This window comes from Haliotis cracherodii, unplaced genomic scaffold (genome assembly GCF_022045235.1).
Source record: "Haliotis cracherodii isolate W230 unplaced genomic scaffold, xgHalCrac1.p SCAF_10, whole genome shotgun sequence".
NCBI lineage: Eukaryota > Metazoa > Mollusca > Gastropoda > Lepetellida > Haliotidae > Haliotis > Haliotis cracherodii.
Genome location: NW_027266265.1, coordinates 12,900,259 through 13,003,726, shown reverse-complemented (window position 1 = coordinate 13,003,726; position 103,468 = coordinate 12,900,259). Strand labels below are relative to the sequence as shown.

The following is a 103,468-nucleotide window of genomic DNA, read 5'->3' as shown; positions in this document are numbered from 1 at the left end:
CGAATAGCGACTCGTGTTCCTCTTGGGGCCATTCTTGCGACTGCATTCCGTCTAAGCGCAAACGGACATACCTAAAACAATGGTCAACTCGTTGCGTATATAGTATAATTCCCCCATTTATCATATATATTCCAGATGCTATTGAAAACACACTGGGACTTACGGTATTATACGGTATGATTGAATACATTTAACTGTATTAGGTATATTTTAAAGCAAGACATATGTAAAATAAAAATATATTCCTGAGGGATTCTTTGACCAAAGTACTTGAAGTGATACGCGCATGCTGTATTGGTTTGTTGTATTTTCGCACATAACATTCAACGATAGGGGACGAGTCTTCTTGCAGGTGACGGAAAGGGACGAGTGGTCCAGTCGTCTAAGGCGCCGCGATTCGCTGTGCAGAGTTGCGTCCCTTGGGCACGCCAGAAACCTATGATTGTGGGTTCGAATCCCGGTTCGGCCTGATTATGTTTCTAGTTTTGTCAGCACCATACCCGTGCTCGTGGGTTTCAGCGAAGTGGTAAACGTCTGAGACCTGCATCACTTCGGGCTTTCCTCCCACATTACACTGACACACCGGATATAACTGTAGTACTGTTAAAAGCGGCGTTAAAGCCAACTCACTCACACTCACTCACTCCAATGAAAATTGCTGCACATTCCAATGATACAATCAGAAGCAGCCCATGACCACGTCGCAAGGTCCATAGTCTATTTGTATTTAAAGGTGTCTAACTCTGTGATATCCATATATATCTGTGAATCACCTTGGATACTGACTAAATATTATGACAACTGCACAGTTAGACGTTGAACGTGAGACGTTTGTCATTTCCCATTAGACATTAATGAAATACCCACACTATTGATAATGTTGATGATCCTGCCTCATGGAATATTACACATCAATCCATTGTACTTTTAAAATTCATGATACAGCTGTGTGCATTGACTTTACCTCACTATGTTCTGTTATGCTTCCTGAAAGTTATTATAGGGGCGACATTGTTTGACAGGCATCTCTTAGACGTTGACGGAAACCTTGCTATAAGAGTATACCAAAGAATTTGTTATCCATATACTGTGTCTATTTTGTCCCAGGATATGTTGAAACATATCACGTGTACGACTGAATAACTCATAGGACTTTTGCCTGTCTCAGAATTTTCCTGACGTGGATCTGACGTCACGTGTCCTCTGACATTGGAAGATGATGTCGGATTGGTATGAGAGATTTCGAATTCCCGTGAAGATGACACTGACAAAACGTGCACATTCGCCGAAATGCTTAAATTGTGTACACTGTACTTATAGTAAATACATTTCTTGATATACGGATGTTTTTTTAGAAAGATAACAGTAGTAACATGTAGGTGCGAAAACATATAAGCCATTTTAGATTTGTTTCCACATATGGAGTGTTTTTTTCTTTATTAAACGTATCTCCTCCTTTGTTATATTCAAATGTATTGTTGTTGTTTTTTTAGAATTATGTTTTAACTTTTCAAGTTTCGGGTTAGCTTCATACATGTATGTTTTGAAAACAACAACGCAGTCATTTTATTTTGTTTAATGATAAACACGATTAAAAGGATACAGCACTGTGAGTCTAACTGATAACGTTTCAGCAACAACTTGTTGCACACAAACAGGGGAAAGTGGAACCGATTACACACATAGATTAAACAATGAGTGAGTGAGTGCGTTAAAGTTTAACGTCACATCGGCAATATTTCAGCCATATCGATTAAACAAAATGTATGAGTAACTTTTAAGAAGGAACATGCCTATAATACCAATTAAAGAAGAATCTAGTTCTTCATTGTCAGTCATGGTTTTACATATATTTGCAATTCTTTTGACTTAAGCAGGAATTGTTTTTGGTCCGGTGTTATACAGAAACAACATTATTATGATGCACGTATAAAATTGTAATACATTACACAGCATTAATAACAATAATAAGATATTAAAAATGGGTAAAATAAAAAACAATACCAATTTGTCTATAATTGGTACTTATCACCCTGATTCATAATTTATTATTACTTTTGTGATGACAATCTTTGTGAAGCTCCTGTCAATATATTGACAGGATCCTTGTCTACGAGGTACTTCAATTCAGTTATGATACGAAGGAACAGAAACAGACTCAAGTGATGCTTTGTTTTGAAGGGTCACATGGCTTACAGTTGTGTAATGTAAGATCTGATTGTTCACACAATATTTACAACATGGTTTCAAGCAAACATATTTTGTCATGTAGAATACTCTTTGACACTATGTTCTGGTAAATCACAACTAATTCTGCAGGGTTTACTTATATCGAACAACATGCTTATAATAAATATACAACACCTGTGATAGTTAGAAATCCCTAATACGAAATATTAACCAATAAGCGAAAAAGAAACAGAAACATGTTACTAACAGTTATATTCCAATATAAAATATGTAGAGATGAAGAAAGCGTTTTGTCTTCGGGGATGTATGTACAAAATATGCACAGCAGCTTATTTACCAACTGCTACTATCCATTCCATGCACTACACCTAAATAAATATGAATTTGAGCTATATTTCAAACGTGAATATATTACGTCAACACCAGAGAACAATCAGCCTCCATTATCTGCTGAAACAGATTTAACTAGGTGTAAAAGGCAAAATAATGGTAAAAGGAATGTTAAACATCTTTGAACTCAACTCAAACATGCAGAACAACGTTGTTGGCTGATGTCACGAGCAAGAGTTGGAGCTTTTCATTGATAGCAATTTCGTTATTGTTTATCGTGATATTTGAGGGACAATTTCTTGCACCTTCATCAGGTCATGTTTTTAACCATACAAACGTTCCTGCTTTCATGTCAAACTTGTAATGTAGTTTATTGTTTAACCCCGTAATATTCCATCTATATGACGGCGGTCTGGAAATAATCGAGTCTGGACAAAACAATTCAGTGATTAATGTCAATTAACGCAATTTGGATCGATGACAGGCATCAACCAAGTCAGAGAGCCTGACCACCCGAACTCGTTAGTCTGCGCTACGACAAGCATGGGTTGCTGAAGACCTATTCTAACTCGTATTTTCACGAGGGTAAAAAACTAATAAAGTGACAATTTACACTCAACAACTACATGGTCGTCCTTAAACGATGCGCTACATCTGGACTCTTTGAAACATTATGTTTGGTCACAAACACCTTTGAAATCCCATTTAGTAGAATGGCAATGCATACGATAATTATGTCCACATTTTAGTTTTACATTGACGATTTGTTCACACTTTTCCATGCAGCCATTTCATGTACAGTCTCCACAAACCCCTCTGCATGAATGGCCACAGGAAAGATGTCGTGCACAAGGCTTCATGCACTTCATCTGTAAAGTTGACTTGTGGCATTCACTTTCAATAACATGTCCACACGGAAGTGTCTCTTTCGTTGTAACAGCACACTTCTTGACATGACCCCAAAGACTGCATTGGCTACAGTTTTGCATGCACTTGTGTCCACAAGTCAGATCTTGCTCGCATTTATGAGAGCATTTGTAGTTTTTCTTTGAGTCTCGGCAATGCATACGATAATTATGTCCACATTTTAGTTTTACATTGACGATTTGTTCACACTTTTCCATGCAGCCATTTCGTGTACAGTCTCCACAAACCCCTCTGCATGAATGGCCACAGGAAAGATGCCGTGCACAGGGCTGGATGCATTTCATGTGGCCACAAATACATTCTCCACAAATACCAGCGCATTTGTGCCTACATGACAGAACCACCATGCACAATTTGCTACACTTCCAAAGTGAAGGATCTGAGTCACACTGCATTTCTTTTGTATGACCACATATAGGTATTGTCTTTCTTACCATGTAAGTGCATTTACAATTTTGAAAGCATCTCTTCAAACATCTTTGTCCACATTTGTCACATAGCCTTTTGCATGGTTTCTGACATTTATGCTCTCTATGTTCCATGTCATTTACATGACAAATTTCATCACATGTGTGACCGCACATGAGACTGACACCACAACTCTTTGTGCATCCGCCTCTGGGAGCCTTGTCAAAGTCACTAGCAGATGAGACTGACACTGTTATCTCCGGGTGGTTCCTGCACCTCAGAAGCAGAACTGGACCAATGGAGTTTGTTGATCGTAGCGTCTGTACAATACTGGCCCACAGTGGGCTTTTCTCTGCAAATAGAGTAAAATCCCCAAAAGCAAACATTCCTTCCTTTGCTCGTGAGAGTGCAACACAAATCCTATTGTCTATACTCAAGAATCCAACAGATCCTTCTTCATTGCTGCGGACAAATGACAAAAGGATAATCTTGCATTCTTCTCCTTGAAAATTGTCAACAGAAGTCAAACGCACATCTAGGAAGAGGTCATTCTCCTTTCCCATGAGTCTCTTGATTAATGAAATTTGTCCTGTGTAAGCAGCAAGTATTGTTATGTCTGATGCTTCATAGCCCTGGAGCAGAAAGTACTTGCACAAGGCTATGATGAAAGATGCTTCATGCTCATTTGACTTACTCATAGTCTCATTCAGATGGTGTTCCCTGTGCTGGTGGGAAAGGAAAAACACGTTCTTGTCAACACCACGTATAGAGTTAAAGTTTGTAACTGAGGTATGGTCCTTCAATGTTGGGTAAATGTGTTTCATAAGGACAGATATCTCCGGTCTCATTCTGTGTTGGAATTCTAAAGTCACATGATGTAACCCATTCTTCACCAACCTTTCAAACAGTGATATGTCAAGATTGTATTTCCTCGCCAGTTCATAGACTGTAGGGTTTGGTCTCAGTTGTTGGTGGTCTCCTATGAGAATGAGGTGTTGGCACTCAGGGTTGAGGGCAGTGATTATGTGGGACTCCAGGACTTCAGCAGCCTCCTCTACTACGACAATACGAGGCGCTACAGCTTCAAGAAGAGCTACATGTTTAGCAGCTCCTGTAGTTGTCATTCCAATGATGTCTGCTTGAGAGAGAATATCTTTATCCTCTTCCCTCAAGACTTCCTTCCGCCTCTTTGCTAACTGTCTGTATTCCTGTTCTTTATCTTTGATGGATGATTTGCAATACAGCTGATACCTTGTCACCCATGTCTTGTACAGTGATTCCCGGTCATTCATATTCAGATCCCACACATCTCTGCATTGCAATATTTGTTCATTGATGGGTTGTGCTTCCATTAAAATTTTCTCTAGTCGTTTCTTCTGCTTTCGTTTGTGTGCAGATTGAACTTGTTCATCGGCACTCTGGTTTCCTTCATGTAATTTGGTGTAATGTAGCGATTGAAAACTCAGAGCCAAGTTATTTGTGGCCTTTGACATCTGAACTGATGGCCGACATGATCGCTGTGAAACGACATCATCAAGAACTCTCTGTCCGGTAATGATAGCTGCTGTTTCATCTGCCTTTGAGAGTCCTGAATTGATTTCATCCAGTTCTTCAATGGCATCATAGAGTTCATCTTCATCGACAGCGACAAGTGGTGTAGCTCGAAGCCATACTTTGATTGAGTATTCCTCGTGGTGTTCAGAGTATGTGTCCTTGATAAGCTTATATACAGGCCTTGGAACAAACTGCTGTAAAAGAGCATCTGGAAGTACGGAGATCATTGCCTGTTTGAGCTGATAGGTCAACTTTTGAAGAATGAAATGGCCGCCTCTATTGGTCATAGTTCCATCTTGACACTGTGTCTCTATTTTTTCTTTTTCCCGATTGACATTAAATCTAAACTGTCCAAGCCATAATTTGTACATATGAGCTCTCTCAACAAATGGCATTGACAGAATCTGACGATCATCGAAAAAAACCTCTTTGATGGGTCCTTGATATCTGACATAATCCAGAATTGCTTTTGTCCAACAATCTATGAGTCGTTGCAATTTTTTTTCAGCTCCAGTACTAGCTGGCGGGTCTCTGAACTCAAGCCATGTTAAAATGGCTGATTGTCTACCCATTCTGAACTTTTTTAGAAGGCTTCTAAAGTGATTAAGTTCCATATGTGGCCTCAATACATCTTCACGAAGAACACCAAGCATGCTTGTCTCGATGCTACAGCCTACCTCTTCAATTGTGTTTTTGATAGCAGCCATTTGGTTTTTACATTCCAAAAAATTGTCATGAACAATCCTTCTCATCTTTTTCTTTCTCCTTCTGTCACTGCGTAGTTCTTTCAGGTTGTAAGGTTCAAGAATTTTGCTACTGCTTCGCCCTCCAACTCGAATGATACCATATGGATGGAACTTGTGAATTCCTTCAAGGAATTGATCCAGAGCATGGTTTGTGTAACAGACAACAAGGATCCCATTGCTGGACCCTGGATATGACCACTGAGCTTTGTTCTCCAAGAGAACTTCCATGATCTTCAGGCCCACATATGTCTTGCCTGTGCCTGGTGGGCCTTGAATGATGGCAAGTTCCTTCGTAAGAGCTCTCTTCACTGCCTGTAGCTGAACCTCATTGAGATCATAAACCTTCAGTGGTGGCCATTTTCTTGTGTCTAGTAATGGTACTGATGAAAGATATGCCCTGTCCATGTATCCTCCAAGAGCAGTCATATTGTATCGCACACTATGATCTATATATTCCGGTTCTTGGATGTTTGTTTCACAGTCAACAAGATACTGTTGGAATGGAAGGGAGTCTTCGATCTGTTGCAGTTTTGAAAGGACATGTCTATAGGCTTCAAAGTAAGCTGGTGTTTCAGCCATAATGAATGTGTCAGTTGGAGATATGTTGAGTACAATGTCAAAATCTTGCTCAAACCTAACCTCTATGTTCCCTTTCAATAAATCGTGAACAGTTCTGTTTGTTACAGTTGCAAAGAGCATCGTCTCAAAGTTGTCTTTTGAAAGACAAACCAGAGAACCATAGATCAACCTTTTTGTTGACTGCCATCGAATTCTTCCAACACGAGAAACATCAAATGTCAACCGTGTGTCAACGTCATCAGAGCAAATCGAGCGGATTATGTGTACATTGTGATACAACCATGTATCTGCAACCTTGTTTGGAACTTGGTCCAATTTGCATTGCTGGTATGCAAGTATACCTTTCCTCAATGGTTGGATGTAATCCTCCCTTAATAACCGGAACTGAACATCAAGGTAAGTGTCTAAGTTAGAGTAGGCTCCCTTGTCTTTGTTCTCCCTCAGGAATGGCTTCTCATCTGCCAGCAACTCCTGGGGGCTGGGAAACATATCTAGATCCCTGTAGTTGTCCGGTGGTTCTTCATCCTCTCTTTCAAAACCATACTGTATGTGCTGAATGCATGTCTCCTCCAAATCTGCTCTATATGCTTCAAGTTCAGGGTTATCATGGATCAAACCGCTATCATGGAACACATCCCCAATACATTGTAAAGCAACAATGCATTCCTCTGCATACCTTGGGAGTTTCTTCAGTATTTCCTGACATATAACGCACACATTGTCACAATTGTATTCAATCTCAGAGTATGTTCGGAGCTGTTCGATAAACCTTACAAGATGGGTTTCCAAAAAACCAGATGTGCATAGCATCTTCAGAACCTTTTTCAGGCCTTCTTTGTGATGCGTACTGGTTATTTTGATTACCACATCAAGTATAAGACAGACTTCATCCATGTGCATAAAAGAACTATGTAACATTGACTCAAAACCACTTTTATCACTTGCGAGTTCTAAAGTTATATTTTCAACATTGTCTTCATCTGTGAGATCTCTTAATCGTTCGAACCCAATCTGTCTTCTTTGTCCTCTTCCTCTTACTCTTCCTTGCCCTTGACATCGGTATTCGTCCATGTCATAATAGCCTCTTGTTTGGTGTCTGTAAATATAGATACAAAACGTTTGATGGAGCCTATTGGGTTGTTGTGTGTGTACTATTTTAATATCAGTACATTACAGAAATGTGTTGTCATGGCCTATTGCCATCTATCTTAATAGTGATATTTGATAAACGTTCCCATTACAACATTACTTTTGCATCATATCCATCACTTGGTAACCCATGAAGATCCAGGGTAGAAAAGGTCTTCAGCAACCCATTCTTGCCGTAAAAGGCAGCGATGCTTGTCGTAAAAGGTTACTAACAGGATCGGGTGGTCGGTCTCTCGCTGACTTGGTTGATGCATGTCATCATATATCAATTGCGTGGATCAATGCTCATGATGTCAATCACTGGATTGCCCAGTCCAGACTCGATTATTTACAGACCCCCGCGGCGTTAAACAACAAACCAACCAACCAATCATGGTACATTTCAGGTGCAAGACAGATATTGCTGAATCTGGTTCCTTTGGATGATGTTTCTGCATTCACAGAAATTATGAATTCAGTCTTTGTAATGGTGAAAGGCCTCACCGACTCAATAGGGTCATCCCTTTTAGATACATATTTTATGAGAACCAGATCTAAACTGCTACAGGACACATCTATGTTTCAAATGGTTGACTATGCAGATTTTGAGTTTAACACTGGAATAGTTATAAACAACAGGTATCCACATGTTTGATAATGTAGAATACCATTGTTTCTGACAGGAACCTTTTAGTCTATGTGAGATCTAAATGATAACCATCTGATAAAATAAACCATCTGTTCTTGCAAAAAACAGTTCTGAAACCATAGACTTGTAGTATATGCTTAATCCTAGATGCCCACATCACCAACACCAGTTTTTTTTACCATTTGTATAAGCATATCAAAACATTTTTTGACAGACAGATCAGTTGATATTTTCAGTTTCAAAGAGGACTTAATCCCTAAACAATTAAAATTATGTCCGTCTTCCACCATTTTTCAAAAGTATTACTTTCGTTAAACCTCAAACAATTCTAAATCAAAGTGCCAAAAAACATGTTTATAATCCTTTCGGACAACAAGCATCTTCATTAAATTGTTTGATAGGCATTAGAAGTTGACGGATGACAAGATAGACACAATTTTTTATGGATAACAGAGATCAGAGACCCAACCGCCAAACTCCTCCGCCAACATAAAACCCTCCTCAAACAACTTAAAGACAACTTTGAAATTACCCAAGCTCTTCACCACCAACTCTCCATCAACCACCCCCAGCCACCCTATGCCAGAGCCACCATCAAAATCCACAAGAACCCTCCTAAAGCCCGTCTACTTGTGTGCTCCCGAGATACTGTCTTCTACAAAACGGCCCAACACCTAACCAGGATCCTTGCCCCCTTAGGAAAAACAGCCGACTCCTTCATCTCTGACTCCAAATCAGCCATCTCGGACCATATCATCAACTGTCCCAATCACATCATCAACTGGGACAACGTCCAAATCCTCGCCAACAACCTCCATGACTTCACCAAAAGAAAACTAACAGAAGCAGTCCATATTCGCCGCCACAAGCCATCAATCAACAGAGATCAAGGCTATTTCATCCCATCCGCCTACTATGAACTCATCAACCAATAATCACCTGTTTATTGGCTTCATGCCCCTATTGGCTTCTAGCTATGTGTTTTCTGCCCATCGTGTTGTGATAGCATAATCCCTTTGTTGTCACACCTACCTATGTTATCCCACTCATGTATGCCCTTGTTGTTACTGTTAATCCTCTATTGTTACCATCCACTTGCTATATATATTCTGCACTATGTCCCTCATTCAGTCTTGCTTGACAACGGTATAAGGATCTATACCGAAACGTCGCCTTTTACAGTATTAAAGAAGTTGTTATCCATAAAAAATTGTGTCTATCTAAGCATCTTCATCTTTATCACCAACTAAAAGGAGAAATAACTGTACAAGTTTAGAATGAAGTTGAATTCCTTATACGGGGCAAGCTTCGATTGCAAATGCTAATTCAATAATAATAATGTTCTAAGCCAAAGTACGAAAGATATTTTGTACACCTTCAACAGTTTGCATGTATTAAGTACAATACACAACTAGGCAGCATGTTTCTGCAGGCTTCAACATGGCTAATTATTCTCTGTTGAAGAAAATGGACAAAATTGGCTTTCACGCTGTCATCAAGTATCTCCAAATGAACCCCAACAAACATCCATGCGTCATGATGTTAACTTCAGGGGATAATGCGCCTTTCTTTTCCACTGTTATACGGTGGGCAGCGGAGTTCAAGAGAGGAAGGGTGATCCAGGAGCTAAAAAGGTCTGAGCTGAAAAGGACTACCCAAGTTCCAAGACATGTTTCAGGTTCATCATTACTTTTTGCGTTTTGAGGCAGGTCCAGCTCATTTTGTTGAAAAAGGAAGAGCCACTGGCTAAGCAACATTCAAAGCAGTGGAAACATCTAACATTCTGCCTTACCTTCTTCTTCCTCTTCGAGATCCTCCGCCTCCTTGACTCCACCCCCATGCACCTTTTTGATGTCTGTAACATCAAAAGATTGATGTGATTAATCCTTTCATTTGTATATGTTAAATGCGAATTATGTTTGCATTATGTGTTGGAACTTCACCTGTCCTTTTATGATTTCCTCCGTTTGTATTAAGCACCAGTATGTCATTGTGTGAGATCTCTATACACATTCGCTATAACTCCTCCAGATACCGTGTCTATGTTGCTTTCTGAAGTAGTGTCTGAAGTTTTACTGAGAAAACAATATGTGAAAAGCTGGACTTCCTCATCTATGTGAAATTAAGGGAAAAGACATTTATGTTTGAAGTTGGCATCCCCATTTACACAAATAGTGCCCCCCATCTTGCTGACAAAGCTAAACATGTGTTCATCAAGGCAACAATTTTTAAGGCCTCAGCGAAGGTTTCAAAACCTTTTATGATAGACATGTGGAGGTCATTTCCAAATTAACATGTCAGTGTTAAAAATGGTGAAAGATGAAATTCCCCCTTTTGACATGGACCAAATTCATGAACATGCTCATGATATAGTCAGAACTTAACAATGGACTCAAAGATTTCTTATGGCAATGGTAAATTATTGTTTCTTGTTCATCTCACGAGGTGCACTTTGAGCCAATTGTTTCATGGCAGGACAGCCTTCCGACCTATGCAAAGGTAAGCTAGGATAAGAATATCTGTTTGATTGGCATTCTCCAACTTTTTGAACAAAAAACTCTGCCATTACGATGAGGTCCCTTCCAGTTCTGGTGGTGTGCGCGCATCCAAGATGGATGGCGGCATGTCCGGTTACGGGAAGCGTGCGCCTCCAAGATGGCAGAACGTCCGGTTCCGGGGAGGAGGCTATAAGAAGCGCACTTAAAATCCTCCTCTTTTATTTTTTTTTCTATTTTTAAAAAAAGTGGTGGTGGTAGCGGTGCTGGTGGTAGCGGTGCTGGTGGTCGTTGGAGGGAGTGGGTGGTGGTAGTGGTTGTAGTGGTGGAGTGTGGCTACCACTTGTGGTGTTCCACCGAAGGATCGTTGTGGGATGCCCATCTTATCAGCCGTATGCTGCATTGGAAACAGTACACACCATCGGAACCCTGTGTGTACACAAAGCCCGCATTGGTCATCTCTTCAGCAGTCTGATTCATTTGCGTCGGCCATGCCTCAAACAAAGCGAGCCTTCTTTCAAATTGTAGATAATAGGCTGATGGTGTGTTACTGAGCGGTGACATCCCATCACAAGCATTCGTACTCTTACTCCAACATCCATAAGCATCTGCACTATCAGTCACCACGTCTCCCTCACACAGCTCTGCTATAGCGATGCGATGATGATGATTTTCTTTTTCACAAGTGACACTGACCCACTCGAATGGTTGCTCTCCTGTTTTATAGGAGAGGGGCCGGATCGAAAATCGCTGCACGTTGATTGGTCCAAAACGAGGCGCACTGACTGGTCTGTTCCAGTGCCTGGCCTGCACCTCGGTTTTCCAAAACGACCCTACCCTTGTGTTTCTTTTCCTCAGTTCGGGTGCTGTCTTCTGATTGGTGAGTGTTTCTTCTGATTGGTCAAAAAAGCCAACCCTCTGATAGGTCAGGTTTCGATCCTGTTTTGGGGAAGGTTTTGGAAATCAAGGAGATCAGACGTTCATCAGGCACTCATCACCATCATGATGAGCAAGCAGAATGATGCGTACCGTTTGGAGAGGAAAGACACGACACGATCAAGACGGTTAAGAACCTTTTACCATAAGTATCGTTTGACATTCGACCCAGACTTCTTGGAAACCGTACCACCAGACTGCAAGCATTTTTAAAATGTGAAAATGGGGTTGTACGGATCAAGAATGAAGATCAATCCTGTTTTGCAAGGGCCCTTGTGGTGGCACACCAATATGCCCAGAAGCCCAACCCTCTGACCCAAGAATGGGAAACCCAGAGAAAGAGACTGACGAGAACAGATCGAGGTGGTGATGTTCAAGGCATACAGGCACAGGACTTGTTTCGGCGCCTTGTCATTCCTGAAGGTCCGTGTCGGGGCCTGGACGACCAAGCACGCGTGGGACGCACCTTGGTCCACATCAATTATCAACTGAAAGTCTACAGTCAAGAGGTGGACCAGAGACTGATGTACAAGTGTGATGAGGCTCCACCCAACGCCACCATGTTACATTTATTCCATCATGATCACCACTATGATGTGATCACTTCCATGCCAGCTTTTTATGCGTCTAAACATTACTGCGAACCACCGTTACGATCATCCCGAAAAACATTCCTGCACCAAGCAATACCACTGCCACCATTGCCTCCACTCCAGCTATTGTGGGCCCAAGGAAGAGCACGGGATTCCTTGCTTGACATGTCAACGCTGGTTCCCAAATCAACAGTGTTACACCCAACATCTTCACTCAACGTCAGAGGGAAAACCCAGAGCCTGTCAATCGATTCACAGGTGCCTGACCTGTTTTCAGTTGGTTTGCGTCTCGGAGATCCCCAAGGCTCAACACGAGTGCTCAGATGAAGAACGTCACTGCTTAGTGTGTTGTGAAGCCATGACCCCAGGCCATCGCTGTTACATGACTCCCCTCCGTGAAGCCCACGATGAAGAGGAGGGCTAGGAAGAAGGGGAGGAAGAGGAGGAGGAGGGGGAAGAGGAAGAAGGCTACAGCCCAAACCGACAAGACAACATCAAATACGTCTTTTATGATTTTGAATGCATGCAAGACACGGGGGAGCACATCCCACCACGCGATGTGATGTGTGTGTCTGGCCGAAAAACCCAAGAAGAAGAAGAACCAAGAGGAGGTGGAGGGCAGCACATGCAAAAGGAAACAGGATGGAACCCTCTCAATTCATTCACCAACAAAACGTCAGTGACGTCCATCACCCCAGGAGGAGGAGGTGGAGGGGAAGGGAGAGGATGCAATCGAGGTGGATGCGCCCACCCTCGTGGAGTAGGAGGAGAAGGAGACGAAGAAGACAAAGACGAAGAAGAAGAACACCACCATCCAGAAGCAGGAGCTCATTTATGTGATGGCACATAACGCGCGATCCTATGATCTACACTTGATCCTGAAGGGTCTGTACCCACATCTGGTGAAACTCCCCACCAAGATTCGGAATGGACAACAGATTAAACAGGTGACCCTGGGATGATTGTGTTTCGTGGACAGTTTGAATTTCATACCCTACCCGCTGAAAGCATTTCTAAAGACCTTTGGACTGAATGAACTGGAGAAAGGGTATTTTCCCCATTTTTCCAATACCGAAGCCAACCAGACCTACAGAGGTCCCTATCCACCAGCCGTCATGTACGATCCCGAGGGCATGTCTCCCACGGAACGCACAGCCTTCCTCCTCTTAGTCTACTGTCAGAGTGATGTCGACATTTTGAGACCTGGATGCGCTGACTTTCAACAGAACGCCATCAGGATGGTTTGCATGGATCCCTTTGTAGAGGTGATGACAGCCGCTGCGTTCACCATGAAATCGTTCAGAAAACACGATCTGAAACCCGATACCATAGCCATTCTTCCACCTCCAGGCTACCAACCCAAGAGAAACTATTCCGAGGCCTGTATGAACTGGTTAAGTTATCTCATGTAGACTGACCCCGATCGGCACCTCCTGCACTCCAGGAATGGAGGTGAAAAAGAGTTCACGTGTGGAGAGGGTAAACATCGGTACAGTGTGGATGGCTACGATCCAGCGGCAAGCACTATCTACGAATTCCTGGGGTGTTTCTGGCATGGGTGTCAGAAATGTCACAAGACCAAATGTGGAGAACCTCATCCCGTCCTGGGCATGTCGATGGGAGCATGTTATAACGACACCCACTACCGCCTGAGTCTCTTGAAACCATGACCCTGAGCTGAAACGGGGCGTCACCCTGTGGGAATGCGAGTTTAAAAAAAGGCAACAGGAGGACTCTGCTTTCCATGCTTCCTTGCAGGGACACCACTGTATCCACTTACCTGGTCCGCTCAACCCTCGCGACGCCTTCTATGGAAGACGAACCAGTGCCACTCGATTATGCTACGAAGCCCAAGAAGGCGAAACCATCAAATATATCGATACCTGTTCACTTTATCCTTACATTTGTAAGACCGGAGCGTTTCCAACGGGACACCCGACCCTTCTCCATCAACCACCTGTGGACAAGTTGTTTGAGCTGAAAGGACTTATCCAATGTCGTGTCCTACCCCCGAAACGACTCTGCTACCATCTGCTACTACCCTACAGATCGGGTGGTAAACTGCTCTGTCCTTTGTACTGCACGTGTGCCAATACCCGGTTAGACTCACCCTGACGAAGCACACAGACGAAGAGAGGTCTTGGGTATTCACGTACGCCACCGTAGAACTCCATGAAGCCATGAAGAAGTATGGCTACAAGGTGCTTCAGATCTTTGACGTTTGGCATTTCGACACCTTTGCACAGCATGACCCCAACACCCAGCAAGAAGGACTCTTTGACTCCTATATCGACCGTCATTTCAAGGAGAAGCTCGAAGCCAGCGGATACCCCGAGGGATGTACCGATCACGACGCCTACATCCAGGAGATCTATGACAAAGAAGGCATTCGGTTGGACAAGGACTGCATCGAGAAGAACCCGGGACTTTGCACTATTGCCAAGCTCTTTCTTAATTCGCTCTGGGGAATGTTCGGACAACAGTTAGACTATAGTCAGAACGTCTATATGAACGATCCTACACAGTACTTTGCCTTGTGGAGAGATGAACGAAATACCACCGAGGACGTCACCGTCGTAAACGAACACATGGTGGAAGTGACCTATACCCACAAGGAAGAATTCCAAACCCCTCATTCTCATTTCAATGTCGCCATAGCTGCATGGATCACCGCACAAGCACCTGTCAAGTTGTACAAGACCCTTGTCCTGGTGGGTCGCAGGGTCTTGTACTTTGACACGGACAGCATCATTTACATTCATCAACCCCACAACACGAATCCAGAGCTGGGCCATTCGTTGGGTGAGATTACAGACGAACTGGACGGAAACAAGATTTTTGTGTCAGGAGGCCCCAAAAAGTATGGCTATGAGTTAATAAACCCCAGACCCGAAGGAACGAGCAGGACCTGCAAAGTGCGAGGGTTCACCTTGAATTACAGAAACCAACACCTCAAATTTGACACCATGAAAGGACTGATACTGGGACAAAGGCCTGGAAAGGAGGGAAAGAAAATCAGCTTAGATTACCCTCATCAGATCATTCGTAAAGGACCTCGGCACGGGAATGCGCCCTGTAGACACACTCCCCTTTGGGTACAGAGACGACGAGATCATTTTTTTTATTTCATGCGATTGGGATGTCACAAGGGATCGAATTGACATGGATACCTACAGAAAAAAACGGATCGAAATCTGACCAATCACAAGGCTGGGTTTTTGACCAATCAGAGACCACCTTTGCCCTGAGCGACCTTCTGATTGGTCGAAACTAGGTTGTGCTGTCTCTCTCATGCTACAAGCCTGATCCTATGGAAAAGTAACACAAGGGTTGGTCCGTTTTGGAAAACCGAAGTGCAGACGAGGCACCGGAACGAACCAATCGGGGCGCTGCGTGTTTTACCAATCCGGAAGCAAGGTGCTAGTCCCTTTCCACACACTGCATTCTATGAAATGAACCATGTCGTCTCGATACAACTGTATGAAGTGCCAGAGCAACAGTCACGGTTACCTGTTCTGCCCTGAAGTGACATGTACCGACTGCCACACTCAAGGTCTAAAGATAAGCAGTGAAGAAAAGCAGAAGACTCCCCAGGGCCCATGTTGCAACTGTCAAGTCGTGGGTCATTTCGCTGCAGATTGTCCAGATCCCAGTCGAAAGAAGATTCCCCAGGGCCCATGTTACAACTGCCAAGTCATGGGCCATTTCGCTGCAGACTGTCCAGAACCCAGTCGAAAGAAGACTTCAGCAGCGCCGTCGATGTCGACATCAGTGACACAAGTGACACAAGTGCTTCATCTCATAGAAGCCACGCATATCGAGATCCGTGCCCTAAAAGAATGCATTGTACAACTCTATGCGGACGTCACACCACGTCTAGGCAAAAGAAAACGGGACAGAAGCCCCTCAACAAAGCACTCTTCAAAGCGCCGACGACGTCATCAGTCTGAGGAAGAGGAGGAAGAAGAAAAAAGAAGAGAGATCATCTGAGCAAAGTGACTAACGCATGGCACATGCTGCTCCACTGTTTTTCAAGTTTCCAATCGTTTCCAGTTTCCAGTGTTCCAGTTTTTCTACAGTTCCCTGCCGTTTCCAGTTTCCAGTTTGTTTTCCAACGGCCCATCTCTCCTGAAAGAACGCTTTCATCCATTGCTTTGACGACCCTCTCCACCACCACCACCACCAACAACACCACCCCCTCCCTCCACCACCACCACTTTTTTTTAAAAATAGAAAAAAATGAAAGAGGAGGATTTTACGCCGCCCTCTTGGAGGTGCTCACGCTTCCCGGAACCGGACATCTTGGAGGCGCACGCCACCGGAACCGGACATGACGCTATCTTGGATGCGCGCGCACCACCGGCATCATCTCCACACTGACAAAGCGAGCCATTAACGTCTGCTCCAGTAACCTTGACCTTGACCATGAACTTAAGCATCTGCAGCAAGTCTTCACCAATCTCAACCAGTACCCTACCAAGTCAACAATACTATTTCCACCACACTATCACCTACACAAATTAGCACACTACTTACCGACCAAGCAGGCAACGACACCATCTTAAATATCCTATAACTAATGGCCGTAACCCATGCTCCGACAAGATCCCTACCCATCCAATTCAGTTTGACAAAGTCCAACTTTTCTCAGCCAAACATCAGGACTTCACAAAAACAAAACATTCAAAAGCCATAGAAATACGCCGCCACAAACCTTTGATCAACAGAGATCAAGGGTGTTATAGGCGTTAGCGACCATTTTTTTCCATATGCAACACTATAAGTATGTGGAATAGAGCTAAGTCATCACTGTATATTTTTACCGTGTGTCGCAGGTATGCATGTATAAGGCAGCAAATGCTCAGGATAATATTTTGTCATGAAAGTATAAGCAAGGTAAGTTTATCTGAGGAAAATTATATACTTGGAAAATTACACACTATATTTTTTTATAAGGTGCGTTGAAGTGAAATGGGGTTTAGCGTCGCGTCCAACATTTTTGCACTTATATAGCGACGTGCATGTACGTGTGTGTGTGTGGCTGCGTGTAACACTTCGGGCTAATGCATTTTATAGCGCTAGCCCACTGAGATACCATGTCGCAGTTTAACATGAATACCCCTGTTACGACGTAAATTGTAATAAAAAGGTAAATTGTAATACTTGCAGCAAATTGTAATAATTTTGACGTAAATTGTAATAACAACGTAAATTGTAATAAAAATTGACGTAAATTGTAATAATCTCAACTTGCTGTAAAATGTAATAACTTTTTACGTAAATTGTAATAACCTTATAAGTTTAGTGTCAAAGGCGTTAAATGACTAGAACCTATCCTTGTCAGGGTTGGTACAGGGTTTATCGTACAATCGTCATTAAAGTATGGGTGTGGGGGAGGATTGAGGTGGTTATCGTACATTGTTGTATAATTATATGTATATATAAACGCATTGGAATTTCATTTCTGTGGTTGTCCAGAAGAGGATTAATTACTAGAAAGAACTTAGTTTTCTTATTTATTTGAGAAATACTCTGTGTGTTTTGTACTTAATTGTAATATATCCTATTGACGATTTTCATCATGATTGTTCATATTTAACCTAATGGAATCATATTTCAATTGGTAAAGTAGGTGGTAATGTACACAATGGAATAATTATAACGTAACAAACTTACACAAATATATTGATGTGTAAATGTGGAAAGTCTGACTTTTACTGCCTCAAGCAAATTTATTTATTTTGCAACTGTATATTTGTACATATTTTATGCGGGGAGAGGTTTACTAAGTTGCAAGAACTTGTCCCCAATACAATTCTCAAATTGTTCTGTGAATAATGTATGTTTAAACTAAACTAAACTAGCAAATGGATGACATGTCATTCTGCAGTAGTCTGCTTGCAAGCTGATTTATACATGTTCATATACATAATATCAATTTATTATCATTCAAGTTTCAATTTTTGTAACGTTGTTCGGAGGATGTAAAGGAAATAATGACAATGTCCTGGGCGATGTACATGTAGGTATGTGAACCCGCAAGGACTACCTTCATCAATTATTTTACGTGCAGTTTGTGTACATGTCATGTCTATATTGCTAGAATGACACTCTAGCAACTGTCCATTGCAATAACATTGAGTTACGAGTTACCGAAGAGAGCTCTGTGCAACCGGACCCTGAAATTATGTCGATTTGCATTGGAGGTTTACTTAATTTGATAAGGAGCACATGACCGTTTCCTTGAAACAAACGAGACAATTCAATCGTATTTATACATTATATTTTGACGAAGAATTCAAATACAACAAATGAGTAACAGATCTCCTGTGCAATTTCAAAAGAAAAAAACCAGTCGTCAGCAAATGCAGCATAGATTTCCCATGCATGGGAAAGGAGAATACTTAATACATAACATTATATACAATGTTTTTATTAATATCAAAAGAGGGGCGTGGATATTCTTTACCTACATTGCATATACTATTAGATATTGTGTATTCTCGATCTCTGTGAACTTCCCACAGATAAAGAAATAATAAAAAAAAAATGCTAACCATGTTAACTTATGCAATATTTGTAGCAATGTATGATTAACATATGGATCAGTAATATAACATAAAATATTTCCTTTCATAGGAAGAAGTATATTTAATGAAGTAAATTAATAAATGTACCTGTCTGGATTCCTTTCATTTGTCATGAAAAACTAACAACAGCTTACTGACAACTTTTGCTGGGATAATAACTCCTTGCCCCAACAACAAACACAGAATCCATCATGATAACGGCACGAAATCATAATTCAAAGCATACACAAATAATATCCGGTATCTTCGGAGAACATACATACATACATACATACATACATACATACATACATACATACATACATACATACATACATACATACATACATACATACATACATACATACATACATAAACACACACACATACATACATACCTATGTGTGTGTGAGTGTGTGTTTGTACGTATGTGTGTGTGTTAGTGTGTATATGTGTGTTTGTTTGTTTGTTTGTTTGTTTGTGTGTGTGTGTGTGTGTGTGTGTGTGTGTGTGTGTGTGTGTGTGTGTGTGTGTGTGTGTGTGTGTGTGTGTCTGTGTGTGTGTCTGTGTGTCTGTGTGTGTGTGTGTCTGTGTGTGTGTACTGATGAGGGCATAGTATCGGAGATAAATATAATTTGGTTTCTTAGTTAGTCACTATTCTTTTCATTGGAATGTTAAGAAGGTATGCTATAATTTCGATATTTTATTACAGTGCTTGATGTTAGCTGGAATTATCTTAATCCTCTTAAACCCCCAGAGAAGATTATCTTCAGAGGTAATTTTTGTCCGTATATATGTCACAAATTAGTGATAACTTATGAAAACGTAATTATCTGTTTCGAAAATTATGTACCGCATTATACGTGAGGTACCAAATTTGGTATCAAGGTTGCTTGGCGCAATCCACCAACGATTACCGTGTTTAATGATCTTAGAATACTCTTCGTATAAGGTCAAAGAGAATATTTACGTTAGTGACAAAACCCTTTTCATTATAGATTTTCCATCCTTTCAATTTTGATCAAAACTGATGTTTCAGCAATAATTGATTGCATCAAATTTATTATACATTCTGATGTTCTTTGAAACGCAACAAGATACCGGATTTTATTTGTGTATGCTTTGAATTATGATTTCGTGCCGTTATCATGATGGATTCTGTTTTTGTTGTTGGGGCAAGGAGTTATTATCCCAGCAAAAGTTGTCAGTAAGTTGTTGTTAGTTCTTCATGACAAATGAAAGGAATCCAGACAGGTACATTTATTAATTTACTTCATTAAATATACTTCTTCCTATGAAAGGAAATATTTTATGTTATATTACTGATCCATATGTTAATCATACATTGCTACAAATATTGCATAAGTTAACATGGTTAGCATTTATTTATTATTATTTCTTTATCTGTGGGAAGTTCACAGAGATCGAGAATACACAATATCTAATAGTATATGCAATGTAGGTAAAGAATATCCACGCCCCTCTTTTGATATTAATAAAAACATTGTATATAATGTTATGTATTACGTATTCTCCTTTCCCATGCATGGGAAATATATGCTGCATTTGCAGACGACTGTATAAATACGATTGAATTGTCTCGTTTGTTTCAAGGAAACGGTCATGTGCTCCTTATCAAATTAAGTAAACCTCCAATGCAAATCGACATAATTTCAGGGTCCGGTTGCACAGAGCTCTCTTCGGTAACTCGTAACTCAATGTTATTGCAATGGACTCCTAGCTAAGCTACTATTGGATGATAAATCAATTAACCTATTTGTCGAATAGACGTACCTAATGTAATCCATAATTTTTAACCCGAGGATGGATCTTTCAGTCATAAATTTCGATGTGTACAGTTGCTAGAGTATCATTCTAACAATACAGACATGACACAAACTGCACGTAAAATAATTGATAAAGGTAGTCCTTGCGGGTTCACATACCTACATGTACATCGCCCAGGACATTGTCATTATTTCTTTTACATCCTCCGAGCAATGTTACAAAAATTGAAACTTGAATGATAATAAATTGATATTATGTATATGAACATGTATAAATCAGCTTGCAAGCAGACTACTGCAGAATGACATGTCATCCATTTGCTAGTTTAGTTTAGTTTTAACATACTTTATTCACAGAACAATTTGAGAATTGTATTGGGAACAAGTTCTTGCAACTTAGTAAACCTCTCCCCGCATAAAATATGTACAAATATACAGTTGCAAAATAAATAAATTTGCTTCAGTCAGTAAAAGACACATTTACACATCAATATATTTGTGTAAGTTTGTTACGTTATAATTATTCCATTGTGTATATTACTACCTACTTTACCAATTGAAATATGATTCCATTAGGTTAAATATGAACAATTATGATGAAAATCGTCAATAGGATATATTACAATTAAGTACAAAACACACAGAGTATTTCTCAAATAAATAAGAAAACTAAGTTCTTTCTAGTAATTAATCCTCTTCTGGACAACCACAGAAATGAAATTCCAATGCGTTTATATATACATATAATTGTACAACAATGTACGATAACTACCTCAATCCTCCCCCACACCCATACTTTAATGACGATTGTACGATAAACCCTGTACCAACCCTGACAAGGATAGGTTCTAGTCATTTAACGCCTTTGACACTAAACTTATAAGGTTATTACAATTTACGTAAAAAGTTATTACATTTTACCGCAAGTTGAGATTATTACAATTACGTCAATTTTTTTTACAATTTGCGTATTACAATTTACGTCAAATTTTATTACAATTTACGTTGTTATTACAATTTACGTCAAAATTATTACAATTTGCTGCAAGTATTACAATTTACCTTTTTATTACAATTTACGTCGTAACAACCCCACTCAGACACAGTATACTGACTCTGAACCGACCAGTCCTTGCTAGCCCATTAATGCTGAGCACCAAGCAGGGTAACAACAAGTACCATCCTTTAACGTCTTTTGGTATGACGCGCATGGGCTCGAACCCCCTACCTTCCGCTCTCCGGGCGGGCACTCTACCATACGACCAGGGAGGCGACTTCAGTGACCAATTCATCTGTGCAAACTGGGAATATAACATATCCTATTTTTATAATGCATAATTTCTCCACACGGTACAAACGACGATCAGTGCCGGTTTGGGACACAAATTCACACGTTCAAACTTGAAATATTACAGCCTTGATCTTTTAAATAATGAATAGGTACTGACTGGGACTGCATGTGTGAAAAGGGGTATTCAAACGCGAATTTGTACTGTAACCTATACCTCCCCAGGAGAGTTTCACAAATGCTGCATTAAACTGCTCCACTCGTGCTAGCTTTCACAATCCAAAAATCACAACATGCGATTGTTGAAACGTAATCGGCTTTATATTGCTGCGCTACACAACAAAGATACATATCAAATCACACAATCTCAAAGGGGCATTCATTGAAGGATCTGGGTGTAGGCTACCTTGAGCTGGTGTTAAAGCTGCAGGTGAAAGACGTCTCGGTTTCCAGAGATCAGTGCGCCTTTGTACAAAATGATCTTAACGCTTAGGTCATCGTACCTCTCATACCGTAACACAAACCTACACGCTAAGGTTGCTTGTACAACGTCACCAAGGGTGTTTTCAAGCAAGTGTGTATTCTTTTCTTAACTGAATTGCTGCTACCAAACAACGCCTAACCTTTTTGTTCCTGCCCACCAGCAAATGTAAAATATACAGCCTTATATACTCTTTTATTGTGGTCCCATCGGTAATACACTTGAACCACAATTAACATGACCATAAACGGAGGTAGTGAGAACCGTTTCGTCACCCCTTCTGGTTTGCCTTGCACTGTTATTATCTATTCAATATCCGAACAAAAACTATTTTGACCCCTCTCTCAAGTTTTCAATTGACCTCATTTTTTATTAAGGTTTAGTCACCTCCTGCTACTGGTTACTTGAAAAAGTGAGAAGGATTGAAGACAGTGTCTTGTTTGAAACATGACGGGCTGAAGTGAATATTTGCTTGTCAGTTTTAGCTAGCTGTGATCTGGATTCGCTGAACAAGACATTGAAAATAGCAAAATGACGCTATCCAATTGATTTTAATGATCGATCGGCTGTAACGGTGACTGGTCCCTACAACAAAGACGTGATTGTCTAGTTGTCATAGCTACTCTCACTGCTAGTAGTTCAACGAAACTTTACACTATGTACATATAATAATCTATATGTTTATGATTCATATCAGGAATGTGTCAGGAACGCAACGTGGCTCAATTGCCATAATATTCGTAATTGTCGTAAGTTAATACATTTCTTGTTTATACTTGTCACGTTTCGGTTTTCCCTTTACATATAAATGTTGTTGTTTGTTGTTGCTGTTATGAAAAACCATGACTGGCCACGAATGATGAAATCTTTCAACCGTGATTGTGACGATAACATCTCGATGTGAAATCGGATATATTGCAAAAATCAATTTTCTATTTTATTTTATTTTATTTCACAATTAGACGACAGCTAGCAATAATACTGACTCATGATCAGCTACCTTTCAAAGGGGATTTATTCCCAAATCACACGTGTCTCTAAGGCCCGGGGTTCGATCCCCATACCAAAAGACGTTAAAAGATGGTACTTGTTGTTACCCTGTCCGGCGCTCGGCATTAAGGGGCTAAAACAAGGACTGGTCGGCTCGGAGTCAGTATACTGTGTCTGAGTGGGGTATTCATGTTAAACTGCGGCATGGTATCCCAGTGTGCTAGCACCATAAATCGGCATCAGTCCGGACTAGTACAAAGTACTAGTACAGAGTACAAAGTACAGAGTACAAAGTACAGTGTACAAAGTACTAGTACAAAGTACTAGTACAAAGTACTAGTACAAGTACTAGTTCAATTACAAGTACTACTACTAGGACTAGTACTAGTACTAGGACTAGTACACGCGCGCGCGCGCACGCACGCACGCACGCACGCACGCACGCACACACACACACACATGTTGCTATTTAAGTGCAATAATCTTGGACGCGACGTTAAACCCCATTTCACCTCACCTCTACTCCATGCTATTACATAAATTAGTTTAGTAAGGCATTCTGTATAACCACACGCATTATTTTGCTTATATCGTCGCGAGTTGACAAAATCTGTGCAGGTGTAACAAGAAAGATAACATTGGTGTTATTGAGAGTCGGCATTTATGTGTTCTCTGTGATTAAATAACCGTGAGGATTAGTTTCATTTTGTCATGATTTGTCCAGTTTATCAAAGTCTTGGAGAACAGTATCACCCGGCCCTGGAATGTTCTTTAGTCCTTTGTAAATCTTATCTCTAATAAAGTCTTTATTCATTATGTGTGCCAACCTGATGTCTTTGCCATATTGCTGTAATACAATGTTCTTCTTTTGTATGGGCCACTCGCCTCACGTACAGAAATAAAGATTTGAACTGAACTGAAACAGTATTTCTTGCTAGTTATTTTCAGAACTCTCAGCATGTTCAATGATCTTAAATGAAATATATATATGAAATTGAAAAATGTTTTCACCAAAAGTACATTCCCATAAGATTTCAACTTTAAGGGGATATTTACAACTAAAATGACACAGAATATTACTACAGCTATCTCATATGCCCAGGCTGACATTTTTTACTAGAAAAAAAAACATTTCGAAAAATTGCATCCGGATGCCTGCCGGATACCTTCAGCCATGTTAAATTTTCTTGGTTTATTTCAAATATATATTTTAGGTGTTTCACACTTAATTGAACAGAATACATCCCCCGAATTGTGACATTTTTTTAAACTCAGAAGGGGTACCCGATGGGGTATCCAGTGCCTGATCATTTGACACCCAGATTGAGGTATCCGGTGCCGGATACCCGGATTCCAGGAGGCATGTCGGATACCACGGATCTGGTACCCGGCAAGGTATCTGCCACCGGATACCCGGATGCGTTTCAATTTTTGGGTAAAACTACATTTCCAGCATTTTTTAGAACAGACTGTATATATCAAAATGTTCCATGCATAATATCTACAACCCCCCCCCCCCCCCCCCCCCCCCCATCCCTACCCTAACCAACACACAGACACCCCACGCCACTTGTTCCGTGTTCAAATGCGCGTCGTCCTGCAGGCACACAAGAGAGAAAATAACGTCTGCCTGGAAGAAGATCTGAAGATCGTCTCTGGAACTTCTTAGAAATGACGTTTACTTTCTGAATTGAAAGTTTTAACAATGGTTTCCGTGCGCTGTGCAATTAAGGGCGGGCGTTCACTGAATGTTAACAGATTTGTCGCGGTAGTTAGGGTTCAACATTGCAGAAAGGAAACGGCCGATCACAAAATGTACGTGATATTTATAGATGATACGTAAGCCCTACGTTAACAGTCTTGATTAGCTCTTTCCATATAAGGAACGTGACAGGACTTTTCCTAGAAATGCTAAGCGTTATCCACGATACGATATCTACGCATTCATTTACAGAAATGTGTTAATCACTGATGTGCCCAATCCTTTTGTACTTTAGCAATCCTAATGCATCTGTATGATTTGACCTGCATGTAAAAAATCGATATATTTGATACAATGATGTATTTATAAGAGGAGCCTTCCAATAACATACGAGGTAGGTCCAGCCGTTGGGGCTAAATATGCATTCAGACGCCTGATAAACCTGATTTATAGTTGAAATTCATTAGTTTAATTGAACTTTATTAATGCTTTCTCTTCCACAGCATTACTGTACATGTCGTAGTGCTTTCTGGGCTTTACGGCGCAATGGCTGTTTCAATGCCTAACCCTGTTTCTCGTTCAATAATATAATTTACGGTATAAACGATTAACGGCATACTTACGACATCGGAAAAATCCAGGTAATTAGGAAGGCGAGTGCTGCATTTAATATACTGACACCATGTTCCAATGAGTCTGAATGAGCTTCTAAAAAGACGCACGGTCAATTTATACTGCTACTGGTAAAATACGTCACGTATCGAAATGGCTTTTCTGAGAAATGACGTGTCTGGAAATACCAGGGCCCAGTGATCCAAGGCGCTGTAATTCAATGTGCGTGCAAGGATCCGGTGATCATAGATTCGAATATCAAATTCACCCTGGCTATGGCCCTTGACTTGTCAACACCTTGTGTATGCTTGTCTGTTTGAACAAGGGAAGAAACATTTGTGATCTGTGTCATGTTGCTGGATTATCTAAAATGAATCTGAAACGTCTTGGAACACTGTTCACAGCGGCAATAGATTATGTAGATCTGGGGTAGAACAGGTCTGCAGCAACCCATGCTTGCGGTAAAAGGCGACTGTGCTTGTCGTAAGAGGCGACTAACGGGATCGGGTGGTCAGACTCGCTGACTTGGTTGATGCATGTCATCGTATCCCGATTGCGCGGATCGATGCTCATGACATCAATCAGTGGATTGTCTGGTCCAGACTCGATTATTACTCGTCATATAGCTGGAATATTGCTGAGTGCGGCAATAAACAACAAACAAACAAACACAGCGGCGTTGAACTCAAGAGAGTATTAATTACTTTAATATTCTCAGTGAGCGTGCGGAGAGTTCAATGGTTTTTTTTGTAAATAAATTGGTTAAACAATCAAACTGTTTCAGTTTATGTTTCCATAAACCTAAAATAAGGTAGGTAACGCCCGCTAACGGTACGTGAGACACCAGTTAAGTAATCACCACGTCATCGAGAAGGATGTTAAACAGTTACGCTTTAATCACCCAATCCTGATCTTGTGGCCCCCATTAGGACATGCTTTAGGTACTGGGAACCTTTCTCATGCCCTGGAATCACCACGATCATGCCACATTTAGAAGAACTAATGAGAGTCTTCGTAGCCACAGACAGAGCTGCTAGCTCGAGCGTCTGCATGGAGAGCGGAAGGTTGGCAGTACGATCCCCGGCCGCGTCTTATGCTACTATTCCACACAGACCACGAATCCCACGAATTGATAAGTTTTAGGATTCGTAGTTGGATCGTAATCAGTTCGTGGAATTATTAACTGATTCGCATATATTCGTAGTTAGTTCTTACAATTCTTGAGCTATCGGGAATTCGTGGCAAAAGTTTTGAGCTGTTCAAAGTTATGGCCACGAAATCCCGATTCAAAAATATCGTAGTTAATCGTAACAAATTCGTAATGCATTCTTAGGCATCGTGACTGAATCGTAATCGATGCGTAGGCTTTCGTAGGTATTCTTAACTCTTTCGGGGATTCGTGAATTCGTGGCTTTACGACGAATAGGCTGCGAATCTGTCACGAATCCCACGAATACACGCCGAAGCTATCTTAAGGGAAAACCCCAAAAATTGTCAAGAATAGTCACGAATTCATTTTAATTCGTACCTGATTCGTACATGCACTCGGCGTATTCTTAACTGATTCCTAACTGATTCCTAACTTTCGTACAGTATTCGTAATAGCTTCTTGTAAATCGTAGTGAATTCCTGACAATATTCATGCGAATCCAGCCGAATCCCACGAATATTCGTAACTCTATCGTACCTGTATCGTAACTAGATCGTAGAGCGTCACGAACTGAACCAGAATATTTGCTAAATTCCACGAATCCTCACGGATCTTAAAATTTACAAATCGTGGGGATTCGTGGGATTCGTGGTCTGTGTGGAATAGCAGCATAACCTAAATATTTTCAACGACCGTATGTGTTACCTTGCATGGCATTCGGCACTGAGAGGATAAAACAAAGGCGGCTCGGAGTCCGTTGAAACATGTCTGAGTAGGATATTCATGTTAAACTGCAGCATGGTATCATAGTGGGCAAGCACTGTTACAACCCTTAATGTAAAAAATGTTCTGAATGTAAAAACATTGTATTAAGGATTGCGTGTTAATTCTTAATGTATTTTTTTTCACATTAAGAGTAACAACCCGCAAACCTTAATGTAAATTTATTTTGTCTACATTAAGGGTTAATGTCGTACATATCGCCCCTTATTGTTTAAAGATTCTGATAAACAAAGTTTGATTGGAAACATTGGTACTTTTTGCTATTTTCACGTTTTTCATTTTTTTGCTCGGTTTCTTATAATTATTCGGAATAGAAATATATTCTTTCTTCAACTTGCGCGTTTACACAGAAACTAATTTGCGCGTTTTCACAGAAACTACATAAAGTAGAGCCATGGAACTTGTGTAAAAGCACTGCGTCTTTCATATTCCAACTACCTCTCCAAAACGACAACCTGGTCGTTATTTACAGGTTTTCTTTAAGAGGTCTTTACTAAGATGTCATTTTGCCGATTTTGTTCAATCTCGGCACAGGGGTTTATCAAGGATCACTATACAATTTTAGATGTTCGATTTCGCTCAAAGATATTTAGATATATATTTTTGCGCACAAAGCACATTTTATTACAATAGCAACGGAACGGAGTCCTCGACGTGAAGTTAACAGACAACGCACTGTAAATCCTAATAAAAGTTTTTTCTTCGAAGGAAAACAATTGACAAGGACATAAAACGTGACACAGAGAGAAGAGATTGTCCTGCACAGACCCAGGATAGTTGTGTAAGACCAAAATATGGTGGAACCAGGAACAACGGTAATCGGAGGCCAGGTGAAGAAAACAGATTTGACTTTCGGCCTCGATCACTCCGCCCTAGCACGAGACAGAAGACAAACAATAGAGACCCGTGAAGATTCCGGGGTAGAATAGGTCTTCAGCAACCCTTGCTTGACCTAAAAGGTGACTATGCTTGTCGACTAATGGGATCGGGTGGTCAGGCTCGCTTACTGGGTAGATGCATGTCATCGATCCCAATTGCGTGGATCGATGCTCATGATATTAATCACTGGATTGTCTGGTCCAGACTCGATTACTTACAGACCGCCTTCATATAGCTGGAATATTGCTGAGTGCGGCGTAAAACAACAAACCAACCAACCAACAAACAAACAATTGATCGGGGGTGGCCCGGGCCAAGATGATTGTAGGGTGTTTCATACAGTTTCACCTACAATTTCCCCTTTGTTGACTGGGTCCATAAAATTCTGAAACTATTCTGGACTAAACTCCAAGGTAGACGATTGTGAATGTATTACCTTTGTTAACATATTTGATATAGTCGGGATAACTGAAACATGGTTGACAGATTTGGGTGGCTTATTCAGGGACTTTACTTTACACACCAATGATGGTGAGCGGATATCAACCCGGGGTCGACTCTCAGGTGGAGTAACAGTATTAATCAGAAACATTTTAGCACATCTTGTAAAGTGGACCAAAGTGTGTGATAGTGGCATATTTATTTTACTAGATAAGGGTGTATGTGGTTTAAAGAAAGACCTATTATATGCAAGTGAATATATTCACCCGGAGTCTTCAGCCTGGTATAATAACCCGTTACGTCAATGTAAAAACGGCATCTCACTATTACAAGATGATCTGTTGCATATGCTTTTCCTATATGATGATGTGTATGTTATCATCGGAGGTGATTTCAACTCTAGGACTGGCACACTACCTGATTTTGTTGAAGACGATATCCTTGAATACTTGGAAGACAATGATAATAACATGTGGGAGTGTTTGCTGGATAGTTTTAACATGAAACGATTTTCGGTAGATTGGACTATAAAAGGGTGAGGTGAAATAGGGTTTAACAAGTACCAACTTTTAACGTATTTTGGTATGACGCGGTCGGGCCGTGATGCATCTGCTGTTAATGCTGTACACCACCGGGCTATCAGGTTTATTTTTGGCGTGGGCAGATATGAACCTAATTTGGCTCTTAAAGGGGATTCAGGGTGGATACCTCCGAGTGTCAGACAGTGGATATGTATCGCTAGACAGTGAAATATACATGGTCGATTAAATAAACATGTATTTTTATAGGCGGAAAGGCAGGCAGCCAATCACAAGAACTGGAACTCACGTTTTTCCGCAAAATTGGCCGACCTAAACATACTGCGTATATTCAACATCACCACTGGTTTAAATACGAAAGATATTTCCAGCAAAATACAAGATGTCCTTATGGAAAAATATCTGAAAATCTGTCAGGATCTTTTATGGAAAGATATATTCTGGTACAAGCAAATTCCATATGTATTGGATTTTTAAAGATTGTTATTGCTGTGAAAATTGTGTCAAGAGCTATATTCCCCGAAGTTACAGATCTGCCTTTACAAAATTCAGATGTGATATTGCATTTTTTAAGAATCGAAAACATCAGATATATTAATTTAAAGGTTGAAGACAGAGTGTGCTTTAATTGTAATGATCATCTTGAAGATTAAAAACATGCTTTCTTCCAATGTCCACTTTACGATGATCAAAGATCTACACTATTTACGAGTATAATGTCCAGCTTTTTAAACCTGTCAAACGATGAGAAATTGTGTCCTTTTTAAACATGAGGTATATGTCAGTGCCACAACGCAGAAAGATATTGCTATATGGATAAAACATTTTTATCTGTATATATCATCAAGTTTTGTGTACCGTCTCTCATTACTTTATATCAGTGGCGCAGTATTATTATTTTTATGTATAAACGTCTATTGTATGCATTTTTTTATGATGTACAGCGGTGAGACGAAAATAAAATATCTGTCTGTCTGTCTGTCTGTCTGTCTGTCTGTCAGTAAAATTCCTTGAGAATACCGTCGTCTACAGCTTGCCACGCCTTATAATGCCTTTATTCCTACGGTAATTTCTCCATTTGTTAGAATATTATCTGTTAAAATATTATTAATGCAGTTATCACAGAAATGTATATGAATAGAATTTGTTAAGTACTTATAAAGGTCAAAGTCAGTAGGAACTGAATTAAGTTCAAGGTTAAGTAACCCATTGAAGTACTGGAACCAGTCTCCCGATGCAATAGGATTTTTTTATTGCCCCCCAGAAACGTTCACAGCATTACTCATGGCGGCACTATTACTTTTTTCAGATTACTTTTAAACTGCTTCTTTTAAACTCCTTATTTATTTCTATAAAGACAACACATTTCTTCAAATTAATCCAAACTTCACATTTGAATTTTCGTTATTTTGCCGATTTCAGTTGTCTGCATTGATGATCAAACTATGGTAGTTGCAATCCATACTTTGCTATCGGAATCACAAATCACGTCCCGGAATTGACACAGGAGCTAGCACAATATCAGATTATTTCAAATGCCCGATAGATATCCTCTTCGAGTAGTGTATCAAACTCACACAGCATAAATTATGTTTAAGTTGAAATCTTTTGTATTTATGATAAACCTTATGACCTATAATAACCTTTAAAGGTTTATGTTTGGTCAAGGCTAATTATAATTCCTAGAATTAGCTGTCGGGAATTAGCAAGGGACCGCACACATTAAAACAACCAAGAGAAGCATCTATTAGTGGCCAGTCTTTATTCCGTGTGTCTCATCAGTCTTTTTACATATCACAATAAAACATAAACAAAGTACAACCTAAGACAATTAAAGTGTTCCGAAAATTATGAATTAACAGTTACAGTATAAATCTTACAATATATCATACAATAAACAAATACATTTAACAATGAAACGAAGACACTTGACATTTGGTTGAAAATATAATACACGTGATATAACGCAATTAAGGTCAATGTATTTTAGATAAATAGGATAACTCTTCGGTAAGACACGTACTACATGTGTTACCAATAACTAAAATAACCGTACATGATCTTTGCTATTTATGAAGAACGTAATGATAAGCGTTACTTTAATACAACCTTACAGAATACAACTTTATCCGAATAATAAGAATACACAAATATTAATAAATATCTCATCAATTACTAAAATAATCTTGCATGACATCAATCAGTGGATTGTCTGGTCCAGACTCGATTATTACTCGTCATATAGCTGGAATATTGCTGAGTGCGGCAATAAACAACAAACAAACAAACACAGCGGCGTTGAACTCAAGAGAGTATTAATTACTTTAATATTCTCAGTGAGCGTGCGGAGAGTTCAATGGTTTTTTTTGTAAATAAATTGGTTAAACAATCAAACTGTTTCAGTTTATGTTTCCATAAACCTAAAATAAGGTAGGTAACGCCCGCTAACGGTACGTGAGACACCAGTTAAGTAATCACCACGTCATCGAGAAGGATGTTAAACAGTTACGCTTTAATCACCCAATCCTGATCTTGTGGCCCCCATTAGGACATGCTTTAGGTACTGGGAACCTTTCTCATGCCCTGGAATCACCACGATCATGCCACATTTAGAAGAACTAATGAGAGTCTTCGTAGCCACAGACAGAGCTGCTAGCTCGAGCGTCTGCATGGAGAGCGGAAGGTTGGCAGTACGATCCCCGGCCGCGTCTTATGCTACTATTCCACACAGACCACGAATCCCACGAATTGATAAGTTTTAGGATTCGTAGTTGGATCGTAATCAGTTCGTGGAATTATTAACTGATTCGCATATATTCGTAGTTAGTTCTTACAATTCTTGAGCTATCGGGAATTCGTGGCAAAAGTTTTGAGCTGTTCAAAGTTATGGCCACGAAATCCCGATTCAAAAATATCGTAGTTAATCGTAACAAATTCGTAATGCATTCTTAGGCATCGTGACTGAATCGTAATCGATGCGTAGGCTTTCGTAGGTATTCTTAACTCTTTCGGGGATTCGTGAATTCGTGGCTTTACGACGAATAGGCTGCGAATCTGTCACGAATCCCACGAATACACGCCGAAGCTATCTTAAGGGAAAACCCCAAAAATTGTCAAGAATAGTCACGAATTCATTTTAATTCGTACCTGATTCGTACATGCACTCGGCGTATTCTTAACTGATTCCTAACTGATTCCTAACTTTCGTACAGTATTCGTAATAGCTTCTTGTAAATCGTAGTGAATTCCTGACAATATTCATGCGAATCCAGCCGAATCCCACGAATATTCGTAACTCTATCGTACCTGTATCGTAACTAGATCGTAGAGCGTCACGAACTGAACCAGAATATTTGCTAAATTCCACGAATCCTCACGGATCTTAAAATTTACAAATCGTGGGGATTCGTGGGATTCGTGGTCTGTGTGGAATAGCAGCATAACCTAAATATTTTCAACGACCGTATGTGTTACCTTGCATGGCATTCGGCACTGAGAGGATAAAACAAAGGCGGCTCGGAGTCCGTTGAAACATGTCTGAGTAGGATATTCATGTTAAACTGCAGCATGGTATCATAGTGGGCAAGCACTGTTACAACCCTTAATGTAAAAAATGTTCTGAATGTAAAAACATTGTATTAAGGATTGCGTGTTAATTCTTAATGTATTTTTTTTCACATTAAGAGTAACAACCCGCAAACCTTAATGTAAATTTATTTTGTCTACATTAAGGGTTAATGTCGTACATATCGCCCCTTATTGTTTAAAGATTCTGATAAACAAAGTTTGATTGGAAACATTGGTACTTTTTGCTATTTTCACGTTTTTCATTTTTTTGCTCGGTTTCTTATAATTATTCGGAATAGAAATATATTCTTTCTTCAACTTGCGCGTTTACACAGAAACTAATTTGCGCGTTTTCACAGAAACTACATAAAGTAGAGCCATGGAACTTGTGTAAAAGCACTGCGTCTTTCATATTCCAACTACCTCTCCAAAACGACAACCTGGTCGTTATTTACAGGTTTTCTTTAAGAGGTCTTTACTAAGATGTCATTTTGCCGATTTTGTTCAATCTCGGCACAGGGGTTTATCAAGGATCACTATACAATTTTAGATGTTCGATTTCGCTCAAAGATATTTAGATATATATTTTTGCGCACAAAGCACATTTTATTACAATAGCAACGGAACGGAGTCCTCGACGTGAAGTTAACAGACAACGCACTGTAAATCCTAATAAAAGTTTTTTCTTCGAAGGAAAACAATTGACAAGGACATAAAACGTGACACAGAGAGAAGAGATTGTCCTGCACAGACCCAGGATAGTTGTGTAAGACCAAAATATGGTGGAACCAGGAACAACGGTAATCGGAGGCCAGGTGAAGAAAACAGATTTGACTTTCGGCCTCGATCACTCCGCCCTAGCACGAGACAGAAGACAAACAATAGAGACCCGTGAAGATTCCGGGGTAGAATAGGTCTTCAGCAACCCTTGCTTGACCTAAAAGGTGACTATGCTTGTCGACTAATGGGATCGGGTGGTCAGGCTCGCTTACTGGGTAGATGCATGTCATCGATCCCAATTGCGTGGATCGATGCTCATGATATTAATCACTGGATTGTCTGGTCCAGACTCGATTACTTACAGACCGCCTTCATATAGCTGGAATATTGCTGAGTGCGGCGTAAAACAACAAACCAACCAACCAACAAACAAACAATTGATCGGGGGTGGCCCGGGCCAAGATGATTGTAGGGTGTTTCATACAGTTTCACCTACAATTTCCCCTTTGTTGACTGGGTCCATAAAATTCTGAAACTATTCTGGACTAAACTCCAAGGTAGACGATTGTGAATGTATTACCTTTGTTAACGTATTTGATATAGTCGGGATAACTGAAACATGGTTGACAGATTTGGGTGGCTTATTCAGGGACTTTACTTTACACACCAATGATGGTGAGCGGATATCAACCCGGGGTCGACTCTCAGGTGGAGTAACAGTATTAATCAGAAACATTTTAGCACATCTTGTAAAGTGGACCAAAGTGTGTGATAGTGGCATATTTATTTTACTAGATAAGGGTGTATGTGGTTTAAAGAAAGACCTATTATATGCAAGTGAATATATTCACCCGGAGTCTTCAGCCTGGTATAATAACCCGTTACGTCAATGTAAAAACGGCATCTCACTATTACAAGATGATCTGTTGCATATGCTTTTCCTATATGATGATGTGTATGTTATCATCGGAGGTGATTTCAACTCTAGGACTGGCACACTACCTGATTTTGTTGAAGACGATATCCTTGAATACTTGGAAGACAATGATAATAACATGTGGGAGTGTTTGCTGGATAGTTTTAACATGAAACGATTTTCGGTAGATTGGACTATAAAAGGGTGAGGTGAAATAGGGTTTAACAAGTACCAACTTTTAACGTATTTTGGTATGACGCGGTCGGGCCGTGATGCATCTGCTGTTAATGCTGTACACCACCGGGCTATCAGGTTTATTTTTGGCGTGGGCAGATATGAACCTAATTTGGCTCTTAAAGGGGATTCAGGGTGGATACCTCCGAGTGTCAGACAGTGGATATGTATCGCTAGACAGTGAAATATACATGGTCGATTAAATAAACATGTATTTTTATAGGCGGAAAGGCAGGCAGCCAATCACAAGAACTGGAACTCACGTTTTTCCGCAAAATTGGCCGACCTAAACATACTGCGTATATTCAACATCACCACTGGTTTAAATACGAAAGATATTTCCAGCAAAATACAAGATGTCCTTATGGAAAAATATCTGAAAATCTGTCAGGATCTTTTATGGAAAGATATATTCTGGTACAAGCAAATTCCATATGTATTGGATTTTTAAAGATTGTTATTGCTGTGAAAATTGTGTCAAGAGCTATATTCCCCGAAGTTACAGATCTGCCTTTACAAAATTCAGATGTGATATTGCATTTTTTAAGAATCGAAAACATCAGATATATTAATTTAAAGGTTGAAGACAGAGTGTGCTTTAATTGTAATGATCATCTTGAAGATTAAAAACATGCTTTCTTCCAATGTCCACTTTACGATGATCAAAGATCTACACTATTTACGAGTATAATGTCCAGCTTTTTAAACCTGTCAAACGATGAGAAATTGTGTCCTTTTTAAACATGAGGTATATGTCAGTGCCACAACGCAGAAAGATATTGCTATATGGATAAAACATTTTTATCTGTATATATCATCAAGTTTTGTGTACCGTCTCTCATTACTTTATATCAGTGGCGCAGTATTATTATTTTTATGTATAAACGTCTATTGTATGCATTTTTTTATGATGTACAGCGGTGAGACGAAAATAAAATATCTGTCTGTCTGTCTGTCTGTCTGTCTGTCTGTCAGTAAAATTCCTTGAGAATACCGTCGTCTACAGCTTGCCACGCCTTATAATGCCTTTATTCCTACGGTAATTTCTCCATTTGTTAGAATATTATCTGTTAAAATATTATTAATGCAGTTATCACAGAAATGTATATGAATAGAATTTGTTAAGTACTTATAAAGGTCAAAGTCAGTAGGAACTGAATTAAGTTCAAGGTTAAGTAACCCATTGAAGTACTGGAACCAGTCTCCCGATGCAATAGGATTTTTTTATTGCCCCCCAGAAACGTTCACAGCATTACTCATGGCGGCACTATTACTTTTTTCAGATTACTTTTAAACTGCTTCTTTTAAACTCCTTATTTATTTCTATAAAGACAACACATTTCTTCAAATTAATCCAAACTTCACATTTGAATTTTCGTTATTTTGCCGATTTCAGTTGTCTGCATTGATGATCAAACTATGGTAGTTGCAATCCATACTTTGCTATCGGAATCACAAATCACGTCCCGGAATTGACACAGGAGCTAGCACAATATCAGATTATTTCAAATGCCCGATAGATATCCTCTTCGAGTAGTGTATCAAACTCACACAGCATAAATTATGTTTAAGTTGAAATCTTTTGTATTTATGATAAACCTTATGACCTATAATAACCTTTAAAGGTTTATGTTTGGTCAAGGCTAATTATAATTCCTAGAATTAGCTGTCGGGAATTAGCAAGGGACCGCACACATTAAAACAACCAAGAGAAGCATCTATTAGTGGCCAGTCTTTATTCCGTGTGTCTCATCAGTCTTTTTACATATCACAATAAAACATAAACAAAGTACAACCTAAGACAATTAAAGTGTTCCGAAAATTATGAATTAACAGTTACAGTATAAATCTTACAATATATCATACAATAAACAAATACATTTAACAATGAAACGAAGACACTTGACATTTGGTTGAAAATATAATACACGTGATATAACGCAATTAAGGTCAATGTATTTTAGATAAATAGGATAACTCTTCGGTAAGACACGTACTACATGTGTTACCAATAACTAAAATAACCGTACATGATCTTTGCTATTTATGAAGAACGTAATGATAAGCGTTACTTTAATATACCTAGCAGAAGATAACCTAAACGAATAATATGAATACACATACATTAATAAATATCTTACCACTTACTAAAATAGTCTTACATGATCTTTAGATGTTTATGAAGAACGTAATCATAAGCTTTACTTCAATACAACCTTACAGAATACAACTTTATCCGAATAATAAGAATACACAAATATTAATAAATATCTCATCAATTACTAAAATAATCTTGCATGATCTTTTAATTTTTATGCGAAACGTAAAGATGAGCTTTACTTCAATACAACCTTACAGAATACAACTTAAACCGAATAGTTAGAATACACAAATATTAATAACTATCTCACCCATTACTAAAAATAATCTTACATGATCTTATAATGTTTATGAGAAACGAAAAGATGAGCTTGACTTCAATACAACCTTACAGAATACAACTTAAACCGAATAATAAGAATACACAAATATCAATAAGATTTCAATCTGCTAATTAAATAATATGGCCACATGTTTTATATCTAATCTACCGTTAATAACCAAAAGTCATATGCCCGACGGCATGTCATTGTATGTGTACAATGTAGGCATAAATACAGCTTAATAATACATGAGCAACTGAATTAAACAACAAGTGTTATGTGCGCTCACGGGTTTTGCGTGTACAGTATAGTTGCCGCGCTTAATAAGTACATTCTTTAAACATTAATTACACCAAGGGTAGTTTGAGTCATTTGAATGGAACACACACAGTAATCATTTAAAGATACATACACTTCAATTGCAAACATTCAATAAAATATACAATTGACAACAGATGCACAGGACTTACTTTGCTTCCACGAGCCCGATTATGTGTAATTTTAATTTGCTGAACCAATGCCTAAAAACGTTATCATGTTATATTTTATACTATTTTAATATACACTATATTGTTAGATTGTTTCTCGTGCTACATGATCTAACCTAACTATAATACTAACTTTACTGGTTACCTTAATCATTATTGCCTAATTTAAAATGTTGATTATATTCAAAGGAACTAAGAATATAGAATGAAATAGAAAACAATAGAAATAGGAATATAGTTTAAGAACATACAATATATATGAAGTCAACATATCTTACCTTAAAACAACCAAGAGAAGCATCTATTAGTGGCCAGTCTTTATTCCGTGTGTCTCAACAGTGAGGTACCCGGAATAAAGGCCGTTAATTATACCACCGATGCTCTTAGGTCATGATATGGTCGCATTTTGAATTATCACTTACTTAAACAATACCTACACAATGTTGCTAATCTAACGTGCTGACTATCTGAATTTAGAGATTACCTCGCAATTTTGAAGGACATGAGTATGCAGAAATGACTATAATTACATAAGTTTTCTCGGAGAGCGCGTTATCATAGAGTAATGTTTACTTCTCTCAATCATGTAGTCTTAACGATTAGCTCATAACGCTCATAGACTAAATCTTGGGAATGAAGGCAGGCGTATATCAACACCGACTGATAATAAACTTTGGACGGAACACGCATGTAGTCTTAACGCTTAATACATAATGTCTATCAACTACACGCATGTAGTCTTAATGCTTAATACATAGTGCTTATCAACCAAACCTTGTGAATGAAGGCTCGGCGTGTATCAAAACCGACTGATAATAAATTTTAGTACACAAATTATTAAGTAACATACACAAAATATGATGTTAAGTCTTATTTTATAAAGTCAAAATTATTTACAAAAAATAGAAGAAAATATGATGTATTTTGGAACTATGACATAATGCTAAAATCTTCTGAACATGGCATCGGGAAGTTTATACATTGGTTCTGATAATAGAGGCACACTGGTACGTACTGGTTCAACTTGTTTACTCGTAAACACGTCACAGTTATCGAACATACAATTGGCATATGCATCTATATGACGAGATCAACGTAAAGTTACTCGGACTGTCAGACGAAAATCTCCCATTAACTATGTGAATTCAAAATAACTTGCAGATGCCATTTAAGTATCTTCCATAAGTGTTGTCGCGTGGATTACACGAATGACGGGGATGGTCAAAATCATGTACTGTCGGCGTCAACAGGTAGATAGTCTGAGCCATCTAATATAAAGTCATGTATACTCTTAGTTTGGGCGTTAAGTCGCCGGGCAGAATAAATTTACAGCTTTGTCCTGTATCATATAAACGTTTTATCAGTTCATATCTGTAAAAAGTCGATCCCATATTTTCTGCTAGAGAATGTTTCGTATCTACTTCAGAGTGACCAAAAACATATAACGAAAATAATTTGTAGGGAAGTGTTTCAATTACCTGATAAATCAACATGTACACATCTGCTACAAAACCTCTGGATATAGTGCCTCTCACTCAATTCATTCACCTTGTTTTCATACATCTGGGTGTTTAGAACAAATTATATGGTTAAAGACAGTTGTTTTGTCCTTCAAATGAGCATTATGTTGCACTGTGAAGGAACTGACTACATCACTCGCAACCTAATTCAGAAAAACCTTTCCTATAAGACTGATCCGTCTCAAATAATCACTGTCTTTACTTTTATCGGCAATATCACATGGATTCTATTATTGTATTCTTCAACCTATTTAAAAAGTATTCATTGATGTGTTCATCCATGGCGTCTACAGTTATTGAACTGACCTATCCTGATTCATATCATTTTTTGTTTCCCTAAACGACTACCAAAACATAATCACAGACAGTCGTTTTTGCGTATGAACAGAAATAGATTTTCTGCCATGCGTGTTATGTATCATGGCGGCATGTATAGATAATTCTAGATATATTCTAATAATACGATGGGGGACACCAGAATTAGGCTTCACACAGAGTACCTACAGTGTGCTCCAGAAACCAGCTAGTTATTAAACAAGAATAAAGTAATAATTGGAAACGTGGTAAAAGTTCAGTTTTATTACTCTCAGATAACTGTACCAATAGACGACAATATAAAAGATAAAAAAACAACAATCTACACTGACAATGATCACTGATTAATTTGGATCAGAGCAAAAGTACACGCTAATTAGCTAAGATGTATAGACAACAAATTAAGATGGCTGCGACCAATGAATAACTAAGAGTTCATTAACTCAACGGCGTTAGATAGGGAGATGATAACACTGAGGGCTCATCCCTGAATCAATTCTCTTGGACAATGAAAAAGACGAAAAACGCCTGAATAGCAAACTAGTCGTGTAGACTAAAGTTTCAGACTGGCCAAGGAAATAATAGACTTCCCCGAATTACAAAGTACTTGACGTACGGAGTATCTGGAATCACGCTTATTAAAACAAGAGTTTGCCACTAACGTGGCTATATCCCAAGCCCCTGTTGCAGAATTTATGACATAATTAAATCTAAACCAAACCCTAACTTTTTTTAACAGAGGTGGAACTTGTCATGGAAATCGTAAAAAAAGAGAGTTTGGAACCTAAGTCCATCTTGTTGCCATGGAAACGTAAAAAATAAAAAATTCTTAAATTTCTAAATAGCAAAAGGCACCAGTTCAGCATGTACCTGACAAACCTGCAAAGTTTCATGAAAAATATTGAAAGCGTTATGAGTTATGCTCTGGAAACAAACCCTACCCTCATAGAACCTAAGTCCATCTTGTTGCCATGGAAACGTAAAAAATAAAACTTTCTAAAATTTCTAAATAGCAAAAGGCACCAGCTCAGCTGTAAGTTTCATGACAAAATATTGAACGGCTTCTGAGTTATGCTCCAGAAACGAACCCTACCCTCGCAGAATCTAAGTCCATATTTTTGCCATTGAAACGTAACAAATCAAAAATTCTAAAATTTCTAAATAGCAAATAGTACTTGACAGACCTGCAAAGGTTGATGAAATAATATTGAACGGTTTCTGAGTTATGCTACGGAAACGAAACGTGACGGACGGACGGAGCCCGTTTCTATATCCACCGCCAACTTTGTTGGATCTGATTATAAGCCTCGGTATGGATACATTAGCAGTGGCAAGTGTCTCATGTTTTCGATATGTAAACAAATTGGTCCCCACGGGAGAGATCACACAGATCTCATCTGGGGTACACAAGTTTGAAGGGGGTATCAACATAGGTACAGCCTGCGGGGTCCACGCTGCTGCAGCAGTGCCACAAATACACACAAGAGACCAGATGGACATACACAACAGTAGTCAATATCCCATCTCGGTATAGGGCGTCAATTGAGAATGGGGCGCTATGTTTGTATAGTTTCAACTTGCCTTGTTCCTTTAGGAGGTGTAAATCGGCCAATCCGTCGTCTCCAGGCATCAATACTGACCCCCATCTTTCCACCAATGTCTTCTTTGCTCCAAATTACTCAAAATTTCCAGTCAATATTGATAATTTTCTCGGAGCTTGGACAACCGCGTCCCTGATGGAAGGGGAGGGGTAGCCTAGTTGTAAATTCATTGGTTCGTCATGCTGAAGATCCGGTTTCGATTCCTGAGTAGTACAGGTTGAGACAAATACTTTTCATGTACAAACTATATACAAATTTTGATGCAAATTATCTTGGATAAGTTCATAGTGTATGCACTTGTTCAGATCACTTCTTTAGATCTGTCGCATTCTTTCGACATTTATCTGTAGCATGTCCTAGAAGATGGCACTGACAGCATACCTGTTCTTCCTCACTGTGAGCATAAGCACATGCATCTCGAGATTGGCACGATTGACCACTCATACATATGCAGGTCTTGTATGTACGCACATTGTACGCGGGCTTATCTTCAACACATCTATTCCGCTTTTCAAAGAATAATTTCTGATCTTCTGTGTGATTATGTGTACAGTTTTTACCTTTGATACACTGATATTGAAATTGACAAGCGGCAGTGTACAACTGGCGTCTTTTGGACTTTTTGGACTTTTTGGACTTAACTAGCTGAAATGTTTTTTCGCTACTGTTTCCTGGAATTGCAGCATCCTGGCTGTGTTGATGGGTAATGTCCAGTGGTGTATCGTGTTGTGTGGCCTCGCTGGGTGATATTCGGCCAAAGGTACCAGCAGGATTACTGTCTTCATCATGGTCATCATGGACTTGGGCAAAGTTAGAAGCAATTTCGGATATTTGGTCAGTGGCAGCGGAGAGGGTTGTCACGTCATCGGCACCGTCAAAACCCCGAAGTGCGTTATACCTGTTATTTGTTTCATTTGAACTCGGAGTTGTTTCCTGATTATCGCTTTTGTCGTATTGAAAGTATGTCAGAACGGCTTTGCATAACTTAGGTACGCACTGCTTTTCTAATTCTTGCTGATAACGATTTAAAGGAGTATCCTTATCGTTAGATTTCCCTTGTCCGCGACAGAACACAATCAGTAGGTTCACAGGAGCCTCTGTCGTTAACGGCGTATATTGCCAAGGCCATTTGAAACTATCAAGAATTTTCTTGATGCGATCCATGAAATCTGTAATTTCCCCGTCTTGAAGCTTGCATTGTCGTAGCACTACCCCATGGCTCCACATCTCATCTTTCCTGTCTGAGAAGATGGTGAACGTTTCCTTGATATATGTAAATCTTTCTAAATCTTCTCTTGAAAAAAACTGAACTTTCACTAATTCGTTCTGTTTAGGCAGCTTCTTCAGGCCTCCACTCAAACTATTTTCCATTGCCCAAACTTCCACATTCCAGTTTCTTGCGGTAGCTTTCTCAATGCACGGACACATGTCTATGTCACCGCTAACTATAACAACCGTAGATCCATGTTCCCGGTTTTGGGGGTCACAAACTAATTCTGTGACATCAGCAACAATTTGGGTATCGACCATCTTCTCTTTCCCTGAACAGGAATTTTTCTGGGATAAGTTTACTTTCCAGCCTTGTTCTCTCCCCTTTTCCCATACTGAGTCACTTGGTGGCGGCTCTGATCCATACAATGTTGCTTCTTTTATTTTTCTTTCATTGCTTATGAAAGTAGCCAACTCTCCAAATTCTATTCTCAAGCGAGGATCTTCTTTGAACACTTCTCTCTGGAGGTCGGTACCTTTTGCCTTTTTGGCTTCTATCCACAGATTGGAATCGTCCAGAAAGATCCATAAGCATTCATGATCAGCACTCATTCTGGATTACAGTCTGCAGATGCAACAGATTTATAGCTATGATGGTATGACATATATACGATTATTTATGTAGCATGCTGAAAATATTAAACTCGTTTCTTTTGAAATGAAGAACCCAACTATACTTGATACCAAATACGACCATGCATATTATTTTCTGTTTCTCATTTCAACTCACGGTGACTAACCTGAACGTTTAAGAACGTTGATACTCTGGGGTGGGGGAGAGGAAGGGGGTGGGGATTGTCTGGAGATTTGTTGTAATTAAATGTATGGGTCTGATTATTTTTAAAGAAAACACCTTCCAACAATATAATTTTTCTGCCGTCAAATTTTTTTCAACAGTCGCACACATAAGACAAAATTTCTATTTTTGTTATCAAACCCCATGAAATCCTTCTAGTACCGCTGAATTCTGCCATGTACCGACACTTTATAGCCGCCGTCCATACACTAACGCTGTATACCCGCGCTCCATATACTGACACTGTATACCCGCGCTCCATATACTGACACTGTATACCCGCGCTCCATATACTGACACTGTATACCCAACCTTCATATACTGACACTGTATACCCGCGCTCCATATACTGTCACTGTATACCCTACCTTCATATACTGACACTGTATACCCGCGCTCCATATACTGACACTGTATACCCACCCTTCATATACTGACACTGTATACCCGCGCTCCATATACTGACACTGTATACCCACCCTTCATATACTGACACTGTATACCCGCGCTCCATATACTGACACTGTATACCCTACCTTCATATACTGACACTGTATACCCGCGCTCCATATACTGACACTGTATACCCACCCTTCATATACTGACACTGTATACCCGCGCTCCATATACTGACACTGTATACCCGCACTCCATATACTGACACTGTATACCCACACTTCATATACTGACACTGTATACCCGCGCTCCATATACTGACACTGTATACCCACCCTTCATATACTGACACTGTATACCCGCACTCCATATACTGACACTGTATACCCACTCTTCATATACTGACACTGTATACCCGCACTCCATATACTGACACTGTATACCCACCCTTCATATACTGACACTGTATACCCGCGCTCCATATACTGACGCTGTATACCCACCCTTCATATACTGACGCTGTATACCCACCCTTCATATACTGACACTGTATACCCACCCTTCATATACTGACACTGTATACCCGCGCTCCATATACTGACACTGTATACCCGCGCTCCATATACTGACGCTGTATACCCACCCTTCATATACTGACACTATATACCCGCGCTCCATATACTGACACTGTATACCCACCCTTCATATACTGACACTGTATACCCGCGCTCCATATACTGACACTGTATACCCACCCTTCATATACTGACACTGTATACCCGCGCTCCATATACTGACACTGTATACCCACCCTTCATATACTGACACTGTATACCCGCACTCCATATACTGACACTGTATACCCACCCTTCATAAACTGACACTGTATACCCACACTCCATATACTGACACTGTATACCCACACTCCATATACTGACACTGTATACCCACACTCCATATACTGACACTGTATACGCACCCTTCATATACTGCCACTGTATACCCACCCTCCATATACTGACACTGTATACCCACACTCCATATACTGACACTGTATACCCACACTTCATATACTGACACTGTATACCCACACTTCATATACTGACACTGCATACCCACACTCCATATACTGACACTGCATACCCACACTCCATATACTGACACTGTATACCCACACTTCATATACTGACACTGCATACCCACACTCCATATACTGACACTGCATACCCACACTCCATATACTGACACTGTATACCCACACTTCATATACTGACACTGCATACCCACACTCCATATACTGACACTGTATATCCACACTCCATATACTGACGCTGTATACCCGCACTCCATATACTGACACTGTATACCCACCCTTCATATACTGACACTGCATACCCACACTCCATATACTGACACTGTATACCCACACTTCATATACTGACACTGCATACCCACACTCCATATACTGACACTGTATATCCACACTCCATATACTGACGCTGTATGCCCCCATACTGCCCCAACCGATACTACCCCATCTCTCTCTCTATATCTATCGGGCGGTCGGGTAGCCTAGTGGTTAAAGTGTTCGCTCGTCAAGCCGAAGACCTGGGTTCGATTCCCGACATGGGTACAATGTGTGAAGCCCATTTCTGGTGTCCCCCGCCGTGATATTGCTGGAATATTGCTAAAAGAGGCGTAAAACCATACCACTCACTCACTCACTCACTCACTCTCTCTCTCTCTCTCTCTCGCTCTCTCTCTCTCTCTCTCTCACACACACACACACACACACACACACACACACCATTCAGTGCGCTATATCATAAGACTGGGCGCACACTGTATATAAACACACCTGACACAGATTGGTTTGTCACAGTTGGCTGTTCATTCAACACTGCAGAACGGAGACGGGCGATCACATTGTGTACGTGTTATTTATAGATGATCGATACGTACACCCGGCGTTTACATTCTTCTCATGCTCTTTCCATATACGGAACGTGACAAGACAATTCCTAGAAATGATGTAGCTAAACCTTATGTACCTTAACAATCCTTATGTATCTTCATGATTTGACGTATTTATAAATGGTCCCCTTCAATAATCCACCCGTTGAGGTTTAAGATTCATTCTGACACCTGACAGACAAGAATTATAGTTGAACATTCATCAACTTAATTCAGGCTTTGACTTTCAAGCCCAAGCTCTGTTCATCGTTCAGTAATAGGATTTACTGTATAAACGGTTAACGGCATACTTACAACATTGGGAAATTCCAGGTAATCAAGAAGAAGAGTCGTGAGAGTCTGTTTCCTTGTTCATCTGCTGCATGTAATATACTTACACCATGTACCAGTGAGTCTGATTGAGCTACTGACATAACGCACAGTCAGTTTATACTGCTACCAGTAAAATACGTCATGCATCGAAATAGCTTTCGGAGAAATGACGTATCCTTAAAAACCTTGAATGATGTTGTTTGTAACGACGATCTGCCGTGTCCGTCTTACACTAAGTCAAGGTGACGTATGACAAACCTACTTCCCCGCTCTCGGAATGGATTGGGCGGCTCCTTGCGGTCGGGTGGAGAAGAATGTGTCCGTATTATGTGTCATCGTGACCAACTCGTGTTATTCTGGGAAAAGCCCAATAGCAACAAACAACAACATGTATGTGTAAAGGAAAAACCGAAACGTGACAAGTATAAACAAGTATAAACAAGAAATGTATTAAAGTCTCGTTGAACTACTAGCAGTGAGAGTAGCAAAAACAACTAGACAATCACGTCTTTGTTATAGAGACCAGTCACTGTTACAGCCGATCGATCATCAAAATCAATTGGATAGCGTCATTTTGCTATTTTCAATGTCTTGTTCAGCGAATCCAGATCACAGCTAGCTAAAACTGACAAGCAAATAATCACTTCAGCCCGTCATGTTTCAAACAAGACAATGGCTTCAATACTTCTCACTATTTTCAAAGTAACCAGTAGCAGGAGGTGAATAAACCTTAATAAAAAATGAGGTCAATTGAAAACTTGAGAGAGGGGGCAAAATAGTTTTTGTTTGGATATTGAATAGATAATAACAGTGCAAGGCAAGCCAGAAGGGGTGACGAAACGGTTCTCACTACCTCCTTTTATGGTCATGTTAATTGTGGTTCAAGTGTATTACCGATGGGACCACAATATAAGAGTATATAAGGCTGTATAATTTACATTTGCTGGTGGGCAAGAACAAAAAGGTTAGGTCTTGTTTGGTAGCAGCAATTCAGTTAAGAAAAGAATACACACTTGCTTGAAGGTGTAGGTTTGTGTTACGGTATGAGACATTCGTGACCAACTCGTGTTATTCTGAGTTGCGACCGGGTTCCGTCTTAGCGCAAACGGGCATACCTAAAACAATTGTCAACTCGTTGCGTAATGGTTCACACATTTTCCCCACATATTATATATATTTCAGATGCAATTTAAGGCACACCAGGACATGCGGAATAATACAGTATGATTTAACACATTTAACTGTGTCTTGGGTATATTTTTAGATGCAAGACGTATGTAAAATCAAAAATTATTTCTGAGGGATTCTTTGACGAAGAACTTGAAATCATACGCGCATTCTGATTGGTTTGTCGTATTTTCGCAAATAACATTCATCGATAGGGGGACGAGTCTTCTTGCAGTTTACGAAAAGGGGCGAGTGGTGACGAATGTGTCATGTGTAACGACGCTCGGCTGTGTCCGTCTTAGTTCGGCCATCTCCGGTTGAATGGAAAGCCTTCACGTGGCTGGCAGCCAATTATAGAGATCACGGGGAGCATTCAAGGCTATAAGTTGTGACTGACACTAGATAAACTAGAAAAAACTTCAAGGCCTTAGGCGTATTCTTAATCAAAACGGAACTAATAACTAATTAAACGCATCTTAAACAAAATAATCTACCAAATCAAAATCACATAAACAAACAAACATCCACCATACCCAGCTCCCTTAGTTCTCCTCCCCAACCCCATCGGCATCCATTCCAAATCTCAAAAATCCCAAATTGTATATAAGCAACCCCTAAAGTCCCCTCTTGGGTTGCACACACCACTTCTTGCCCCTTTCGGAAACACATTAAATGGCCTGGCCGGGCCGTGTGCGAAATACGCGTACGCATCACACTGCAATCACGAACACGACGTTTTTTTCCGTATATGGTCATTGGACGGAAAAACGACGTTATTTGGACGCTTTCAAACCATCGTTTTTCCGTCCAAATAACGTCAAATAGACATCGGAATTTACTGGGAGAGAACGATATCATCAAGCTGGTCCCTTTCTTGATTGGCATTGTCAATCAAGCAACAGCGTTTACCGGTATTCCTACTTCTCAGATTTCATTGGTCATTTCTCGCGTGTCAGATTACAGGCCCGAGTTTGACGTTGTACTCGAAGCGCTTAGCGGAAGTACTGAAATCAATCGTTCTGCGCATGCGGATTGCTTAATGCCTTGTCCAAATTTTCCGTATTTCCTATGTCACCACTATTTGACAGTGATTCATAAACACAGTCTCGTGATGAGTTCGGAATCGTACAATGTCGCTTTCATTTATGGCACGTACTTGATCGGCGCGTATTTCCCATTAACAAATACAATGATAACGGTAATAATTTTAGTCAAAATAATTAGGAAAGCGCAAGGCTCAGGAACGTCTGAGTATAGGAAAAGGATTTATACTTTCGAAAGTTATATACTCGTCAAATACGCAAAAGAATATCAACCAGCTTTAAAAACTTATTTTTTTAGAAGGTGATCTTGGTGTTTATTGCCAGATAGTATATGCATATCCATTTTCCCGATATTGCTTATTTTAATGTTTATTAATAGTTTTAAGGTTCGTCCGCCTAATTGACGGGATTCCACTTTCTCATTTGTACATGACACTTAAACAGTGTTCTGTTACTGTAAACAGATTAGTTTCAAATTCAAAACTGGTGATATCTATTCAGACTAATGCTTAGTCTCTAAAACTGTATAGTTTTGAAAGAAACAAGTTACTCCATTTAAATTGAAGAGGAGCCCCAGTTATATGGGAGATTCCGAGATGAACCTACTCTATGGATATCTAAGCTGCCACCCAAACCGACCCAAACGGGACCCGAAAGCTTATTGTATGCTATATAGTCACATGGAAGTGCACCAGAATTATACATTGTATTCCGGACGATTGTGTTCTTTTATCTACTTTTAAATGTTGCCTATACACTAATCTGGACGTACTACTCATTGTTCTATTTATGTCATCCTATTATATATATATATATATATATATATATATATATATATATATATATATATATATATATATATATATATATATATATATATATATATCAGATATACATATTGTTCATAGTATCAAAGTTTATTCAACAACATCAAGGACAGCAATTTAAACTACTGAAACACCCAAACACAAGGCTGTTATCAAGCGCTGGTGCAGACGTGATGCATCGTAAAAAACTGTATCGTGATGTCATCAGAAATACAATTTCTTGCAACATTTATACTACGAGATAGTAAGGCTAACGCTTACTCACCGGTGGAACGTAGACAATATCGTTAATACAGATATCACGTATTTGAATGTTAATACTAAAGACAACACTCATTATTTCTGCAGTGACGATATAACACTTATACACGTTTATTGGTGACTTTCATCAGTTTTGCTATTAATTTTAATAACTTTGTTTTCACAAATACAAATAGCAATACCCGACTAGCCTGTCATACATACTTATGGGGCAGTTTTCAATCTTGTACTGACCTACTCTGGTGTTCCTGAGGGGAGGTTATTGGCTTGGGTGTTATACCCCGTTTTTCTGGTAATCCTATTATTACTTCATTTTTATCTAATGACACCCTGTTCTCTGGATCACGGCTCCGTGACTATCCATAACAATTAAGATGAACATTCAGATCAAGAACATGAATGAGTTTGTTTTGACGCCACAGTCAATCAAAGACCAATGCTGTGCGGTTTGATTACACACTTCTACCAGGTCGAACATTGTGGATCTTTTTCTACCTAAAGAGAATCATAGTTCATATGCTAATCCATCTATTGCCTACGAAAACCGTCCCGCTCAAGATGACCTTACTTGTTGTTAAATCCATTCAAATGCGCTGAAATGTGCGTGTCAAGGACAGCTGATGTCCGATGCTGAAGAACCGTGTTCACAGCTGACCGACTTGGTATTTTTCTGCACTGACAGAAACTGGATGTACTGACACACAGCTGTTATAGATATTTAACTAACCCCTGATAAAATAGATGCCCTTCGTTAATTTCTGTGTGGAGTACCGTATACACCTGTGATAACGATACCGGTGGCGATGCTGATGCTGATGGTGGTGGTGATGATAATGATGGTGACGTCGATGATGATGGTGATGATGATGATGATGATGATGATGATGATGATGATATGCTGATATCCTTGCATTTTACAGTGGTGATAAGCAAACTTTAACATCTGAAAAATGAAAACACATTAGGTTGATCATATGATCAAGGCCGCTTGCGTTGCCTAGTGGTAAAAGCGTTCGCTCCTCGTGCCGAAAGTCCAGGTTCGATTCTCTGCATATCATAGGCACCATGTGGGAATCCCCCGCCGTGATATTGCTGTAATATTGCTAAGGCGGCGTAAAATCCGACTCACTTAAACTCTCATAAATCACTGTGCCATTGCTAACAAGGTTCTGCAGATGACACCGGAGTCTGTCAAGATTCAACTCTCGGTTGTTCTTCTTCCATTATATCTCACTAGGTGGCGCTACTGGCTTCGCTAGGTCGTTCATTCATCCACAGGGCTGTGTACATGAATGGCGGCACTTTCTTAAAGCGGTTGTCAAGTAGGAGTTTATGTCATGGGAAGTTCACCTCAACCGATTCCAGCAGTCCTGCTTTTATCTGATCCATTGACCTAAGTTTGTGGCTCTGTGACAACATGTACAAAAGAAAGTCTTTGTACAGGAGATGCAATGGGCTATTCATGGCATATCACAGGCTTTTACGGATTGTGAACCGGCCTCGCGATATCTAATCCGCTGTCCTCGCATAGATATTAACATATCTTCGAGATCTGTCTGAATGAATGGCGTGACAACATTCAAGAAGGACGTTAACGGTTATGTGAAATATTAGAATGATTCCACCAAAGAAGCCAAATCTTAAAGTTGTTTGATTCTTCGGTAGCATTTTCAATAAATGTTGTTCACGAAAGGTTCCTGAATACATTAATCGAGATTACGCTATCCGCATGGATGACCTATTCCTGCACAGATATATCTAGATCGGTGACGCTAAGCCGGTGACCCGTACCCAGATCCGGACATACCAGTGAAACAGGCACTCACTCACTCACTCATTCACTCACAATGTATCAATCTATCAATCTATCAATCAAACAATCAATCAAAATGGAAATCGTGTGACGGATGCTTGACTCATTGTAAGTCTTTGTACGCCATTGTATCGTTGCTAGTGGTACCAGTTACTGGTTTGGGCTAGACGAAGCATTGACGAAGCAAAGAGTTTAATCAGACGTCTCCTTGAGGGAGACTGGTATCACACCTGTGATCCCTGGCGATAAGAAATATGACATTGCGTACCAGGCCAGCAGTTAGACGTATCAACGTATAATCGTAAATTCTCCTCGGCGTAATATATATCTTGCAGGTGTACGTAAACAGGATGTGTTTGGTAACTTGAGCAGGGAGCACACGTGCACGAAGGGATGGTATTTCAGATGACAAATGAAAGAAGACAGAAAGATTGTGACCCAAATTTAGTGTCGCACACACGAATTTTTATTAAATGTATCCTCGAGAGTCAGTAAGAAACTAGAAATAACTGCCTTTGTTCTGTAAATCTCACCAAGTTTCAGCTTTCGCCTCTTTGTAAAATGATCTCTGTTATCTGCCTGTACCATAAACTTAAGTGCCCCACCCCCTGCAGTTTTCCCGTCCCATATTGCCAAGCAGGTGACCCACAAGGAGTAATACGGCCCTCCCTCAGTCCAGACTCATGAGTTATACTGTGCCTACCACAATAAGTTGTGAATACGTAGCCTTGCTGTGGCCAAACATTTTGTAACAATTTGGCAAACTTTGATATGTAAACAGCACATATAATTCAGTTTTATTTCATCTTAACATATCAGTTGAATCCCACTTGACCTTTGAAGATCCGGTTCCGAATAGATTTACAGCAACCCATGCTTGCCTTTATAGGCGACTATGCTTGTCGTAAGAGGCGACTAAAGGGATCGGGTGGTTAGGCTCGCTGACTTGGTTGATGCATGTCATCGTATCTCAATTGCGTGGATCGGTGGTCGTGATATCAATCACTGGATTGTCTGGTCCAGATTCGATTATTTACAGACAACCGTCATATAGTTGGAATATTGCTACGTGCGGCGTTACACAAAGAACAACAAAAACGGAAAAAACGGACCCTACTTATTTTGTGGATACCATAACAATAAATCAAACCAATAGATCGTTTGAGCTAGCTAAATATAAAAAAAATAGTCGATAGTCATATTTCCCTCTGTTGGTCCCACGTGAAATGTTCTTCATGAATACTGTAAATCATGAAATTAACGCAATAATAAGTCAGCACATTAATGCGAGTATAGAAGAACCCTGGCCTTAAATGCGTTATGACATTTATGAGAGTAGCCTTGCAAAAATCACTGTAGTCATAAAAACGATTTTTACATATATAAATACATACAGAGGAAATGCTTAGCATTTATCTTTTAAGGAAGAATGTGGGACTTGCTTAATACATATGTGTAATGATAAGTGTTAATGTCAACAGAAGTCCATTAATCTATATTAAGTAGTCATACCCAAGCAGTATCTAGCAGCTAAGCCAACGAGAGTGCTCCCCCTTGAGTAGTAACAAGATGGCCACCATGCTGACCACATGGTCTGAATAAAAGGGCTTTTTAACACGAAGTACCTTTCTTCAGTTATTGTTACAAACCACTACATGGTGTCAGAAGTGGGATAAACTAAAATACCAGCCACCATTAGAACCTCCTAAGATGTGCCTAAAAGCTTATGGTGGAATTGACATACCTGTTGAAGGACAGGCAGAACTCACAGTCACCTACAAAGGTAAACCATACAAGACTGTATTCATGGTAACACCAGACAACAATAGATGTATCCTTGGTGTGGAGGATTGTGAGAGACTGAACTTGGTTCGTAGAGTTTACGAAATCAATGTTGATGAGAAAAATTTGAACAGCTAGAATTCTACAAAGCCAGAAGATATTCTAAGTGAATATCAAGATGTATTCACAGGGCTTGGATGCTTGCCTGGTGAACATACCATAAAAGTGGACAAAGAAGTCACACCAGTCATAGAAGCTTGTAGAAAAGTGCCATTTGCTCTCCATGATCAACTTAAAGAAGAGTTGAACAGAATGAAATCACTTGGAGTGATCACAGGGGTTACAGAACCTACTGAATGGGTTAGTTCGATGGTGATTGTGCACAAGAAACAAGGGAAATTGAGAATATGCCTAGATCCTCGCAATTTGAATCTAGCAGTTCAGAGAGAACACTATAAACTCCCAACTCGTGAAGAAGTGATGTCGCAGTTTGCTGGTGCTAAAGTGTTTAGCAAGCTGGACGCCTCCTCAGGCTTTTGGCAAATGAAGCTAGATCATGCCAGCTCAATGCTGACAGCATTCAACACACCATTTGGGAGATACCGTTATCTCAGACTCCCATTTGGTATTTCAAGTGCGCCAGAAGTGTATCATCGAACCATACATCAACTCTTCGAGCACATTAGAGGTGTAAACACCAGTATGGATGACATGATCATCTTTGGTAAAGACACCAGAGAGCACAACGAGCGACTGAAAGCAGTACTTCAGAAGTGTAGAGACAGTGGTCTGAAATTGAATAGAGAGAAATGTGAAGTGGGTGTCACAGAGCTTACCTTCCTGGAAGATAGAATTTCTGTTGATGGACTCAAACCAGACCCTCACAAGGTGAAAGCCATCATGGATCTTCAGAAACCCACAGAAAAGAAGGAACTGCAACGGTTCTTTAGGATGGTTAATTACCTAGGAAGGTACATTCAAGACCTCTCAACAAAATCAGCACCACTTAGGCAGCTGTTGGAAAAAGACAGTCATTGGTCTTGGTCTCATGAACAGGACAAATCATGGGAAGAACTTCGAAACCTCATCTCACAAAGACCGGTTCTTCAATTCTATGATACCAAGAACCCATCAAAGTGTCTACAGATGCATCAAAACATGGACTTGGTGCCATACTGCTGCAACAACATGAAGATGCATGGATGCCAGTAGCATATGCGTCAAGGGCGATGACCACTGCAGAGACTCACTACGCACAGATCGAGAAGGAAGCACTAGCAATGTGTTTTGGAGCTGAACGGTTCCATCAATATGTGTATGGGAGAAAGTTTCTCGCAGAAACTGACCATAAACCACTGATTCCCATCTTCAAGAAAGCTCTGAATGACTGTCCTCCACGTATTCAACGTTTCCGTCTTCGCATGCAGAAATATGACATGGAGGTAATGTACACTCCTGGTCGAGAGATGTATGCAGCAGATACCCTGTCAAGGAACTTTCCTAGTGATCAATCACCCACCAGTACAACTGAAGCAGATGTACAAATGTATGTTGACAGTATCTTGTCAACAGTGCAGGTGTCAACCGACAGATTCGCACAGATCAGAGCAGAAAGCAACATAGATCCAGAAATGACAGCTCTAAAAGCAATCATCTTGACAGGTTGGCCTAATGAAGATTCACAGTGCCCAAGAAACCTGGATGATTTCTGGAATTATCGAGATGAACTTTCATGTATTGACGGAGTAGTCTTCAAAGGCAACCGCATCGTCGTGCCCAAAGGTATGCGGAAACTGATGTTGCAGAAAATACATGCAGGACATCTGGGTCAAGAAATATGCAAGCAGAGAGCTAGAGAAGTTCTATTCTGGCCTCGAATGAATCATGGCGTAGATGTCATGGTAAGTGGATGTGAGACGTGCTTGAATTATCGTCATCGTCATCAACCTGAACCACTATCACCTCACCCAGTAGCTACTCAGCCATGGCAGCATGTCTCCACTGATCTTTTTGAACTCTACTCAAAAGACTATCTTTTAGTTGTGGACGCATACTCTAACTTCCCAGAAGTCATTGCTTTGCCAAATCAGTCCAGCCAAGCCGTCATCAAAGCACTACGATCCATATTTGCCAGACATGGTTCACCAGTTGAACTGTTCAGTGATAACGGACCATGTTATGCGAGTGCAGAATTTGCAGATTTTGCTGTTGAATGGGACTTTAAACACACTACATCTAGTCCTAAATACCCCCAGTCAAACGGTCTTGCAGAACGCACAGTCCAGACTGTCAAAAACATCATGAAAAAGTGCATTGACAGTGGGGAAGATCGTACCACACCTCTAGCTGGTAGTTTCTCTCCGTCACAGCTGTTAATGAATCGGACAATCAGGTCCAATCTCCCACTGAAGAAAGATCTCCTTCAGTCAAGTACACCTGATCCAGATCAAGTCATCAAACACAAGCTGGTTTCGAAAGAGGAACAAAAGTACTACTTCGACCAGAAAGCATCTCCTCTACCTCTACTCCAGTTAGAACCAGGTAGCAGTGTGAGAGTGTATCGAGACACCAATAATGACTGGAAAACGAAAGGTAAAATAGTGCAAAAGATAGCACCAAGATCCTACCTTGTGAAAACAGAGGGAGGTGGAAGACTGAGACGAAATCGCCGTGATCTCCTCCTTACTCCTCATGACAACACACCTCGCATTACAAATAACCAGCCTGCAACAACAACAACAACTACAACTTGCTTGACAACTCCCGAAGCACAGCACAGTGGTACTACAACACGATCTGGCCGAGTCATCAACAAGCCATCTCGTCTGATCGAAACCGAGTGATGTGTGAATTCTGAACTGTTAAAGTTTCATGTTTCGGAAGTTGATTTTCAGTAGACAAGGTTTTTGTCAGAGACTTTAATTGAGTTTAGTTTAAGTTCTAAAGTTAAGAGAATGGCAAGCCATCATAAATGTGCAAACTGAATGACAAGAAGAGACACTCATCAGGAAGGAACTGAACATGATCAATTTGACATGATGTGTCATTTTAAGCACTCATTGAAAAAGAAAAGAAAAGAAATTAAACTTATCTATTGTTGATGTGCTTAGCAAGGCTTTAAAGTGTTTACATTGTTACCAGTTTAATTCAGAGTTTATATAATGTTAATTTCAACTTAGAAAGGGAGATGTAATGATAAGTGTTAATGTCAACAGAAGTCCATTAATCTATATTAAGTAGTCATACCCAAGCAGTATCTAGCAGCTAAGCCAACGAGAGTGCTCCCCCTTGAGTAGTAACAAGATGGCCACCATGCTGACCACATGGTCTGAATAAAAGGGCTTTTTAACACGAAGTACCTTTCTTCAGTTATTGTTACAAACCACTACAATATGTATGTGGACATATATGAATGTACATTTGGATGAATATAGATATACCTCCTTATAGATAGCGATCGTAGATGATTGTAGAACGTGCACGAAGTAAATGCAATAATTATGTGAGTAATCGGGTAAATACCACGTTTAGCAATATTCAGCCATGTTGCGATATTGGTTTCCAGCATACAAGACAGACCATGAAATTATGACTTGAATTTGGACCTGGCTTTCTGGTGTGATGTAACACCTCATTATCTAATGTAGAAAAGGAGCTAAAAGCACGAATAAAGATTACGAGATGAAACTTATGTATACATCTGGGCATATATTTGCGTAGTATTACTACGTTAATTCATCAGTATATATGTATTTTGCGCAAAGGATATTGTAGATCGACGCTTACATGCGCATATAACCTATTCACCAGTGCTGTAATATTTAATTCATTTGTCTTTTGATACATATAGATAGGAACATGGAGAGGCTGTCTGAAGAAATATAGACATGCATGGGATCTTTTGGATAGTTGTACTTCACGGCTAGACAAACGCTTAGTCCCTGAAAATACATTATTTTGGTTAAAACGAGAAACTATATTTAAATTTAAAAGGAGCCCAAGTGAGATGGAAATTTCAGCCTGAACCCGTTGAACATCTAGGCCTGTTTCATTTGGGGCTATAGCATTGCAGTAAGGCCTGGGCGGAAGGGAAAATAATATGGTTCAGGGACTGTGAGACAAACTACATCATGGTCTGTATCGCCGTCCTGATCTTTAGAGCTACGAAATTAGAGCCATCTGAGACAGCCACTCGACACCTGTTTACACCCATCAGATACCAGTCACTACTGTCACTACTCCTCTCTCCAAACGAAAAAAAACCCGAAAAATGTCGGAAGTGTATATTTTTAATCCTTCTAATTTACTATTTAGATACATGATCTAACTTAAAAGTAATTATATAGATATGTGATGCTGCTACCGTTTTGTCGCCATTGTGTAGCTATTGTGGAGTTATTATGAATATCAAATACATGTCTTGAAATATAGACTTGTAAAAGAGTTAATCAAAGAACCATATGCAGCAGTTTAATTGGCGTGTATCGATATATTATCCATTTACACACTTATTATGGACATATACAAAATTTCATTGTACCTTATTATTAAAAACATTACCCGTGAAGATCCGGGTTAAAATAGGCCTTCAACAACCCATGCTTGTTCGAAGGCGACTAACCTGATCGTGTGAATAGGCTCGCTGACTTGGTTGATGCATGTCATCGTATCCCAATTGCGTAGATCGGTGCTCTTGGTGATGATAACTGGATTGTCTGGTCCAGACTGGATTATTTACAGACCGCCGTCATATAGCTGGTATATTGCTGAGTGCGGCGTTAAACAACAAACAAACAAAATCTATTATTAAACACCTTCCAACAATGAGAAATTAAAATTATTTTTCTATATATTCTGTTATATTTATAACATAATTTGATTCATAATTTAATTATTGCGTTGCTTTCTTCCCTGTCATTCAATGTACATGTTCAACCCCCTAAACTTTTAATATTTCATTTTTCACAAATGGCTACGTTAATGAGTTGCCTTGATCTCTCGTTACCTACTGACACGAACAGATTAAAATAATTTGTTTTACTATCATATTTCTGTTTATCTAATTCATAATACGAAATTGATAATTCATTTATCACAGTACAGATCATATTCGTTTATATCACTATCTGATGCTAAGGTTTTATTGCAGAAATTATAATTAATTCAAAACGTAGAAAGATACACAATTTGCCATTATTTGACTTTTAAACTGTACAAAGTATGATATAATGATCAGAATGCCTGTAACGGGTAGTATTTAAGAAAGAAATATGTGTCGATAAGTCCCATTTTTCAGATATGCCCTTCAGTAGTATTATTGTATATCTCCAAAGAGAGGTTTACATTGTAGTTATCATTATTTGTGGATAATTCAAAAAGCAACATAGAAAATATATATGCTACCATGACGAAAGAATACAGAGTATACATAACTCGCAATTATCCAAAAGAGATTTCAAATCACAATAACATATCTGATATAAAGAGAGGTGGTAATGATTTAATCTCTACATTGTGCCCTTGGTCGTGAGCCCTTGTTCTATTCAGCAAACAGCCCCAAACCGAAACTCCACAACATATCCGATCACACTGATTCAGGCTGTCCCAGTTCTTCATGCGATACTGACGCCCTAGACTAACATTGAGTCTCTGAAATCTTATATTACACAAGATCCTTCTTGACTCTAAAATAAAATAAAAAATTGGAATAGAGCTAGCTTGAGCTGGCTAGACTTGCTTTTGTATGCATTTCTAGATTATGTTTTTTCATAAAATAAATATATTCCACGGTCATGGTGCAGGACTACCGACGCCCGTTCGTCTAAATTTAAAAGGAATCCAGCTCAAGTCTAGAACGATTTGGCAAGCCTAGATTGCCTCAATTCTATCCATGAATGTAAGCATTGATAAAAAAATATTGTTCTTGTCTGCTTCAGATTATATTTTGTAGAGACATATTTTTAACTAGGAAAATTGTACTGACACCGGCGCTGTCCCTATTGAAGCTATTTATAAGAATTTCTAATTGTCGTCCATTGTTCGATGTCAATACATCGATGACAAGTGAGGATATCATAAAGTAATCGTTGATGCCGCGCTACACTATAATAAAAATTATAATCATGTTGACTGGTGTGTACATTACTACAGTGAACATGTACATGATCATGCCCTAATAATCAAATGCCGTAATGTCAAATACTAATATATTATTGTGTGATGAATTTAACTGGATCAGTGGTAACATGTGATATTAATATTCCATCAATTTCTCTCCTGGTTGGTCCATCCATGTCTACAAAATGAACATAATACAATTAAAATGGAGCCTAGAACAATTCTTAATTTCAGCCTAGGGCTGTGGAAACTTTCCCAATCGTTATAGATTTGAGTTGGTCTTATTTTTTACATTATTCTCTTGGGTCAACGCCACAGCTCATACAATGCACTAACAAGACCAGATTGCCCCCCGCCGGAGCTCCTGGATTTTGGTTATATCATCTAACATGGCCAACTCTGCTCTTAAGTAAACAAGAACTTAGTCAGCGAGGGGTCCTTTATCATCCCTATGTGACTGCTTATAATAATCTGATATCTCTTCCCAAAGACCTGGTTAATAATATATTTTCTGCTGATTATTCGAAACAGAGTGAGTGAGTTGGTACTACATATGTTTACGGTTCTATTTTAAATGACTGCAGCGCTCCATTATGAAAACAAATTGTTTTAACGCCGCTCTCAGCAGTATCCCAGTGATATATGACGGCGGTCTGTTGTATATGAAATAAATGCAAATTGAATCTTGAATCTTGAAAGTTGTAACATTTCCGCTAATAAGTATCACATGCAGTATACAGTATATCAACTGCAATATACTGTATACAACATTCAGTATACAGAGTGTCGCGAGCTCTGCGCTGGGCTGGAGCACACATTTCCTACCCCTCTCCCTTCGGCAAACACCTCATGAGGGTTGCAACGAGGTCACAGGTCAGGCGTGCACTCGTCAGTTGTCTAATGCGGTCAAGAGTAAGATCTTCCGGAAGGCCACTGCACTAGAGGTATGTGGATTGTTGATGAGGTACTACGTGTTTGTAACTGGGAGTCGAAGACTAAGCACTTTTAGAGAAGAGCTCACAATAAAACGTTATGGACTCGCGGACGGACTTGTGTTTTCATTTCAAGACTTACATGTATCAGGTTGAACTTCTACGACAGATGTAACTTGGTTACCGCTTCCTAACTGTAACATTAACTGACTGACTGACTGAAATTGGAGATTTTACGTGCGCTTTCCGACTTAAAGCGTTTAAAGCATTAACTAAACTTTACGCCTTTTATACACATTTGTGATGAGGCGACAATGCGACAACGAGACATATTTTGACCTTGAAAATGTCGCGTTACGGCATCGTCGCCCTTTTGTAAAATAAAGAAAAGGATTATTCAAAGAGCGACAATGCAAACACGCGACAATGCGACAAATGGCCAATTGTCGCGCTTTTGTTAATTTTGACACGTTTTGCTTGTTTTTGTAAGGGCGTCAATGCGACAATGCGACAATGTCCCTTCCATGTGATCCGTGCAAATAAAACTGAGTTATGAAATACAAGTCTGACATGCCAATTAAAAGATAAAGTGTTGCAGCTTCTGATTTCATAGATCTTCAAGAAGGATGATAAGTAATGGGATTGGTGATGAGTTCAACTGCATGCCGAGTCAAAACGCTGTGATTAACAATAATGCTCCGAGTCAATACATTTTGTCAAAATGTATGACATGTATTACGAGAATGAACATATTGTTTATACTCGTCCATGTTTTTGACAGACAATATAATTTACATGCTCGGTAAAAGTGAGGACGGGCATCATTGTGTGTTTCCGTGCTTTGTTCAGGTGAACAGTTGACTTGTCCTTGCATGTGTTTGTGACGGGTGCCACTTGTGTGGCAGGATACGCTCACCTTTTCCAGAACACCCGTTGGATGGCCTGAACCAATTCGGATTTTAATCCCACATCAGTCTGTACACCGTGATATAACTGAAATACTGTACAGTTGAAAATGGTGTTTAATGCGATTACCGTAGTGTGTTACTGCAACTGTTCAAATGTTGTGCAGTTCTGTTATGTAATATGTAAAAGAAAGCATATTCAATTATCCAATTGATTTGAATAGTGCGTCAGTGTATTTTTACTAACACCCCAAACCGTAATTTAAACACATATAATAACAGATCATATACACGCATGGTGCCTTGACTTACTGTTAACTTTAATAGGCCATCCCGGATTAAAATAGTCCCCCCCCCCCCCCCCCCCCCCCCCACCCCATGTTTTAGTATGTTTACAAGAAATATATTCCAAACAATATCCTCATTAGATGAGAATTACCTCAGTAAGTCAATTACAATGACAGAGCGTCGTAATACATTTACATCAAGTACAAGACGTCAAAATGGCCGACACGATAACGTGACGGGAGAGAGTTGTTAATGAACCTGTGGCTATTACAAGTGTTAGCCATCACTGATCAGTTGGTCGATCATTGAAAGGTGATTGTCAAGATGTGTCAAATAGATACTAAGGAAAATTCATAGATTGCTGTAGATTGTCACTACGATAGTTTGGATGTTTTTTTCGTTTGTTTTTTTCTGGGATGGGTTGTAGCGAGGGTATCCTTAAACGGGCATGCAACCACGCTTCTGTATGAATTCGTACTAGGGAATTCCAAGGGTTTTCCCCAGGAATGTGGAAGTAGTCAGTGTTTACGCCATTTCAAGAATACAGTTACGTGAAGAAAGTCATGTGACCGACCTCTCGTCCTAGCCGTATATCTTGTAAACTTCACATTAAAAAAATAGTTATTATTATAACCAAATGAAACACAACCCATTATTCGATAGGGGTAACTGTTCATAGCCGAGGGATATGTTACCACAATAAACTTGGTAACATTGTTTGGTTTGACTTCTTGGCGCGTGCCTGAATTCCATTAACATGTTACATATCCTAAAACTGGCTTATCAGCAAATCTCGCTGCACTGCGCGCTACAGATACTAGAGCAAGGCATGCCAGAAATACGAAACCTAAAGCTTTCGAAAGGAAGCCTCAGGAATCACGTGCGTCGGGGGACCAGCGCCATCTGATTGGCCATTAACAGGTGTACAAGGCGGAGTAAAAAGCATCGTTTTTCCGTCGATTTTACGCTTGAAAAACTCGACCCTTTTCTGCACACTTTCTAGACGCTCACCAATTAATCAATTTTAATGAATTTTTAGTCGTTTTTCCGTCCAATGACCATATACGAAAAAAAACGACGTTTTCCTGTTTGCAGTGTCAGTCGGAAAGCGCACGTTAATTCTCCTAAATATCACCTTCCAATACAACAAATTACACAACACTTTCTGGATTGCTATGCAGTGCACCACAACACACCATTTAATTCAACATTAATATCACATTTACATATATCTCAGTCATTTGACATCCATGATATACACAATATCTAACATATGACATTCAATAAATTTACAATATACAAATACTGACAACGAGTCTCGATTAACGCGACAAGCTTCAAATACGTGGCAACGAGCCCTACAAAAGTCAACAAGCCATAATCAATGATAATCATCATACTTTCATGAGCAACGAGCTACTGTTTACATGCGACAGGCATCAGTTTCTCAGGGCGACAAGCCTCCATGTTCACCACATTCTCAGGGCGACAAGCCTCCATCTTTGGCGACATGCCATCATGGTTAACACTGTTAACCGCACATACTGCAACTTAGAAACAATCTTTAATAAAAGTAAAGTTTTCAGTGGCGCACTGCAAGCGAGAATGACCACTCTATACATGCCTCACCTTATATAGCCCCTTATAAGCGCCCTCTACTATTACACAACACAATGTTGTATTTTCCTACGCTAGGAGAAAGTAATTTCTTTCTTATTCGTACCTCAAACGAAAAAAAAAAATATTTCTCCTAAATATCACCTTCCAATACAACAAATTACACACCATTGTTAGCTGCAGCTGTTGCACCGCCTGCACTATGCAAACCATACTTTGATATATCTCTGACAAAGGGGGCAAAAGCTTCAATAAACTCTTCCATCAAACGAGTATATGACATACTTGAATTTTGTTTTCTTAAGACATAAGATGTCTTACACTTTGATAAGTTTCTGAAAAGATGCTCTTGTGACTCATTATCAATACAAGCCGCTTCAACATATTTTTCTAACCAAGAAACCGGGCATAGCTTCCCTCTTGTTCTGCTTATTAATAACCAGGCACCATCTCGATACATGTCAGTTTTCGATTTCTCAATAAACACTGTCATATAAGATTCGTAAAAAATAATATCACATCTCTTCAAATTGAGAATCTCAGCAGATCTCAAAAAGCTGGCATAAGCAAATAAACTGATAGCAACAATGCGAATATCCTTCAAGCAATCGCTGTGTTGCTTTACATCAACAAATTTCTCTAAAATATCTACTGTAATGGGAGACACCGCCCCAATTTGCTCGCTAGGTGGCGCAAATGTACTAGTGCTTATAAGGCACAACCGGAAGTCAGCTTTCAAAGTGGCTCGTATCGAAGATTCACTCGACCGTTATCAGCTATGCCAAGATACTGCTCTGTTCCGGGTTGTAAAAATAAGACTGGAGGACATAAATACCCTTCAGACCCTGACCGGCAACAAAAGTGGCGCGTGACGGTAAGAAGAGTTGATGTTCCAACAAAGAATCTGTGGAAGCCAGAGACAGGCGACGTAGTCTGTAGAGCTCACTTCACTGATGATGATTTCGTGGACACACTATTAGGTTCGTAAAAACAGTAGGGCTGAAACGATATCCCGGGACACCGATGCATCGCGATTCACTCCATACGATACGGTGTGCGATTTGTGAGGTGCTGTATCTCGATTTTTCACGATACGTTTTTTCAAAGACGTATATACGTACGTCTTTTTTTGTAAATAAACTTTTATCACAGATACGTTTTAAATGTGTTTTAACTCTTTCAACGCCGCAGGCCGGTAAACCGGCCAAGAAGCATTAGTCACGTCAAAATAGTATATATTTTTATGGACCTACCTGTCATACCATTCATTTATTAAATCTATCACATCTCACAATGTCTGAAATACGTATTCTATTTCAATTTATCAAAATGAATCATTTTTTTATCGATAGATTATTTCTACACTATTTCCCGCAATGTTTTTGAAAATATAATTCTCGGATGCACATCGAACATGTCAAAGAGCAAAAGAAAGACGTTTCAAGCAAATCTTTAAATATATATACAAAGTGATAAATAAAATCAACAAAAATATATCTAAAAGTGGTCAAACTTACAGCTAAGTTATTATTTCCATCTTTTCGTGCGATCGCGTGTGATGTTAGTCAAATGACATCTCGGCTTTCGTCGCATCGAATTCTCGGCTCGGACACGATGTTCAATGTCAAAATATATGCATGAAAAATCTTTGTCACAGCTTGTAACCTAGCATGAAACATCCACGAAGCTCCATATTTTTAATATAGATCGCGATTTCCTGCTTTAAACGTTCAGAATCACACGATGTAACCAAAATATTTCGTAAAAATCTGAAATTCATCGTACACGAGGATTTGTAATTTGATTGCCTGTCTCAGGTCACGTGCTCAAATTTGACCAATTATGAACCTTGTAGCAGATTTCGGCAAGAAAGCGTCATTAGAAACCATTTTATCCAACGAAATCTTATGTTATAGCTACGAAAAAGACAAAGGCCAAAACCCCAACTAACTGTGATACTTGGTTTATCTACCTTAGCAAACCTTTATATCTTCACAGATGTTTAGAGAAGAAATTAAAATTTTATCAACAAGTAAAGAATTTTTATTATCTTTGATATATCTTTTTAGAAACGATACCCGCAGTATGGTGTAGAGTTAACATTTTGGGGAGTAATGTACAATGTAGCGTAGCGCAACTGAGACCGGGAACCAGGTTTGTGTGTAGGAAATTAATAGACCAATCAGCGTTCGCGTCTCACGGCGGAGAGTTTTCCAGTCGTGTATATTGCACGGCATTGGTCCACTGTTTGCACGATATCGTGTATATAGACGGTCCGCAATGTTACGAGCGTGAAGGTGAAAAAACAAGCTTTCTAGCGATGTGTCATATGTCAGTCTTCGACAAAGGTGTTATTCATACGAAGCTTTCGAAAACGGAGGTATTTCTCCATGTTACTGAGCGGACAGCCGCTGTTATCTGGAAAAGAGTGAAAACAGATTCTATTCATAATTCTTTTTAAAATAATTTTCCAATTACGTATACAATGAAAATAAAAAAAGAAATAAGTAGATTTTTTGAAATCTTAAATTTGCCCCAAATCGTCAAATTTTCGCTTCCTTGGTCTTTAATCTGGACGTTATGAATGTGTTAGCTTACTTTTTTTTTTATTTACAACGAACTTAATTAAGTTGTAAATGCATTATTTAAATAATGTGATAAACATAACTTTCATATTTATAAACACTAGGATTAGACCTTTCAAATGGTGTATAACATGGCTGTTGCTATAATTGTTTTTGATTGTTTTTTTGCCTTTATTCACGAAAATGGCAAATCATTAGTTACTGGACACTGGTACATTTAGTATTTACTCCTAGAATCTACCATCTAGTCACAACTCACAAATATGTAGGACTGTTACTTTTGTGTTTGCTAGCCATTACATGGAAATGGCAGATGATTCATTAAGTTAAAATACTCATTACAGTATATATTTTATGACTCATGAACATTCATCACTTTCATTTAATTTTTCATTTTAATAAACTAAGTTTAATTCATTTATCTCTTGTCTTCTCTTGTCACTATGTGTATCGTAGCGTATCGAGATACGTATCGAATCGTGATGTAAGTATCGAGATACATATCGTATCGTGACCTAGGTGTATCGTTGCAGCCCTACATGTTAGTGTGTATGTGGTTGTTTTCACAAGTCCGGACTTATGCTGGTTTTCCAGTGTGAAGAGAACATTTGGCTTATCTTGTCAAATAACGTTTATCAAACTTGGTGACCTGATGAGGTGTTTTTTAATGCTATTCGATAAGATTATATAAGCCAAGTAATCTCTGTGCAATTTTTCTTAAAGAATATGCCTCTTGAAATAAGCGTATACCTATTGTTTTGGAAAACAAGGGACAGAAATATTACTCTTGTTTGTTTGTTGTTAACGCCGCACTCAACAATATTCCAGCTATATGACGGCTGTTACTCTTGAAATATATGTACACTTATGTTAAATCACATTATAAACGACAAAATTATAATTACTCTGGAAATATATGTACACCTATGTTTAATTAAATTATAGACGACAAAACGTTCCTCTTGAAATACACGTGCGCCTATATTTAATTACAATATAAACGACAAAATAGCACTCCTGATATTATATGCGCTATGCTTAATTAAATAATAAATGCCAAAAATGCAAGTTGTTGCTCTGCAATTCCTATACATATGTTTGGAAAAATTTAAACTGATAGTGAACCAAAATATTCATTTTTCCTTAATATATTGATCTCCTGTAGTATGACCACAACCATAAGACCGATATATTGTGTATATGAGGTCTCTCGCTGTCGATTGCAGATTCCAAGAATTATCTCCCTTTCACGACTAAACTCCTGCTGTGAGCAATATCAATTTCTTGGTCAAGAAGCTAGCTGGAGTTGTCCCTCTTATAATATGTTACGACGCCTTCATTCGTGACCAACTCGTGCTATTCCGAGACAAGCCGAATAGCGACTCATGTTCCTCTCGGGGCCATTCTTGCGACTGCATTCCTGTTGTCAACGCGCATGTGTTGACGGGGAAATTAGCTCAGATTGAAGGCGAAGAATACGTTGAGTCCAAACTTTTTTTAGTCGGCAATAAAACAAAATACAATTAGAAATATGTCGAGCGGAGATTCCAACTCAACAAGTACAAGTGAAGTCCAGCAAGCAGGCGTATCCTACTCGCGGCTGTACATACAGGTGCTGTCGGAATACCAGACTGACTAACAGTAAAGATGAAAACATATATATACACTATAGGACAACAATAGACAGACAATGAAACAATAGCGTTGCCCTTGACATGGGGCTTATGGATGTGGTTACAGACACGGCCCCGGGGAAAATGGATTAAGGCTATAAATGTCATAATGTGAAATGCTGTGTTAGACAAAGGTTCAACTGACCGCTGTTACGCATGGATTACATCATGTTAAAATTGTCCAGATTTCCTAAACGATACTGTACAAAAGGGATGTTGTTCAGAAGCTACAATTCTTTAACATTGCGTTGTCCAGAGTGCAGTTAAGTCACTCTGTGACAATTGCCGCCCTCTCGAGAAAGACATGTCCTCATGTCGAGATAAGTCGCTATTCAAATGTTCAAATATAACGTGAAATTGTCAGTTATCATAATATTAAAAATAATTATCCCGAATGCGAACGATCTGTTGCACTCTGGCCCGGTGTTCCTGCATGTAGGCCACGTGGGCATCATATGGGGATTCTTCATATGGTTTAGGCCCAGGTACACATTTTTCATTAGTGTCCAGGTATGCTACGGCGACACTGTCAAGCTTAGCCTCAGGGATCCAGGTGTTTTTGTTGTTGGGTAGATTCTGCCATTTGATGAGAAATTCGGGTTTGTTGTTCTTGACTCGCCGCTTAAGAACTCTTTCTGTAATTCGGGTAGAGCTGGGTTGGTTAGGTGGCGACTGTGTAGTTGTTTTAGTTTTCAGCACTGACGTTGCAGTTTCTATTTTAGTTGAGGTCTGAGAACCAACACTGGCAAACGAGACCGGGTTCGTCATGGTCCCAGTGTTCACTGATGGGGACTTCTCAGATTGACATGACGCATCACTGTACGTAGGTGTTGCCTTCTTGTTGATACACTTGGCAACTGTACTGGCACTATTTACGTTTGAGGTGCTCAGCGAGGGACATTCATCAGCATGGAGTTGGGCACATTTTCTCTTCATATAACTGTTATGGCGTTTCCTATCTCGCTCCATTTTGGCCCGCGACTTCATGGTTGACGACTTTATTATGACATTACTCACTGTGGCTGCTGGCTGTTTCCTCCATTTTTGGTTCACTTGAAGGTTGTCCATACTTTCTTGGATGGTCCATTCAAGATGAAGGTGCTGGAGATCCATGTTGATCAGGACGCTAACGATTTCATGGGGTAGACACAGGACTTGGGGATTCATCCTCGATATATATACACGTATGTAGATGGTAGGCAAGTGGAGAGGTTAGGGGATCGGGAGTAAGCTCAAAAGTTACTCCAGCCGGATTCTAACACCAGTTGTCAACGCGCATGTGTTGACGGGGAAATTAGCTCAGATTGAAGGCGAAGAATACGTTGAGTCCAAACTTTTTTAGTCGGCAATAAAACAAAATACAATTAGAAATATGTCGAGCGGAGATTCCAACTCAACAAGTACAAGTGAAGTCCAGCAAGCAGGCGTATCCTACTCGCGGCTGTACATACAGGTGCTGTCGGAATACCAGACTGACTAACAGTAAAGATGAAAACATATATATACACAATAGGACAACAATAGACAGACAATGAAACAATAGCGTTGCCCTTGACATGGGGCTTATGGATGTGGTTACAGACACGGCCCCGGGGAAAATGGATTAAGGCTATAAATGTCATAATGTGAAATGCTGTGTTAGACAAAGGTTCAACTGACCGCTGTTACGCATGGATTACATCATGTTAAAATTGTCCAGATTTCCTAAACGATACTGTACAAAAGGGATGTTGTTCAGAAGCTACAATTCTTTAACACTGCGTTGTCCAGAGTGCAGTTAAGTCACTCTGTGACACTTCTAAGCACAAACGGGCATACCTAATACAATGGTCAACTCGTTGCGTAATTCCCCCATGTATCATATATATTCCAGATGCTTTTGAAAGCACACTGGGACTTACGGTATTATACGGTATGATTGAACACATTTAACTGTATAAGGTATATTTTAAAGTAAGACATATGTAAAATAAAAATTTATTCCTTAGGGTGTTCTTTGACCAAAATACTTGAAGTGATACGCGCATGCTGATTGGTTTGTTGTATTTTCGCACATAACATTCAACGATAAGGGACGAGTCTTCTTGCAGGTGACGGAAAGGGACGAGTGGTCCAGTCGTCTAAGGCGCCGCGATTCGCTGTGCAGAGTTGCGTCCCTTGGGCACGCCAGAAACCTATGATTGTGGGTTCAAATCCCGGTTCGCCCCAATTATGTTTCTAGGTTTGTCAGCACCATACCCGTGCTCGTGGGTTTCACCGAAGTGGTAAACGTCTGAGACCTGCATCACTGCGGGCTTTCCCCCCACATTAAGCTCACACGCAGTGATATAACTGGAATACTGTTAAAAGCGGCGTTAAAGCCAACTCACTCACACTCACTCACTCCAATGAAAATTGCTGCACATTCCAATGAAAATTGCTGTTGGTGTGATACAACCAGAAGCAGCCCTTGACCACGTCGCAAGGTCCATAGTCTGTTTGTATTTAAAGGTGGCTAACTCTGTGATATCCATATATATCTGTGAATCTCCTTGGATACTGACTAAATATCATGACAACTGCACAGTTAGACAATGAACGTCAGACGTTTGTCATTTCCCATTAGACATTAATGAAATACCGACACTATTGATAATGTTGATGATCCTGCCTCATGGAATATTACACATCAATCCATTGTACTTTTGAAATTCACCTAAGAGTTACATGATAAAGCTCTGTGTATTGACTTTACCTCACTGTGTTCTGGTATGCTTCCTGAAAATTATTATAGGGACGACATTGTTTGACAGGCATTTCTTAGACGTTGGCGGAAGACAAAGGAGTCTTGTTGACAACAGTATAAGGATGTATACAGAAACCTTGCTATAAGAGTATATCAAAGAATTTGTTATCCATATACTGTGTCTATTTTGTCCAAGGATGTGTTGAAACACATCACGTGTGAACTGAATAACTCAGAGGACTTTTGCCTGTCTCAGATTTTTCCTGACGTGGATCTGACGTCACGTGTCCTCTGACATTGGAAGATGATGTGGGATTGGTATGGGAGATTTCGAATTCCCGTGAAGATGACACAAAACGTGCACATTCGCTGAAATGCTTAAATTGTGTACACTGTACTTATAGTAAATACCTTTCTTCATATACGGATATTTTTTTTAGAAAGATAACAGTAGTAACATGTAGGTGCGAAAACATATAAATACATTTTAGATTTGTTTCCACATATGGAGTGTTTTATTCTTTGTTAAACGTATCTCGTCATTTGTTATATTCAAACGTATTGTTGTTGTTTTTTTAGAATTATGTTTCAACTTTTCAAGTTTAGGGTTAGCTTAATATGTTTTGAAAACAACAACGCAGTCATTTTATTTTGTTTAATGATAAACACGATTAAAAGGATACAGCACTGTGAGTCTAACTGATAACGTTTCAGCAACAACTTGTTGCACACAAACAGGGGAAAGTGGAACCGATTACACACATAGATTAAACAATGAGTGAGTGAGTGAGTTAAAGTTTAACGTCACATCGGCAATATTTCAGCCATATCGTGACGATAGATTAAACAAAATGTATGAGTAACTTTTAAGAAGGAACATGCCTATAATACCAATTTAAGAAGAATCTAGTTCTTCATCGTCAGTCATGGTTTTACATATATTTGCAATTCTTTTGACTTAAGCAGGAATTGTTTTTGGTCCGGTGTTATACAGAAACAACATTATTATGATGCACGTATAAAATTGTAATACATTACACAGCATTAATAACAATAATAAGATATTAAAAATGGGTAAAATAAAAAACAATACCAATTTGTCTATAATTGGTACTTATCACCCTGATTCATAATTTATTATTACTTTTGTGATGACAATCTTTGTGAAGCTCCTGTCAATATATTGACAGGATCCTTGTCTACGAGGTACTTCAATTCAGTTATGATACGAAGGAACAGAAACAGACTCAAGTGATGCTTTGTTTTGAAGGGTCACATGGCTTACAGTTGTGTAATGTAAGATCTGATTGTTCACACAATATTTACAACATGGTTTCAAGCAAACATATTTTGTCATGTAGAATACTCTTTGACACTATTTTCTGGTAAATCACAACTAATTCTGCAGGGTTTACTTATATCGAACAACATGCTTATAATAAATATACAACACCTGTGATAGTTAGAAATCCCTAATACGAAATATTAACCAATAAGCGAAAAAGAAACAGAAACATGTTACTAACAGTTATATTCCAATATAAAATATGTAGAGATGAAGAAAGCGTTTTGTCTTCGGGGATGTATGTACAAAATATGCACAGCAGCTTATTTACCAACTGCTACTATCCATTCCATGCACTACACCTAAATAAATATGAATTTGAGCTATATTTCAAACGTGAATATATTACGTCAACACCAGAGAACAATCAGCCTCCATTATCTGCTGAAACAGATTTAACTAGGTGTAAAAGGCAAAATAATGGTAAAAGGAATGTTAAACATCTTTGAACTCAACTCAAACATGCAGAACAACGTTGTTGGCTGATGTCACGAGCAAGAGTTGGAGCTTTTCATTGATAGCAATTTCGTTATTGTTTATCGTGATATTTGAGGGACAATTTCTTGCACCTTCATCAGGTCATGTTTTTAACCATACAAACGTTCCTGCTTTCATGTCAAACTTGTAATGTAGTTTATTGTTTAACCCCGTAATATTCCATCTATATGACGGCGGTCTGGAAATAATCGAGTCTGGACAAAACAATTCAGTGATTAATGTCAATTAACGCAATTTGGATCGATGACAGGCATCAACCAAGTCAGAGAGCCTGACCACCCGAACTCGTTAGTCTGCGCTACGACAAGCATGGGTTGCTGAAGACCTATTCTAACTCGTATTTTCACGAGGGTAAAAAACTAATAAAGTGACAATTTACAATCAACAACTACATGGTCGTCCTTAAACGATGCGCTACATCTGGACTCTTTGAAACATTATGTTTGGTCACAAACACCTTTGAAATCCCATTTAGTAGAATGGCAATGCATACGATAATTATGTCCACATTTTAGTTTTACATTGACGATTTGTTCACACTTTTCCATGCAGCCATTTCATGTACAGTCTCCACAAACCCCTCTGCATGAATGGCCACAGGAAAGATGTCGTGCACAAGGCTTCATGCACTTCATCTGTAAAGTTGACTTGTGGCATTCACTTTCAATAACATGTCCACACGGAAGTGTCTCTTTCGTTGTAACAGCACACTTCTTGACATGACCCCAAAGACTGCATTGGTTACAGTTTTGCATGCACTTGTGTCCACAAGTCAGATCTTGCTCGCATTTATGAGAGCATTTGTAGTTTTTCTTTGAGTCTCGGCAATGCATACGATAATTATGTCCACATTTTAGTTTTACATTGACGATTTGTTCACACTTTTCCATGCAGCCATTTCGTGTACAGTCTCCACAAACCCCTCTGCATGAATGGCCACAGGAAAGATGCCGTGCACAGGGCTGGATGCATTTCATGTGGCCACAAATACATTCTCCACAAATACCAGCGCATTTGTGCCTACATGACAGAACCACCATGCACAATTTGCTACACTTCCAAAGTGAAGGATCTGAGTCACACTGCATTTCTTTTGTATGACCACATATAGGTATTGTCTTTCTTACCATGTAAGTGCATTTACAATTTTGAAAGCATCTCTTCAAACATCTTTGTCCACATTTGTCACATAGCCTTTTGCATGGTTTCTGACATTTATGCTCTCTATGTTCCATGTCATTTACATGACAAATTTCATCACATGTGTGACCGCACATGAGACTGACACCACAACTCTTTGTGCATCCGCCTCTGGGAGCCTTGTCAAAGTCACTAGCAGATGAGACTGACACTGTTATCTCCGGGTGGTTCCTGCACCTCAGAAGCAGAACTGGACCAATGGAGTTTGTTGATCGTAGCGTCTGTACAATACTGGCCCACAGTGGGCTTTTCTCTGCAAATAGAGTAAAATCCCCAAAAGCAAACATTCCTTCCTTTGCTCGTGAGAGTGCAACACAAATCCTATTGTCTATACTCAAGAATCCAACAGATCCTTCTTCATTGCTGCGGACAAATGACAAAAGGATAATCTTGCATTCTTCTCCTTGAAAATTGTCAACAGAAGTCAAACGCACATCTAGGAAGAGGTCATTCTCCTTTCCCATGAGTCTCTTGATTAATGAAATTTGTCCTGTGTAAGCAGCAAGTATTGTTATGTCTGATGCTTCATAGCCCTGGAGCAGAAAGTACTTGCACAAGGCTATGATGAAAGATGCTTCATGCTCATTTGACTTACTCATAGTCTCATTCAGATGGTGTTCCCTGTGCTGGTGGGAAAGGAAAAACACGTTCTTGTCAACACCACGTATAGAGTTAAAGTTTGTAACTGAGGTATGGTCCTTCAATGTTGGGTAAATGTGTTTCATAAGGACAGATATCTCCGGTCTCATTCTGTGTTGGAATTCTAAAGTCACATGATGTAACCCATTCTTCACCAACCTTTCAAACAGTGATATGTCAAGATTGTATTTCCTCGCCAGTTCATAGACTGTAGGGTTTGGTCTCAGTTGTTGGTGGTCTCCTATGAGAATGAGGTGTTGGCACTCAGGGTTGAGGGCAGTGATTATGTGGGACTCCAGGACTTCAGCAGCCTCCTCTACTACGACAATACGAGGAGCTACAGCTTCAAGAAGAGCTACATGTTTAGCAGCTCCTGTAGTTGTCATTCCAATGATGTCTGCTTGAGAGAGAATATCTTTATCCTCTTCCCTCAAGACTTCCTTCCGCCTCTTTGCTAACTGTCTGTATTCCTGTTCTTTATCTTTGATGGATGATTTGCAATACAGCTGATACCTTGTCACCCATGTCTTGTACAGTGATTCCCGGTCATTCATATTGAGATCCCACACATCTCTGCATTGCAATATTTGTTCATTGATGGGTTGTGCTTCCATTAAAATTTTCTCTAGTCGTTTCTTCTGCTTTCGTTTGTGTGCAGATTGAACTTGTTCATCGGCACTCTGGTTTCCTTCATGTAATTTGGTGTAATGTAGCGATTGAAAACTCAGAGCCAAGTTATTTGTGGCCTTTGACATCTGAACTGATGGCCGACATGATCGCTGTGAAACGACATCATCAAGAACTCTCTGTCCGGTAATGATAGCTGCTGTTTCATCTGCCTTTGAGAGTCCTGAATTGATTTCATCCAGTTCTTCAATGGCATCATAGAGTTCATCTTCATCGACAGCGACAAGTGGTGTAGCTCGAAGCCATACTTTGATTGAGTATTCCTCGTGGTGTTCAGAGTATGTGTCCTTGATAAGCTTATATACAGGCCTTGGAACAAACTGCTGTAAAAGAGCATCTGGAAGTACGGAGATCATTGCCTGTTTGAGCTGATAGGTCAACTTTTGAAGAATGAAATGGCCGCCTCTATTGGTCATAGTTCCATCTTGACACTGTGTCTCTATTTTTTCTTTTTCCCGATTGACATTAAATCTAAACTGTCCAAGCCATAATTTGTACATATGAGCTCTCTCAACAAATGGCATTGACAGAATCTGACGATCATCGAAAAAAACCTCTTTGATGGGTCCTTGATATCTGACATAATCCAGAATTGCTTTTGTCCAACAATCTATGAGTCGTTGCAATTTTTTTTCAGCTCCAGTACTAGCTGGCGGGTCTCTGAACTCAAGCCATGTTAAAATGGCTGATTGTCTACCCATTCTGAACTTTTTTAGAAGGCTTCTAAAGTGATTAAGTTCCATATGTGGCCTCAATACATCTTCACGAAGAACACCAAGCATGCTTGTCTCGATGCTACAGCCTACCTCTTCAATTGTGTTTTTGATAGCAGCCATTTGGTTTTTACATTCCAAAAAATTGTCATGAACAATCCTTCTCATCTTTTTCTTTCTCCTTCTGTCACTGCGTAGTTCTTTCAGGTTGTAAGGTTCAAGAATTTTGCTACTGCTTCGCCCTCCAACTCGAATGATACCATATGGATGGAACTTGTGAATTCCTTCAAGGAATTGATCCAGAGCATGGTTTGTGTAACAGACAACAAGGATCCCATTGCTGGACCCTGGATATGACCACTGAGCTTTGTTCTCCAAGAGAACTTCCATGATCTTCAGGCCCACATATGTCTTGCCTGTGCCTGGTGGGCCTTGAATGATGGCAAGTTCCTTCGTAAGAGCTCTCTTCACTGCCTGTAGCTGAACCTCATTGAGATCATAAACCTTCAGTGGTGGCCATTTTCTTGTGTCTAGTAATGGTACTGATGAAAGATATGCCCTGTCCATGTATCCTCCAAGAGCAGTCATATTGTATCGCACACTATGATCTATATATTCCGGTTCTTGGATGTTTGTTTCACAGTCAACAAGATACTGTTGGAATGGAAGGGAGTCTTCGATCTGTTGCAGTTTTGAAAGGACATGTCTATAGGCTTCAAAGTAAGCTGGTGTTTCAGCCATAATGAATGTGTCAGTTGGAGATATGTTGAGTACAATGTCAAAATCTTGCTCAAACCTAACCTCTATGTTCCCTTTCAATAAATCGTGAACAGTTCTGTTTGTTACAGTTGCAAAGAGCATCGTCTCAAAGTTGTCTTTTGAAAGACAAACCAGAGAACCATAGATCAACCTTTTTGTTGACTGCCATCGAATTCTTCCAACACGAGAAACATCAAATGTCAACCGTGTGTCAACGTCATCAGAGCAAATCGAGCGGATTATGTGTACATTGTGATACAACCATGTATCTGCAACCTTGTTTGGAACTTGGTCCAATTTGCATTGCTGGTATGCAAGTATACCTTTCCTCAATGGTTGGATGTAATCCTCCCTTAATAACCGGAACTGAACATCAAGGTAAGTGTCTAAGTTAGAGTAGGCTCCCTTGTCTTTGTTCTCCCTCAGGAATGGCTTCTCATCTGCCAGCAACTCCTGGGGGCTGGGAAACATATCTAGATCCCTGTAGTTGTCCGGTGGTTCTTCATCCTCTCTTTCAAAACCATACTGTATGTGCTGAATGCATGTCTCCTCCAAATCTGCTCTATATGCTTCAAGTTCAGGGTTATCATGGATCAAACCGCTATCATGGAACACATCCCCAATACATTGTAAAGCAACAATGCATTCCTCTGCATACCTTGGGAGTTTCTTCAGTATTTCCTGACATATAACGCACACATTGTCACAATTGTATTCAATCTCAGAGTATGTTCGGAGCTGTTCGATAAACCTTACAAGATGGGTTTCCAAAAAACCAGATGTGCATAGCATCTTCAGAACCTTTTTCAGGCCTTCTTTGTGATGCGTACTGGTTATTTTGATTACCACATCAAGTATAAGACAGACTTCATCCATGTGCATAAAAGAACTATGTAACATTGACTCAAAACCACTTTTATCACTTGCGAGTTCTAAAGTTATATTTTCAACATTGTCTTCATCTGTGAGATCTCTTAATCGTTCGAACCCAATCTGTCTTCTTTGTCCTCTTCCTCTTACTCTTCCTTGCCCTTGACATCGGTATTCGTCCATGTCATAATAGCCTCTTGTTTGGTGTCTGTAAATATAGATACAAAACGTTTGATGGAGCCTATTGGGTTGTTGTGTGTGTACTATTTTAATATCAGTACATTACAGAAATGTGTTGTTATGGCCTATTGTCATCTATCTTAATAGTGATATTTGATAAACGTTCCCATTACAACATTACTTTTGCATCAGTATCCATCACATGAAGATCCAAGCTAGAAAAGGTCTTCAGCAACCCATTCTTGCTGTAAAAGGCAGCGATGCTTGTCGTAAAAGGTTACTAATAGGATCGGGTGGTCGGTCTCGCTGACTTGGTTGATGCATGTCATCATATCTCAATTGCGTGGATCAATGCTCATGACGTCAATCACTGGATTGCCCAGTCCAGACTCGATTATTTACAGACCGCTGCGGCGTTAAACAACAAACCAACCAACCAATCATGGTACATTTCAGGTGCAAGACAGATATTGCTGAATCTGGTTCCTTTGGATGATGTTTCTGCATTCACAGAAATTATGAATTCAGTCTTGGTAATGGTGAAAGGCCTCACCGACTCAATAGGATCATCCCTTTTAGATACATATTTTATGAGAACCAGATCTAAACTGCTACAGGACACATCTATGTTTCAAATGGTTGACTATGCAGATTTTGAGTTCAACACTGGAATAGTTATAAACAACAGGTATCCACATGTTTGATAATGTAGAATACCAATGTTTCTGACAGGAACCTTTTAGTCTATGTGAGATCTAAATGATAACCATCTGATAAAATAAACCATCTGTTCTTGCAAAAAACAGTTCTGAAACCATAGACTTGTAGTATATGCTTAATCCTAGATGCCCACATCACCAACACCAGTTTTTTTTACCATTTGTATAAGCATATCAAAACATTTTTTGACAGACAGATCAGTTGATATTTTCAGTTTCAAAGAGGACTTAATCCCTAAACAATTAAAATTATGTCCGTCTTCCACCATTTTTCAAAAGTATTACTTTCGTTAAACCTCAAACAATTCTAAATCAAAGTGCCAAAAAACATGTTTATAATCCTTTCGGACAACAAGCATCTTCATTAAATTGTTTGATAGGCATTAGAAGTTGACGGATGACAAGATAGACACAATGTTTTATGGATAACAACTTCTTTAATACTGTAAAAGGCGACGTTTCGGTATAGATCCTTATACCGTTGTCAAGCAAGACTGAATGAGGGACATAGTGCAGAATATTTATAGCAAGTGGATGGTAACAATAGAGGATTAACAGTAACAACAAGGGCATACATGAGTGGGATAACATAGGTAGGTGTGACAACAAAGGGATTATGCTATCACAACACGATGGGCAGAAAACACATAGCTAGAAGCCAATAGGGGCATGAAGCCAATAAACAGGTGATTATTGGTTGATGAGTTCATAGTAGGCGGATGGGATGAAATAGCCTTGATCTCTGTTGATTGATGGTTTGTGGCGGCGAATATGGACTGCTTCTGTTAGTTTTCTTTTGGTGAAGTCATGGAGGTTGTTGGCGAGGATTTGGACGTTGTCCCAGTTGATGATGTGATTGGGACAGTTGATGATATGGTCCGAGATGGCTGATTTGCTGTCGGATTTGGTGGTGGAGGTTTTATGCTCTTTGATTCTGGTGTTGATTGGGCGGGATGTTTCACCTACGTAAGATTGCCCACAGTTGCAGTCAATTTTGTAGACTACACCTTTAGCCTCTTGGGGTTTAGATGTGTTCCTGCCGTTGGCTCTTAGCAGGGTGTTGAGGGAGTTGGAGCTGGTGAAGTGGGTGTCGATGTTGGCTTGCTGTTTGAGGAGGCGGCTGATGATGTGGGAGGCTTTTCCTATGAACGGGAGGGCGATGCGGAAGGGCGCTGATTCGGGTTTAAGGGTTACAGGTCTGGGTGTGGGATTGAGTACAGAGGCGATGATTTTGTCGACTAGTTTGGCTGGATAATTGTTGAGGTGGGTGAAGACTTGGCGGAGGTGAGCGATCTCAGGTTTGGGGTCAGCAGAGGAAAGGTTGATGGCACGTTTGGTAAGGGTGGAGATGATGCCAGTCTTGGTTCTAAGAGGGTGGTTTGAGTTGAAGTGGATATACTGGTCGGTATGGGTGGGCTTCCGGTAGACACTGGTTTGGATTCTGTTAGCTGAGTTTCTACAGACGAGGACATCTAGGAAGGGTAGTTGGTTGTCCTTTTCTGTTTCGATGGTGAACTGTACTCGGGGGTGTTGTTGGTTAAGATGTTGTAGTAACAGGGTTGGGTCTTGGTCTTGTTTGAGGATGACAAAGGTGTCGTCAACTTTCCTGTACCAGCAAATAGGTTGGATCAGTGATGTTGTGAGGGCTTGCTGTTCGAAGTGGGTCATGTAGATTTCAGTAAGGATAGGAGACAGTGGGGATCCCATGGGTAGGCCGTGTATCTGTTGATAATACTCGTCGCCCCAGGTGAAGTATGAAAGTATGAAAAGTGAAAAGGTCTACTACATCGTAACTGATGATTTGATCTGGATTGGTGATGTTCTTGAGTTTGGAGCAGAAGTCCGTGGAGTCAGAGATGAAGGAGTCGGCTGTTTTTCCTAAGGGGGCAAGGATCCTGGTTAGTGAACAACATCCTCCAAGATCCCACCACCTACTCCAAGATCAAGAAGGACCCAACCGCCAAACTCCTCCGCCAACATAAAACCCTCCTCAAACAACTTAAAGACAACTTTGAAATTACCCAAGCTCTTCACCACCAACTCTCCATCAACCACCCCCAGCCACCCTATGCCAGAGCCACCATCAAAATCCACAAGAACCCTCCTAAAGCCCGTCTACTTGTGTGCTCCCGAGATACTGTCTTCTACAAAACGGCCCAACACCTAACCAGGATCCTTGCCCCCTTAGGAAAAACAGCCGACTCCTTCATCTCTGACTCCAAATCAGCCATCTCGGACCATATCATCAACTGTCCCAATCACATCATCAACTGGGACAACGTCCAAATCCTCGCCAACAACCTCCATGACTTCACCAAAAGAAAACTAACAGAAGCAGTCCATATTCGCCGCCACAAGCCATCAATCAACAGAGATCAAGGCTATTTCATCCCATCCGCCTACTATGAACTCATCAACCAATAATCACCTGTTTATTGGCTTCATGCCCCTATTGGCTTCTAGCTATGTGTTTTCTGCCCATCGTGTTGTGATAGCATAATCCCTTTGTTGTCACACCTACCTATGTTATCCCACTCATGTATGCCCTTGTTGTTACTGTTAATCCTCTATTGTTACCATCCACTTGCTATATATATTCTGCACTATGTCCCTCATTCAGTCTTGCTTGACAACGGTATAAGGATCTATACCGAAACGTCGCCTTTTACAGTATTAAAGAAGTTGTTATCCATAAAAAATTGTGTCTATCTAAGCATCTTCATCTTTATCACCAACTAAAAGGAGAAATAACTGTACAAGTTTAGAATGAAGTTGAATTCCTTATACGGGGCAAGCTTCGATTGCAAATGCTAATTCAATAATAATAATGTTCTAAGCCAAAGTACGAAAGATATTTTGTACACCTTCAACAGTTTGCATGTATTAAGTACAATACACAACTAGGCAGCATGTTTCTGCAGGCTTCAACATGGCTAATTATTCTCTGTTGAAGAAAATGGACAAAATTGGCTTTCACGCTGTCATCAAGTATCTCCAAATGAACCCCAACAAACATCCATGCGTCATGATGTTAACTTCAGGGGATAATGCGCCTTTCTTTTCCACTGTTATATGGTGGGCAGCGGAGTTCAAGAGAGGAAGGGTGATCCAGGAGCTAAAAAGGTCTGAGCTGAAAAGGACTACCCAAGTTCCAAGATTTCTGACATGTTTCAGGTTCATCATTACTTTTTGCGTTTTGAGGCAGGTCCAGCTCATTTTGTTGAAAAAGGAAGAGCCACTGGCTAAGCAACATTCAAAGCAGTGGAAACATCTAACATTCTGCCTTACCTTCTTCTTCCTCTTCGAGATCCTCCGCCTCCTTGACTCCACCCCCATGCACCTTTTTGATGTCTGTAACATCAAAAGATTGATGTGATTAATCCTTTCATTTGTATATGTTAAATGCGAATTATGTTTGCATTATGTGTTGGAACTTCACCTGTCCTTTTATGATTTCCTCCGTTTGTATTAAGCACCAGTATGTCATTGTGTGAGATCTCTATACACATTCGCTATAACTCCTCCAGATACCGTGTCTATGTTGCTTTCTGAAGTAGTGTCTGAAGTTTTACTGAGAAAACAATATGTAAAAAGCTGGACTTCCTCATCTATGTGAAATTAAGGGAAAAGACATTTATGTTTGAAGTTGGCATCCCCATTTACACAAATAGTGCCCCCCATCTTGCTGACAAAGCTAAACATGTGTTCATCAAGGCAACAATTTTTAAGGCCTCAGAGAAGGTTTCAAAACCTTTTATGATAGACATGTGGAGGTCATTTCCAAATTAACATGTCAGTGTTAAAAATGGTGAAAGATGAAATTCCCCCTTTTGACATGGACCAAATTCATGAACATGCTCATGATATAGTCAGAACTTAACAATGGACTCAAAGATTTCTTATGGCAATGGTAAATTATTGTTTCTTGTTCATCTCACGAGGTGCACTTTGAGCCAATTGTTTCATGGCAGGACAGCCTTCCGACCTATGCAAAGGTAAGCTAGGATAAGAATATCTGTTTGATTGGCATTCTCCAACTTTTTGAACAAAAAACTCTGCCATTACGATGAGGTCCCTTCCAGTTCTGGTGGTGTGCGCGCATCCAAGATGGATGGCGGCATGTCCGGTTACGGGAAGCGTGCGCCTCCAAGATGGCAGAACGTCCGGTTCCGGGGAGGAGGCTATAAGAAGCGCACTTAAAATCCTCCTCTTTTATTTTTTTTTCTATTTTTAAAAAAAGTGGTGGTGGTAGCGGTGCTGGTGGTAGCGGTGCTGGTGGTCGTTGGAGGGAGTGGGTGGTGGTAGTGGTTGTAGTGGTGGAGTGTGGCTACCACTTGTGGTGTTCCACCGAAGGATCGTTGTGGGATGCCCATCTTCTCAGCCGTATGCTGCATTGGAAACAGTACACACCATCGGAACCCTGTGTGTACACAAAGCCCGCATTGGTCATCTCTTCAGCAGTCTGATTCATTTGCGTCGGCCATGCCTCAAACAAAGCGAGCCTTCTTTCAAATTGTAGATAATAGGCTGATGGTGTGTTACTGAGCGGTGACATCCCATCACAAGCATTCGTACTCTTACTCCAACATCCATAAGCATCTGCACTATCAGTCACCACGTCTCCCTCACACAGCTCTGCTATAGCGATGCGATGATGATGATTTTCTTTTTCACAAGTGACACTGACCCACTCGAATGGTTGCTCTCCTGTTTTATAGGAGAGGGGCCGGATCGAAAATCGCTGCACGTTGATTGGTCCAAAACGAGGCGCACTGACTGGTCTGTTCCAGTGCCTGGCCTGCACCTCGGTTTTCCAAAACGACCCTACCCTTGTGTTTCTTTTCCTCAGTTCGGGTGCTGTCTTCTGATTGGTGAGTGTTTCTTCTGATTGGTCAAAAAAGCCAACCCTCTGATAGGTCAGGTTTCGATCCTGTTTTGGGGAAGGTTTTGGAAATCAAGGAGATCAGACGTTCATCAGGCACTCATCACCATCATGATGAGCAAGCAGAATGATGCGTACCGTTTGGAGAGGAAAGACACGACACGATCAAGACGGTTAAGAACCTTTTACCATACGTATCGTTTGACATTCGACCCAGACTTCTTGGAAACCGTACCACCAGACTGCAAGCATTTTTAAAATGTGAAAATGGGGTTGTACGGATCAAGAATGAAGATCAATCCTGTTTTGCAAGGGCCCTTGTGGTGGCACACCAATATGCCCAGAAGCCCAACCCTCTGACCCAAGAATGGGAAACCCAGAGAAAGAGACTGACGAGAACAGATCGAGGTGGTGATGTTCAAGGCATACAGGCACAGGACTTGTTTCGGCGCCTTGTCATTCCTGAAGGTCCGTGTCGGGGCCTGGACGACCAAGCACGCGTGGGACGCACCTTGGTCCACATCAATTATCAACTGAAAGTCTACAGTCAAGAGGTGGACCAGAGACTGATGTACAAGTGTGATGAGGCTCCACCCAACGCCACCATGTTACATTTATTCCATCATGATCACCACTATGATGTGATCACTTCCATGCCAGCTTTTTATGCGTCTAAACATTACTGCGAACCACCGTTACGATCATCCCGAAAAACATTCCTGCACCAAGCAATACCACTGCCACCATTGCCTCCACTCCAGCTATTGTGGGCCCAAGGAAGAGCACGGGATTCCTTGCTTGACATGTCAACGCTGGTTCCCAAATCAACAGTGTTACACCCAACATCTTCACTCAACGTCAGAGGGAAAACCCAGAGCCTGTCAATCGATTCACAGGTGCCTGACCTGTTTTCAGTTGGTTTGCGTCTCGGAGATCCCCAAGGCTCAACACGAGTGCTCAGATGAAGAACGTCACTGCTTAGTGTGTTGTGAAGCCATGACCCCAGGCCATCGCTGTTACATGACTCCCCTCCGTGAAGCCCACGATGAAGAGGAGGGCTAGGAAGAAGGGGAGGAAGAGGAGGAGGAGGGGGAAGAGGAAGAAGGCTACAGCCCAAACCGACAAGACAACATCAAATACGTCTTTTATGATTTTGAATGCATGCAAGACACGGGGGAGCACATCCCACCACGCGATGTGATGTGTGTGTCTGGCCGAAAAACCCAAGAAGAAGAAGAACCAAGAGGAGGTGGAGGGCAGCACATGCAAAAGGAAACAGGATGGAACCCTCTCAATTCATTCACCAACAAAACGTCAGTGACGTCCATCACCCCAGGAGGAGGAGGTGGAGGGGAAGGGAGAGGATGCAATCGAGGTGGATGCGCCCACCCTCGTGGAGTAGGAGGAGAAGGAGACGAAGAAGACAAAGACGAAGAAGAAGAACACCACCATCCAGAAGCAGGAGCTCATTTATGTGATGGCACATAACGCGCGATCCTATGATCTACACTTGATCCTGAAGGGTCTGTACCCACATCTGGTGAAACTCCCCACCAAGATTCGGAATGGACAACAGATTAAACAGGTGACCCTGGGATGATTGTGTTTCGTGGACAGTTTGAATTTCATACCCTACCCGCCGAAAGCATTTCTAAAGACCTTTGGACTGAATGAACTGGAGAAAGGGTATTTTCCACACTTTTTCAATACCGAAGCCAACCAGACCTACAGAGGTCCCTATCCACCAGCCGTCATGTACGATCCCGAGGGCATGTCTCCCACGGAACGCACAGCCTTCCTCCTCTTAGTCTACTGTCAGAGTGATGTCGACATTTTGAGACCTGGATGCGCTGACTTTCAACAGAACGCCATCAGGATGGTTCGCATGGATCCCTTTGTAGAGGTGATGACAGCCGCTGCGTTCACCATGAAATCGTTCAGAAAACACGATCTGAAACCCGATACCATAGCCATTCTTCCACCTCCAGGCTACCAACCCAAGAGAAACTATTCCGAGGCCTGTATGAACTGGTTAAGTTATCTCATGTAGACTGACCCCGATCGGCACCTCCTGCACTCCAGGAATGGAGGTGAAAAAGAGTTCACGTGTGGAGAGGGTAAACATCGGTACAGTGTGGATGGCTACGATCCAGCGGCAAGCACTATCTACGAATTCCTGGGGTGTTTCTGGCATGGGTGTCAGAAATGTCACAAGACCAAATGTGGAGAACCTCATCCCGTCCTGGGCATGTCGATGGGAGCATGTTATAACGACACCCACTACCGCCTGAGTCTCTTGAAACCATGACCCTGAGCTGAAACGGGGCGTCACCCTGTGGGAATGCGAGTTTAAAAAAAGGCAACAGGAGGACTCTGCTTTCCATGCTTCCTTGCAGGGACACCACTGTATCCACTTACCTGGTCCGCTCAACCCTCGCGACGCCTTCTATGGAAGACGAACCAGTGCCACTCGATTATGCTACGAAGCCCAAGAAGGCGAAACCATCAAATATATCGATACCTGTTCACTTTATCCTTACATTTGTAAGACCGGAGCGTTTCCAACGGGACACCCGACCCTTCTCCATCAACCACCTGTGGACAAGTTGTTTGAGCTGAAAGGACTTATCCAATGTCGTGTCCTACCCCCGAAACGACTCTGCTACCATCTGCTACTACCCTACAGATCGGGTGGTAAACTGCTCTGTCCTTTGTACTGCACGTGTGCCAATACCCGGTTAGACTCACCCTGACGAAGCACACAGACGAAGAGAGGTCTTGGGTATTCACGTACGCCACCGTAGAACTCCATGAAGCCATGAAGAAGTATGGCTACAAGGTGCTTCAGATCTTTGACGTTTGGCATTTCGACACCTTTGCACAGCATGACCCCAACACCCAGCAAGAAGGACTCTTTGACTCCTATATCGACCGTCATTTCAAGGAGAAGCTCGAAGCCAGCGGATACCCCGAGGGATGTACCGATCACGACGCCTACATCCAGGAGATCTATGACAAAGAAGGCATTCGGTTGGACAAGGACTGCATCGAGAAGAACCCGGGACTTTGCACTATTGCCAAGCTCTTTCTTAATTCGCTCTGGGGAATGTTCGGACAACAGTTAGACTATAGTCAGAACGTCTATATGAACGATCCTACACAGTACTTTGCCTTGTGGAGAGATGAACGAAATACCACCGAGGACGTCACCGTCGTAAACGAACACATGGTGGAAGTGACCTATACCCACAAGGAAGAATTCCAAACCCCTCATTCTCATTTCAATGTCGCCATAGCTGCATGGATCACCGCACAAGCACCTGTCAAGTTGTACAAGACCCTTGTCCTGGTGGGTCGCAGGGTCTTGTACTTTGACACGGACAGCATCATTTACATTCATCAACCCCACAACACGAATCCAGAGCTGGGCCATTCGTTGGGTGAGATTACAGACGAACTGGACGGAAACAAGATTTTTGTGTCAGGAGGCCCCAAAAAGTATGGCTATGAGTTAATGAACCCCAGACCCGAAGGAACGAGCAGGACCTGCAAAGTGCGAGGGTTCACCTTGAATTACAGAAACCAACACCTCAAATTTGACACCATGAAAGGACTGATACTGGGACAAAGGCCTGGAAAGGAGGGAAAGAAAATCAGCTTAGATTACCCTCATCAGATCATTCGTAAAGGACCTCGGCACGGGAATGCGCCCTGTAGACACACTCCCCTTTGGGTACAGAGACGACGAGATCATTTTTTTTATTTCATGCGATTGGGATGTCACAAGGGATCGAATTGACATGGATACCTACAGAAAAAAACGGATCGAAATCTGACCAATCACAAGGCTGGGTTTTTGACCAATCAGAGACCACCTTTGCCCTGAGCGACCTTCTGATTGGTCGAAACTAGGTTGTGCTGTCTCTCTCATGCTACAAGCCTGATCCTATGGAAAAGTAACACAAGGGTTGGTCCGTTTTGGAAAACCGAAGTGCAGACGAGGCACCGGAACGAACCAATCGGGGCGCTGCGTGTTTTACCAATCCGGAAGCAAGGTGCTAGTCCCTTTCCACACACTGCATTCTATGAAATGAACCATGTCGTCTCGATACAACTGTATGAAGTGCCAGAGCAACAGTCACAGTTACCTGTTCTGCCCTGAAGTGACATGTACCGACTGCCACACTCAAGGTCTAAAGATAAGCAGTGAAGAAAAGCAGAAGACTCCCCAGGGCCCATGTTGCAACTGTCAAGTCGTGGGTCATTTCGCTGCAGATTGTCCAGATCCCAGTCGAAAGAAGATTCCCCAGGGCCCATGTTACAACTGCCAAGTCATGGGCCATTTCGCTGCAGACTGTCCAGAACCCAGTCGAAAGAAGACTTCAGCAGCGCCGTCGATGTCGACATCAGTGACACAAGTGACACAAGTGCTTCATCTCATAGACGCCACGCATATCGAGATCCGTGCCCTAAAAGAATGCATTGTACAACTCTATGCGGACGTCACACCACGTCTAGGCAAAAGAAAACGGGACAGAAGCCCCTCAACAAAGCACTCTTCAAAGCGCCGACGACGTCATCAGTCTGAGGAAGAGGAGGAAGAAGAAAAAAGAAGAGAGATCATCTGAACAAAGTGACTAACGCATGGCACATGCTGCTCCACTGTTTTTCAAGTTTCCAATCGTTTCCAGTTTCCAGTGTTCCAGTTTTTCTACAGTTCCCTGCCGTTTCCAGTTTCCAGTTTGTTTTCCAACGGCCCATCTCTCCTGAAAGAACGCTTTCATCCATTGCTTTGACGACCCTCTCCACCACCACCACCACCAACAACACCACCCCCTCCCTCCACCACCACCACTTTTTTTTAAAAATAGAAAAAAATGAAAGAGGAGGATTTTATGCCGCCCTCTTGGAGGTGCTCACGCTTCCCGGAACCGGACATCTTGGAGGCGCACGCCACCGGAACCGGACATGACGCTATCTTGGATGCGCGCGCACCACCGGCATCATCTCCACACTGACAAAGCGAGCCATTAACGTCTGCTCCAGTAACCTTGACCTTGACCATGAACTTAAGCATCTGCAGCAAGTCTTCACCAATCTCAACCAGTACCCTACCAAGTCAACAATACTATTTCCACCACACTATCACCTACACAAATTAGCACACTACTTACCGACCAAGCAGGCAACGACACCATCTTAAATATCCTATAACTAATGGCCGTAACCCATGCTCCGACAAGATCCCTACCCATCCAATTCAGTTTGACAAAGTCCAACTTTTCTCAGCCAAACATCAGGACTTCACAAAAACAAAACATTCAAAAGCCATAGAAATACGCCGCCACAAACCTTTGATCAACAGAGATCAAGGGTGTTATAGGCGTTAGCGACCATTTTTTTCCATATGCAACACTATAAGTATGTGGAATAGAGCTAAGTCATCACTGTATATTTTTACCGTGTGTCGCAGGTATGCATGTATAAGGCAGCAAATGCTCAGGATAATATTTTGTCATGAAAGTATAAGCAAGGTAAGTTTATCTGAGGAAAATTATATACTTGGAAAATTACACACTATATTTTTTTATAAGGTGCGTTGAAGTGAAATGGGGTTTAGCGTCGCGTCCAACATTTTTGCACTTATATAGCGACGTGCATGTACGTGTGTGTGTGTGGCTGCGTGTAACACTTCGGGCTAATGCATTTTATAGCGCTAGCCCACTGAGATACCATGTCGCAGTTTAACATGAATACCCCTGTTACGACGTAAATTGTAATAAAAAGGTAAATTGTAATACTTGCAGCAAATTGTAATAATTTTGACGTAAATTGTAATAACAACGTAAATTGTAATAAAAATTGACGTAAATTGTAATAATCTCAACTTGCGGTAAAATGTAATAACTTTTTACGTAAATTGTAATAACCTTATAAGTTTAGTGTCAAAGGCGTTAAATGACTAGAACCTATCCTTGTCAGGGTTGGTACAGGGTTTATCGTACAATCGTCATTAAAGTATGGGTGTGGGGGAGGATTGAGGTGGTTATCGTACATTGTTGTATAATTATATGTATATATAAACGCATTGGAATTTCATTTCTGTGGTTGTCCAGAAGAGGATTAATTACTAGAAAGAACTTAGTTTTCTTATTTATTTGAGAAATACTCTGTGTGTTTTGTACTTAATTGTAATATATCCTATTGACGATTTTCATCATGATTGTTCATATTTAACCTAATGGAATCATATTTCAATTGGTAAAGTAGGTGGTAATGTACACAATGGAATAATTATAACGTAACAAACTTACACAAATATATTGATGTGTAAATGTGGAAAGTCTGACTTTTACTGCCTCAAGCAAATTTATTTATTTTGCAACTGTATATTTGTACATATTTTATGCGGGGAGAGGTTTACTAAGTTGCAAGAACTTGTCCCCAATACAATTCTCAAATTGTTCTGTGAATAATGTATGTTTAAACTAAACTAAACTAGCAAATGGATGACATGTCATTCTGCAGTAGTCTGCTTGCAAGCTGATTTATACATGTTCATATACATAATATCAATTTATTATCATTCAAGTTTCAATTTTTGTAACGTTGTTCGGAGGATGTAAAGGAAATAATGACAATGTCCTGGGCGATGTACATGTAGGTATGTGAACCCACAAGGACTACCTTCATCAATTATTTTACGTGCAGTTTGTGTACATGTCATGTCTGTATTGCTAGAATGACACTCTAGCAACTGTCCATTGCAATAACATTGAGTTACGAGTTACCGAAGAGAGCTCTGTGCAACCGGACCCTGAAATTATGTCGATTTGCATTGGAGGTTTACTTAATTTGATAAGGAGCACATGACCGTTTCCTTGAAACAAACGAGACAATTCAATCGTATTTATACATTATATTTTGACGAAGAATTCAAATACAACAAATGAGTAACAGATCTCCTGTGCAATTTCAAAAGAAAAAAACCAGTCGTCAGCAAATGCAGCATAGATTTCCCATGCATGGGAAAGGAGAATACTTAATACATAACATTATATACAATGTTTTTATTAATATCAAAAGAGGGGCGTGGATATTCTTTACCTACATTGCATATACTATTAGATATTGTGTATTCTCGATCTCTGTGAACTTCCCACAGATAAAGAAATAATAAAAAAAAAATGCTAACCATGTTAACTTATGCAATATTTGTAGCAATGTATGATTAACATATGGATCAGTAATATAACATAAAATATTTCCTTTCCAAGGAAGAAGTATATTTAATGAAGTAAATTAATAAATGTACCTGTCTGGATTCCTTTCATTTGTCATGAAAAACTAACAACAGCTTACTGACAACTTTTGCTGGGATAATAACTCCTTGCCCCAACAACAAACACAGAATCCATCATGATAACGGCACGAAATCATAATTCAAAGCATACACAAATAATATCCGGTATCTTCGGAGAACATACATACATACATACATACATACATACATACATACATACATACATACATACATACATACATACATACATAAACACACACACATACATACATACCTATGTGTGTGTGAGTGTGTGTTTGTACGTATGTGTGTGTGTTAGTGTGTATATGTGTGTTTGTTTGTTTGTTTGTTTGTTTGTGTGTGTGTGTGTGTGTGTGTGTGTGTGTGTGTGTGTGTCTGTGTGTGTGTCTGTGTGTCTGTGTGTGTGTGTGTCTGTGTGTGTGTACTGATGAGGGCATAGTATCGGAGATAAATATAATTTGGTTTCTTAGTTAGTCACTATTCTTTTCATTGGAATGTTAAGAAGGTATGCTATAATTTCGATATTTTATTACAGTGCTTGATGTTAGCTGGAATTATTTTAATCCTCTTAAACCCCCAGAGAAGATTATCTTCAGAGGTAATTTTTGTCCGTATATATGTCACAAATTAGTGATAACTTATGAAAACGTAATTATCTGTTTCGAAAATTATGTACCGCATTATACGTGAGGTACCAAATTTGGTATCAAGGTTGCTTGGCGCAATCCACCAACGATTACCGTGTTTAATGATCTTAGAATACTCTTCGTATAAGGTCAAAGAGAATATTTACGTTAGTGACAAAACCCTTTTCATTATAGATTTTCCATCCTTTCAATTTTGATCAAAACTGATGTTTCAGCAATAATTGATTGCATCAAATTTATTATACATTCTGATGTTCTTTGAAACGCAACAAGATACCGGATTTTATTTGTGTATGCTTTGAATTATGATTTCGTGCCGTTATCATGATGGATTCTGTTTTTGTTGTTGGGGCAAGGAGTTATTATCCCAGCAAAAGTTGTCAGTAAGTTGTTGTTAGTTCTTCATGACAAATGAAAGGAATCCAGACAGGTACATTTATTAATTTACTTCATTAAATATACTTCTTCCTATGAAAGGAAATATTTTATGTTATATTACTGATCCATATGTTAATCATACATTGCTACAAATATTGCATAAGTTAACATGGTTAGCATTTATTTATTATTATTTCTTTATCTGTGGGAAGTTCACAGAGATCGAGAATACACAATATCTAATAGTATATGCAATGTAGGTAAAGAATATCCACGCCCCTCTTTTGATATTAATAAAAACATTGTATATAATGTTATGTATTACGTATTCTCCTTTCCCATGCATGGGAAATATATGCTGCATTTGCAGACGACTGTATAAATACGATTGAATTGTCTCGTTTGTTTCAAGGAAACGGTCATGTGCTCCTTATCAAATTAAGTAAACCTCCAATGCAAATCGACATAATTTCAGGGTCCGGTTGCACAGAGCTCTCTTCGGTAACTCGTAACTCAATGTTATTGCAATGGACTCCTAGCTAAGCTACTATTGGATGATAAATCAATTAACCTATTTGTCGAATAGACGTACCTAATGTAATCCATAATTTTTAACCCGAGGATGGATCTTTCAGTCATAAATTTCGATGTGTACAGTTGCTAGAGTATCATTCTAACAATACAGACATGACACAAACTGCACGTAAAATAATTGATAAAGGTAGTCCTTGCGGGTTCACATACCTACATGTACATCGCCCAGGACATTGTCATTATTTCTTTTACATCCTCCGAGCAATGTTACAAAAATTGAAACTTGAATGATAATAAATTGATATTATGTATATGAACATGTATAAATCAGCTTGCAAGCAGACTACTGCAGAATGACATGTCATCCATTTGCTAGTTTAGTTTAGTTTTAACATACATTATTCACAGAACAATTTGAGAATTGTATTGGGAACAAGTTCTTGCAACTTAGTAAACCTCTCCCCGCATAAAATATGTACAAATATACAGTTGCAAAATAAATAAATTTGCTTCAGTCAGTAAAAGACACATTTACACATCAATATATTTGTGTAAGTTTGTTACGTTATAATTATTCCATTGTGTATATTACTACCTACTTTACCAATTGAAATATGATTCCATTAGGTTAAATATGAACAATTATGATGAAAATCGTCAATAGGATATATTACAATTAAGTACAAAACACACAGAGTATTTCTCAAATAAATAAGAAAACTAAGTTCTTTCTAGTAATTAATCCTCTTCTGGACAACCACAGAAATGAAATTCCAATGCGTTTATATATACATATAATTGTACAACAATGTACGATAACTACCTCAATCCTCCCCCACACCCATACTTTAATGACGATTGTACGATAAACCCTGTACCAACCCTGACAAGGATAGGTTCTAGTCATTTAACGCCTTTGACACTAAACTTATAAGGTTATTACAATTTACGTAAAAAGTTATTACATTTTACCGCAAGTTGAGATTATTACAATTTACGTCAATTTTTTTTACAATTTGCGTATTACAATTTACGTCAAATTTTATTACAATTTACGTTGTTATTACAATGTACGTCAAAATTATTACAATTTGCTGCAAGTATTACAATTTACCTTTTTATTACAATTTACGTCGTAACAACCCCACTCAGACACAGTATACTGACTCTGAACCGACCAGTCCTTGCTAGCCCATTAATGCTGAGCACCAAGCAGGGTAACAACAAGTACCATCCTTTAACGTCTTTTGGTATGACGCGCATGGGCTCGAACCCCCTACCTTCCGCTCTCCGGGCGGGCACTCTATCATACGACCAGGGAGGCGACTTCAGTGACCAATTCATCTGTGCAAACTGGGAATATAACATATCCTATTTTTATAATGCATAATTTCTCCACACGGTACAAACGACGATCAGTGCCGGTTTGGGACACAAATTCACACGTTCAAACTTGAAATATTACAGCCTTGATCTTTTAAATAATGAATAGGTACTGACTGGGACTGCATGTGTGAAAAGGGGTATTCAAACGCGAATTTGTACTGTAACCTATACCTCCCCAGGAGAGTTTCACAAATGCTGCATTAAACTGCTCCACTCGTGCTAGCTTTCACAATCCAAAAATCACAACATGCGATTGTTGAAACGTAATCGGCTTTATATTGCTGCGCTACACAACAAAGATACATATCAAATCACACAATCTCAAAGGGGCATTCATTGAAGGATCTGGGTGTAGGCTACCTTGAGCTGGTGTTAAAGCTGCAGGTGAAAGACGTCTCGGTTTCCAGAGATCAGTGCGCCTTTGTACAAAATGATCTTAACGCTTAGGTCATCGTACCTCTCATACCGTAACACAAACCTACACGCTAAGGTTGCTTGTACAACGTCACCAAGGGTGTTTTCAAGCAAGTGTGTATTCTTTTCTTAACTGAATTGCTGCTACCAAACAACGCCTAACCTTTTTGTTCCTGCCCACCAGCAAATGTAAAATATACAGCCTTATATACTCTTTTATTGTGGTCCCATCGGTAATACACTTGAACCACAATTAACATGACCATAAACGGAGGTAGTGAGAACCGTTTCGTCACCCCTTCTGGTTTGCCTTGCACTGTTATTATCTATTCAATATCCGAACAAAAACTATTTTGACCCCTCTCTCAAGTTTTCAATTGACCTCATTTTTTATTAAGGTTTATTCACCTCCTGCTACTGGTTACTTGAAAAAGTGAGAAGGATTGAAGACAGTGTCTTGTTTGAAACATGACGGGCTGAAGTGAATATTTGCTTGTCAGTTTTAGCTAGCTGTGATCTGGATTCGCTGAACAAGACATTGAAAATAGCAAAATGACGCTATCCAATTGATTTTAATGATCGATCGGCTGTAACGGTGACTGGTCCCTACAACAAAGACGTGATTGTCTAGTTGTCATAGCTACTCTCACTGCTAGTAGTTCAACGAAACTTTACACTATGTACATATAATAATCTATATGTTTATGATTCATATCAGGAATGTGTCAGGAACGCAACGTGGCTCAATTGCCATAATATTCGTAATTGTCGTAAGTTAATACATTTCTTGTTTATACTTGTCACGTTTCGGTTTTCCCTTTACATATAAATGTTGTTGTTTGTTGTTGGTATTATGAAAACCCATGACTGGCCACGAATGATGAAATCTTTCAACCGTGATTGTGACGATAACATCTCGATGTGAAATCGGATATATTGCAAAAATCAATTTTCTATTTTATTTTATTTTATTTCACATTTAGAAGACAGCTGGCAATAATACTGACTCATGATCAGCTACCTTTCAAAGGGGATTTATTCCCAAATCACACGTGTCTCTAAGGCCCGGGGTTCGATCCCCATACCAAAAGACGTTAAAAGATGGTACTTGTTGTTACCCTGTCCGGCGCTCGGCATTAAGGGGCTAAAACAAGGACTGGTCGGCTCGGAGTCAGTATACTGTGTCTGAGTGGGGTATTCATGTTAAACTGCGGCATGGTATTCCAGTGTGCTAGCACCATAAATCGGCATCAGTCCGGACTAGTACAAAGTACTAGTACAGAGTACAAAGTACAGAGTACAAAGTACAGAGTACAAAGTACTAGTACAAAGTACTAGTACAAGTACTAGTACAATTACAAGTACTACTACTAGGACTAGTACTAGTACTAGGACTAGTACACGCGCGCGCGCGCGCACGCACGCATGCACGCACGCACGCACGCACGCACGCACGCACGCACGCACGCACGCACGCACACACACACACATGTTGCTATTTAAGTGCAATAATCTTGGACGCGACGTTAAACCCCATTTCACCTCACCTCTACTCCATGCTATTACATAAATTAGTTTAGTAAGGCATTCTGTATAACCACACGCATTTGTTTGCTTATATCGTCGCGAGTTGACAAAATCTGTGCAGGTGTAACAAGAAAGATAACATTGGTGTTATTGAGAGTTGGCATTTATGTGTTCTCTGTGATTTACATAACCGTGAGGATTAGTTTCATTTTGTCATGATTTGTCCAGTTTATCAAAGTCTTGGAGAACAGTATCACCCGGCCCTGGAATGTTCTTTAGTCCTTTGTAAATCTTATCTCTAATAAAGTCTTTATTCATTATGTGTGCCAACCTGATGTCTTTGCCATATTGCTGTAATACAATGTTCTTCTTTTGTATGGGCCACTCGCCTCACGTACAGAAATAAAGATTTGAACTGAACTGAAACAGTATTTCTTGCTAGTTATTTTCAGAACTCTCAGCATGTTCAATGATCTAAAATGAAATACCAATATGAAATTGAAAAATGTTTTCACCAAAAGTACATGCCAATAAGATTTCAACTTTAAGGGGATATTTACAACTAAAATGACACAGAATATTACTACAGCTATCTCATTTGCCCAGGCTAACATTTTTTACTAGAAAAAAAAGACATTTCGAAAAATTGCATCCGGATGCCTGCCGGATACCTTCAGCATGTTAAATTTTCTTGGTTAGTTTCAAATATATATTTTAGGTGTTTCACACTTAATTGAACAGAATACATCCCCCGAATTGTGACATTTTTTTAAACTCAGAAGGGGTACCCGATGGGGTATCCAGTGCCTGATCATTTGACACCCAGATTGAGGTATCCGGTGCCGGATACCCGGATTCCAGGAGGCATGTCGGATACCACGGATCTGGTACCCGGCAAGGTATCTGCCACCGGATACCCGGATGCGTTTCAATTTTTGGGTAAAACTACATTTCCAGCATTTTTTAGAACAGACTGTATATATCAAAATGTTCCATGCATAATATCTACAACCCCCATCCCTACCCTAACCAACACACAGACACCCCACGCCACTTGTTCCGTGTTCAAATGCGCGTCGTCCTGCAGGCACACAAGAGAGAAAATAACGTCTGCCTGGAAGAAGATCTGAAGATCGTCTCTGGAACTTCTTAGAAATGACGTTTACTTTCTGAATTGAAAGTTTTAACAATGGTTTCCGCGCGCTGTGCAATTAAGGGCGGGCGTTCACTGAATGTTAACAGATTTGTCGCGGTAGTTAGGGTTCAACATTGCAGAAAGGAAACGGCCGATCACAAAATGTACGTGATATTTATAGATGATACGTAAGCCCTACGTTAACAGTCTTGATTAGCTCTTTCCATATAAGGAACGTGACAGGACTTTTCCTAGAAATGCTAAGCGTTATCCACGATACGATATCTACGCATTCATTTACAGAAATGTGTTAATCACTGATGTGCCCAATCCTTTTGTACTTTAGCAATCCTAATGCATCTGTATGATTTGACCTGCATGTAAAAAATCGATATATTTGATACAATGATGTATTTATAAGAGGAGCCTTCCAATAACATACGAGGTAGGTCCAGCCGTTGGGGCTAAATATGCATTCAGACGCCTGATAAACCTGATTTATAGTTGAAATTCATTAGTTTAATTGAACTTTATTAATGCTTTCACTTCCACAGCATTACTGTACATGTCGTAGTGCTGTCCTGGGCTTTACGGCGCAATGGCTGTTTCAATGCCTAACCCTGTTTCTCGTTCAATAATATAATTTACGGTATAAACGATTAACGGCATACTTACGACATCGGAAAAATCCAGGTAATTAGGAAGGCGAGTGCTGCATTTAATATACTGACACCATGTTCCAATGAGTCTGAATGAGCTTCTAAAAAGACGCACGGTCAATTTATACTGCTACTGGTAAAATACGTCACGTATCGAAATGGCTTTTCTGAGAAATGACGTGTCTGGAAATACCAGGGCCCAGTGATCCAAGGCGCTGTAATTCAATGTGCGTGCAAGGATCCGGTGATCATAGATTCGAATATCAAATTCACCCTGGCTATGGCCCTTGACTTGTCAGCACCTTGTGTATGCTTGTCTGTTTGAACAAGGGAAGAAACATTTGTGATCTGTGTCATGTTGCTGGATTATCTAAAATGAATCTGAAACGTCTTGGAACACTGTTCACAGCGGCAATAGATTATGTAGGTCTGGGGTAGAATAGGTCTGCAGCAACCCATGCTTGCGGTAAAAGGCGACTGTGCTTGTCGTAAGAGGCGACTAACGGGATCGGGTGGTCAGACTCGCTGACTTGGTTGATGCATGTCATCGTATCCCGATTGCGCGGATCGATGCTCATGACATCAATCAGTGGCTTGTGTGGTCCAGACTCGATTATTACTCGTCATATAGCTGGAATATTGCTGAGTGCGGCGATAAACAACAAACAAACAAACACAGCGGCGTTGAACTCAAGAGAGTATTAATTACTTTAATATTCTCAGTGAGCGTGCGGAGAGTTCAATGGTTTTTTTTGTAAATAAATTGATTAAACAATCAAACTGTTTCAGTTTATGTTTCCATAAACCTAAAATAAGGTAGGTAACGCCCTCTAACGGTACGTGAGACACTAGTTAAGTAATCACCACGTCATCGAGAAGGATGTTAAACAGTTACGCTTTAATCACCCAATCCTGATCTTGTGGCCCCCATTAGGGCATGCTTTAGGTACTGGGAACCTTTTCTCGTGCCCTGGAATCACAACGATCATGCCACATTTAGAAGAACTAATGAGAGTCTTTGTAGCCACAGAGAGCGTTACTGCTGCTAGCTCGAGCGTCTGCAAGGAGAGCGGAAGGTTGGTGGTACGATCCCCGGCCGCGTCTTATACTACCATTCCACAAAGACCACGAATCCCACGAATTGATAAATTTTAGGATTCGTAGTTGGATCGTAATCAGTTTGTGAAATTCCTAACTGATTCGCATATATTCGTAGTTAGTTCTTACAATTCTTGAGCTATCGAGAATTCGTGGCAAAAGTTTTGAGCTGTTCTAAGTTTTGGCCACGAAGTCCCGATTCAAAAATATCGTAGTTAATTCGTAACAAATTCGTAATGCATTCTTAGGCATCGTAACTGAATCGTAATCGATGCGTAGGCATTCGTAGGTATTCTTAACTCTTTCGGGGATTCGTTAATTCGTGGCTTTACGACGAATAGGCTACGATTCTGTCACGAATCCCACGAATACACGCCGAAGCTGTCTTGAGGGAAAACCCAAAAAATTGTCAAGAATAGTCACGAATTCATTTTTATTCGTACCTGATTCGTACATGCACTCGGCGTATTCTTAACTGATTCCTAACTTTCGTGCAGTATTCGTAATAGCTTCTTGTAAATCGTAGTGAATTATTGACACTAACCATGCGAATCCAGCCAAATCCCACGAATATTCGTAACTCTATCGTACCTGTATCGTAACTAGATCGTAGAGCGTCACGAACTGAACCAGAATATTTGCTAAATCCCATGAATCCTCACGAATCCTAAAATTTACAAATCATGGGGATTCGTGGTCTGTGTGGAATAGTAGCATAACCCAAATATTTTCAACGACCGTATGTGTTACCTTGCATGGCATTCGGCACTGAGAGGATAAAACAAGGGCGGCTCGGAGTCCGTTGAAACATGTCTGAGTAGGATATTCATGTTAAACTGCAGCATGGTATCATAGTGGCAAGCACTGTTACAACCCTTAATGTAAAAAATGTTCTGAATGTAAAAACATTATATTAAGCATTGCGTGTTAATTCTTAATGTATTTTTTTTCACATTAAGAGTAACAACCCGCAAACCTTAATGTAAATTTATTTTGTCTACATTAAGGGTTAATGTCGTACATATCGCCCCTTATTGTTAAAGATTCTGATAAACAAAGTTTGATTGGAAACATACGGTACTTTTTGCTATTTTCACGTTTTTCATTTTTTTGCTCGGTTTCTTATAATTATTCGTAATAGAAATATATTCTTTCTTCAACTTGCGCTTTTTCACAGAAACTAATTTGCGCGTTTTCACAGAAACTACATAAAGTAGAGCCATGGAACTTGTGTAAAAGCACTGCGTCTTTCATATTCCAACTACCTCTCCAAAACGACAACCTGGTCGTTATTTACAGGATTTCTTTAAGTGGTCATTACTAAGATGTCATTTTGCCGATTTTGTTCAATCTCGGTACAGGGGTTTATCAAGGATCACTATACAATTTTATATGTTCGATTTCGTTCAAAGATATTTAGATATATATTTTTGCGCACAAAGCACATTTTATTACAATAGCAACGGAACGGAGTCCTCGACGTGAAGTTAACAGACAACGCACTGTAAATCCTAATAAAAGGTTTTTCTTCAAAGGAAAACAATTGCCAAGGACATAAAACGTGACACAGAGAGAAGAGATTGTTCTGCACAGACCCAGGATAGTTGTGTAAGACCAAAATATGGTGGAACCAGGAACAACGGTAATCGGAGGCCAGGTGAAGAAAACAGATTTGACTTTCGGCCTCGATCACTCCGCCCCAGCACGAGACAGAAGACAAACAATAGAGACCCGAGAAGATTCCTGGGTAGAATAGGTCTTCAGCAACCCTTGCTTGCCCTAAAAGGTGACTATGCTTGTCGTAAAAGGCGACTAATGGGATCGGGTAGTCAGGCTCGCTGACTCGGTTGATGCATGTCATCGATCCCCATTGCGTGGATCGATGCTCGTGATATTAATCACTGGATTGTCTGGTCCAGATTCGATTATTTACAGACCGCCGTCATATAGCTGGAATATTGATGAGTGCGGCGTAAAACAACAAACCAACCAACCAACAAACAATTGATCGGGGGTGGCCCGGGCCAAGATGATTGTAGGATGTTTCATACAGTTTCACCTACAATTTCCCCTTCGTTGACTGGGTCCATAAAATTCTGTAACTATTCTGGACTAAACTCCAAGGTAGACGATTGTGAATTTATTACCTTTGTTAACATATTTGATATAGTCGGGATAACTGAAGCATGGTTGACAGATTTGGGTGGCTTATTCAGGGATTTTACTATATACACCAATGATGGTGAGCGGATATCAACCAGGGTCGACTCTCAGGTGGAGTAACAGTATTAATCAGAAACAGTTTAGCACATCTTGTAAAGTGGACCAAACTGTGTGATAGTGGTATATTTATTTTACTAGATAAGGGTGTATTTGGTTTAAAGAATGACCTATTATATGCAAGTGAATATATTCACCCGGATGTTCATGATGTCAATCACTTGATTGTCTGGTCCAGACTCGATTATTAACAGACCGCTGTCATATAGATGGGCTATTGCTGATTGCGGCGTAAAACAACAAACCAACAAACAAACCTAATTCAGTCACCTTGTTTTTTTATAAATCTGAGTGTTTAGAACAAAATATATGGTTATACAAAATACAGTTGTTTAGTCCTTCAAATGAACATTATGATGCACTGTAAAGGAACTGACTACATCACTCACAACCTAATTCAGAAAACCCTTTCCTATAAGACTGATCCTACTAAAATATCATTGTCCTTACTTTTATCGGCAATATCACATGGATTATATTATTGTATTCTTCAACTTATTTCAAAAGTATTCATTGATGTGTTCATCAATGGCATAAACCTGACCTATCACAATTCAGAACATTCTTAGTTTCCCTAAACGACTACCAAAAGATATTCACAGACAGTTGTTTTTGCGTATGAACAGAAATATATAGTGTTACATATCAAAATGGGGGCATGTATATAAGCCTGTGTGTAGGTATAAAGGTATGTATGTATATAACTATCAAAGTATACATGTATATACGTATCAAAGTATGCATGTATATACGTATCAAAGGATGCATGTGCCTACGTATCCAAGGATGCATGTACCTACGTATCAAAGGATGCATGTACCTACGTATCAAAGTATGCATGTATATACGTATCAAAGAATGCATGTATATACGTATCAAAGAATGCATGTATATACGTATCAAAGAATGCATGTATATACGTATCAAAGTATACATGTATATACGTATCAAAGGATGCATGTACCTACGTATCAAAGGATGCATGTATATACGTATCAAAGAATGCATGTATATACGTATCAAAGAATGCATGTATATACGTATCAAAGAATGCATGTATATACGTATCAAAGTATACATGTATATACGTATCAAAGGATGCATGTATATACGTATCAAAGGATGCATGTACCTACGTATCAAAGAATGCATGTATATACGTATCAAAGGATGCATGTATATACGTATCAAAGGATGCATGTACCTACGTATCAAAGGATGCATGTATATACGTATCAAAGAAAGCATGTATATACGTATCAAAGTATACATGTATATGCGTATCAAAGAATGCATGTATATACGTATCAAAGGATGCATGTATATACGTATCAAAGGATGCATGTACCTACGTATCAAAGTATACATGTATATACGTATCAAAGGATGAATGTATATACGTATCAAAGGATGCCTGTACCTACGTATCAAAGGATGCATGTATATAAGAATCAAAGGATGCATGTACCTACGTATCAAAGAATGCATGTATATACGTATCAAAGTATACATGTATATACGTATCAAAGAATGCATGTATATACGTATCAAAGTATACATGTATATACGTATCAAAGGATGAATGTATATACGTATCAAAGGATGCCTGTACCTACGTATCAAAGGATGCATGTATATAAGAATCAAAGGATGCATGTACCTACGTATCAAAGAATGCATGTACCTACGTATCAAAGTATACATGTATATACGTATCAAAGGATGCATGTACCTACGTATCAAAGAATGCATGTACCTATGTATCAAAGTATGCATGTACCTACGTATCAAAGAATACATGTACCTACGTATCAAAAGATGCATGTACCTACTTATCAAAGAATACATGTACCTACGTATCAAAGAATGCATGTATATAAGAATCAAAGGATGCATGTATATAAGAATATAAGTATGCATGTATATAACTATCAAAGTATACATGTAAATACGTATCAAAGGATCCATGTACCTACGTATCAAAGGATGCATGTATATACGTATCAAAGCATGCATGTACCTACGTATCAAAGGATGCATGTATATAAGAATCAAAGAATGCATGTATATAACTATCAAAGTATACATGTATATACGTATCAAAGAATGCATGTACCTACGTATCAAAGGATGCATGTACCTACGTATCAAAGTATGCATGTATATAAGAATCAAAGAATGCATGTTTATACGTATAAAAAAATGCATGTAATATGCGTATCAAAGAATGCATGTATATACATATAGAAAATGCATGTATAAAACTATCAAAGTATGCATGTATATAAGAATCAAAGTATGCATGTACATACGTATCAAAGAATGCATGTATATACGTATCAAAGTATGCATGTACATACGTATCAAAGAGTGCATGTATATACGTATCAAAGTATGCATGTATATAAGAATCAAAGTATGCATGTATATACGTACCAAAGAATGCATGTATATACGTATCAAAGAATGCATGACATATGTTTCAAAGACTAATAAGTAACTATCCTCAACGGCGTTAGATAAGGAGATAAAAACACTGAGGGCTCATCCCTAAAGCAAATCTCTTGGATAAATAGAATAGATAGACGAAAAACGCCTGAATAGCAAACTAGTCTTATTGACTAAAGTTTCAGACTGACCAAAGTATTTAAATAATAGACTTGACCAACAGAGTATCTGGAATCACACTTATTAAAAAAAGGATACTTGACCAAAAGAGTAACTTAACTCCCAAAATAGGTACTTGGCCTAAACTAGACAATCGCTGAAAATTTGGTTATCCACGGATTGCTAGAAATACGGGGTACTAAATATAAAGCCTAGCCAATACGTTTAAATTCAATACCACCAGAGTAAGTCGGTACCTGAGAGAAAACTGTCTCATAACCACTTACTAAGGAAACCTAAGTTTCGACTTGACCGAAACGGTCAGCAAGGCGGTCTAGCCATTCCTGGAGATGAAGACGCATTATTTCGCCAAGAGCTTATAACGAGAGCTAAACAAAATGTGTTTTCAAAACACAGGGAAAACCCAAATGGTAAACTAACTACTTAACCAATATTGGGGATGTAGATGCCAAAACATAGCGCTGAAGATACGCTATCCAACAGTACCACTAAAAATTTACAACCGATATGTACAATTATTGATGTGGCAAATATGACCATAAATACACGAGAAATATCTACAAGTACTAGATAATCGCGCTCCTGTGCGAAAATCAAAGTTACTGAAAACATTTTCTATACATGAGAATAAGGTACCAAACATACATGAGATAACATATATCAAATCAATACGTTAAAAAATAAGCATTATACAGAAAGAAAATAAAATTTACGAGTCACCAATTCTCTAACAAAGAACGAACAGACACCGGAGTATGACGACCGCCAGACTTAGCCGAACGGTGACGATCCCGCGCAATTAGAGGAGAAGGAAGCGGTACGGTCACGAGAACGTGATGAGACTTGTTTTACGACCAGGTGACAGATACCCCTGTGGGGAATCGAACCCGCGTCGTCAGCGTGATGTGCGAACGCTTAAACCACAATAGAGTGAATGAGCAAGT

The 103,468-nt window shown here is 39.8% G+C and overlaps 1 protein-coding gene and 2 pseudogenes across 1 annotated transcript; all 3 read right to left on the bottom strand.

Moving 5' to 3' along the window:
- Window positions 1-1,560: 1,560 nt before the first annotated feature.
- Window positions 1,561-26,037, bottom strand: LOC139454075 (NFX1-type zinc finger-containing protein 1-like; annotated as a pseudogene).
- A 15,809-nt stretch (window positions 26,038-41,846) lies between these two features.
- On the bottom strand, window positions 41,847-43,361 carry LOC139449399 (uncharacterized). Its single transcript, XM_071230768.1, has one exon. It carries the CDS (start codon window positions 43,359-43,361, stop codon window positions 41,847-41,849), a length of 1,515 nt encoding a protein of 504 aa, XP_071086869.1.
- A 27,333-nt stretch (window positions 43,362-70,694) lies between these two features.
- Window positions 70,695-96,596, bottom strand: LOC139454073 (NFX1-type zinc finger-containing protein 1-like; annotated as a pseudogene).
- Window positions 96,597-103,468: the final 6,872 nt, after the last annotated feature.

What these genes read in the sequence shown, in the direction of transcription:
- LOC139449399 (XM_071230768.1), bottom strand. Translation starts at nt 43,361, where the DNA reads ATGAGTGCTGATCATGAATGCTTATGGATCTTTCTGGACGATTCCAAT.